The 143,139-nt window shown below is 44.1% G+C and overlaps 2 protein-coding genes across 27 annotated transcripts; both read left to right on the top strand.

The window, feature by feature from the left end:
* Positions 1-33,870: 33,870 nt before the first annotated feature.
* On the top strand, positions 33,871-123,250 carry LOC144372296 (mitoregulin-like). 25 transcript variants are annotated; one of them, XM_078035653.1, is made up of 32 exons: positions 37,236-37,315; positions 42,412-42,472; positions 43,482-43,606; positions 45,460-45,777; positions 49,881-50,006; positions 50,311-50,353; positions 51,223-51,307; positions 53,284-53,378; positions 55,144-55,272; positions 66,328-66,560; positions 67,958-68,031; positions 76,015-76,143; positions 76,237-76,347; positions 77,103-77,199; positions 78,103-78,184; positions 82,189-82,363; positions 83,447-83,534; positions 86,163-86,401; positions 87,345-87,488; positions 96,384-96,499; positions 96,740-96,901; positions 97,150-97,233; positions 97,329-97,503; positions 98,796-98,924; positions 104,110-104,184; positions 105,853-105,958; positions 107,183-107,265; positions 109,355-109,431; positions 110,644-110,743; positions 119,225-119,438; positions 121,363-121,531; positions 122,176-123,250. In XM_078035653.1, the coding sequence occupies exons 4-20, from the start codon at positions 45,551-45,553 to the stop codon at positions 96,434-96,436; spliced, it is 2,130 nt and encodes a 709-aa protein (XP_077891779.1). In that variant the 5' UTR covers positions 37,236-37,315; positions 42,412-42,472; positions 43,482-43,606; positions 45,460-45,550; the 3' UTR covers positions 96,437-96,499; positions 96,740-96,901; positions 97,150-97,233; positions 97,329-97,503; positions 98,796-98,924; positions 104,110-104,184; positions 105,853-105,958; positions 107,183-107,265; positions 109,355-109,431; positions 110,644-110,743; positions 119,225-119,438; positions 121,363-121,531; positions 122,176-123,250. The 25 variants fall into 25 exon arrangements, 22 of the variants coding, with proteins under 22 accessions (XP_077891798.1, XP_077891800.1, XP_077891797.1 ...); XM_078035654.1 differs by lacking the exons at positions 83,447-83,534; positions 86,163-86,401; positions 87,345-87,488; ... (11 more) ...; positions 121,363-121,531; positions 122,176-123,250 and having other exon boundaries at positions 82,172-82,363; XM_078035655.1 differs by lacking the exons at positions 82,189-82,363; positions 83,447-83,534; positions 86,163-86,401; ... (12 more) ...; positions 121,363-121,531; positions 122,176-123,250 and adding an exon at positions 80,805-81,538.
* A 7,178-nt stretch (positions 123,251-130,428) lies between these two features.
* Positions 130,429-140,005, top strand: LOC144372295 (ral guanine nucleotide dissociation stimulator-like). 2 transcript variants are annotated; one of them, XM_078035651.1, is made up of 5 exons: positions 130,429-130,921; positions 132,263-132,775; positions 133,857-133,971; positions 136,273-137,739; positions 139,634-140,005. In XM_078035651.1, the coding sequence occupies exons 2-4, from the start codon at positions 132,656-132,658 to the stop codon at positions 136,431-136,433; spliced, it is 396 nt and encodes a 131-aa protein (XP_077891777.1). In that variant the 5' UTR covers positions 130,429-130,921; positions 132,263-132,655; the 3' UTR covers positions 136,434-137,739; positions 139,634-140,005. The 2 variants fall into 2 exon arrangements, with proteins under 2 accessions (XP_077891777.1, XP_077891778.1); XM_078035652.1 differs by lacking the exon at positions 130,429-130,921 and adding an exon at positions 131,521-131,662.
* Positions 140,006-143,139: the final 3,134 nt, after the last annotated feature.

Raw genomic sequence — 143,139 nt, 5'->3', positions numbered from 1 at the left:
TTTGACCACAGTCTTCTGGGTAGCTCCTCTAAAAGCCATTCTCTGATGACATTTGTCCCACCCTAATCCAGGTGACCTGTAAGGAGACGGTGACAAGCCTCATCCGCAGGGCCTTGGACCAAAATTTGTTGCAGCATGAGGATGTGGACAACTTTGAGCTGCTGAGTATGATGTCTGAGGATGAGAGTAAGTAGGACAATCAGACAGTGGGGAGACATGATCCATAGTGGGCTCAGGATAACTCACAGCCAAGAGAAAGTGGGCCTTGTCCCCAAAATACCAAAGTGTGGTGGGCCTGGCAGAGACTCTCAGGGGTTGTGGGTGTTTTGTGGTATAATCCTTGAGTGCCACCTAACAATTCTCTCCACTTCGCTCTGCAGAAATCAAGGTCTCTGACCACTCACTGGTGTGTCTGTCCATGAATCCGGGAATAAAATATTTCATCGTGAGGAAACGCCCCCAGGTCAAGGGAAAGGAGGTAAACACCTACCTTATTCAAGCTGTACTTGTGCTGCCATTCCACTCCCACCTGGGGAAATAAGAAGCCTGAGCACCTGGACATATGTGCTAGAAGCCCATAGAGCCAACTGACAGGCTGGGGTGGCTTTCTGTTTCTGGGTTTGCTGATGTTCCATCCCCCACAGTTCTCAGAATCAACCTGCAAGTCCTCCAGGCCGCTTTCCCACAAGCAGGTGGGAGACACCTGCTTAATTCGTGTCCACTTAGAAACACAAAGTCCAAAGATGGCCAAGACTGTTTTGGTAAGCCTGGGAGCAGGGGTGTCCCCTGGTGCTTACACCTGGGTGGGGAACAGACACTGGTCCAATACCATGGACTACTCATGCCCTCTTGAATTTGGAGCTTCTGGATGATCAGGAGGATAGAGGGGAATCAAGAAGGGAGAGGTCAGTGTGAAGGGCTGGAGCTGAGATGAGGGAGAGCAGCAGCTTGTCCACTGCCATGTATGAGGGAGTCTGTGTGTCAGGTGGCAGCATGCAGTCCAGAAGGGCAGGGGCTGGTATGGGTGACAGATGAGAATAGGATAGGACCTAGGTTGCAGTTCCCTTGTATGGGATGCTGACATCTATGGAGGAGGACAGCAGTGTGAGGTTCTGCATGTTCCTTGAACAAGGAGCTGAGAGAGTCTCTCTGCAGAGTCGATATGGATGTGGAGCAAGCACACTAAATGTCCAGGTAACCCAATGACCACGCTTGCCGGATGAGGTGCCCTCCTACATCCCAGCCAGTACTGAGCCTCTGGAGGCCAGGAGCTCTTGTGGCTATGTTTCAGCACTCCTGTGTGTGGTCATGTTCCTGGGTCTGTTTTTGGCCCTGGCAATCCAGACCAAAGCCTCTAGGTTTTGTGCCTAGGCCATTCCCAATGCCGCCTGCATCCTCGGGCAGACCTGGGATCTTGGAGGCTATTGTCCCATTCCTCCCAACTTGTGGGATGAGATTGCGTCTGTATGCAAGTAGTTGAGTCCTTTCACTTCGAGAGGAGTGCAGCTCCACAAAGAGCAATGGCAGGTCCAGGAAGTCCTATGTACAAGGATTGGGCTAGTAGCCTATGGGAAGAGCCCACGCGATGAGCAGGAGGTCAGCCTCAGGTAGTAGGGTCATGGATGTTGCCCTTGTATTTAGAGTGGAGGTGCCTCCAGAATGCCCCTGCCCACTGTCCTTGAGTAGTCACTTCAAGGCCCATTTCCTGAAGGCCTGTCTCCCATGCTGCTCCAGGTGACCTGCCAGGATAGGGCTCCTGTCGTCATCCGCAGCGCCCTCGACCTACACTTGCTTACTCAGGAGAAACCGGAGGATTATGAGCTGGGCCAAATCATCTCTCACCGTCAGAGTAAGTGAGACAATCAGATGGCAGAGAGCAAGGGTCAGGATGTGGACTCAGGTCAACTCTTAGCACCAAAGAGTAGTCTCTGACCCCCAAGAATACTCCAACAGGGTGTGTTGGGTTCTTGCACAAAGACAACTGCACTTCTGCTGGTGGAAGTTCTTGAGGTCTAATAGTCTACCCCAGTGGATATTGCAGCTCCCCACCAGGTGACCTACCCAGGACATGAACAGGCATACAAAGCTGACATCATTGAGGAGTGAGGAGGAAAGCCTCTTTCCAGGAGCAGTATGCTTTCATGGTCTGGGATAGGAGTGGTTTCAAAGAAACGTGGGAATGCATGGGCTAACGATGGAACTGGCATTTTGTGGACTGAAGCAGTACTATTGAAAGACTTCTGTGTGACCAGAAATCCACTGCCTGGGCAGAGCATTGCCAGGATTCTAGCAAGCAGTAACAGGATGAAATTGGGAAGAAAACACAGCCTGGGAGACAGCCTGAATCATTTGTTTTTGCATAAATTCCATGGTCTTCTGCACCTGAGTTCACTTGCCAAGGAGTGATCACAATAGCCGGGTTGTGATCCCTAACTAAAGTCAGATGAGGGCTTCCTGAGCACGTAGCCACAGAGCTCATCTGATAATAATGCCAGTGCTTTTTCTTTGGTTGGTTGGTTGGTTTTTGTGAGCCAAACACCACAGCATCCATTATCCCAGCCTATGTACGCTGAAGACCACCATGCCAATGAGTTCTAGGATCACTTATCTCCTATCTTAACCTTCTGTTAGGTTAGTAGAGTCTATGGAAGAGAAAGTCTGTGTGGGGCCTTGGTAGCCTAAGAAATTCATGGCACAGATCCCCACATCCAACCCAGAAGGGATGGAGAACAGGCTATAGGTTAGAGGAGGGTGACAGGAAACAGGTGTTCAGAGGAAGGAGAAGCTGGCTGTTGTATTCCCCCACTCGGGGTCATGGCACCACTGGGCCATACCACCATGTTGGAGGGAAGCAGTCCCTTTGCTGGTCTTTGGAACCATTGTTCTCAGTAGGGCAGCATTTGGAATGTGGCCTCCATTCTCAGAAGCCTGGTTCACATGGAGGCAGGCTCCACCAACACAGAAGCATGGCTCTAATGTGGTATCCGTGCTGGTCAGCCTGTCCTCACTGTGGCCATACTTGAGGAAAATAACTCAGAGAGGAATCCTAGGCCTTTTCTCTGGGTTTCATAGCTTTCTCTTTGGTTGTGCACTGAGGCTGTCCATAAAGCTCTAATGTGTGGCAGTGGAGAGCTCCTCAGCCCTTGCCACAGAGGCATAGACTGGGAGAGAGAGAACAAGGGTGGCGGAGAGGGAGAGAGAGAAAGATGGAGAGGAGGAAGAGGACCTCTACTTGGAGAATGAGGATTCAGTGGAGCCAACAGGAACAAGGTACTGTTGCCCAGGGCGCACCCCTGTTTAGGTCTTCCTCCAACCATGCTCAACCTTTCTTCCAGTCCCTCCCACCTCCCAGTAGTGTATTCATCTTGAATGAGAATTTCATGTTGACATCAGAGCACTCACCATCCAATGCTTCCCTCCAAACCCACCTATGAAGATGGCTCATGTGGGGACTGAATCTTCGGCACAGGAGCCTTTTGTGGGAGATTTCAGATGTAAATCTAGTGGTGTGCTTTGGCAGATGCAAGAGGACCTGAGATGTTCTGGAGTCCAAAGCCTTTGGTAGGACAGACATTAGGTGTGTTGAAGTGCTCTGCCTAGTTTTTCCTCAGGGAGGACTGTGGAGGCTGTCTTGTTGGTATTGGTGCTGAATTGGAGAGCTCTCAGATGTGTGGCTCTGGCCTTTTCTGGCACAGGCTCTCAGATGTTGGGGTGTCCTAGGGAGCACCTCCTGAGTGCCACCTTCTTTTTGTACACCCCTCTCTCCCCAGAGCTGAGGATTCCAGCGCAGGCCAACGTATTTTATGCCAAGAATCCTCACAAAAAATCCAACTTCATGCTGAGGAAAAGGAGCCTCTCCCAAAAGAATGATGAATGGATCCAGCCTCAACCTCCCTCTCGTCCTGCAAAGAAGGCTCCAGCCCTCCTGAGGATGCTTGCAAAAATCTGCTGCTGTGTGTCTGGGCGGGGCTGAGGCAGCCCAAGAATATTTACATTGATTACTATTTGCTTCAAAGTTTGAATCTATAGTTTGCCATTGTCTTTGACCTTGTTAGTAACACAGTTGTTACTCTATCCTGTATTTTTTGTTTCCATTAATATATTATTATTTTAAAATATATATGTTTTTGTTACCTGATCTACTCTGATGATTTGAGTATACTAAATGTAGCAGTGTTTCCTAACGGACACATCCAAACCAACAGGAAGGAATGTTTCATTCTATCAGCAAGAACTTCGGTATTTAGGAGTTTGGCAGATGGCATTATCTGAGTCAGTTTTCCAATGGGGGCAATGAAGTATCAGCTATCATGGTACAAACACAAACAAAGACACACAAACACACACAAGAGCGCACACACTCACTGGGAGATAGATAGACAGATGGAGTTGGTCCCTGCTGAAATACTTTGGAGACAGGGTTCTGATTTCTCCTATTTTGGGGTATTTTCAATTGCACAAGGTATCTTGCAAATGAACCCATGTCTGAGGAAGACATGCATGTGTACTTCACATGCCACTTTTCACATAGCAGGAAGGTCATGTCATGTAATATTTTTCATGCAGCTGTGTTTTGACTGTGAACCATCCCATGAGGTCAGCTGTGGAATTTTCCACTGGTAGCATCACAATGGGGATCCACTCTTTGGATTTGGGGATATTTCCGATTTTCTTGATTTAGATTGGAATGATATATATATAGTTTTTGATGAAAATTCTGCATTTGATGGTAATGAATGCCATGCATCTAGGAATCTGTAGACTGCAGACAATGAATGGATGCCTCCTGTTTCCTGGACTGGTCTGAAAAGTCCTGTAGCATCTGAGCATGTGTGAGGGCTGTACAGGTCTTGCAAAAAGTCCAGGTCAGATGATCCTGCACAAAGCTGAACTCCTAGTGGTCTCCACAACAGTGTAAGGGCCAAGGAGAAACACACTTCCACACAGAAGATGGGAAGCTACCTTATGAAGGTGATCATAGGTAAGGGATCCTCTTGGTAGGACCCATTTTCTATGGGGCCAGAACTGTGCTCTGAATGTGGTTGCTGAGAACTTGGAATTTTCTAACTGAAGCAGTTCGTGCAAGCTGCTTCCACTTGCAGGAACAAAGTGTGTTCTCATTGAGCACTTTAGGATGTCCCTGGTTGAACTAGAGTGTCAGAAGCACTTGTAATGATTGGCATTCACAGTTTTACATTGAAGCCTCTGTGCCATCTGTCAACCACTGATGGCTGCAAGTGGGGAATGGAAGCCATTTGCTGCAAGCAGTTTCAACTTGCAGGACTAACTTTGTTGTAAGTGGGCACATGGTGTTTTTCCTGTGTGAGCTAGAAGAAAGCAAAACTGCTTCTTACAGGTGACAGGCATGCTTTCACATTGAAGCTTTTGTGCCATTGATCCAAAACAGTTCACTCATGTGGGCACCTGCACTTCAACTGTATGTGGTAAACAAGTGTGACAAATGGATGTCAGTGAGACTTTGGAGAACGGACCTTCTCAGCTGGTCCTCTTTCCTCCTGCAAGTTGGTGATCTCTTTCTGTCACACTTTGTGTTTCATGCCTGAACTGTGCTCTGAATGTGCTTGATGAGAACAGTTTAGAAGTGCAGAAGTGAAGCTGTTTGCAGAAGCAGCTTCAAGTAGCACAAGCTAACTTGTTTTCAGTGAGCACATGGAGATTTTTCCCTGGTTGAAGCAGTGTGAATGAGAATGGCTTCTCAGAGCTGGTAGGCATGTTTACATTTGGCAAACATTGCCATCTATCACTAAGAGTTCCTTGCATGCAGAAACCTTCTTTTTAAGTGTTCTCAGAAAGGTCTGAAGAGTGGATTTCCATGGAATTCCGTGGAATTGATCTTTTCATCAGTCATCATTGGCTTCTCAAAATTGGTGATCCTGGGCACAAGGACTCTCTTGCTAGCCAACATTGTATTTTGGGCCTGACCTACGCTCTGAATGTGCTTGCTGAGAGTAGTCTGGGAGTGCAAAAGTAAAGCAGTCTCTCAGCAGCTTCAACATTCAGGAGCTCATTTTGTTCTCAGTGAGCACATTGGGGTTTGTCACTACTTAAACTAGCATGAAGTACCACCGCTTCTCAGAGGTGGCAGTTTCCCTCTGAACCATCTGTACAGTTGGTCAATGCGAGTTCAATGCAGGCAGGCACTTGGATTTCAAGTGAATTCTGTGACAAACAATTGAGCAATGGATTTCAATCAACCTTGGGCAATTGCTCTTCCCAGTGGGCCCACAGTTCTCCTCCAGTTGCTGAACCTAGGTCCAAGGGCTCTCTTGCTAGCACTCTTTGCATATGGGCTGAAACTGTGCTCTGAGTGTGCTTCCTGAAAATATTTTGGAAGTGCAAAACAGAAGAATTTTGGCAAGCAGCTTTCATATTAGGAAATGACTTTTTTCTCTTCGTGCCCATTGAGCTTTGTATCTGGATGGAGTAGCCTTAAATCCAATGGCTTCTGAGAGCTGGCAGGCCCAGTTTCCATTGGAAGCAACTGTGCTCTTGGTCAATGGCAAGTTGGTTACTGTCAGGTACCTGCAGTTTCAATGAGTTTTTAGAAGAAGGAGACCAAGGGGATAAGATGAAACTTGTGCAATTCATTTCCTAATCAATGTTGGTGATGCTAGACCAGAGTGGACTTTTGCAATGATACTTTCTCATGTTTTTTGCAGGAAATGTGTTCTGAATGTGCATCCTGAGATGCATTTGTAGGGGGCAAACAGAAAAAGTTTGTGCACAAAGTAGATTTGTTCTCAGTGAACACGTGGCAGGTTTTCCTTGGTTGAACATGCAGGAAGCAGAACCTCTTGTCAGAGCTGATGGCACCATTTCACTTGGAACCATCTATGCACTCAATATTAAGCAGAGGTCATTGCAGACAGGCTCATGCAACTTCAAGATAGTTTTCAGAATCCGTTTGAGGAATGGATTCCAAAGAATCTTTGAGGTATTGACCCACCCATCAGTCCTATCACTTCCTCTCTGAGCAAGTGCTCCAAGGTACAAGGGTTCTCCTGCTAGCACACTTTGGATATTGAGCCTGAACTGTTCTCTGAATGTGCTCAATGAGAAGAGTGTGAAGTGCAGAAGAGAAGCAGGGTATACAAACAGCTTCAATTGCAGGATGTAAATGTGTTTATAGAGAGCATATTGGAATTTTGGCTTGGTTGAACTAGTAGGAATTGGAATCCTTCTTAGAGCCAGCAGTTACGGGCTTTACTTAGAAGTTTCTGTGTCTTGTATAAAGCAGAGTTTGTTGCTCATGGGTACCTTCATTTCCAGTGAGTTTTCAAAAAATTTGAGAAAAATATTTCAATGAAACTCTGGGCCTTTAATCTTGTCAACCATCCAATGTTCCACGTGAATATTGGTGATGTCCCAAGGGATCTCTGGGTAGCACAATTTGCACTTTCACGTCGTCTGAACGTGCTGGCTGAGAAAAGCTTGGAAGTGCAGAACAGAAGCATTTTGTGCAGGCAGCTTCCAATTGAAGGAACGGTCTTGTTCCCTGTAAGCACATTGGGGTTTGTTTCTGGTTGAAGCTGCATGAAGTGGAACCGCTTCTCAGAGCCGGCACTCTCAGTTTCTCTCTGAAGCATCTGTTCCATTGGAAATGTAGATTCCCTTCAATAGGGCCTCATCTAGGGAGCCTGCCCATGTGCCTCCCACTTGATTCAAACTTCTCCAGTGCCCTTGTTGTCAAAGCAGAGACTCTAGGAGAGAGGGGCTCTCCATTCTCCACACTGAAATCTCTCAGCAGGGAGGACTCTTCCATGCTTGGATGGCAGGGCTGTGATCACCTGGAAGGTGGAAATAGGAGGCTTCCAGGGGGCTGGTGGTGTTCCTAGCCAGGGTGCTGGTCACTGCAGTGCATTTAATCTATGGATCTCAATGAGACTTATGCTGCAGATTTGTGTAATTCTGCATCTGTTTGCAGACAGTTCTTCATGTGGGGAAAAAGCAGTGTTCTCAAAGTTTGCTTTACATTATACTCAACTGGTAATTTACAAACCCCAGTGTCCCATCTTATCCCAGAGCCATTCCATCAGCCCAGGGCCAGTGGGTAGTCCAGCGGTCAGTACTATGCACAGCTCCCAGGTGGCTCCAGTGTGTAGCTGAATTTGAGAGCCAGTGTACTGTAGGATTTGCCCTTGAGGTTAGAATTCATTGACTTCCTCTTATGTCATTTGACTAGTCAGGATGTCTCATTAACTATCTGTGAAATCTTCAAGTTAGCAATCTCTGGTCATTTCTACCCTCTGAGGCACTGGTTCAACAGTTGGTCATGGTCATGGGTAGTCCTGGGTCACAATGAGGGAGAAGAAGACAATAATGTAGAATGGTGGTGTAGAGAGTCAGGGTGGGGCCAGAGCCCACACTGTGGTTAGGGTAGGGAAGGGATCTGAAGAGACTACCTTGAAAGTGAGCTCTGGCTGCAGTTAACCAGGAATCAGGGCCTGGAACTGGAAGCCATGACAGGGCTTCTGACTAGAAAGGACACATCCTTCTGGGCTGAGTTGGAGGTCCATCCAGGCAGAGGCAAACAGAGAGGATGCAGGAGAGGGGGATGGTCTAGATCACAGAGCAGCTCCATCATCATATAACACAGAGTGAATTTTTTTCTTCCAGTTGTTGGTAAATGCTGATTTATTCACGTGATACATTCACATCTACCTTGTCCATTGGAAAGGCCGCTCAACCACCACAGGCGATGATATCTTGCTGGATGTGTGCATTCTAAAAGGAGGTGAGGTTGGCGCCAATAGAGTGTGTGGGCGCTCAGGCATTGGCAAGCTTGCTTTGGAGAGTGAATTCTCTAAATGTTATTGGGCTGGCTTTTGAGAGCTCCTGTGGTTTGGCTAGACGTAGAATTCTTTCACACAATTTAGCATGGTGTATATTTTAGAGAGCATGATCACTGAGGGGCAGCTTGCCGGTTTGAAGCTGTGAGCATTAACATCTATCAAGTTTCTCACCTGGAGTTGGCTACCTACAACTGGTGACAGTGTTTTACTACTGCTGAGCAATACCAAACAAGTCTCTGGGCCAGTAATCCATTGCTGAACTACATCACCAACAAAAAGACACTGAGTTAAGGTGAGGACCAGAAGAGCCCGGGAACCACCAGACAGCAGCCTTGAAGTCCTGAGCTCTGGCACATCATATGCCAACTCAACTGGGTATCAACCTCTTCCTGGGCTCATTAGAACTGTGTGCTTCAACTTTCAGAAGCAAATGCAGAATGATAGAATCTTCTCTGAGGACACTTTTCTAAGTCTTGTTTGCAGCACATCTTCTAAGTCTTATTTGCAGCATGTCTTCACTGGAATGAGTAGGCATTCGGCATTCTGTTGTACTTAAAATTCATTCTACCCCTACTTGGTAGGTTGTGTGAAAGTGACTCGGCCTGAATGCATTTTACATGCCAAAATATGGCTTGTCTTTTCTCCTAAACTTATCAGGGCAGTCAGAGCAGCCAAGGAGTACTATAAATTCAGGCACAAAATGGCCAGATAGACTTGGATCACTGTACATCTTTCTAGAACCTTCTTTTATGCTCTGGCTTCCCTGAGTGTGGGGACTCTGTGATCCAGATTTGTTAGCAAGTAGTTTCTTGGAAGGCGATGCTAGAAAACTCCAGGTGGGAACAGGAAGTGATTAGGAACTGGAAGACAGGGTGTACCAGCCAGTTGTTGTCACTAAGTGAGTAAACACAGTTCTGATAAGGAGTGCTGGAGGTTCACGTAAATCATGTTATTAATAGAACCCTTCCAACAGGTGAGAGAGCTAGGGGTTCTCCAACCACTCCTGCCAGCCATGGCAGGATTCTGCTGCTGGCCTTCACTGTAGGCAAATGGGCCATGGTGCTGGGGGCTCTAGGTCAGCTGGGGTGTGAAGAAATGGCATAGTGCTGGACAATGTCATCCAGCTTTGAATCCCCAGACTGGGATCTTTAGCAGGGCAAGGTCAGAGACTGTACTCAATGCAGCATCTACTTCTCAGCATAGTGCCAGGCACACAGCAGAACTTCACCAATACCCATGGAATGCACTGGCTCGCCCCAGCCCTGCTCCAGGCCTCTCTCAGCTGAGCTCTTTCTGCTGGTCCTGTCTGTTCTAGTATATTCAGCTCTTGCTTCTTTGTATTTCACTTTCCTGAATTATGTTCTCTTTTTCCACACTCCTGTGGTCACTTTTTCTCCACACTCCTCTGGTTCCAAATGGCTGTCTGGCGGGGCTGTGGCAAAGAGATCTCATTACTACCAGAGATGGAGTTTTAAACCAAATAAGACATGTGCTCTGCTGCTTAGGATTGTCTTCAACATAACGTGAGGTAGAAGGTTTGAAATTAGGATTGTCCTCCCAATCTTAAGGCATGTCATCCCTGCATGCACACCAGGAAGTACCCTGGGAAGAAAGGCAGGTGTGGGTTTGGAATCAGAGACCAGCATGAGAAGAACACTTTCACTGCTTACTAGACAATGAGCTTGGGCTTGTTCTGTAACCTCTTGGGACCTCAGTGTTTGCATATCTGAAATGGGGATAGTTGTATGCCTGACTTCAGGAGGTGGGTAGAGAGAATCCTAGAAGTAGAGGAAGAAAACACACAGCATCTGTAAAGTACCCCACCCCCATCTTTAGTCTTTCCATGATTTTCTAAGCGTATGTTGATTGACTGTTGTTTACAATAGCCTGCAGATCTACCTGAGGTCCCATCTAATCCACATGGATGGAGAAGCTCACATTTGCTCAGTTGCCACATTTGCAAGGACACCTTCTAATAGAATCGGATCTAGGAAGCTGGGGTCCCTTTGCAGAACATACAGGATCCACAGCAAAGTTCAAGCCCCTGAGAAAGAGGGCTTCTGCTGGTGTCCTCATGTCCTCATGGGCACTGTAATGCCTTTCTCCACCGATGTTCATTGAGAGCCTGGTCCAGGCCAGGCAGGGCTTCCTGCTGAGGATGTGGCAGAGAATGAAGCACATGCCTGGCTGGCTTGTAGGGGAACAGTCGGGGGCAAGACAGGCCAGTGATGGTGAAGACAAGACCAGTTAGTTGACTTGTCCGAAGGTCTTGGAGCCAAGCACTCTTCTAAGCACCTCATCATAAAAGCTTCCTCATCCCTCAATAGTTGCAAGAGGAACAGTGCTTTGGTTGTCCCCATTTTCCATAGGTGACAACTGAGGCACTGAAAGATCAGGTCACTTGGCCAAGGTCATGGAGATAGCACAGGGGGGAGTGTTGGCTGCAAACCCTCCCAGGTGGCTACTGCTTTGGGCTCTTTAAAACCCGCAGCCTGCAACCTCTTGGTCATGCTGTGGCCCCTGTGACTGGTCTGTCACCAAATAGTGATTCACTGCAGGGCCTTTCCCGAGTCCTCTTCCATCTCAGAGTGCCTGTGTCTCACAGAGAGTTAACCAATTTCCTGGGCCCCACTGGAGTTCCTGGTTTTGCCAATCTGGTGCGGAGTCTGAGAATGTGTGTTTGTAACAAGGTCTCAGGTGACCCTGAAGATGATGGGTCTCAACACAGGTGACTTTCCCCCTCCCCTTGGGTCATTTTACAATACCTGGAGACCTTTTATGTTATCACAAGTCAGGGGTGCTGGTGCAAAACTCAGGTAGAGGCCATGGGTGCTGCTGAATGTCTACACTGCACGAGGAAGACCTCTACAGACTAAGAAGGATATGGCCTGATGGGCCAAGGGCGCCAAGGTGAGGAACCCAGTGTGGAGTACAAGCACATGAACTTGGGGCTTGTTTCAAAGGTGGCTTCTATCAGTGCAAAACTCCAGCACCTCTGAGTGGCAGCGTTTCTGACAAGCTCTGAGCGGGGATGCTGGTGCTGCTGACCAAGCCACCCCACTTTGAGTAGCCAAAGTGAAGTGGAGTTCTTAGGACACCATGAACTTCTCAGAAATGCAAAGTGGACATCTCCTGTGTTAGATCAGAAGAAAAGAAACTCTGAGTTGGAATAAACCCTTTCAACTCACCTAGTTGCAAGTTTGCCCCTAAAGCAGCGCTGAGACAGCGGGGCCAGGTGGGGGACAGAGCTCCATTCCTCTCCTAGCCGCAGGCAGAGGCCTGCTAAAAATGAGGAGGGTGCAGAGGTGGGTGAGAACTGCCTTGCTTCGGTCCCCAAGCATCCAGTCAAGTCTATTGTCACCTGGAGTGGTGGCTTCTTCTCCAGGGCCCACGCTAGCATTGGGGTTTGCATCTGCCTGACTTTCAGTTCTGTGAATGGAAGGTGGGAACTGGCTGCTTGAGACATGGTTGCTATTTTGGGAGAGGGTATGGGAGAAATGACAGGACGCCCAGCCCTCCAGAGCCCGCACCCCTGCCCCTGTGATAAATGGCAGCATTAACAAAGTTTGGTTGAGAGGGTCCCCCAGATTTGTGACTTCCCATGTCTGCCAGCAGATGTCACTATGGCTGGCAGAACAGAAGGCCTTTCAAGAGTGAGCTGGGGGGAGCAGAGAGGGGAAAATATCATCAAATAGAAGGCAGAAGCCAAAAGTACCCTTGGCCTAGTGGGATATGGTCCATACTATCATTTTAGGAATGGGGGACATTCTGCAATAAACCCACTATCAGATCGTGTCATTGAGGTTTAGCTTCTGAGATTTAGGCAGAAACTCTCCAATGAAAAACAAAGTTCCTGGCTTCTCTTAACTGAGAAAGTCTCCAGGTTTTGGCTCCTGGCCTATATGTATCAGGAAACATTTTCTTGAAGGAAACAAACACGTTGCACTGAATAAACATATATTTGTTGTAGCTTACCCTGATACATCATATTGACGGGATTTAAAAATTGATTCATTTTACAAATTCAGCAGCTTATTCTGAAGTTCCATTGCCCTCAAAATCCCTTATGATTGGCACATTAGCCAACAAGCAGAATTCTCTGAAGCCCCAGCAAGAAAAAAATAAAGTCAAATTCCTATTTGTTGACATTTGAGGAAAACAAGGGAGAAGCAAGGGGCCCCACTCACTGGTGACAAGGTCTGGTTGAACATCTTTTATCTAATGCTTACCAAGAACGGTAGCAGAAACAGCACCGGTTCCTCAAACAGGGCAAGAGAGAGGTTGACACAGATGAAGAAGTATGTGGCCATCCGCATGGCCCAGTGATTATAAAAATGGTTAAGTCTGGAGAGGAAAAACAGTAAAGGTGGTTATAACCACTGAGCAGGAGTTATATAACACTCAAACTTCTGTGCTAAGATGAACAGGGGCCGGGGCTGGGACGGCAGCTCAGTGGTAGAGCAGTACCCAGCACGCACCAGGTCCTGGGTTCCATCCCCAGCACTGCCAAATCAACGGGTAAATAAACAAATAAATAAATAAGACTCGTGATGGGTCACATGCCATTTAGGTTCTCAGGAGCAGGGGTGATATCACTTTAGCTCAAACTATAAAACACTAACAGAAAACATCAAGACGATGATCATATCTCAAAGCACACTTGGTGGACAGCCAGCTTTAGCACCTTCTTCACGGAGTTGTTGTGACAGTAATAAGAGAACACTCTGAACCAGAGACTGACAAGGTGAACCCTCAGTTACAGTGACCTAATGCCATGTGGGCGTGGCTGAGTCCAATGTGAAAATGTGCACAGCCTGTCTCAACGCGGTATACTCAGGACAGATGTGGCTGCCACACACCAGATCCCTGCAGCGTGGGACAGTCCCCCACTCCTGCTTGGCAGTCTGGGCACATGAGGTGTTTGTTGCTATTGGAGACCCTGACACCGAGCGCTGATGTAAGAGAGGGTTTTTCCTTACTCTAGCCAAGGGCTTGGTCTTAGTTAAAACTTTAGGGGGAGATAGAAAAGGATGGATTCCCAGGAAAGGAGTGAATGTGTGGGTAGCATTAGGATGTGACAGAAGGGAAAAGAGAAGCCCTCTTTTGCAGTCCAGGTAACGTTTGCTAGGAAGAAAGGTGGCCATGTGCGTCCAGCTTGGGCACTCCATCTCCTGGCCCTGGTGGTGTCCATTACCCCTGATCTGCTCTTAACTGACCGGATGCTCCCTGAATGTGGGACACTGTGCTCTTAGAACTTAACCCAAACCACCAGGCTCAGGGGCTGGGCTGCAGCTCCATGGTGGAGTGCTTGCCTAGCACAGGCCCGTCTCTGGGTCGACTCCCAGCACCACAGAACAAAACACTCTTGGGTTTTACCCAAATTATGTGCCGTACCTAGACCCCTCTGAAAAGTTTCTGTAGAAAGAATGCCTCCAGGTTTGTCTCAACCTCTAGAACTTAAGGTGGACAAGTGGACAGCTAGATGATTAAATTACCTGATAGCCTGAGGGGAAGTTTGGAATGGAACGTTCCTCTTGTACTGGGCATCAGAAACATAGGCAGCTCCAAGAGAAGGTTCTGGAAGGGAGAAAACGTCAGCTCAGGAACTAAACTGCTTTTTCCTTGTGGGAATGCATCAGGCACGGAGGGGAGCCCTGCCCCTCCACCTCCAGCCCGGTTCCCTAGAGGTTGCCACCATCAGCAGAGCCATAGGTGCCTTTCCTGGTGGGTCCCCTGGGACCAAGGATCCTGCAGCAGAGCTGGCCACGTGCACACTGCATTTTCTAGAACTCAAATACAGGTTCTCATTTGAGGAAGGATAATAAGAAAGCACTGAACAGAATATGTACATGGCTTACGTGGCATATTTACACATAAATAAAGGTTCCGTCTGTCCAAATATACATATGAGTATATGCACACAAACCCAAGTATAGAAACCCCAAATTATATTTAGGCCACTTGGTGGGTGATTGAAGGGATTTTTGAGGCAAAATCTGACAAGTGAATTATCCATGTCTTCCAAATCTACTTAAGGTAGATCTCTATACATACATGGAACTGAAAACCAGTCACAAGGCTTTCATGTAACTCATGGTGGACACATTTCAGCCAATATATTCTGGACTTTACCCCCTGTCAGGACACAGAGTTGTATTCTTCTTAACAAGCAACTTATCATTCTGATAGTACTCATTTTTTTTCTATTCAAACATAGTTGCATTACATATTCTTATGGAGGTGGGTACGACGGAACTCAGGGAGCTTAACCACTCAGCAACATCCCCAGTCCCCCCTCCCCCCACCCCCCACCCCCCGCCTTGAGACAGGGGCTTGCTAAGTTGCTGAGGCTGGCTTTGAACTTGCAATCCTCCTACCCCAGCCTCCAAGTGCTGGGATTACAAGCGTGTGCCAATGTGCTCAGCTCAACATTCTTTTGTATATTATACACACACACACACACACACACACACACACACACACACAAGAATATCACACGTGCACACATAAATATCTTGGAGCCCTATGAGTGTTTTTGTAGGATTAAAAAAGTGCATTACTTCTTGATGAAAGAAGACATAGATATCTCACAGGCTTCCAAATGTTATGGGAAAGAAGACTTGTGCAGGTAAGCATGCGCGTGCGCCCAAACACATACACACGTGCGTGCACGTTCTCCTGCTTGTCACTAAGGGTGATGTGATTTTAAACAGTGTCTAACACCGACCAGCCAAAGGGGCTTCTAGAGACTTTGTTTGCCTTTCCTTAGGACCAAGACTGCTGCCTCCCTGTGTGATGATTCACATTCTGATTCTGCATCGATGAGATAAGAATATACACACACTGACCAGCTATTTAGCCCTTTCCATAGACTTCAGAAAGAAAAATAGTCTGATAAGCTAATTGACTGCCTGAGCTATCCACTGTAAACAGAAGCCATCTTCCTGCCTGTTTTGAATGGGTGTCTCTTACTGGTCAGGCAAGTTAATCTTAAAAATGCATCACGTATTCATAGGGTCAAAAGATTCCCAACTGTATGCAGATGGTCAATCATAGTTCTATAAAGCTGTTAAAAATTATCCAAACAGAAAAGAAATGCTTGAATTAAAAGTTGATGCAGAACCATATCCTTAGAGATGGATTCACTGCTGTAAGAATGGATCACTTTTGGAGTCTCACGCATTCCAGGGCAGGAGGACACTTCACCAGGGCACATTACCAAAACCTAAGATGCACTATCTATGTTTTTGACACATTATACATTTTTCTTTAACATATCTAATAAAATATTAATAGAAAAACTATTAATATCAATTATTTTTCCATCAAGCATCTCTAATATTGAGCAATAAATAGTTTCCCAGTATACTCTTAGAATTCTGTTTTAGGTAAAAACATCTTGTATCAATAAGAGTTGATTTGTTTCTAGCTTTTTCAGTGCATGCACATCAACTTTAAGAAAATTCTTTAACTTATATAAATGTTAAAATAGATTCTACTGTCTTTTATGCCTAAAGAAGAAAAAGAAAAAAATAAATATATGTTTAAAAAAATAAAGTCCTATTAAACCTCAGAAAGATCATACTGGGGCAGCAAAGAATTCTGACTTTGTAAAAAAGTATTCACAGCAATATCTTTTTAAAGTTCTGCTGTTCCTGGTTTGAGAAGATGACGCAGGGTTTGGTGTAGAGTGTGTGCTCAGCATGTAAAAAGCCTGGATTTGATTGACACCCAGGAAAAGAAATTTAAAAAATGAAGCTGTTAACATCCTTATGACTGGACCCTGAGACAGGAGCCCTTTGACACTCACAAGCTTGAGGTAGACCATTCACAGGCCCTCCAGAGGGAGGATGGGGAAAACCACTCCCACCATCCCTGGGAGCCAGGCCAGGGGGTTATCTCCCTGAGACATCACCCAGACACAGACCTTAATGAGACCAGCACAGGTTTCCCTCCAGTGCCCCTGGCCATGCGGACACCCCTGGTTGTCAAGATCTGCTCAGGCTCTGTAACACCAAGCCTGCTCCAGACAGCCCACAGAAGTGCTCTCGAGGCTTTCCCTGCCTTAAGAGGAGGCACATTTCTGACATCTGTCTCCACTTGCAATCTCTTCTACTCTGCCTTCTGGGCCTACTTCCCTCCTTCCCGTTACTGTGCAACTTCTTTCTCCTGCCCATTTCACTTGGGAGATGTTGTTCTCGGCAGATGAACTGTAGTAAGCATGCTTACTTGTACTAAAGCCATTTGTGTCTTCCCAGAAAACCAATTCTTTTCATCCAACCCAAGAATGTGATCTATCTTAGACACCCCATTCTAACACTTTATACTTTTCAAGTTCATATGGTGTATTAGTTGGCTTTCTGCCACTGTAAGACCTGCGGTTGCTCATTTATAAAGAGAAAAAAGTTTATTTGGCTCACAGTTTCCATATCCAGTTCACATTTGATTGACCCTGTTGCTTTAGACCTGTAGTGAGGCAGCACAATATGGCAGGCAGTGCATGGCAGAGCTACCCACTCACCTCACGGCAGCTGGGAAGCAGAAAGAGAAAGCCAGGAAGGGACCAGGGTCCCAACATGCCCTTCAGAGGCACACCCTTAATGACCTAAGATCCCCCACTGGACCCCACCTCTTAAACATTCCACTACCTCCCAAGAGAGTCACAGGCTGAGGATGGAGCCTTTAATATATGGGACTTTGGGGAACATTCTAGATCCAAATGATAGCCTTTGGGAACCACTGTCAGTCTCTACCATGAAAATGGCAACCACCAAATACAGATGCTCCCCTGGAGGCACCTCCTACAGGCTGCTCCAGCCCACAGAGGGCCCTGGTGGACACAGGGGTTCTCAGTCCTCACGGCAGGGGTCCACTCCCTGGGGAGCTCTCAAAGACCCTGGTGCCAAGAACACCCCACACCAGCCATGTCAGAACCCACAGGAGGCGGGACCTGGGATCCGCTTTTTAAAGTTCAAATGTGACTTGACGGTCCAGTGACAGTGGAAAGCAGGGTCTACACTGGCCTTTCCCTGCGGCTTCCCTCCTGAGGTCGGTTCTCACTGCACCGTGAGGGATGCACCTCCCCGACTCCCTTGTCTCCTCTTCTCATAGCTGTGACGTTTCCTCTTCTCGAGATTGAAAACTGGATTTTGAACAGTTGTGTTTTCTCCCTCCCCTCCTGTCCCGACTTTGTAAGCCTTAGAAGGGAGGGGAGAGCACAGAAAGGAGGCACAGATGATTCCAGAGGTTCTCAGGGGAGAGCAAGGACGTTCCTTCCAAACGCCCAGCAGACACACTCTTCCGTCTCCCCTGCCCTAGGAGTGACCACCGCCAGCCCCAGATTCCGTCAGGCAGGCAGGCGACAGGAGCCAGGAATCTGAAGCTGCTGATGGAAGCGCTTTGAAAACACACTAACATGTCTTGATGATATAGATAAGAAAATCAGCAAAACTAGCCCTATCTCAAGGTCAAGAGAAGTCCCCACATGTCTTAACTTACATTCTTCCACTCGGGTTTTTCCTCCCAATGCCAACACTCCTTCTGTCACTACAAACAGTCTTGCCCCCGTCTTGCCTGACTCCAGTCCTGCCATAAACTCATCCTGCACGTGGATAAACAGAGCAGGCCCCTGTTTCCCAGGGCCCCCTGTGCAAAGCTGCCAGTGACTTCTCGTCCCTTAGAGCTACTCTCCTTTGCCCAGATAACCAAGTGGGAAATCCTTGGCTTGGCCTTTAGGGGCCCCACAATCCCCTCTCTCCAACGTTCTCTCCCTGGCTTTCCCTCCAGGAACAACATTCTCTGGAAAAAACAGATGGGATTCCTTGTCCACTGCCCTCCACAGGCCCCCCCTCCATGCCTGAACTCATGCTCAGGCGCTACCCTCGCACTGTCCTTCCTTGGACTCCATCTCACACTGCAGTCTCTCCAGGAGGACGAGCGATCTTACATTTCCACATGGAAAGACCACCCGGAGAAGCTGGGGCAGTGCCCGTACAGTGCGCATCCCGTACAGACAGCAGCCACAGGTGGAGGGCACCGGCCACTCTGGCAAGAAGGGTGAGTGAGTAAGTGACTGCAAACAGGCATTAGGACAAACACCTCGTGACCCTCAGCATAGCCACTTGCAAACCAACAACCCACAGGCCAAGTGCAGTCTAAAGGTATGTTTTGTTTGGCCTGTACAATGTTTAGGATGTTGGCTACTAATTCAATTTTTTTCAAAACTGGAACTTACACAAAAATTTGAAATTATGATTTCTCTTTAAAAGATGGATAACATCTGGCAAGGTGGGGCTAGTTAGTTATTGCTGTTCGCCCCAATACTTCATCACCTGAACTTCATATTTTCCCGTGTTCTGCAGGTCAGCTGGGCAGTCCTTTTGGAGTTTACTTAGCTGATCCTGAAAGTCATGAGCACTGGGTGTTCTAGGAGGATCTTGCTCACATCTCTTGGCCATGTGCGTCCAGAGCATTGAGAGAGCAAGCACCAACACTCATAGGCTTTGCACACCTCTGCTTGTGGACATCTGCTAATGTCCCATTGGCTAAAGCAAGTCCCATGGCCAACTGCAGGTTCAAGGGCTGCAGAAATGGACCCTAACTGTATGGAAAGGAATTGCAAAGTCACCTTGCAAAGGGGCCTGCATTCAAGGATCAGAAGACTTGGTGAGCATTTTTGCAATCTATGATCAACCCCATGACACAGCTGGAGGTAGGTGACTGTGCTTTTCTTAGGGCAAGGGACATGCCCTCCTGATCATCAGAAGCCCTGTCCCCTCTGTCACTGAATCATTCCCACCTAGCTGGCTGGTTTTATGTTGCTCTTGAGGGCACTGCAGATTAAACCCACACTGCTCTCTGGTGAGACCAGGGAGCCCTGGCCAGCCCTCTGCAGGCTTCTGGTAACTGCCATCTTCCCCTGACACGAACTTCTCTGCAAATGGCTATAAGGTAACACCAGGGACCCAAGAGCTTGAAGACAGAGTAATCACAGACCTGCATGAAAAAGTTGAAGAGTGAGAACATTCAAATAGAAGCACACAAAATATCAAGAGGTGACCACAGAGGACAGTTGACAAGAAACAGCTGGGGCACAGGCTCTCAGCCCTGGCTGCACCTCAGAATCCCCTAGCAGCCTTAAAGTTACTGGTGGCATGAGCCACATCTTGACCAGTAAAATCAGAATCTCAGGGGCAAAGCTGAACAAAGTACCTTCCTAAAAACTTCCCAATGAGTCTGACCAACAGTGAGGTTGGGAATCCCTAGCATTGGGATATTTCTATTTCAACTCTGAAAGTGAGGGATGCTGATGCATTTTTCAAGGACTATGCAGTTTCCTGTTCTGTGACCCAAAGCTAACTTACAAAAGATTAACCCAGTCAACTGGCCACCCACCTCCCCAGATCTAGATGTTCTGCCGCCTCAGAAAATATGGGGCTCTGCTGAGGACTGTCTGTTGGTACCAGGTGCATTACCCTTAGTGCCTGCTGCCTGGAGGAGGTCTCTGAAAGACCTGGAGTCGCAAAATCTATGGCTTCTGTAGACATGCATTAAACAAAACGGCTCACACTGGAGTCAGCCAGGACTCTGACTTATTCTCTGTTCTTCTTCTATTTGCTAAGTTGCTGAGGCTGGCTTTGAACTTGATATCCTCCTGCCTCAGCCTCCCCAGCCACTGCGATTTCAGGCCAGTGCCACCATGCCCAGCTGTATTTCTTGATCTCTCAAAGTATTAGTCATCTGCGTGCGTCTCTTATTTAGACAAAGAAATATGAAGCACACAGAGGGAGGGCATCGAGCATCTCTGGCTAAAATGATTTTCTCTCCACTGAAGTCTCTCATGATCACAAGGAAGCCTGTCATTTTGTAGATGCTGGGACCAAGGGCAAGACTTGGAACCAAGAAACCATCTCCTCCTCCTGTCCTTTGCCTTCTCACTCATTCATTCACCCACTCACTCACAGAGAGGACTTAGTAGAATCCACCTGTTGGAAGGGGCCTGACTTCTGTGGGAGAACAGCAGGCCAGATGGGAAGCCCAATGTTCCACCCCACACATAAGGGCCCTGTGGACTCTCTCCAGCAGGCTACTAGCCCACTGGGAAGCAAGGGAGCAGGGGATGCCATTCAGCCCAGAGTTGAATGGCAGGGCCAGCCCAGGAAAGATGGGAAGCAGGACTAAAACACTCTGACCTCCTACACACTTGCATGGCCTGAAGGAAATGACCAGCATCACTGTGTGCCAGACACTGGGCTGGACCCAACCTGCGTGGTCATCCCACAAGGTGACTGCGATTTACCAATCCCCCCTTACAGAGGCTCAAGGAGGAGACCAGCCCATGATCTGGAAACTGCTCCATCAGAACAGGGCTTCTTGCCTCTCTCTCCACCCTCTGTTTCTTATCCCGCCAAAGAACACAGCCCAGGAGCAGCTGCTTGGAAGCACCAAGTCATCCAGAGGAGCCTGTCTGTCACAGCAAACACACAGAGCCCACTGTGGAGCTGGGTCCCACAGGCCCAGGAAAAGCCAGGGCTGCAAACCCCATCCTGCGCTGGGACCCTTGGTTGTTTTCCTGCGGGTACACAGCGCAGTGCGTGGCTCCGGAGCCAGGCCAGCAAGACCTGGAATCAGGTCTCCACGCAATCCGGCTCAGTCCCCGCGGATCGGAGGCCTCTCCTGTGGCACAGGCTTGACAGCTCCAAGTGACCACCAACTCGCAGGGCTGCCCTCCAGCCCACTGTGCGCTTCTTGGCTTCCCAGCTCTCCAGAGCAGCCGGGCTCTCAGGGCGCAGAGGACAGAGAAAGCGCCTTGAGCAGAGGGGCTCCCTGCCCCACGTCCCCACAGGGTTCGCAGCAACCGGTGCTGGCTTTTAGCCCGTTGGTTTTCTCCTGGGGCTTTTCTCTGGGGAAGCATCTGGCGCGAGGAGGGCGACTGGATGCGCTGCGATCCGGGCGCCCTCGGGCACCGGGGATGGCGCCCCTTACCTTTTGGGCGAGAGGCTAATCGCGGGGCTCCAGATATAAGCGAGTCACTCCCGCGGCTGGGCCGGTCCAGGGCATCGCGGCTGCAGCGCACCAGAAAGGGATGCTCCAGCATCAGGGCCGCGCCAGCGGATTCTGCCCCCAGCAGGCTGGAGGAAGGCCCCGGTTGTGCTGGGCTGTCAATGGGACAAGGCCGGTGGGCCCGGGGGCGAAGGACCTGCTCAGGCCAACGGGAGAGCTCCGTAGGACCCTTCCAGGACGCGCTGGCCGGGCCGGGCCGGGGTGGACCGCATGCGGGGCTGCGAGGACCCCCGCGGGTGGCCTGGTCAGCAGTCCTTGGCCCAGTGTGCAGACTGTGCGCCCCAGCGGGACACTGTGTGTGCCCTGCTTCGGGATCAGCGGAATAGGAAGGGAACCTTCCTCCAGAGCTTCTTTGGAGAATTAAATGAGCTAATATATGCGCAGGGGCGGCTGCTGCTGGGCGCTGGTAAATATTGGTTCCCTCCTGCCCTGGTGGAGTCCCGCAGAGATGGGGTGCGGCCTCCTATGGGGGATACCCCCAGGGAAAGAGATGTGGGTCCTCCTTTCTTTTCCTGGGGCTTCCCAATACCATCCTGACCTGGAACTCTGGGTTGCCAAAAATGCAAAATTTTTCAAGAGAAAATGGAAATGTGAATTTATTTATTTTGTGTACTAGGGACTGAACTCAGGGGCACTCAGCCACTGAGCCACATCCCCAGCCCTGTTTTGTATTTTATTTAGAGACAGGGTCTCACTAAGTTGCTTAGAGCTTCGCTTTTGCTGAGGCTGGCTTTGAACTTTCGATTCTCCTGCCTCTACCTCTGGAGCTGCTGGGATTATAGGCATGTGCCACCAAGACCAGCAGAAATCTGATTTTTCATGATCCTGTTCCTGAGTTTTTTTCTTTTAATGTTGGCTATGAATTTAAAATAATGATAAATCCTTCCATGCCACCAAGAGCCAGCAAGGGCAAGTGTTGCTGGACACCCGTACCAACCAAATTCCTGGTCACCTCCAACAGAAGCGCGAGGCCTGGAGAGGCTGAGACTGGCTCTGTCACCTGTAGGCACCTACTGTCCTTCTGGATGGTTCAGCAGGAATCTGCTAGGTCCTGATGGCTGGCAAGGTCAAGGTCAGAGAGAGAAAGATGGGCAGAATTACAGCCCCAAGGATTCTATCCCTTATCCCTGGAAGTGCATAATCTATTTCTTTTCAGACAAATGAGGAGTTTACAAATGTAATTCAGGTTCCTAATCAAGTGACTTTAAAAATAGGGAGGTCACCCTAGATGACCTGGGTTGGCCCCATGGAATCCCAAGGGCTCTTAATGTCAGCAGAGGACGGAAGGAAAGGTGAACCGCTCCAAGCCCATCAAGGACCCTGGGCAGGTTGGAAAGCTGTTACCTCCACCTGCAGGGGCAGCCCAGGCCTCCAGGAAGGAGCAAGGCTCAGCCCGTGCATTTATGGGCGCCTGTGAGACCCCACTGCGAGGATGCGGCCTGGCCTCACGGACCTCTGGCAATACAGGCTGTGTGAGAAAGTACTTCAGACTCCTCAGTGTGTTAAGGTGGAAACCTGGCAGAACGCTGGCCTGCGCCTCAGAGCTCACATCATGCTCCAGTCACAAGGCTGGCCTGCAGAGCCCACTGTGTGGCCTCAGCTCCTGGGGGGCGGCCAGATCCCACATCTGCAGCCCCACCTTTGATTGTTCCCACCCAGGCCCCACCTCACATCCCCTCTGAGCCCTTCCTCAACTTCTCAAGGCCAGCGGATCATGTCCTCTCTGGTCCTGACTCTTCATGAAGACAGCCACGTGGCACTTTGCAGATGTAGTCCCCCCACCCCTCAGGCCACAGCATCTGTCAGAGGAAGAAGACAGGCAGGCTCTATCTTTGAATTCCCAGCACCCGACCTAGAATGGTAAAGAAAATTCACACTGGCTGCTGGCCACGGAGCTGTCTACAGGATGTATCCAGGACTCACCTTTGCAACTGTTGATTGAATGGATTATATAAAACTGCCTGCCTGCTCTTGAGAAAGGCCAAATATTCCATTTCTATCTTAAGTGACAACTTATAGAATGGTTGTTTTATGGTAGTGTCTTTTAAAATAACTTTTTTTTTTGTAAATGTGTTCAGTGTGAAGAGTTAAAACAACTAATCAAAGATCGAGGCCACTGTGAGCACATTTTGATGGACAGCCTTCCCTACAGCTCCTTATCTGCATGTACACAAGCAGGCACACATGCTTCTGTAAAACAAATATCCTACCTGCACCCACTGTGGATGGCCTTCTACCCTGCATCCCAGGCTTAGGTCAGACTTTCACCCTCTGTGTGGGAGGCCAACCTTACAGGTGACTGAGTTACACTCCCCAGCTGGGTGCTGAGGCACTTAGTCACAGAAATGGGTGTGTCTTGCTACAGCCCCATGGGTGAAGCTATGCTCACCTGTTCCTTTGTAATATAAACCCTTGCCCTGTTTAGGATAGAATCTTCCATGGAAGTGCCTAGTGTGTGTCCCTTCCTCTTACTGTGCCCTTGGGTATGGCCTACCCAGGTGTCAGTCAACCTGCTGACAGTGGACATCATGAAGATACTCAGCCCCCTGAAACCTGACCCCTTGCCTCACTTGAATAGCTTCTCCTCAATAAAAGGGGTCAGCGCGTGCTCTCTCTCTCTCTCTCTCTCTCTCTCTCTTTCTGCAGACCTTTAAGGTCAGAGGAGCTGTCACAGCAACCCCAAAGAAATAGGTATTTCTGTCTCTTGTGTGCTTATTTCGTGCAGCCCAGTTAGCCCAGTTTAACTAGAGTGACCCCTGAGCCTTTTAGTCACGAGAACAGAAACCCAGCACCTCTGTCCACAGGAGGTTCTTCCTTGATCTTGGTTAGTCTTCACAGGGAACTTTCTATAAGGCAAGTACAGGACTGAAGTTTGCTCAAACTGACTAAAAAGAAGCAGCGGGTTGAAGGGGAGAGATGTCCTTCTCTCTTCCTCTCTTGCGCCTATGAAAGTAGACTTTAAAAGCATGTGTTCCTGGCTGGGTGCAGTGGTGCACGCCTGTAATCCCAGTGGCTCGGGAGTCTGAGGCAGGAGGATCATGGGTCAAGGCCAGCCTTAGCAGTTTAGCAAAGTCCTAAGCAACTCAGCAAGACCCTGCATCAAGGAGGTTTACCCAAGGCTTCAGTGCCCAGAGGTTTTTTTGGGACTTGGTCACAGCCTGCGTGGCTAACCCGTAGACTGCCGCCTATCTCTGGGCTAATACCTTTGGTTTGGTTCCTCTAGAGGTTGGAACTAATACTCCATAGCCCAGAGCCCCCAGGCAAACTCCATGTTTCTGCCCAGCAGGACGCTCCCAGTCCAGAGGATCTCCCGGTGACTGAGGGCAGAGGCTAGAGCTCTCTTTGGCCAGGGTTAGTTCTTCACTACATACTTGTACTTACATTTGTTTTCTTTTTGCAGATTCTCTTCTTTTACTATTTATTCTCAAAAGGATAAAACAATCTAAATATTCACTAAGAGGGGACTGGTAGAATACGCCAGCTAGAAAAAAAAAATGGGGGATACACCTATAGACCATGAGGCGATGGCCAGTATGTTACTCAGCTGTCCATCCCTATAACAAAATACATGAGATAATTAACTTATAAAGAGAAAGTGGTTATTTGGGGCTCAGTTTTGGAGGATCTAGTTCATGTTTGGGAAGACCCAGTATATTTAGGCTTCTTAGTGGGATTGCTGGGTGGCAATGATAGGAAGCACGAGGCCGAGAAAAACTGCTCACCTCGTGTCCAAGAAGCAAAAGAGAAGATGAGGGGGCACAGTTCCCAAATCCCCTCTAAATGTGTGCCCCCAGAGGCCCAAAGACCTCTATTAATTCTCCCTCTGAAATCCTCTACCACATCCCAATAGTGCTACCCTGAGAACCAAACCTTGAATACACAGGTTCCTGGGACACTTAGCCAAACTGCTGAAAGGAACTACTTAGTGAAAAGAGAAAGACGATGTTCATAGCAGCACAATTCACAATAGCCAGACTGTGGAACCAACCCAGATGCCCTTCAATAGATGAATGGATAAAAAAAAATGTGGAATTGTACACAATGGAGTATTACTCTGCACTAAAAAAATGACAAAATCATGGAATTTGCAGGGAAATGGATGGCACTAGAGCAGATTATGCTAAGTGAAGCTAGCCAATCCCTAAAAAACAAATGCCAAATGTCATCTTCGATATAAGGAGAGCAACTAAGAACAGAATAGGGAGGAAGAGCATGAGAAGAAGATCACCATTAAACAGGGACGAGAGGGGGGAGGGAAAGACAGAGAAGGGAAATTGCATGGTAAAGGAAGGAGACCCTCATTGTTATACAAAATTATATATAAGAGGAAGTGAGGGGAAAGGGAAAAAAAACAAGAGAGAGAAACGAATTACAGTAGATGGGGTGGAGAGAGAATATGGGAGGGAAGGGGAGGGGAGGGGAGGGGAATAGTAGAGGATAGGAAGGGCAGCAGAATACAACAGACACTAGTATGGCAGTATGTAAAAATGTGGATGTGGAACCAATGTGAATGTGCAATATGTATACGGGGTAAAAATGGGAGTTCATAATCTGCTTAAATCAAATGAAAGAAATATGATATGTCAAGAGCTTTGTAATGTTTTGAACAACTAGTAATAAAAAAATAGAAAAAATTTTAAAAAAAAGAAAAGAGAAAGTTGGAAAAGACCTGTACATGTCATATTTCCGTTTACCTGGGGGGGCTTGAATATGTAAACAGTCACTCATAATAAAGACACAAAGGAAGGTGATACTAGAAACCTTTTTAAAGGTCATCTCGGGGGAAAAAAATAAGGTCATCTTGGGGAATAAGAGAATGAGGCATCTCCCATGTGCAGATGCAGTTTTTAAATAGTTTGTATTACTAAAAGGAGAAATGGCTTATTCCAGAGACGGAAATACTCTACTCCTTGACTTGCAATGGGGTCACAGCCTAATAAATCCATCATAAGTGGAAAATGTGGGGGTGGGGTATGACTAGTGATGCAGCACTCACCCTGCATACATGAGGCCCTGGGTTTGTTCCACAGTGTGTGCACACACGTGCACACACACACACACACACACACACACACTCACTCACACATTTTTAAGTCAAAAGTGCATTTAATAACCTCACCTATGGAATATCATAGCCTAGCCTTGCCTACCTTAAGCATGTTCAGAGGACTTACATTAGTCTACCGCTGGGAAAAGTAATCTAATGCAAAGTCTGTTTTATAATGAAGTGTCAGGTATGTCACATAATTTATTGAATACTGTACAGAAAATGAAAAGCAGAGTGGCTGTGTGGGTATACACTCACATCATCCCACAGTCAAAAGATTGTTAGCCTGGAGTGGTGACACGCCTGTAATTCCAGCAGCTACAAAGGCTGAGGCAGGAGGATTGCAAAGTCAAGGCCAGCCAGACTCAGCAACTTAATGAGGCCCTAAGCAACTTAATGAGACCCTGTCTCAAAATTAAACATTGTTTTTTAAAAGGGCTGGGTGTATTGCTCAGTGGTTAAGCTGAGAAAAAAAATTGTAAATTCACAGCATCATTAAGTCAAGGACCACTGTACACAAATGAGCCTGGGACATCTTGTCATGCCAGAGAGCAAAGGGACTGACCCGAGAGGACTGGTCATGTATGGAAGGATACAGGGACCAGCTTCACTGGCCAGAGATGACATCGTTGGAGCACCAACAAGGGCAATCATGGCCACAGGCTGAAACATGAAGTAAGCTGAACTCTGTGAGCTCCTAATGACATAAAGAGTTCAGCCAGAGGGGGCCCGGAAACCAATTCATTATTTGGAGAACTGGTAAATGAGGAGAAGACCCAACATCTACCCCAACTTTAATCTCATTTAATCAAACTGTATTCAGGATACCCCCGGGTGGATGGCAGGAAGTTTCTCCTTACTGCTGTATTCCAGGTGAGAAGTGAAGAAGAAATGACCACGTGCAGTTCCTGCTGAGCTCAGGGGTGAGGGCCAGGGCCACCGCGACTCCTGACATCATTGGGAAGAAAAAATCACGTGCCTCTGCCTCCCCGTAGCACCTATGATGTACCCAGGCCGAAAGTGAACTTGACAAGGTCTCTACACCTAAACAATCACTGTGAAGAAGAGAGAAAGAAAAAAAGAAAGTGAGGGAGGGAGGGAAGGAGATGGAGTGAGAGAAGGAAGGAAAAGTGGGAAGGAGGGAAACAGAAGAAAAGGAAGAGGGAAGCCAGGTGTAGTGGCACAGACCTGTAACCTCAGCAGCTTGGGAGGCTGAGGCAGGAGGATGGCGAGTTCAAAGCCAACCTCAGCTACAGTAAGGCGCTAAGCAACTCCGTGAGACCCTGTCTCTAAACAAAATACAAAATAGGGCTGGGGATGTGGCTCAAGGGTCTAGTGCCCCTGAGTTCAATCCCCAGTAATAAAACAAAAAAGGCGTGAAAAATTCCTCTAGGCATGGATTTTATTATTACATGCAAGTGTGTGGAGTGGTGATCATACACACAGCACGTACAACGTGATTAGCATCGCCCTCCTCTTAAACGTTCACCACTTCTTAGTGTCAGGAAGCTCTAATCTCCTCTCTTCTAGTTCCTTATAATTTTGTGATACGCTGTTGTAAACCACGATCGCCCCACTGTGATCTAACTGCACTTGAAACCATTATTCTCCCCAGAAGGTAGATTTGAAGAAGAGTTTTGATTCTCAAACAGTCGGAGTACTGTTGATGCTTGGTATTCTTGTCCTAAAGTCCCTGACCACTGAATTAGCCACGTTGACTGCTGCCCCTCGGGGTAGGTTCCTATGGGCTATGATCACATTTTCACCCACTGGTCAGGCTGCAGCCCTGTTCAATGTGCACTTCTGTTTCCCTCACTTAACTCACAGCTGACAGCACTGTATCTCCTGCCCCAGTGAAGCTTACCTAGCATATTTTCCCCACAGGTAAGTCCCAGATCTTGCTCTTAGGAACACGACACCGCACTTCAGTGCTTGCTTGGGGCCACTTGAAACAGCAAAATCTCCAAGAAAAAAAAATGCAAACATGCAAAAAAAAAAAAAAATCGTGGACTCAATAGAAAAGGACACTTGTTTGTAGTAAGTGAGAACTGAAGCAAAAAGAGTGCCACTTTGAATGACCTCAGCTGGGTGTGTGCACGTGAAAGGACCCAAGGCTTGGCAGTTCTGCAGATGTCTGCAAATTCCTGCAAAAGCGCTATGAGAATTGAGTACTGCGGGTATGGGTTTTGGAGTTGCACATACGTTTTAGCAGGTTGTCAAATTCACAGACTCGGGAGGAATGAGGAGTAATTGTATTTCATAGACCCAGGATTGTAGCTAGGTGAACGGACTTGCTCCAGGTAGGCCGTTTTTGAAAGAGCCATGGTGGTTTTCGCTTTAGAAGGGATATCCTGACCTGCCCAGACCACTGGACACCTGGACACTCACCATGCAGCTTGACCCTGAACTTAGTTGTCTCTATGACCTTCCGACTTGTACCTGTCCTACAAAGGCACCCACAGTTCCTACTATTTCCTGTTACCAGCCCATTGCCATGAATGGACCAGCATGCTATTTGCAGGATTTCAAGATTGTCAAGGTTCCTCTGAACAAATGGACAGAACCCTGAAGCAAGACAGTGAAAATATAAGGCTGTCCCTGCAATAGAAATGCAAATTGCTTTTGACTTCTCCTCTGACAGGAATGGGAAAGAGAGCCTTTACCAGGTCAATCAAACACTATGGTGAATGCCAAAAATCCATGTGCAGAGCTGCAAACTTCAGACTTCAAACTACAGTCCGACCACTCCAACATTACTGTAGCATTGTCTAACTTGAAGACATATATATTTTACTATATAAATATATTTTGCCATTTGTCTATGTGCTTAGTAACAAATTTGCATGTTTTATTTGATATAACAAAGGCTTTGATGTAATTTCTCTTAGATTTTGCATTTTTCATTATTATTATGCTTAACCTCAAACATATTGATTCTTACATAATTGTATTAGTATTATGAACAATCACATGAAATGTTGTGAATATAATTATAGGGCTTTTTTACATTTAGCATGAACCTTTCCATCAGTGTGGAAAACGAAGAAAATTTCTTCCCGCTGTATAATCTGGGATTTGTAGCTTAAAGTTTGTTTTTCTGTGAATAAATTGTACTCAATAAATGCTTATATAATTATATCAAAATGGATTCTGCTGTCATATATGACTAAAAAGAACCAATAAATTAAAAATATATTCAAAATGAAAATTAAAAGATGAAAAAAACCCTATGGTGTTTAGAAATGAAATATTTGGGAGGTGATTAGGATTAAGTAAATTCACCCCAGTGAAGTCCCCATGATTGGATACAGGTGACTTTATAAAGGGAGGGGAGTGGAGATTTCGGAGGATACCCATCCTTACACTTGTGGTTCTCGCCATGTGAAGCTCTGCCCTGGCTCGGGACTCTGCAGCAAGAAGACCATCCTCAGCTGCTGCCCTTGCCCCTGATGTAGACCTAGGAAACAAACCTCTCCTCTTTATACTCCTCCACTCTGGTACTGTGTTATTAGCGACAGGGACTGGATTAATAGAAGGCGAATGCTCTGTTTTAATCAGATCACAGATTCATGTTTTGTGGGCACATTGAAGTATAAAGTGACCACTTTACTGTTCAGGGCCTGGGAGTTGCAGAGGAAGGTAACGTCATTTATAGACTTTAAATGAATTTACATAAGCAGCAAAGGTTCAGTATGGTATTTGATAATGTCTTTTCCCTTGGTAAGTGCTTCAAACAGCAAACTCAACAGCAGCAATTAATGTATCCTTCAAAAGACACCCTGTAATCAATTAACTCATGACATTTGACTATTCAGCCTATTATTAATCCAAATTTAATATTTACCTCAAAACCAGTTTGCCATTATCAAATCCACTAAAATGTCCTACTGAAACAATTTTCCAAGGTGAAAAAAATACAAAGATTCAAGCTGGGGACATGTTGGCTTCTTAAGAGGGATTTTAAGATTGTAGATCTTTGTCTCTTCCCAGCAGCTCTCTGAATATGACCCCAGTTTCCTCATGTTAAAATAAGGGCATTGCATAGTCTGGCTGGCTCTGTAGGTCTAAGGCTCCCATGTCCAGGATCTGCCTATTTTTAGCCCAAGGCATCTTAGGGATGAGGCCAGAATTCCAAATGAGGTTCAAATTTGAACACCACTAGTGGCCCAGGTACACAGTCTCAGAAAAATACTCCAAAATGACTTAAAATTAACACATCATACCAAACTTTTTGTTTTATAAGTGAGAAAACTTAATTAAGGAGAAATTTCATGTTTTCTTCCGATTAACCTACTTATCTTTCAAAATTCAGTTCTGAGCTGGAGGTACACAGCTCAGTGGCAGAATGCGTGCCTAGTCAGTGGGAGGTCCTGGGTTCCATGCCCAGCACTGCAGAGAGGAAGAAGAGGAAGAGGAAGAGGGAAGGAAGAGGAGGATGGGGGGGAGGGAGGACCTGAGAGGAGAGACTGATTTAATTTAGCAATTCACCCAGAAGGTACAGATGACCACTCCCTACTGTCATCAACATCAAATATTCACTGTGTGTCAGTTATCTGCCAGTCCCTGTTCTAAGCACTTAGGATTCATGGTGCACAATGGAGATGAAAATCCTTGCTCTCAAGTGGCTTATATTCTAGGTGGCGGGGAGGGCCGGAGGCTCTGCACTGTAAATGTAATAAGTAAATCCTGCTGTATGTGTCAGGGAGCCAGGACTAGAGGGAGACAGAAAAGGACCATGGGGATCAGGAACACCAAGAGTGGGAATGGCTGAGTTTGTGAGTGACTTATTTAGTTAGTTAGTTAGTTTTGAGTTTGAGATTTTTACCTAGTCTGATAGCTTCATAAAGAGGTGAAAGTTGATTAAAAAAAAAAAACTTATAGGAGATGGGGAAACGAGCCAGGGAGTATCTAGAAGAAGAAGAACGGCAGGGTCCCACCCTGTGAACATTCTCCACCAGTTCAGGTCACAGTGAGCAGGCTCTTGAGAGATAAGGCTAGGGAAGCTGGTCACACAGAGCCCTTGGGGCCACCACAGAGGCTTCTACACTCCAGGGTTTGAGTAGAGCAGTGACATGATCCAACTTCTTCCCTGCAGGCCCACCTGCTCTGGTTGCTGTGTGGGGAATAAAACATGGAGGACAGGAAGAGAAACTCTGAAAGCCGGTGGGGGCTGTTGCAGCCCCTCAAGTAAGAGGCCAGGACTGCTTGGACCCAGGGCGGTAGCGGAGGTCGGCTCTGTCCTGAAAACACAACAGGGTGAGCTAAGAGATGAGATGACACTAATGGGAAACATGAGTAAAGTGTTTCCTTGAGTTTTGTGAGCAAACAAATCAAACCCGAGGACAGGGCTGTGGGAACTCCTGATTTATACCTGTCTGAAGTATAAGTGACAACCTACCACTTGAAACTGGCAATTTGAAGGGGGCGGGGTGTGGTCAGAGTCTTGTGATTCTGAGCTCTCAACTTGTAGTATCTGACACTATTTCCAGATAGAATTGGAGGACATTCAACTGCTGGTGTTCACTGCAGAACTGGTTGGTGTGTGGGGCTTCTCCCACATCTGATGTCTGAAGTACTGAGCGTCTGCATAAGAGGTAGTTGGTACTGAAAACCAGAGTGGGAAAGTGTTTTCCCACACTGTGTAACATATTGCTGCAAACTTTGCAACTTTAAACAATACACCCTTATTCTCTCACACTTTCCATGGGCCAGGAGTCTTTAGCTAGGTCCTCTGTTAAAAGTTTCACAAGGCTGCAACTAAGGTGCCAGGCTGTGTTTTCATCTGGAGGCCCCAGTGAGGAAAATGTGCTTCCAAGCTCATTCAGGTTGCAGACAGCTGGTTTATTTGTGGTTGTAGGATAAGGGATCTAGCTGTTAGCTTGGAGCACCCCGCCATTCCCAGGGGTCACTCACAGTTTTTTGATGTCAACTCCTTCAACACTTCCACCCTCTTCATCAAGCTGTAAGGAAAGCCTTCAATGTAACATAAAGCAATCATAGGTGACACCGTATCACCTTTGCTTTATTCTATTAGTTATAAGCAAGTCTCTGGATCCGCACACTTAAGTGCCCGAACACCAGGAAGTGGGACACTCAGGATCACAGTGACTTGTATCATTAGAAGTGTGTGTGCCCCTCATCTCAATAATTCTGTCTCCTGTTAGCTCTGGCATAGCATGGCTAGTGTGACAAAAGAACTTCATTTTCTTTTTAAATTTTTTTTTTTTGGTTGTTGACAGACCTTTATTTTATTTATTTTTTATGCAGTGCTTAGAATCAAACCCTGTGCCTCACACATGCTGGGCAAGAGCGCTTCCACTGGGCCCCAGCCCTAAGAACTTCATTTTCAATTTAAAGAAATCTAATGATCAATTTAATTTAAAAACCCATAGTAAACTCAGTTTCAGGAAAAAAAATTTTGTGTAAGTAAATGAGACTTCTTTTTCAACTGTAAATTTTATAAAATTAGATACAGATCACATATCTCCACTGAAAACTCAGTGTTTAAAAAGTATGATTGATGTTAATTGTAAAGATATACATCAAGTTTCAAAGACAATACAAAAACCAGAAATCTCTTAAATAATTTCCAAAGTGATGTTGAAATGATAAGATATATTATTAAAAACAATTTTATCTGCTTGTACTTATTTTTGAAAGAAACGAGTTACCAGAGGATTTTAAGTTGCACACGTGGTTCAAATTCTATTGCTGAGCAAAAATAAAGAGGTGCTGAGCTTACACTTGGCAAGACACCAATGTCAGCTAATAGCGCAAGGAAACATCTGATTAATGATAGATGGGACACTGTGGAGGGCTCAGAGGAGTGCAGACGGGCTCTCCAAGCACTGGGAAGGTCTCTGGAGAAGACCGACCTGTTGCTGACACACCCAGCAGGACGCCCCGCCCAAGCCGCTGCTCCGCCGGCTCTTCGCCCGGTGCCCGCTGTGAACGCGGCGTTGCTTGACCCTCGCGCAGCGCCGTAGGCCGCGGTGCACGCCGGGCGGCCGCGATGGCGGACGTGTCGGAGAGGACGCTGCAGGTGTCGGTGCTGGTGGCTTTCGCCTCCGGAGTGCTCGTAGGCTGGCAGGCGAACCGGCTAAGGAGGCGCAACCTGGACTGGAGGAAGCAGAGGCTGCAGGACAAGCTGGCGACGACGCAGAAGAAGCTGGACCTGGCCTGAAGCAGCAGGTACGGTGGGGCCGGGCGCACCGCGGGGTGGGCGAGGGGGCGCGGGGCGCCGCGGCGCTTTCCTCCCAGCGACCCCACTCCCTGGGAGCCGTCGTCCGACCCAAACGCTCCGCACCCGCGACCTCCCCGCGCCAAACCCCGCTCCAGCCCGCGCTAAACCCCGCGCGAAACTCCGCTCCAGCCCGCGCTGCGCCCGGCCGGGCCAGCCACGGAACCTCCCGACCGTCCACGACAGACCGCGTCCCCCGCCCTGACGGCCCCCAGCCGCAGGGTCTGCAGCCCAGGGCTGCGCTGGAGCTGCCCTACCCGCGCCCGCTCCGCGCTTTCCGGGGTCCCTGTCCCTGGAGCCACCGCTCTTGGGGCCCAAGCCTCAGGAAGAGTCCTACTGTGTCAGGACTGCAGGACCTGGAGGGCGAGCAGGGACGTTAACTAGAGGACACACAAGTGATGTCAGCATGAAAGTTAACTTCAAAGATAAACCAGTGGCAAAGGAGATGAACTCTCCCAAAGACTGTGAAAATGGCCACTCTCAGTCTTTGGGGAGGCGTGGCCGGCCTGGCACCTAGACTCGCTGCTCCAGGGTGTCAGGTTCAGCTTTCTGGAAAGCACTGTGAGGAGGTGTAGCCCATGTGCATGCGCCCAGGCTGGGTAGTGGAGTTCCAGAAACCTGCCCTATGTAATAATGAAACGTTGGGACAGAGATTGATAGATAGTAAAAGTACTGGTCTCATTGTTGCTTAATAGAAAAAATGATACACTTTAATGAGAAGTAATAGGGGAATGAATAACTTTTGATGGGATATAATAATACTATTACTAAACTTTTGTTAATGTGTTAGGGAAAATATTTGTGATCAAATGGCAAGTTAACAAAAACAAAACGGAATAAAAGGTATCTTAATGACGTTTTTCTATATATAGTACATGAAAAAGATATAAAAGAAAACATGCTGAAATGGTATCTCTGTGGTGGAATGCTGGGAGTAGTGTTTTTTCTCATTTTTAAGTACACCGAATGCCTATGCCTTTTTTTTTTCCCAGTACTGAGATTGAACCCAGGTGTGCCCTATCACTGAGCCACATCCCAGCTCTTTTATTATTTATTTGTTTTTGTGGCACTGGGGATAAGTCTGGGGCCTTGTGCATGCTAGGCATGTAAGTGCTCCACCAGTGAGCCACATCCCTAGCCCTTTTTATTTTTTATTGTGACACAGAGTCTGGCTAAATTGTTGAGGCTGGCCTTGAACTTGTGATCCTCCTGCCTTAGCCTCCATAGTAGCTTGAATTATAGGTGTGTGACATTTCATCCCAGGTCTATTACCTTGCGAGAAAAAAAAAGTAAATAGCAATTAATAGGTTCATTTTTTTTAGATTCTTTATCAGTTTGCTAATTTTATTTTGTAAAAAGGATCTATTGCCAAGATTTTTACTCTAAATAAAATTATTTTATATCAGTTAAAAATAAGCCAGGCACAGTGATGCAGGCCTGTAATCCCAGCAGCTCTGGAGGCTGAGGCAGGAGGATGGTGAATTCAAAGCCAGCCTCAGCAAAAATGAGGTGCTATACAACTCAGTGAGACTGTCTCTAAATAAAATACAAAATAGGGCTGGGGTCATGTGCCCCTGAGTTCAATCCCTGGTACCTAAAAAGAATTTAAAAAAATAAATTTTAAAATGTACCAAAGAATTTGGCACATAAATATTTAAGTGACTTTGTATTGGAATCACAGTGGTACAGCAAAAGCAAAATTGTCTCCTGGTAGAAATGAAAAATAAAACTTGATGGAGTATTGACTTACTTACCGGTAACTTACTGTGGTTCTGCACTTAATTTTAAATTTAGTAGGACATTTAGAGAACCAGGAAATTTTTCAAAAGTAAACTATAAAAGCAGTTAGTAAAGCAAAAATAAAAGATGATTACAAAATTATTCAACTTGGGGACAAATTGATTCAGGAACCACTTGATACCTTGAATATCTGGAAAGGACGTTTTAATAGTATTAGCTCATTCTTTCTTGTATCCACAAAAGAGACCTGAAAAGAAAGTGGACGGACGGGGCTGGGGATGTGGCTCAAGTGCTAATGTGCTCACCTGGCATGCGCTGGGGGCGCTGGGTTCGATCCTCAGCACCACATAAAAATAAAATAAAGATGTTGTGTACACCGAAAAGTAAAAAATAAATATTAAAAAATTTTTTTTCTCTCTCTCTCTCTTAAAAAAAAAAAAAAAAAAGAAAGTGGAATAAATTTCCAGCATGATATCCATGGGACAAGGAATCACCTTTCTATTTGGGTCACTGAGTGTATGAATTTTGTAAATAACTCAGGTGGATGCCAAATAATAAGGACAGAGAAGAAGCTAGTGGAATTTACTTTTTTATCTACTTTATCTTTTGCACATAATCTGCAGAAAAGAAACCAAAGAAAGATGTGCCTTTTTGGAGGGGTACATTGACAAAGATGCAAGTAGTCTTTAGTAACACAGGAAGTCAGGACAAAGTCATGTAACATTCGATGCAATGAATACTATTTGGTAATAAGGAATAAACTTATGATACAACAGTGTGGAAGCATAACATTACATGGTTCATGTAGACAAGAGTTCATACTGTACAAGTTCATTTATGTAAAAGTTCAAGAGCAGGCAAAATTTAGGGTGGACAAAAATCAACACAAGTTTGTCTCAGGAGGAATGGGATGGAATTTACTAGAAAGGACATTGGAGTTCTTCTATGAGGTTTCAGTTATAAACACACATGTTTGTCAAAATGCAGCAGATATACCTTTTAGGTTTGTGCATGTCTTTGTATGTTTTACATCAAATATTCAGCTCTCTTAGTGGTACCTATAGCACATTATTTAGGGGGCAGTGTATTGGTGACTGCGGTTGACTTCAAAATGCATAAAAATAAAGTGGGTTGATGGATAGATAGACTAAATAAGTAGGGTAAAATGTGAACAGTAGAATCGAGGTAGTGGCATATAGGTATTTGCTATAAAATTCTTTCGACTTTATTGTATGCCTAAAAGTGTTTATTTCATAAGGGGAGAAAAGTAAATAGACATAACTGAAATGTAAGAATCATAACTTAATATGATGTTTTAAACTGTCTCCGTTTGCCGTAGGTTGATAGTCTGCTTTCTGAGAGCTGATTGAAAGAAGCTCTAGAACCTAATAAAAGTCGAGATATTTACCAAAGGTAAAGTATGCTCAATTATTGGGTTTTCTCGGGACTAAGCTTATATCTCAATGAGTTGGATTTAAGGCACAGAAGTTGTTTGAGACTTTCTTGCCCTCTTTCCCTTCCTTTCTTGCTTTTTCTTTTTATTTATCTATGTTTCACCCGAAAGACAAAATAATAATGGTAGATAATATTGAGGTAACAGTGAATAAGATTTTCTAAAATGTACTTTTAAATATTTCCTATCATTATCTAAATCTACCTGGTCTTAATTTGAAATGATAAGATCAAATAAAGAATAGTAAATATTAAAAAGAAGTACCCTTCATTTATTTTATACCCTGTATGTGCCGGGCATTATAGTCTATACTCCTCAAACTTTTTCTTAAATTTTTTTCAATAATACCATAAGGTACTTATTAACATAAATAAGAAAATCAAGGCTCACAGCAGTTAGTTAATGCATCTAGCATTACTTGGCTTTAAGACACTAAAGTTGGGAGCCTATGAAAATGTTTTAAGGTGGCTAAGAAATGCAGAATTCCTGAAGCAAGGGAGAGCACTTGAGAACCTCAGAGGTGCAGGGTTTAGTCCATTACAACCAAATGGAAGGATTGCAGGGTGATGTCATGAAGGTCTAGAAGGAACTAGCTACACCTAGTGGTTGTGGGCTTGTTGCTATTGTGCAGCAACTAAAATCTGCTCAGAATGCACTGTGGTGGCTCATGCAGAATTACCCTAGGCCCTTGGCTCATGTAGCCCAGAAATGATCAGAAGTCTTGCTAGAAGCAATTTGTCTTTGCTTGGGATAATGACCTTTAATTTTCTTGAAAAGATACTGTGTTCTCTATATGAGTAAGTAGTTTCTGGTTTTAATCCCTGGGAAATTTTAACATTAAATAGACATAACGAACTAAACTGAACTAGACTGTTAACACTTTTGCATTAAGTTCAGAACATCATTAAGTAAATCTGCATATTTGGGGGTATTTAAAGAGTGTATAGCATTCAGAAGAACATGAGAAGGGGCACCAGGAGATAAATAGTAAATACTTAAGTAATAAGACCATGGGGAAGAAAAGAAAAGAGCATGAGATTCATTCTATTAACTTAAATTATTTATTAGAAGCATTTGGAAAAGTTTTACTTAAGCCAGCAATTCAAAGTGCCTAAAGGAAAAGTAAAATATAAATAATTTTAAAATGTCAAATGGAATTTAATTTACCATTATTGGCAGGATTGATTGTTTAAGGAATTATTTCAAATTAAGTTAATTAATAATAGTGAAGAAAATAATAAAGGTAATCGTGCTTGCTTTGCTAGATTTAAAAACAAAATAATATATACAGACTATATTTGAAGCCCTGGGGAAAGCTAAGTTTTGAATTTTCTTTTAAAAAATATTAAGCGTTGGGGCTGGGGATGTGGCTCAAGCGGTAGCATGCTCGCCTGGCATGCTTGGTGCGCTGGGTTGGATCCTCAACACCACATAAAAATAAAATAAAGATGTTGTGTCCACCAAAGACTAAAAAATAAATATTAAAAATTCATTCTCTCTCTCTCTCTCTCTCTCTCTCTCTCTCTCTCTCTCTCTCTCTCTCTCAAAATAAAAAATACTAAGTGTTTATGGGGAGAAGAGATTGAACCCAGGCCCCTTTGCCACATGGTTACATCCCTCATCCTTTTTATTTTTTTCTTCTGTGACAAGGTCTTGTTAAGTTGCCCTGGCTGGCCTCAGACTTTCAATCCTCCTCCTCAGCCTCTAGAGTTGCTGGGATTGTAGATGTGTGACACTCCGCCTGGCAATAATAAGTATTTTTAAGCCATAGTTAGCTTGTGAATAAAATGATCCCTTCACAGTCCCTTAAAAATTCACACTGATGTTTGGAAGTCTGAAAATGTCATTTTGCCCTTATGTTTGATTAATAGTTAGCTGGTTATAGAATTTAAAATAATTGCTACTAAAACTTTTGAAGGCATTGTTGAGTTTTCTTTGCATGCAGTGATGCTGGTAAGTCCAATTATCGTTCCTTAATAATTAGCCTGTTGACTTTTCAGCCTTGGTGTTTTTAAATTTTAGCAGAATATATTTTGGCATTGTTTTTATCTGTTTAGCACCAAGTGGATAGTTTCACTTTGAAAACTCATATATTTCTCATGAGCTCTGGGAAATTTTATTTTACTAAAGATCACTTCTTTACTTCCATTTATTTATTTTTTCTGAAACATCTTTGAGTCGGGTATTGAATATCTTGGATAGATTGTCTAGGTTTCTAAACCTCTCATGAATACTTTTGTTGCTTGTCTTTTTCTTATGCCTGGGAGTTTCTCTTGACTTTTTTTTTCCCTCCTAAATGGAATTGTAATTGAGGATTGGGTAACAAATACTGACAGTATTTTGTGTAGCAGCCACAATTAAGTCCATCAGACATTCCAAATATAACACTAACAAAAATTTTTATAACTTCTATGAATGTTTTATTTTACTGATCATGTTGTTCATTTACTAGTGTTTTTTCTTGTTTTCAGTCTTTTTTTTTATACTATCATATTCCTGCTTTCAGATTTTCTCCTTCCATGCTTAGGTTTGTTTTTAAGTTTTCTTCTGTTCTTTGAATTGTCTTTGCTTCCTTCTTGCTCGGATTCCTATTTATTTATTTATTAATTTTACATTTTATCCTTATGTTGCTGGTTTTCTTTATTTAGTCTGGTGGCCCTTTACTATTCATTTTTATTTGAGAATGTGAGCCTGGGTTGATTATTCTAGAGCCCTTTCTCGGGTTCTTCCACTGTGGCATATCTTGGTGTCTTTCCTGTTAGCACCATATGCTGAATGCAAATCAAGTTCTTTGCAGGTGGACAGGGCTCATCATGGGGTCAGGAACCAGCCTTTAGTCTGAGGAGCCTTCAGTGCAGGAATAGGTGTGCTGGAAAGTTCTTTTGTAATTATGATTCTCCCCAAATCATTTATTATTATTATTATTATTATTATTATTATTATTATTATTATTATTATTATATTTTAAGAAGAATCTTCTGGTTCAGTGGGAAAACAGAAGGTGAGATAAGAGAAGAGAGCTAACAGGCTGAGGATTTCTGTAAATAAACTTTAAAAGTTGCTACCTTTATTACAAAAGAGCCTTAACTAAATGTAAACTTAATGAGAATCTTTGCTCTTTCCCCGAGTAATACAAAGACCCCTGATGGCTTTAAGATTGATTTCCCTAAACGTGCACCCATGTGCATCCTAGACAGACCTTCATGATCCTGGAGTGTTCTGCCGGGTGTCCCTTGTGCCTGTGTGACACTTGATAAGAGTGTCACTTGATAAACGAACATGCTTCTGTTTTTTCCATGAAGCAGAAATTTGTTGCCCTCTCTTGCTGGCCCATGATCCTTTCCCATTCTTTGCTGTTTGGGGTTATTACCTTCGAAACCACTTTAGTCATTTTTTGTTCGGTTTCAGGAGGCAGCGAAGATGGGTGTGTGCTTAGTTTTTATCCTGAACCAGGAATCTTAAGAATCTGGGCTGTTTGAGGATTTGATAATTTTATAGATATGAAGCAGATATTTTCTTGGATTGTGTATTATAAAAAAATCATTTTGCACTCTGGCTCTCAAGTGAGATTTCTGAGTTCTTTCATTCAACAGGCCATCTGTCAAAATAAGCAGCTTTACTAAGTCTCATCTGACAAAACTCTGCTGCTGGATTCTCCCGGGTGGGTCAGTGGCTCCTGATGTCCCAAGACCAGTGGTTGGTGACATTCTGTCTCTTCTGCCAGCCTCAGCTTGTTGATGATGTCTGTCTTCAGAATTGCAAAGTCCTTAGGGGGCAGTATTTAAGAGCAGGAAGGGGAGGGGGTTTCTTAATGCCTTGCTGTAGAGGCTGGGGGCAGGGGGCATCCTGAGCATGCTCTTTTATGTTCTGTTGGCCAGCCCAGGTGTCCCCCCACCACCTGCAGTGGAGGCTGAGAACAGAGGGCAGGTCACAGGATAGAGGAAGCCAGAGGAGGGTTTGGGGCAGGCACCTGGCAGGGTCAACCAGTTTCATGTTGCCATTTCTCTTTTTCTGCCCATTTCACAAAGGACTTTTGACTCCTACCCCTTTTCCCTTTTATGTCATTTCACTCACATCTGTAAGAGAAAAACAGCTCCAGTAACACAGAAGTCACTTTTCAGAGAGTGAGAGAAAAGCCAGGGCTCCGAATAGTAAAAAAAGATTTGATGTTTGAAAACTCCTCTGGGTGCCACGGCACACACCTGTGATCTCAGTGGCTTAGGAGGCTGAGGCAGGAGGATCATGAGTTCAGAGGCAGCCTGAGCAACTTAGTGAGTCTCCAAGCAACTCAGGGACACCCTGTCTCTAAATAAAATGCAGAAAAGGGCTGGGGATGTGGCTCTGTGGTTCAGTGTTCCTGGATTCAATCCTTAGTATCAAGAAAAAGAAGGAAAACTCCCCTATCATCAGTTGTACCCCATTTTTGGTCATTTTTTGTATCTCTTCTCTGGGTGTCTGAGACTTAAACTGAGATATATGAGCTGTCTCTGTAGCCCAAAGCATTGCACCTGTCCCGAGAGCCTGTTCAAAAGGGGTGTGTAGTGGCAGTGGCAGGAAGAGGCAGCCACTGCCACTGCCACTAGTCCGAGTGCCCACTCAGAGTCCGGGTGCCCACCTGCCCTCCCTGCTGCCCTCCCAGGGACCCACTGTGGTTCTTTTTAGAACCTTATTTTCTCTGCCTGGAGTCGGGCTTGTTGGGAGACTTACACAGCTGTGGTGGGGGTCAGTTGTGTCTCATGTCCAGTTCCTTGGCTTTGGCAACTGTAGAGCTGGGGAGGCGTCTTAGAACCCAGAGCCCCTCCTCATTTTAGACTCAGGAGACTGAGGCCCCAGGTCCCTGACATTTCTGAGCCTGGTTTTCCTGCCCAGGGCCTTGGAGCGCCCCTTGGATCATCTAAAGCAATGGGTACAAAGGTTTTTACATGTGGATTTTTAAACATTATTTTTAACAGTAGCCAATGGCCTTGGCTGCTTAGTGATTGAATGATTTTTTTAAATAGCTTTCTAATTGTGACAACAGAAAAATCATCATATTTTCTTTTTTTTTTTAATTTAGATGTATCCAGTTAAAACAGGCAATAGATGAGAATAAAAATGTTCTTCAAAAGCTAAGAAAAGTAAGTATTATGTGAATCATATTAGAAAAAAAACTTTTTATATAAATATTTTCATGAAGAGGAATGAATTGGAGTCGGTAAGTTCCTGGGTTTGCATTAGAAATAAAGCCCAACCCAGAGGTGCTGAGTGGGGGCATGGTCTTCCAGGTGTGCTTCAGAGCAGAAGAGAACCTCCAGCCCTGCTGAGGTCTTCAGCATTAAGGACCCAGAAACCAGACACTGCCTTTCAAATGTGTGCATTGTATAATTTAGATGAGTTGCATTTTGGAGCCATTTTGATTTTAATCCCACTGTGGGTAGAGTCTAGCCCTCGGTGAGTGGAAGGAAGTCTCATCTCGGTGGTGGCTCTCACAGCAATGACTGCCAGATTGGAGGAGCCAGCTTTACCCTTGGCCATCCCTTCAGGAGTTTTTTTTTTTCCTATGGGCCTGAGTTTCATCTACGTGTCTAGGGCTAGAGGCTCATGGAGCAAGTGGAAGTCACCTGAAAGTGTCCCCTGCCTGTGTCTGAATCCTTGTTACTGCATCTGAGTGTCTCCTCTGCATTTCTGCAGTGACACAGAACTTTTCAACGCAGGAGGCAGGCTCGCCCCGAGTTTGAAAACCTAGTTAACCCATTTCACAGATGGGAAAACAGCCTTCAAAGGTGAAGAAACAATGTCTCTGTCAGTAAGCGGCAGAACCTGGGACCAGCCCTCTCCTTTCTGACTCTGGAGCCAATATCCTGTCAGACCCTGTCCCCTACTTGACTCTAGAGTGTCTGCAGTGCTCAGCAAAAAACAAAACGAAAACAAAACCATGTGGTTTTGTGTTTTCATTTGGCTTGCATTCCAACTCAATTACTTCACTACATTTCTTGTAACTCTGATGTATTTCCCTAAGGTAAGTATAATCTCACACTAGTCTTTATTTTGTCCTACAGCACTTACTGTGGTTTTTATTGTTATTTTTTTAAGATGAATGTAATTAGGAAACTAAAAATCATTTTTCAATGAAATATTCTCTCCTAGGCGGATGAGTCTGCACCCGTCAGGAACTATAATCAGAGAAAGGAGGAGGAGCAGAATTTTCTGGACAAGCTCACTCAACAGCTGCAGGCGCTTGCTGTGACCACAAGCAGAGAACATAGAACTGAGTATGCTATCTTCTTGCCTTCATTCCTTTCTTTCAGATATTATGTTGCTATCATTTTTACATTTGATTCTGAAATAAATATATGCTATAACAGCATAGATATGAGGAAATGACCACAATGGTCTGAATAATGAGTAGTTATTGTGCATGATAGGACACGTCAAATCCCAAGAGAGATGTAAAGATGTGCACGTCCTAGTCTTTGCCCTCAGATTACTCAAGATGTAGTTGGGAAAGCAAAACAGAGGTGCGAGAAGCTACGTAAACAAGTGTTAAATAACTAGGATGACGCCCTGAGTGTCAGTGTTGATGGGTAAGGAAAATGACTTGCAGTGTCTACTGACAGGGTCCCCTTTCTTATAAATGTTTTTTAAAAATTTGAAGTAGACACATAATTGTTTTTCTGCTGGAGAGAATGTTAATAATCTCTCTTACAAATTACAAAAGACTTGTAGGTATAAACAAACCCAATTTGTAGGGAGCAATAAAATATCAATTATTTAGACCCTTCAAATGCTCTTCCCCAGCTTTTTACACTGTGGGAAAAATGGTAAGAATATTGACTCGAAGATTCTAGAATTTTCACTGAATTCTAGCATTAAGAATGTCAGAATAGCTGATATTTTACTTAACTTTTCCACCACAAACAACTATAAAAATCTGTGCAAATAAATAATATGCATTCTTTTCAAATGAACATATAACATTAGTCAAAATGAGCCATATAGGACCAGAGAGCAATTTTCAATAAATTTCAAAGAATTGAAATTGTATATATTTTTTGATCTCTTAGAATTTTATTAAAGCTCAGTGACAGAAAAATAACTAGATATCATTAAAAGTCTGCAAATTAAGTTACATACTTTATCTGTATGATGCATTAATTCAAGAAAGTATTGCACTAGAAATTGGAAAATATTTCAAATGATAAAAATGTATGACTCTGGGGCTGGGTTGTGGCTCAGCGATAGAGTGCTTGCCTAGCACGTATGAGACGCTGGGTTTGAGCCTCAGCACCACATAATACCTTTATTTATTATGTCCAACTACAACTAAAAAAATATTTTAAAAAGGATGTATGACTCATGGATTGCAGCCAAGGCAGTGCTTAGAAAGGAATTCATGGCTTCAATGAATAATTTTAAAAGATACCAAAAATCAATTATTGAAGCTGTTAACTTAAGAAGCCAGAAAAAAGAACAAGGTAAACCCAAGGGAAAGGAAAAAATACAATGGGAACAGAAAACAGTGACATCAACAGATAAACAGTGGTGCATTCAGCAAAGCCAAACATTGACTTTTCTGTAAATATTAATCAAATTGATAAATTCTTAGCAACACTGATTAAGAGGAAAGAAATACAATAGTGATGAAGATAAATGGCTCTAGGTATATCCAGATACTCCAGTATACATTCAAGAGCTCTACCACTGAACCACTGCCTCAGCCCTCATCCTAACTGGCTCTGATGGGAAGCTCACTGCAGGCAGACATTGTTCTAAACACTTTACGGATTGTCACTCACCTGATCCTCATGACAGCCTTAGGAGTCAGGTTCTGTTGTTATCTCAACTTTATTTATGAGAAAGGGAGAGCTTACAAGAAGGTCACCCACGGAAGAGAGAGAGCCAGAATCAAAACCCCCACTTGTGTTTCAAGCACTGTGTGAGAGCGCTCAAGCAGCGTGTCCTGAATGGGGGACCCAGGCCGGGGGTGGAGTGCTCTTGTAGCACAGGCCTCGCTCATATGAACCGGCTCCTTGTCCACCCTCAGTCCTTCAGGTCACGTGTGCTCAGCACGGTTGTGGGAACCATTAGTTGTACTTTCCTTTCATTGCTTTTTTTTTTTGGCCAGCTCCAAAAATGGAACAGTTCTTCAAGGTACAGAGGTTCTGCTCCAACTGGGTTTGTATTCGCATGTTTTTCCAAGAGATCTCCTCATACAAATGCTTTTTGTAGAACTGATGTACTTACGGACAAAGAGGAAGATGAGGATTCTTCTGAGGAAGATGAAGAAGGTGAAAATGATGACGAAATGGAAGAAAGTGGTGGAGAGGAAGAAGAATCAGAAGAGGAAGAGGAACAAGAAAATGAATGTCCTAAACAAACAAGTAGAAAATATATTGCTCTTGGAGATTTTACTGCTCAGCAAGTTGGGGACCTTACATTTAAGGTAAGTAGAGAAGACGGGGACCTAGTGTAAGGAGAATGTTTCTAAAGGCTCAGTCTGTTTAAATAAGGGATTATGATTTACAAGCAGTAGTTATGTGAGAGTCTATTATTAAAGTTACCTGTTCTAAAGATGTGGCTTTAGTGTTGATAAATCTTAACAAGGGGTAAAATTTTATAATTAGTTTCTGAATGTCATATGTACCAAGTTATTCAGGTGAGTTAGGCAGTGTTCTAGCTGAGGTAGGGGGAGCACTATCACACTTCTTCCTGTTGGCTTAGACTTGAAGGGGCGCACGTCCATTCTAGGCCTGTGCATACATAAGTGGCAGGTGGGATAGAAAAAAGAAGTTGTGGGTCTTGTTTGTTTATGCAGAGCAGGGATCAGACCTGGCCTAGCCGGGCAGGTGATCTACCCCTGACCTACAGCCTCAGCCATGCAGGTGTGGTTTGTAAAGGATTTGAGACAGTTTTCTGCTAGTGAAATGATTCAAAGAAATTTTTATTGAATATATAAATCTTGATCTTTTGTTTAACTTCAAAGTGTGACACTCATTAATAGTAAAATATGCAAGAATATTGTACAAGTAATATCTTTATTGTTTTTTGTTTGGTTTGGTACCAGGGATTGAATTTGGGAGTGCTTTATCACTGAGCTACGTCCCCACCCCTTTTTATTTTTACTTTGAGACAGGACCCCTTGCTAAGATACTTAGAACCTTGCCAAGTTGCTGAGGCTGGCCCCAAACTTGTAGTCCTCCTGCCTCAGACTCCCAAGTCACTGAAATTACAGGCATGTGCTACTGCACTCAGCTAATACATTTTAATTCATAGGTTTTTTTTTTAACTTTTCCTGGAAAAATGCCACCAATACTAAATAATAATGTATATTCTAAGAAAGTCTTTGCTTTTACATGTCTTCAGTAGTGGAAATTACTGTTTTTCAAGGATGGATTATATTTCGTACATGAACAAGTATTGTTTTCAATGGACAAGTATTGTTGAAAACATGGATTAGGTAGGTAGGAACATTGGGTAAACTATTTTTGTTTCAAAATAGGGCTTAACTTAATAGAATCATTTTTCTTCAGGGATTTATATGATACTCCTGGAAGAAATTTTCCAAAGAGAGACTTACAAATTTAAAAATATTTTCTGTAATAATCAAATTGCTAGAATAAGTACGGGTCCTCATAAATGCTTGTGGAAATGGTCCCCATTTGCATGTAGAATTTGAATGTGTGTTGAGCAACCCAAAGGAATGATTCATTTATAGTCACAAAGGTATTGGGGTATGGCAGTAGGGAAGCATTTGATAAAAGTTAGGATAAATATTGAATTAAGGAAATATTTCCTTTTTTCAGTGTATATTTTAAAGCATTAGTAATGAAATGCTACTCATGACTAGTGAGCTTTATTTTTATTTTTAAATTTGTACTTTGTTTTGCGTTAAGAAAGGAGAAATTCTTCTTGTAATTGAGTTCCTGACGGAGGGGCGGGGTTATTCTCTGACACCACGGGTGTCATTTTCCATATCAGCTCCATAGCACCAGCCAGTGTCTAGCAACTCAGTTGGATTCTGGCCTTAACTCCTGGATTTAGCACAGGTGTCACACAGTAAGGGCACAGTTCCACTAGACTGCCCTATGTTCAGATGCCAGTCACATGTCCCAGCAGCCACTTGTACTTCTGACTGATTGGCCAAAAATTCAGAAGTCTCATCTCCTTCTGCAGGGGTCTCATGATTCCCTAGGGTGACTCACAGAACTTGGGAGAACACTTTCCTGTCTGTCCTCTGTATCTGAGGATACAGAGCAAAAATATCTTAAAACAGTTGCGTCTATATTGAACATGTACATTTCTTTTTCTTGTCATTATTTTCTAAACTATACAATATAATAATCATTTATTTGGCATTTACATTGTGTTAGAGATCATAAGTATTTTGTATATGATTTAAGGTATGTGGGAAGATGTATACAGGTCATATGCAAATACTGTATCATTTTATATAAGTGACTAGAGCATCCTTAGGTTTAGTATCCATGGGGATTCCTGGGACCAATCCCCTGAGGATACTGCGGGACAACTATACTTGGATGTACCAGTTTATTATAAAGGATGCAACTCAGGAACACCAGTGAAGAAGACGCACAGGGCAAGATGTTGAGGTGGGGCATGCAGGACCTAAGCGTGCTGTTCCCCAAAGCCTTTGTGTATTCACCCACCTGGAAGATACCGAAGCCTCAGCCTCCCGGGGGTTTCTATGGAAGTTTGTTTATTCTCATTAACTAAATCACTGACCATTGGTGATGAATTTAATCTCTAGCTCCTCCATCCTCCCTAAAGTTTGGAAGGAAGAGCTGAAGGTTCCAACCTCTAATCCCTTCCTGAAGCTGTCTAGGGGTCCTCTAGAGGCACCTCACTAGCCTGCACACTAGAATGGTTGAACTTCTTAGGAATAAGAAAACTTCTTATGGATAAGAATTCAGGAGATTCCAAGAGTTTTAGGAATTCTTTGCCAGCAAAAGACACAAATATATATTTTCATTACACTCATTAAGAAGTAAACAAATAGGGGGAATTATTTTTAATATTTTATATTGTCTAATATATCAAAAATATCGTTTCAACACATGATCTATATTTGGACATTGAGTTACTTGTTTTATATTAGGTTCAAAATCCAGTGTGTGTTTACGTGGACAGCACATCTCAACCTGTGCTAATGTGAAGAGCTCAGTAGCCACGGGTGGCGAAGGGCTATGCACCATGCAGGACAGGTCTAGGTGGTCCTTTGGAAGGCAGCAAGCATTCCAGCTCGTGGTGACATTTATTCAGGGTGTTTGCAACCTATAATCACCATCAATTATGCCACAAAGAACCTAAAATTAGCTTCTATGAGTACCAAAAAATCTCCCCAAAGCAGCTCACCTGAGGTAGCTGCGTCTTCTCCCACACATGGGAGGAGTGTGGAGATGGCTTTCTGGTGCTGGTTCAGGCCCCACCTGCAACTCCATAGCTCCAAGTGAGGCAGCTCTTCCTGGGTTACCTCTTTAGTTAAGTCAGTGGCCAAATCCTTTAATGATTCTCAGCAGCAAAAGGGAAAAGAGGAAAGAATCAAGAAATATGAGCTGCTATCTAAGGAGGTAAAAAGTTTTCTGGAAGTTAGAAAACTTCAGCCACGTCTCGACGACCAGCATATTTAGTCCCCAGGCCACACCTAGCTGCAAGGGAGGCTGGCTGGCCAGATGGAGTCTCAGCAGGCCCGATGAGTCAGTGGTTCTGCTAGAGAGGAAGAGGTGGAGGGTGGCCACCTGCAGCCTGTTTGGATCAGTCTGAATGTACCTCTTTGTAGACTCTTGGTTGTTCTTCTTGGGTGAAATCCTACATGCTTGTCAGTGCTTCAAAGGGTTTACACCTTTATATCTTGATTTATTTTGCCAATTTTGTCTTGGCAAAATTATGGCCTCCTATGTCAAGAGGGCTTATTTCCCCATGCATCTGCCGAGGCTGGCCAGTACCAGTCTTTCTTAGCCTTTGCCAATGTGGTCAACAAAACAGCCTCATAGTTTTTATTTGTACTTGTGATACTCCGAATGAGGCCGAGCATCCTTTCATATGATTTACGACCATTTGCGCTTCTTCTTTGTGGATAACCAGTTCAGTTTCTTTGACCATTTTTCAAATGAATTTTTTTAAAAAATCTTTTTCTTGATTTATAAGAGCTTTTTATGAAATTAACCCTTAGAACTTGGTGTTAATGGTTTCTTTATTGACCTTCAGCTGCGTGTATTTTTTATTAGTGAAATCTGCTAGCATTTCCATATATGATTTTTTAAATTTTGGTATCGTAACTGCAAAGGGCTTTACTCCACCTTTATTTTCTCCTATCAAAGGTAATTCTTTTAATTTTTTTCATTTGAATAAATTCTACCTGGGATTTATTTTGGTGAATTTGCTGTTTATTTTAGTCTTTGTCATTGTTTCACATAGTGAAGTTATCAGTCATGGGTTGAAATTTTTTCCCTGTCACATATAAATTCCCCTCTGTGCCTGAAAGTTTCTGAAAGTCGTAGCATTTTTATTTGTTGATTTTTGTGTTAGTTGGAAAGCACTTCCTGTTTCAACACTTTTCCAGCCCTGTGACAAAGAAGAGGAGCAGGCGACAAGTGAAGAGGGCAGTGAGGAGGACACCGGGGGGACAGAGGGTGAATCCGAAGCTAATCAGAGGTACAGAGCGCGGGAGAGCGAGCAGCTTCTGCCGACTTTTTAATTTATTTTTACTATTAAAATAATGCAAGATTTTCTTGAAATGGAGTCAACTTATACCCAGAGAGCTTTTCATATTATTGTTGACCTAAAGGTCATGGCTACTTTAGTTCTGCAATTATTTTTAGTGCATTTAGTTCTAGCTTGGCCTCGCCTAGAGATTGTTTGGTCTTCAGAATCTACTGAGTGTTTGTACTTGTTCTCTGATTCGTGTGGTGAGGGGCAGAGGCTGCGCCTGCACTTACCTGCTCTTTCATTTCCCCAGAACTGATACTCGCTGCAGTGCTGTTCAAAAAGCTATCTCAGAGGTTGGTATCTGCTGTCTTATTAATAATACTTTATATTTGATGTCTTATAATATTTTTGGCAATTAAGACATTTGGGATGTCCTAAGTGTTCTATTACCTTTAGTTCTGGTTGAGTTCAGATTCAAACCAGGATGGAGACTCTTCTAGACTGCCTAGATCTACCCAGGCTCAGGTGTGGAAGGTGCAGGGCAGAAGGCTTCTCTTTCTGCCTTAGCAAGCCTGAGCTGCAACCAGCATTTCTCATTAGGGCTTCTGTACAAAAAGAGTAGATCATCTCATTCATGGTGTGATTTCAGAGCTCGGAATCTTTCTCATTGACCCTATCCAGATTATTTATCATTTTGGCAAAGGCTGGCATTAGATTTTAGTTATTATTTGAAAAGTCTGAAAAACCCAGAAAGGTAAGACACTATCTGTAATCCTGTCATTTAAAAAAAATGACACGACAAAATGAAAATTCTCCACCCCGTGAGTAATCACCATGAACGGTTCAGTTAGCATCTTCCTGACCTTCTACTGCTCTTCTAACTCCCAAGGAGATGCTAGTGGTATCATCTGCTGAAAGGCAGTGCAGTTGGGGTGGGGGTGGAGCAGGAGCATTACAGTCAGAATGTACTTGAAGCAGTGATCTAGAAACACAAAGCTCTGCGCCCAGCACTATGTGGGCCCCAAGTCCTTGTGAGAGTGCAGATCCAGTGATGGCCATGGCCTCTCAGGAATTGGGTCACGTTGCAGCACTTTCCCGACACGTGCACGTGGTGTTTTCCCGTTGGGTTGGGCTTGCTGTGGTGCTGAAGGGACACAGTGGGGAGGTGAGGAATCATGGATGGAAGCGAGCAGACCACTTTTGTTTGTCCTCTCCTCGGCAGATGAACACCGTGGGTGTGTTAACCAGCATGGGGGCTATCCCCGCAGGCTTCAGGCCTTCCACACTCTCCCAGCTGCTGGAGGAAGGTACGGTGGCGCTCGGCCTCTGCAGCCATGCTTGGAGGCTAATTTTTCTCTGGTAGCTAAAACAAGTTGAGGAAGATGCCGAGTCTCACTTCTCTTTGGAGCACGTCCTTTCCTTGTCCCTCTTGTGACCATAAGCAAGGACTCCAGTTCTATGAGAGGACCATCTGTTTACCTGTGATGTGGGCTCCAGCCCTTCCCTATTCTCTTTAATTGCCAGCCCTTTCCTGCTCTCTAGCCTGCCTGTCCTGCCTTCCCCTGCCACCACTGTGAGCAGCGCACCACAGTGCCAATGGCCCATCCCGTCCCAGCATCGTGCCACCAGCCCATCCCGTCCCAGCAAGGAAGCCTCCCTTCCTCTGCTCCTCTTCACAGCAAGGGCTCTCCTGGAGCGTTCCGTGGGCTTTCTGATTCCTGTTCACCCTGGATTTCCCGGTGCTTGGCAACTTTTGTCTAGAAGCTCATTTTGAAGGGGAGTCATGAGGTGCAGGCTGGCTCCTGTGTGCCTGAGCCATTAACTGCGGGTGGAAGGGCTGCTTCAAGGTTATTTCTGCTGGGAAGGTTCTTCCTGCTCCTTCGCATCCTGTAGTCTCAGGGTCCCTTCTACCTTGGCAGCGATGCCCGCTCTGGCAGCGCGGCTTCCCTCCCACCCTGTGAGCACATGCACTAGTCTCATGTGCCTACTTCTCTGTTTCCCTCACTCAGCCGTGGTCAACAAGGATTCTCGGCTCCATTTGCAGCTCCTAGCACAGCCCATGGCACAGGGCAGGGACTTAAATGATTTCTTAAACAAAAAAGTGATTTTATAATAAATATTCTTCATGATAAACTATGGAAGAGAAGTATAAAAATGCTTATGTATCTCCCATATCCTGCGTGGGCAAGGGAATGGCTTCCCTTCGGAGGGATGGGCTGGCTGGGAAGTAATAGTTAAAAAAAGTACCACGAGATGACCTCAGAACACAGGAAAGCAGTTTCAGAGCAGGGGCATCAAAGAGCAAAGCTGACCAGATGGGTCTAGCTCCTAACAAAGAATGGAGCCCGCGCTTGCTTTATTTATATTGGAACACATCAAAGACTTTTGGTAGAAAATTCTTCACCAAAGCAGGATAGAGGTGGGGACAGGTAGGCTGCTTCATTCCTGACAGGTCATACCCATCTCCGGTGCTGCGCAGGACCTTTTGGCAGAGTGGAGGGGGAGTTCACTTGCATTGGGTGGTCTTGATAGCAGAAGTGCCACTATAAGTTCCCAAATACGAGACCTACCCCCTCGCTGGCTTAAGTGTTGAAAAGGTCCTTGTGCATTTTGTGGATGGATTCCTGCACTTTTGTGTTAAGAAGTAAAACTAGGTTCTGGGGCCGGGCTCAATGTAGAGCGCTTGCCTAGCACATGTGAGGCACCGGGTCCATCCTCAGCACCACGGAAGAGTAAATAAATAAAATGAAGGTATTTTATGCCTCTACAACTAAAAACATATATGTGAAGAAAGAAGCAGGGCTGGGACTGGGGCTGGGGCTTAAATGGCACAGGACTTGCCTAGCATGTGTGAGGTACCAGGTTCGATCCTCAGCCCCACATATAAATAAAAATAAAGTTACATCAACAACTAAAAAAATTTAAAAAAGAAGCAAAACTAATGGTTATGTATTTTTTCTAAAATATATAAAAAAATGTTACACATTTCTGCATTTTATAGAAATATTTGAATAAATCATCTTCACTGTGAAGCATGTTGTTGGTCTAAACTCTTTAAGATCTTCCTTAAAACTATCTTAAAGTAGTCTTTTATCAGTTTTTATCTTAAAATTTTGAGCATGATTCTATCTTGGTTCATCTGTCTTGGAAAGCAAGTTGCTAGTAAGCCCCTTGGCATTTTGGAAATATCTGTTTCCTAAATTTGTAGCATAATGTCTGAGACTTTTGGTTTTGAATTTCATTCTTCTTTTTATAAGAAAATAAAGGAAAGCTGTTTTTTCAGGGAATCAGTTTCGAGCAAGTTACTTTCTGCAACCTGACCTCACGGCATCACAGCTGGCCTTCAGAGATCTGATGTGGGACGCGAAAACAGGCACTGTGAGTACAGCGACAGCAGAGATGCTGCAGCCTGGCTGCCGTTGTCCTGGGGCCAGCACATGAGTGACATGTGGCTTTAAAGCAGTGGTGTTCACATAGCCAAGGCAGCACCTAGACTTGGTCCCCTGACTCTGGTTTCTCTTAGCGGTTGTGCCCTTCTCCCATGGCCACAAAGGATGTAATACTGAGTCTCCCTGTTCATCATGCTTTACCTCAGTGTCTTCATCTGGGAACAGGGATGACAGTCCTCCTAACATCGAGTGGTTGTGAGAATTTATGAAGGCTTTGGCAGTGCCTGGCAGAGTATGAGAACGCAGTCAGTGTTGGCCAGCACTGTGCTTTGGATAGGTGCCCCACGGCCCATGGGTCAAGGCTTGCTGCCAGCCTGGGGGCTATTGGGAAGCGGTAGGACCTGGAGCTGGGGCCTAGTGAGGGGAAGTTACATGGCTGAGCCACACCCATGAAGGGATTGTGGGACCCCAGCCCCTGCCTCTCTCCCATCTGCTTCCTGGCTGCTGCGAGGTGACACATCACACCACCATGTGCTCCCCGCTCTGATTCCCTGCCTTGCCACTGGCCCCAAAACAGTGGAGCCAAGCGACCATGGACTGAGACCTCTGAGACCAAGAACTAAGCAGACTTTGCTGTCTGCAAGCTGCTCATCTCAGATCTCTTGCAGTGGGAAGCTGCCAGCTCCGTCAGGAAGAGTGGAAGTGACATGATCTTAGTTGAGTGGGAATGAAAAAGTTGGCAGAACCTCATGATCACACTTTTTGGGTACCACCAAGAAAAAAAGATTCTTGCTATGCCAGTATTTGAAGTAGAATATGCTCTTGATCTTTAATTCTACTTTATATCTGCCTGTAACAGATATAAACTGCATTAGAGTATGTCACTCTCTTCCCATTTACCTTGACTTTACCCCTCAGTGTTGGCCGGGGTGGTAGGAAGGGGGGTGCAGAACTTGGTGCCCCTAATCCTCTCACCCTGAGCATCAACTGGCACCTTAGTAGGAGGTGCTGTATTGCGATTGGGCAGAGGGGCTGCTTGGTGCACCAGTGCTTGAGCAGATCACAGTTAATGCCGTGAACTTGTGCCCGGGAACTAAAAACCCAGCTCTCATTACTTAAATAAAAAGGTGACAGATTATTGATATTATCTTATCTTTTGCAACAATATAAATTATTTAAATGAAAAGGCTTGTGATCATAAAGCAGAATGTAAAGTTTAGCTGATTGAAGCTGTTCTTTAAAAATAAAAATACAGAATGCCAGTTTATGTATTCACAATCTGACCTTTATCTGTGAAATAGATTTGAACAGTCAGACCAAACATGACATTCTATGTCAAAGCATCTAAGAACCAAAGAGGAGGTAGCTGGGTGACATTAATGCCAGGTATCTTGGTTGTCATGCTAGGGTAACTCTTTACAATTCCTCACATCGTATGGGAATGGACCTGGAGACTAGAATACAGTGATTCGAGGGTCAGGTCATATATTTTACCTGCTAGTACTAGTAGTCTTTCATTGAAGTTTTTAAGTAGTTAAAAAAAATGCAAATATTTCAAATATAACTTTATGCAAAATTTACCTGAAATAACTGGGTTTGATTTTGAACAGACTATTGAAACTCTGTGTATGTATATCCATGTAAAAGTTTTCCTTTTTGTATTCTATGTATATCTTCTTAAGCTGTATTTTACAAATGATGCTTTGGAAATGGATTTGTACCACTATTAATAGGTTTTTATGTTTTTCTTTCAGATTAAGTCAAGGCCAAGTCGTGTTTCCTTGATCCTCACCCTGTGGAGCTGTAAGATGATTCCTCTCCCAGGAACGAGCATCCAGGTGCTCAGCAGACATGTTTGCCTCTGTCTGTTTGATGGCAGTAAGGTAAGCTCACTGAGTTGAACCATCTCACACAGGATGATGGAGAAGCCCTTGTGTGGTACCACACATTAAATGTGGAGTGCGCTGTGTGTGTGAGTGTGTGGTACCGCAGTGGGTTAACCCTGGCTCTTCAGTGTGTGATGTTGGTACACACACAGTTAACCCATCTGGGCCTTAGATTTCTTCACTTATGAGAGGGACTGGTACCTGTCTTCTAGTGTTGTGTACAGTTCAGGTCTAAGTATAGAGCATTGCATTTTTGAAAATGCAATGTATATCCAGCTCCCCAGGCAAGATATGGAGCATCGCCATCTCTGGAATCCTTTTCTGCTCAGCTCTTCCCTGATTCCTAAAAGACCATTTTTTACCTAATACCAAATGATAGTCTGAATGACTTCTAAAAAAAATAATGTATCTTTCATGAGATGTAGCTTAAGTGGTGCTTAGGTAGAAATCCGTAGCTTTAATTGCATATACTAGAAAGAGGGAAGGTTTAAAATCAGTGATCTAAGCTGGGAACTTAAGAGACTAGAAATTGAAGAGTGAATTAAACCTAAGAATGTAGAAAAGAGGAAATAACAAAGAGTAGAAATTAATGAAATAGAAAACAGGTGGACAGAAGAGAAAATCAGTGGAGATGAAGTTTGATTCTTTGAAGAGATTAATAAAATTGAAAGATGCCCAGAAAGACTGACCAAGATACTTTAAAAAGAGTGAAAGAAAGCCGGGCGAGGTGGCACATGCACACCTGTAATCCCAGCAGCTCTGGAAGCTGAGATAGGAGAATCGCAAGTTCAAAGCCAGCCTCAGCAACAGTGAGGTGCTAAACAACACAGTGAGACCCTGTCTCTAAATTAAAAAAAAAAAAAAAATAGGGCTGGGGATGTAGCTCAGTGGTTGAGTTCAATCCCTGGTACAAAAAAAAAAAAAAAAAAGAAAACAAATTATCAATATCTCCTATTGAAATAGAAATATCATTACTGATCCTGCAGACACTGAGGACAATAAGGGGTATTATAAGGAATTGTATGCCAGTAAATCTGACAACATTGATGAAATAGATAATTTTATAAAAAACCATAATTTACTGAAACTGACATAAGAAGAAATAGAAAATTTGAATTTCTCTTTTAAAGAAATTATAACTTCAATTAAAAAACTTCCTACAATGAAAACTCCAAGTCCTTATGGCTTCACTCTAGTGACTTCCCGCAAACATTTAAGGAAGAAATAATACCCATCTTATGCACTCTCTTCCAAAGAATAGAAAAGGAGAAAACATTCCCTAACATATTTCCTAAATCTAGGAAAAACATGACACCAAAGGATGACATTACAAGACCAGTATCCTTCATGGATATAGAAACTAAAATCCTAAACAACATTCTCAAGTTGGATCTAGCAATTTATAGAAAGGACAGTAGGTCACGACCAGCTGGAATTTCTCCCCATGTTCAGATGTACACACCTGTGCATCCAGCATTGGATATGCGAAATTGTAATGTTATTTCATCATATTAGTAGACAAGAAAAAATCATGTGAACATCTCAATAAACAAAGAAAAAACATTGACAAATTCCAGTGCCCATTCACGAGTTTTAAGAAATTCCCTACAAACTAGGAACAGGTGGGAACTTCCTCAAATTTATAAAGAACAAGAAAAACCTAAATTTCTATCATTGACAGTGAAATGTAGAAAAAGATAACTCAGTTTTTTAAATGAGCAAAAACTTGAACAAGCCCTTCAAAAAGAAAACATGAGAAACCAATAGGCATATAAAAATATACCTAACATGTAATACATTAGTAGGGGAATGTAAGAGTTTACAGTGAGAGACCCACTTAGATGCTCCATACAAGAAGCCCACCTTAAATAGAAAACGTAAGTTAAAGGGAGGAGGGTTCCCTATTCAAGATATTAATGTCAGGCTGGGAATGTGGCTCTGTTGTCTCAGGCTTGGGGCGGGGGCAGAGCCATGAGCTGGAAGGACCCCATGTCTCTGTGAGCCCTCTGCTGGCCAAGAATATCCCCCTGGGCCTAAAAATATCCCCTGGGCCAGGGATGAGGAAGACACTGCCTGGGTCAGCCCGATGGATGGCTGGCATTCCACATGGCAGCCAGGAAGTGCGCCCAGTGCTTCTAGAAACTTGGTATTCCTTAAGACTGGCCGCTGGAGACCCATACCACTCATTGACGTATTCTCCCTACTGGAGTCTAATACTCCCATGCCTTGAGGCTTAGAGTGATTTCACATCGAATAGCAAAGGAGGGCATGAAGGCAAGTCCACCAAATGTGATCATCGTGGGCCAGTGCTGATCAGAGTTGTCACCGTCACCCAGAACCTAGGAGCAAACCGAGTTCCTGGCAGGAGGCAAAGGAGAAGGAGGAGAACAAAACTGACGCCAGGCCAGCCCGTTTTCATATTTGGTCAACAACAAAAAGTCAGTCATTATTCTTGGAGATCCATTTTGAATTATGCCTGGATAATTTTTTCATTCACATACCACAGCCTGAAAGTGTCCAGCCAGAGTCTACTTTGTCTCATGAGCCAGTTTTGGGCTGTGTTACTGACAGTATGCTTGATGCCCCAACTCTTTTACTTTTACTTCCTAGAGAATCGTATCTTTTTTAAAAACTGAAATGATCAATTATTTTCAAATGATTAGCACAACCCCAATTGTTTTATGAGAAGCATTTAATAAGATACTGTGCTATTACCAGGTAGACTTGATCTTCATAAATTTTTGTAACTTATACTCTGAATTTAATAGTTACTGTGCTAAGGGCATATAAAGATTGTAAATATGGAAAAAACTAAAAAATGTTGCCATCTTAAAATAGGACTTGCCATCTTAAAATTGGACTTTATCCATTTGTTATGTATTCCTCTGATGAACTGAATTTAAGCTTTGCATATAAACCTTTTTTTTTTCCTTAAGTAAATGAAGACAGACATTATATGAAAAAGAAAGAAGCAAATGCTTTTGAAGAGCAGCTATTAAAGCAGAAAATGGATGAGCTTCATAAGAATTTGCATCAAGTGGTGGAGCTGTCCCAGGAGGACCTGCCGAGTGTCCAGGAAAAGCCTTAGGTACAGACATGCTCTGACCTGGGCGTCCTGTGCCCAACGGTGGGGATTGTTGGCTCTCTAGGCCCTGTTTTAGAGTTAATTCTAGCTAGTAACTTTCCAAAATTTAAAATTGTGTGATTCAGAAAGACATTCAAATGAAGAATGAACAAAGGAATGTAGAGAATAGAGGGCTGAGGTTTCATGTATGTGTGTGACCCTGCTTATATATTCACACATTAGAACTTAGCGTCCTTTTTCTGGCTTTTATACAATGACTATAGACTTCCAATAATGTGTCATCTAGACATATTTCTGTTTGCCATTGTCTTGTGTGGGAAGAAGAAATAGGGATGAATATTACAGCCACATATTTTCTTGAAATTATTTATGAATGGGAGAGATTGGGAATAATTTAAGCTATATTACATTTGCTTATCTTCCACATTGTATATGTCTGTCTGTGACATAGGATACTTTAAAGGTAAAGCTTATTTAAATGCATGTTTTTAAAATGATAGAAAATTCATGACTGCAATGATTTTTTTTTTAATATTGAATGAAAGGTGTGTGTGTGTAATATATATATATATATATATATATATATATATATATATATATATATATATATGCAAAATCTATGCCAGAACATTCACTAGATATAAGTATGTATACCCAATTATGGGGAGCCACTCTGAATGATTTGCACCTTCCATCCTGGAGCCGAGAGGCTTTGACCAGTCACTACATCTTATAGTGACCTGGACATTGCCCCGGTCCAGGAAGTTGAGGGCGTTCCTTCAGACGTAGGTGTGTTGCTCCATGGCCCCTTGGGTTGAATTACACTCATCTATCCCTTGTAACCCTGCCCCTTCTGGCCTTTTTTGGATGGAACTTTCTAAGAATAAGGTCCCCCAATAAAAGCCTGCTTCCGAATGTGCTTGCTCTCTCGCCAGCCTCTCGTGACTTTCTCTTGCTCCCCCATTTGGGGAGCCTGAGGCCGAGAGCAGAAAAGCCGTGTCCTGAAGCTTGCTTAAAGGTAAAGCGTGTGTCTGTGTTTTATTTGATGTCCCTGGAAATTCACACAAGTGACCTTAATTTCAGCTGCCCACACGGGTGGGGGGAAGACTCAAACATACATGAATATCCACGAATGTTCTTATTCAGTGCTAATTGCTGAAATTTATCTTTTTTCCAGATATATGCTGTGCATGAACACACATAAAAATGAACACAGTTGAATTTTCCATATAAATAAGACTTATTTTCTGCTTTTTCTACAAACATATCTTTCAATATCACTGCACAGAGACCCAGTTTACCTGCTGCAGCATGGTCTTCTGTCATACTTACAGCAGGGCAGGTACCAACATCATACAGAGACTGTTACAAACATGATACAAGATTGTTTCTCTAGAAATGATGGAAGTACAACTGTTGCCTTTGAAGTTTGTGCACCTAAAATACTGTCCTCTAAAAAATTTCATTTTACCTCATATCAATAGTATATAAAATTACTTGTTTCTCACATACATTTTGATAATGTTAGTTATCCTAAGTATTTTCAACCACCTGTTTCTTTAATTACAAGTGGTACTGGACATTTTTAATTGATTTAGTGGCTTTTTGTCTTCTTTTTTCTTTAAATTGACCATAAAACCAGGTGTGGTGGTACACATCTAAAATCCCAGTGATTCCAGAGACAGAGACAGGAGGCTCACAAGTTCAAGGCTGACCTCAGCAACTTAGGGAGACTCTGTCTCAAAATAAAAAGGGCCAGGGGTATGACTCAGTGGTTAAGCACCCATGGGTTCAATCCCTGGTACCAATCAAATAAATTGACTTTGATGGATTTGTCTATTTTTCTATTGGGTTTTTTCATTTTTAATGTTTATTTCAATTTTTATATAACTTGTGTTTTCCCTTGATCGATATAAGCAGTTGTTAAAATAATTGTCTCATTGTTTTGTTTTTATGTATTTTCTTGCTTCTTATCAGTCATCTATCCCCAAATTCTGAAGAAACTTAAAATATTCATCAATCACATCCAATACATCAGATGCACTCCCATTCCCTTTTCTTGACCAGATGTCTTCCAGAGCCTCTGAGGAGTGGTTCTTCCTGCTTCTCTCTGGTGGTATATCCCTGATTCACATGCCATTGCTTTTCCTTAAGGTCCCCATTTTAAAGGTACACAATCTCTCATAACTTTTTTAAAAAGCATGTATGAGGGGTTAAGTTTTTGAGATCTCTTGCTTGTCTAATGGTGTCTTTGTTCTACCCTCACACTGGTTGATGATTTGACTAGAACTGTTCTAGGAAGGAAATCATTTTCCCTCAAGTCATTTTGGATTTTATGCAGTACTAGAGATTGAACCCAGGGTTACTTTACCACTGAGCTATACTCTCAGTGCATTTTCTGTTGGTTTGCTTTTGATCTTGGAACAGAGTCTGTTAAGTTGTCCAGGCTGGCCTTGACCTGGCAATCCTCTTGCCTCAGCCTCCCTTAGAGTTTTCAAAGGCATTGCCCGTTGCCTTTTGGCTTCTACCATTGGTATTGGAAAGTCCTGGATCATTCTGACTCTCGGTTTTATAAATGTAATCCCTGTTGTTCTTGGGAAGCGTGTTGTAACAAAAGAAATGTGATGCACAGCTCTGTCCCTCCATCATACTCAGTACCCTAAGGGTCTGGTCCTCCAGGTCCCTTTATAGGATTTTCCTGTGTAGAGGTGGCATGAAGATGTACTTTCCAAAATGAATTGCCAGTTGTCCATAAATCATTTATTGACCAGCTCGGCCCCTTTATTCAAAATATGTTTATCACATACTAAGTTTTTATATTATAAAATCCATTTCTAATATTTGTTTTAGTCACTATCTCTCTTCTTTATACATACATATATATATATATATATATATATATATATATATATATATATTTATTTACTCTTTTATTGATTTTTTTTTAAATACATGACTGCGGAATGCATTACAATTCTTATTACACATATAGGATACAATTTTTCTTATCTTTGTATATAGAGTATGTTCACTCCAATTCATGCCTTTATGTACCTTTTTTTGCATTACAGTTCTTATTACACATATATACCACAATTTTTCATATCTGTTTATATGTAAAGTATGTTGACACCCAATTCGTGTCTTCATACATGTACTTTGGATAATGATGTCCATTATATTCCACCTCCCTTGCTAATCCCCTGCCCCCTCCCTTTCTCCAATTGCCAAAAAATCAAATGAGGAGGCTGACTTATAGTGGGGTAGGGAGGGGGAGCATGGGAGGATTAGGTGAATTCTGGATAGAGAAGAGGAGTGAGAGTATATCTCTTCTTGATCTTTCCATATTGTATATATGCTATAGCTTTCCTATTTTGCTATCTGGTAGAGAAAATCTCTGATTATTCTTTTTAAAATATTTTCTTCAGAACTGAATATTGGTCAAGCATCTCTGAAATCTGGAAAGCTCCCAAATCTGAAACTTTTTTAGTGTCATGTCCCATTCTCAGAAAGTTGTGGATCTGAGAGCATTTTAGATTGCAAATTTTTGAATAAGGGATGCATGCTTAACTAGTCTATGAAAATATTCCCAAAATCCGAAAAAATTTTGAAACCTGACACATTTCTAATTCCAAGCATTTTATATAAGCAATATGTAAGTAAACCTGTATTACAATTATTTTTTTTTCTGTTCTTCTATTTATTTTTTATTTTTATTTTTTTATTAGTTGTTCAAAACATTACATAGTTCTTGATATATCATATTTCATACATTTGATTCAAGTGGGTTATGAACTCCCATTTTTACCCCGTATACAGATTGCAGAATCTGATTGGTTACACATCCACGTTTTTACATATTGCCATACTAGTGTCTGTTGTATTCTGTTGCCTTTCCTATCCTCTACTATCCCCCCTCCCCTCCCATCTTCTCTCTCTACCCCATCTACTGTAATTCATTTCTCTCTCTTGTTTTTTTTTACCCTTTCCCCTCACTTCCTGTTATATGTAATTTTGTATAACAATGAGGGTCTCCTTCCATTTCCATGCAATTTCCCTTCTCTGTCCCTTTCCCTCCTACCTCTCATCCCTGTTTAATGTTAATCTTCTTCTCATGCTCTTCCTCCCTGCTCTGTTCTTAGTTGCTCTCCTTATATCAAAGAAGACATTTGGCATTTGTTTTTTAGGGATTGGCTAGCTTCACTTAGCATAATCTGCTCTAATGCCATCCATTTCCCTGCAAATGCCATGCTTTTATCATTTTTTAGTGCAGAGTAATACTCCATTGTGTATAAATGCCACATTTTTTTTTTATCCATTCATCTATTGAAGGACATCTAGGTTGGTTCCACAGCCTAGCTATTGTGAATTGTGCTGCTATGAACATTGATGTAGCAGTATCCCTATAATGCGATCTTTTAAGGTCTTTAGGGAATATGTAGATTGGAGCTTACTTTTTCTTCTATCAGACACAGAGTCTCTGATTTGATATCAAGCTCCTTGATCCCTTTTGAGTTAACTTTTGTGCATGGCGACAGAAAGGGATTCACTTTCATTTTGTTGCATATGGATTTCCAGTTTTCCCAGCATTTGTTGAAGATGCTATTCTTCCTCCATTGCATGCTTTTAGCCCCTTTGTCAAATATAAGATAGTTGTAATTTTGTGGATTGGTCTCTGTGTCCTCTATTCTGTACCATTGGTCCACCCGCCTGTTTTGGTACCAGTACCATGCTGTTTTTGTTACTATTGCTCTGTAGTATAGTTTGAAGTCTGGTGTTGCTATACCGCCTGATTCACTCTTCCTGCTTAGAATTGCTTTTGCTGTTCTGGGTCTTTTATTTTTCCATATGAATTTCATGATTGCTTTATCTATTTCTACAAGAAATGCTGTTGGGATTTTGATTGGCATTGCATTAAACCTATAGAGAACTTTTGGTGATATTGCCAATTTGATGATGTTAGTTCTGCTTATTCATGAACAGGGTATATTTTTCCATCTTCTAAGATCTTCTTCTATTTCTCTCTTTAGGGTTCTGTAGTTTTCATTGTATAAATCTTTCACCTCTTTTGTTAGGTTGATTCCCAAGTATTTTATTTTTTTTTGAGGATATTGTGAATGGGGTGGTTGTCCTCATTTCCATTTCAGAAGATTTGTCGCTGATATACAGGAATACTTTTGATTTATGTGTGTTGATTTTATATCCTGCCACTTTGCTGAATTCATTTATTAACTCTAGTAGTTTCTTTGTAGACCCTTTTGGGTCTGCTAGGTATAGAATCATGTCAACCGCAAATAGTGATAATTTAAGTTCTTCTTTTCCTATTTTTATGCCTTTAATTTCTTTCATCTAATTGCTGTGGCCAGTATTTTGAGAACTATGTTGAACAGAAGTGGTGAGAGAGGGCATCCCTGTCTTGTTCCAGATTTTAGAGAGAATGCCTTCAATTTTTCCTCCATCAGAATGATGCTAGCCTGAGGCTTAGCATAGATAGCTTTTATAATATTGAAGTATGTTCCTGTTATCCCTAGTTTTTCTAATGTTTTTATTGAATGCTTTTTCTGCATCTATCAAGATGATCATATGGTTTTTATCTTTAAGTCTGTTGATGTGGTGAAAAACGTTTATTGATTTCCATATATCGAACCATCCTTGCATCCCAGGGATGAATCTTACTTGATCATGATGCACGATCTTTTTGATATGTTTTTGTATCCGATTTGCCATAATTTTATTGAGGATTTTTGCATCTAGGTTCATTAGATATTGGTCTGTAGTTTTCTTTCTTTGAAGTGTCTTTATCTGGTTTAGGAATCAGGGCGATGTTGGCCTTGTAGAATGAATTTGGAAGTTCTCCCTCTTTTTCTATTTCCTGAAATAGCTTGAAAAGTATTGGTATTAGTTCTTCTTTAAAGGTTTTGTAAAACTCTGCTGTATACCCATCCGGTTCTGGGCTTTTCTTAGTTGGTAGTCTTTTGATGGCTTCTTGAACAGAAGTGGAGAGAGAGGGCATCCCTGTCTTCCTCAATTGATATTGGTCTGTTTAAGTTGTGTATATCCCCCGGACTCAATCTGGGCAGATCAGATAACTTAAGAAATTTATCGATGCCTTCACTATCTTCTATTTTATTGGAGTATAAGGATTAAAAGTAATTTCTAATTCTTCTGTATTTCTGTAGTGTCTGTTGTGATATTGCCTTTTTCATCCCGTATGCTAGTAATCTGAGTTCTCTCTCTTCTTCTCTTCATTAGCATGGCTAAGGGTCTGTCGATCTGATTTATTTTTTCAAAGAACCAACTTTTAGTTTTGTCAATTTTTTCAATTGTTTCTTTTGTTTCAGTTTCATTGATTTCAGCTCTGATTTTAATTATTTCTTGCCTTCTACTACTTTTGCTGTTGTTTTGCTCTTCTTTTTCTAGGGTTTTGAGATGAAGTGCGAGATCATTTATATGGTTTTTTTTTGTTGTTTTTTTAAGGAATGAACTCCTAGCAATGAATTTTCCTCTTAGAACTGCTTTCATTGTGTCCCAAAGATTATGTTGTGTCTTTTGGAATAGAGGGAGTAAGAAGGAGAAAAACAAATAACAAGGATAGAAAGAGAAAAAAGAGGGTGGGAAAAAGAAAATAAGAGAAAAAAGAAATAAAAGGGGGGAGGGAGGTGGGGCATATGGAATTCCTCTATATTACATTATTCTGGTGACTCAGTTGTTAAAGACCTTTTTCATGCACAATTCTTGGTTTCACATATGTTGAGGTTTCGAGGACCAGAGGGGGAAGGGTAGAGGAGACTGGATGAATGGATGAAAAGAGAGAGAGAAGATAAAAAAAGAAAGAAAAAAAATGCCTCTCAGAACTCTGTTTTCATATCTTCCAGTTGGTGGCATTGTCAGTTCCTAGCTGGAGTCTCTGGGTTCAGGGTGGTGGTGGTAGTCAGTATGAGAGGACTTGAACTTCCACCTGTGGCCTCTCCACTCTTATTCTCTGAGATGTAAACCAGGTGCCTGATCCGCTGAAGAACCAAACTGGTAGCCACGCCCACCGGTTGATGGTTTTAAGGGTTGGTGGGAGTTTCCAAGATGAGTTTCATCATTTTTTCTCATAAGGTGTTTGATGAGGTGGGGGGTGTTGGGGAGATCTATGTTTGTCCAGAGCTCAGTCAGGTGACTGTATGGGCAGGCGGCTCCTCCAGTTGGGGTGGTCTGTCTACCTCTCTGGCGGGCAGCTGTGCCCCCTCTCCGGGTCGCATGGTCTGTCGACCGTGCAGGCGGGAGGCTGGGTTCCTCCTCCAGTTGGGGTGTACAATTATTTTTGATCTGTACTAATTTAGTAGGTAAGGAAATGATGTAGGTCGTTTTAAGTTACATTCTTTGATAAGTAGTGTTATTGTTTAAAACAATATTCTAGACATTTGATGTTTTTCCTAACAATTTGTAAGGATACTTTTTGGGCAAGGAATTAACCCTTCTGTCTTTTAAGTTGGTAACATTAGTTCTAATCTATGTACTTGTGAGTAGAAAAACAAAGACCTTTAGTCTAATCCTTCCAAACATGAACCCTATTTCTGAGGCAGTTCATATACACATGTCCTATTTAGGAAGACGACGCTGCCTATCAAGGGTAGTTTAAGAGAACACCATTGTGAGCGTTTGGTAACATTGATTTATTGTTTTTTTTTTCCCTCAGTTTAATAAAGAGAAACAAGACACTTCTTAAATACTGATATGACTGCAGAGGCTGGTTATTTTCCAATGGTTAGAAGTGTGAGTGGCATTCACAGCCGGGGTTGAAAGCAACAAAGCATTCGTTATGTTTTGGAGTGGTCTTTTTTGGTCACTGTTGAAAATTTCCAGGTGTTTTAAAGCACCTGGAAGGATAAGGGTCACATGCTTTGAAAGCTCTAATACCTGATAATAACATTCTGGTCTTTGTGGTTTATTTTTGTTCCTTTGTTTGTCTGGCATGAAAGGTGGATTCAGCATGTGTGGGGCTAGGCACAGGTGCTCAGTGGGAACTTGGTGCTCGATGTCTTCTGTCACTCAATCAGCAAACCCCAAAGAACTTGGGCGAGAAGCCCAGAGAGGTGCCTCCTGTTGTTCCTCCTGCGGCAGATGCTGTTCCTCCTGCTTTGGTGTCCCCAGCAGTGTGCCAGAGCATAGCTCCTCCTACTCCTTTGACAGCCCAGCCAGTGACAGAGTCCAGGTAAGTCAAAGCCAGACCTGGAGATGAGAGTGGTGTAAATGGCATCTGTCAGCTTCTTTTTTATGACCTGCAGTATCAAGAGCATTATGTAAGAGATGGGGTATCTCTATTAAAAAATGTTTTTCTTGCAGTACTGGAAATTGAACCTGAGGGTGCTTTATCCCTGAGCAACATCCTCATCTCTTTTTTGGTTTTGTTGTTCCTGAGAGTATGTACTAAGCTGCTGAGGCTGGCCTCAAACTTGAGCTTCTCTTGGCTCAGCCTCTTGAGTAGCTGGGATTACAGGTGTGTGCCACCATACCCAGCTAAAATGATTTACATGAATATGTTGTTGAAAAAAATTATCAAAAAAATTGAGCCCAAAACTTTCAAACATGTGTATTTTATACCTCTTTAGAGGGATCTATCCCTCTTCTAGATTTTAGATTTGTTTGTCTTCATACTTTTCTTCTGAATTATAAATTAAAATTTCCTGAAACGCAAGTCACTCTGTATTTGAAGAATAAACACCTATAGTTGGAATTGCCTTTTGCCTCCTGGCTGTGGCCAAGGCCTGCAGGGGACATTACTCCAGGCAGTGGCTGGCATGCCCTCGTACTCCTTTTGTCCTCCCACGGAGCAGTATGGGATCCATGTTTGTGACTCCATGTCACAAGCCACGTCCACACTATTGTGAAAGTTTTTTCCCCAATTTTGAGAGTTTTCTGGGTTTCAGATATTAGAATTAATGTCACATCACTTGTTGTTTGTTTTTATCTTCAGTCACTGTGACTGTCTTGCAACTTGTGATTTGATATGATATTGTTTAATTAAAAGTGCTTTGTGCTTTTTACTTCACATTTTAATGACATTCCTTAAGGGAATCCTGGGCAGTATGAGGTGAGGCCCCTGCCCCTAGTGTACTTAACCACAGCTTTAATGCAAGTGGTTTGCATAGCTTTCTTATCTTTGTTGGTAGCTATTGTTTTAAAATCTGGATGTTAGCCTGAGGCTGTGGGCTCATCAGAAAGGTATTCGCTCAGCTGAAGCACATCAGTGCCTCCACCTTGTTGGGCATCAGTGCCCAGTCAGCCCCTTATGCTGTACAGCAAATGAGCCCATTGGAACTAGGAAGCCATTGTCCTGTCCTGCCACAAGGAGGGCTGGTTGTTGTGGTGCCGAGACACAGAAGTGACACGACATACTAGTGTTCCATGCCTGGCCTTTATCTGTAAGAGTGTTTTCCTCAAAAAGAACTGAAGAGAAAAAACATTTCATTTATTTACACCGTGGATCTAAGCAGCTCCATCTGTGTTTCAGCAACAGGCTGTGATTGTTGACCAGCTTCTTTTACTATTATTTCTTGAGAGTTAATGAGAAACTCTCTTGTAAGACATGTTGATTCTTGTGTGTCTCAGGGTTTTCTCTTCCAGATGTATGAGTCAGAGTGCTCATGGATTCCAGCCACAGAGTGGAGCAGAGACCAAAGAAGGTGAGCTTCATGGGGGTCTCTTCATCCTGGCCTGCTGGGGCACACTCCTTGGGCTGTACTGGGGCTATGGGACAGGAAGCCTCTGACCTTACTAAACCTAAGTGTTAGGAATCCTCTTCTTAGAATCCAGGGGTTATTTCAGCCCCAGACTATTGAAAACAATGGTATTAATTGTAAATATCTTATCAGTTCAGAGTTCTTTGAAAGATTAATTTATGCAAGTTTTTCTATTAACTTTCTCAGTACATTAATCTAAAATGAGTCATGTTAGTTGGGTCGAGTAAGAAAGGTGATTCAAAGTTTAACTACGAATACTGTTCTCCTGTCTGGCACCACATTGGAAGTGTGTGCATAGTTTATTAAATTACTTGGGACAGTGTGGGTGTTCCCTTCCCCCTGCAGGTGGCTGTGGCATTCTTTCCATTGACTATTTTTTTTTTAATTTTTATTGATTGTTCAAAACATTACAGAGCTCAAGACATATCATCTTTCATACATTCGACTCAATTGGGTTTTGAACTCCCCAAATACATAATACAGACTCACTTCTGTTACATACTCACATTTTTACATAATGGCATATTAGTGACTGTTGTATTCTGCTACCTTTCCTATCCCCTACTATCCCCCCTCCCCTCCCCTCCCCTCCCATATTCCCTCTCTACCTCCTCTGCTGTTGTTCAATTCTCTCCCCTTTTTTTCCCCCCACCCCCTTGCCCCTCATAACCTCTTATAATTTTGTGTATCACTGAAGGTCTCCTACCATTTCCATATGTTTTCCCTTCTCTCTTCCTTTCTCTCCCCCCATTCGTCTTAGTTTACTGTTAGTCTTTTCCTCATGCTCTTCCTTCCTGTTCTATTCTTAGTGGCTCTCTTTATATCAAAGAAGACATTTGACATTTGTTTTTTAGGGCTTGGCTAGCTTCACTTAGCATAATCTGCTCTAATGCCATCCATTTCCCTGCAAATTCTATGATTTTGTCGTTTCTTAGTGCTGCATAATACTCCATTGTGTATAGCTGCCACAATTTTTTTATCCACTCATCTATTGAAGGGCATCTAGGTTGGTTCCACAGTCTAGCTATTGTGAATTGTGCTGCTATAATCATTGATGTGGCCGTATCCGTATAGTGTGCTCTTTTAAGGTCCTCAGGGAATAGTCCAAGAAGGGCAATAGCTGGGTCAAATGGTGGATCCATTCCCAGCTTTCCCAGGAATCTCCATACTGCTTTCCAAATTGGCCTCACCATTTTGCAGTCCCACCAGCAGTGAACAAGTGTGCCCTTTTCCCCACATCCTCGCCAACACTTATTGTTGTTTGACTTCATAATGGCTGCCAATCTTACAGGAGTGAAATGGTATCTTAGGGTGGTTTTGATTTGCATTTCTCTGATTGCTAGAGATGGTGAGCATTTTCTCATGTGCTTGTGGATTGATTGTATGTCCTCCTCTGAGAAGTGTCTGTTCAGGTCCTTGGCCCATTTGTTGATTGGGTTATTTGTTATCTTATTGTTTAATTTTTTGAGTTCTTTGTACATTCTGGATATTAGGGCTCTATCTGAGGTGTGAGGGGTAAAAATTTGTTCCCAGGATGTAGGCTCTCTATTTACCTCTTTTACTGTTTCTCTTGCTGAGAAAAAACTTTTTAGTTTAAGTAGGTCCCATTTATTTATTCTTGTCATTAACTCTTGGGCTACGGGCGTTCTATTAAGGAATTTGGAGCCCGACCCCACAATATGTAGATCGTAGCCAACTTTTCCTTCTATCAGACGCAGTGTCTCTGTTTTTATATCTAGCTCCTTGATCCATTTTGAGTTAACTTTTGTGGCTGGCGAGAGAAAGGGATTCAATTTCATTTTGTTGCATATGGATTTCCAATTTTCCCAGCACCATTTGTTGAAGATGCTATCCTTCCTCCATTGCATGTTTTTAGCCCCTTTATCAAATATAAGATAGTTGTAACTTTGTGGATTAGTCTCTGTGTCCTCTATTCTGTACCATTGGTCCACCTGCCTGTTTTGGTACCAGTACCATGCTTTTTTTGTTACTATTGCTTTGTAGTACAGTTTGAGCTCTGGTATCGCTATACCTCCTGATTCACACTTCCTGCTTAGAATTGCTTTTGCTATTCTGGGTCTTTTGTTTTTCCATATGAATTTCATGATTGCTTTATCTATTTCTACAAGAAATGTCTTTGGGATTCTGATTGGCATTGCATTAAACCTGTAGAGAACTTTGGGTAATATCGCCATTTTGATGATGTTAGTTCTGCCTATCCATGAACAGGGTACATTTTTCCATCTTCTGAGATCTTCTTCTATCTCTCTCTTTAAGGTTCTGTAGTTTTCATTGTATAAATCTTTCACCTCTTTTGTTAGGTTGATTCCCAAGTATCTTATTTTCTTTGAGGATATTGTGAATGGAGTGGTTTTCCTTATTTCCATTTCAGAGGTTTTGTTGCTGATATACAGGAATGCCTTTGATTTGTGCGTGTTGATTTTATATCCTGCCACTTTGCTGAATTCATTTATTAACTCTAGCAGCTTCTTTGTAGATCCTTTTGGGTCTGTTAAGTAAATTATCATGTCATCTGCAAATAGCGATAATTTAATTTCTTCTTTTCCTATTTTTATGCCTTTAATTTCTTTTGTCTGTCTAATTGCTCTGGCTAGTACTTCGAGAACTAAATTGAATAGAAGTGGTGATAGAGGCCATCACTGTCTTGTTCCAGATTTTAGAGGGAATGCCTTCAGTTTTTCTCCGTTTAGGATGATGCTAGCCTGAGGTTTAGCATATATAGCTTTTACAATGTTGAGGTAAGTTCCTGATATCCCTAGTTTTTCTAATGTTTTGAACATAAGGGATGTTGTATTTTGTCAAATGCTTTTTCTGCATCTATGGAGATGATCATATGGTTCTTGTCTTTAAGCCTATTGATGTGGTGAATAGCATGTATTGATTTCCGTATATTGAACCAGCCTTGCATCCCAGGGATGAATCCTACTTGATCATGGTGCACAAGTTTTCTGATATGTTTTTGTATTCGATTCGCCAGAATTTTATTGAGAATTTTTGCATCCAAGTTCATTAGAGATATTGGTCTCTAGTTTTCTTTCTTTGCAGTGTCTTTGTCTGGTTTTGGGATCAGGGTGATGTTGGCCTCATAGAATGAATTTGGAAGAGCTCCTTCTTTTTCTATTTCTTGAAATAGTTTGAAAAGTATTGGTATTAGTTCTTCTTTGAAGGTTTTGTAGAACTCCGCTGTATACCCATCAGGTCCAGGGCTTTTCTTGGTTGGTAGTCTTTTGATGGCTTCTTCTATTTCTTCCTTTGTTATTGGTCTGTTTAAATTGTGTGTGTCTTCCTGTCTCAATCTGGGCAAATCATATGCCTTAAGAAATTTATCGATATCCTCGCTATCTTCTATTTTATTAGAATATAGGGTTTCAAAATACTTTCTAATTATCTTCTGTATTTCTGTAGTGTCGGTTGTGATATTGCCTTTTTCATCCCGTATATTAGTAATTTGAGTTCTCTCTCTTCTTCTTTTTGTTAGCATAGCTAAGGGCTTGTCTATCTTATTTATTTTTTCAAAGAACCAACTTTTAGTTTTATCAATTTTTTCAATGGTTTTTTTTTGTTTCAATTTCGTTTATTTCTGCTCTAATTTTAATTATTTCTTGTCTTCTACTACAATTGCTGTTGTTTTGTTCTTCCTTTTCTAGGTTTTTGAGGTGTAGTGTGAGTTCATTTATTTGTTGGTTTTTTCTTTTTTTGATGAAAGAACTCCAGGATATGAATTTCCCTCTTAAAACTGCTTTCATTGTGTCCCATAGATTCTGGTATGTTGTGTCTGTATTATCATTTGACTCTAAGAATTTTTTTATCTCTTCCTTTATGTCTTCTGTAACCCATTGATCATTCAATAACATATTGTTCATTTTCCATGTGGTGTAGGATTTCTCCTTCCTTTTTTTATCATTGATTTCCAATTTCATTCCATTATGGTCAGATATGGTGCATGGTATTATCTCCACACTTTTATATTTACTAAGATTTGCCTTATGGCATAATATATGGTCTATTTTTGAGTAGGATCCATGTGCTGCTGAGAAGAACGTGTATCCACTTGATGATGGTTGGTATATTCTATATATGTCAGTTAGGTCTAGGTTATTGATTGTGCTGTTGAGTTCTATAGTTTCTTTATTCAGTTTTTGTCTAGAGGATCTGTCTAATGGCGAGAGTGGTGTGTTGAAGTCACCCGTAATTATTGTGTTATGGTCTATTTGACTCTTGAACTTGAGGAGCGTTTGTTTTATGTACATTGCAGCTCCATTGTTTGGTGCATACAAATTGATAATTGTTATGTCTTGTTGGTGGATGGTCCCTTTTAACAGTATATAGTGTCCTTCTTTATCCTTCTTAATTAACTTAGGTTTGAAGTTGATTTTATTTGATATGAGTATGGCCACTCCTGCTTGCTTCCGAGGGCCATGTGAGTGGTATGATTTTTCCCAACCTTTTACCTTCAGCCTGTGTATGTCTTTTCCTATCATATGAGTCTCCTGAAGGCAGCATATTGTTGGATTTGTTTTTTTGATCCAGGTTGCTAGCCTATGTCTCTTGATTGGTGAGTTTAGGCCATTAACATTTAAAGTTACAATTGAGATATGATTTGTACTTCCAGTCATGCTTCTTTATTTATTTATTTTAGTTTGGCTAGTTTTACTTTTTTTGGTTATTTTCCTCCTCCTTTACTGAGATACCTCTTGTTGTTAGTTTTGGGCACTATTTTTCAATTCCTCTTCTTGTAGTATATTGCTCAGAATGCTTTGCAGTGCTGGTTTTCTTGCTGCAAATTCTTTTAGCTTTTGTTTATCGTGAAAGATTTTAATTTCGTTGTCAAATCTGAAGCTCAATTTTGCTGGATACAGTATTCTTGGTTGAAATCCATTATTTTTCAGCGTTTGAAATACATTGTTCCAGGATCTTCTCGCTTTCAAAGTCTGTGCTGAGAAATCAGTCGTTAACCTAATTGGTTTACCCCTGAATGTAATCTGTCTCTTTTCTCTGGTAGCTTTTAATATTCTCTCCTTGTCCTGTATGTTGGCTATCTTCATAATTATGTGTCTTGGAGTTGGTCTATTATAGTTTTGAATGTTTGGGGTCCTGTAGGCTTCCAGGATTTGGCAATCCATTCCATCTTTCATCTCTGGGAAGTTTTCTACAATTATTTCATTTAATATGCTGTCCATTCCTTTGGTTTGAATCTCTGTGCCTTCTTCTATCCCGATGACTCTCAAATTTGGTTTTTTAATGACATCCCATATCTCTTGAATAGATTGCTCATGGGATTTAAGCATCTTTTCTGTGTTGACTATACTCTTTTCAAGTTGATAAACCTTGTCTTCATTATCTGATGTTCTGACTTCTACTTGATCAAGTCTATTTGTAATATTCTCGTTTGAGTTTTTAATTTGGTTTATAGTTTCCTGCAATTCTAGGATTATAGTTTGATTCTTTTTTAAGATCTCTATCTCCTGGTAGAGCTCGTTCTTTGCCATTTGAATTTGTTTGTTTAATTCATTTTCAAAATATATTTTTATTGCTTGGACTTGCTGTCTCATGTCTTCTCTAATATTCCTTTCCATTTGAGTTAGGTATGCCTTGAGTTCTTTCCCTATCCTTGCTTCTGATGTTTCTATGTCCTCTTGTAGAATTAAGTTGTCTTGCATTGTTTGTACTCCTTTTTTCCCTTGTTTTCTCATGTTGTCCCCGTTGCTTTCCAGCTCTATTTGATTGTCGTGTTTCTACTCTCTTCTATAGATTTGTTTTGGTTCTGTTTTACTCTGATGCCTCTCCTTAGTGTTGTTAAACTATGCCTGCTGACGTGGATTCCACTGTGAAGGAAGATCTGACGTCCCAGCTCCAGTGACGACACTACTTTGCTATGACTGGCCCCAGTTCCTTGCCTGGGTGTCCTGATGAGGTGGTGTGACTGGACTGTCTCTGTTTGATTTCAGCTCCCAGTCGCGGCAGGCAGGCGGTCTCTAGCCGCCCAGTATCACAGGCCGCGGGCGGGTGATCGGTCACCTGCGGCCGGGTGTTCTCCTACCGCCCAGCTATGCGGGCAGTGGGTGAACTGTCGCCGGCGGGCCTGCAATTTCCAGCTGCCCAGTCTCGAGGGCCTTGCCTCTAGCTTCCTGTTTTCTCCTGCTAGCCTTCTGTAGCCGCAGGGCAGGCCGCATGAATCAGTGGGCCTGGATCTCCGGGGTCCCACAGTTGGCAATTGGGATCCCAGGCACTGTGTCCTTTGGATTTTCCTGCTTGCCCCTCCCCCAGCTCTAGCCAGACAGGTTTCCTTTTGGCTGCAGATGGGTAGGGGGGGTTGCAGGTCAGGTGCCTCTAGTTCCCCCCTAGTCTTTATGCAGGCTCACTCTGATTCTCCCTCCCCCGGCAAGCCTAGGAGAGAATTTATGCGAGTTCCCGATGTATGGGGGATGGGCTGAGTGCCACACACCTGTTTTGTTGTTGAGATCTGTCGGAGAATGGGTGGATATATCAGCTGTTCAAGATGCTGACTGTTGATTCCCTTGGTGGAGTGTCCGCTGTGGGGGATGGGACTGTAGCGCTTCCTTCCCCGTCTAAACTCCCGTACTCAGCCCGGGGGTCAGTGCGGGCTTGGCTGGTGGGATTCCACCTGATCGCAGCCGAGCCTCTCCCTGCTTGCTAATTAATGGCTTCCCTGGGGCGCCACACCTTCTGTAGCAGCAGGGCAGGCCGCACGAATCAGTGGGCCTGGATCTCCGGGGTCCCACAGTTGGCAATTAGGATCCCAGGCACTGTGTCCTTTGGATTTTCCTGCTTGCCCCTCCCCCAGCTCTAGCCAGACAGGTTTCCTTTTGGCTGCAGATGGGTAGGGGGGGTTGCAGGTCAGGTGCCTCTAGTTCCCCCCTAGTCTTTATGCAGGCTCACTCTGATTCTCCCTCCCCCGGCAAGCCTAGGAGAGAATTTATGCGAGTTCCCGATGTATGGGGGATGGGCTGAGTGCCACACACCTGTTTTGTTGTTGAGATCTGTCGGAGAATGCGTGGATATATAAGCTGTTCAAGATGCTGACTGCTGATTCCCTTGGTGGAGTGTCCGCTGTCTCCATTGACTATTAATGAGGGTGGGCCCTCTGAAACAGCTGGAGACTCATTCTATTCAACTGAGACTTGGTGCCTGCTTGCTGGATGCTGGGCACCAACCATTCTACATCGTTAGAGATGGAATCTTGACAAAACAATGAAAATCCCCCCAGGAATGAAAGGGCTAATATTGAAGTAGCGGGTTAGATTTCAGAGAAGGTGAACAGGGAAGATGCTGGTGAGGGTAATGCCTGCATAGAGGAATAGGGAGGGAGCTACTCATGCAGCCACCTCGGATAACCAGTTTTCAAGCAGAGAAACTGCAGATGCAGAGGCCCCAGGCAGGACTATCCCTGGTGTTCTAAGCACAGTAAAGAGGCCAGAGCTTCAGGGCGAGCAGGGCAAAGAGGAATACACTGAAACCTGGGCAAGCAGGGCCCAGGCTGTGGGGGCCTTGTACACCACTGGCTCAAGCTGAGTGGGATGGAAAGTGGTCTAGGACTGACAGTGGGGGGGTGGGGGTTACACTCTGACCACAAGCAGACAGTACTTGAGACATGGTGGAGCTCAGGATGCTACCTGTGACAAAACTCTAATTGGTTTGATCTCAGGCCAAACACCCGGTGTCTTTGAGCCTTCGCTTTATTTTGTGTGAAACTATGATTCTTGCCTCACCTACTTTATGTATTCTTACAAAGATAAGTATGTGGGTCTGGAGTGATGATTATTGACAATTACGGTTACCACGGTAACCTGGTCTAATTGTAGTAAGTTATTGAAGCAGTTGTGTGCCTTCTAACACGTTTTAAATGACCTGATGATCCTGCTCTTGGTCCTGTTCCTTTGCCAGTGTATGAAACGCACAAGGTGGCCAGCGCAAGTTCTTTCCATGCGACTCCAAACACGTCACTGGGAATGGTTCAGGCAACACCCTCCAGAGCCCAGCCCTGGCCCACGGTGCACACCAAGGAAGCACTGGGTAAACCATTTTGTTTGAATGTGTAGCACCTTAAACTATAAAAAATTTAAACTCTTTTGCAATCTGTTGATGGATATTCTTTCTGGTTTTTAGGTTTCATCATGAATATGTTCCAGGCTCCTACACTTCCTGATGTTTCTGATGACAAAGATGAATGGCCATCTCTAGACCAAAATGAAGATGCATTTGAAGCCCAGTTTCAAAGTAATAATTTATTTGAAAGTTAATTGATGCATTGTACTGTGGGTGGAACCCAGGCATTGTCAGGGATTACCTAAGATGTGGCCTTGCCTTGGTCATCACAGAAAGTGCATGAAATAGAAGTGTGGCAGAGTTGGACAAGGTTTTCATGCGTGTGGTAGAGTTGGGGTTTGCATTATGTTGGGTTGGGTTAGGTGGGTTGGGTTGCTATAACAGTGATATCTAAAGGAGGATAAAATCCCCATGGGGAGGTACATCAGGAAGAGCTGAGTAGTCCAGGAGTGATTTGAGGCCTTCTTGGTAGAAAAGTGGCCAGATGGTGGTTGGAGGCCAGCAACTAGCCCTCTTACCTAGGGCCAGGGGATTCATGCTGGGAGCCAGAGATTGTAATAAAGATCAGTAGGATCCATTTGGAGTTGGGAGAAGAGATTTTTCTTAAAGCAAATGAAAACTAAAACCACTGAGAGCTTTTATTGAATGAGTCAGGTGATAATAGAAGTGGCATAGGAGAATGATGAGCTGTGTTCTTGATGTGTGGCAGTCATTTGGGACCTGAGGCTGCCCAGTGATTATAGTTAAATCACTTCATCCCACTTCAAAGTGATTTGCCTTACCACCTAGTATTTAAAAACTGATGCCAGTTCTTTTCTATAAGCTTTTCCCCTCTACCTCCCACTTCATTTGTAGTTGAAGTTTTAGTGTAAAGGGTCATGTTTTTCCTAGAACAGTCATGAAATACATTTTTTATTCTCTTGCAGAAAATGCAAATTCTTCTGGGGCTTGGGGAGTCAATAAAGTTGTCACTTTGACATCTGCTTTTCCTATTTTTGAAGATGGAAACAAAGAAAATTATGGGTAAAGAAACATCAAGTTAATATATCACTGGGGGGACACATGTCATACTGCCACAGGATGCCTGGAGGTGCCTGCAGGACTCAAGATGGTGAGGCAGCAGGGAGGGAATTTGGACTGTCTGCCAGGGTGGTCTGGTTCTGGCCCAGCTCTGCACTGATAAGCCTTTCCACCAACAGCTGGGAGCTTGTTGCCAGTGTTCTGCAGAGCCACAGTGCTGTGCATGGGTTCCAGGAGGGCAGAGCTCCAAGTGAAAGCACAGTAGAAAAAGGAAAGCATTAGAATTTGTCAAAGAACAGGATTCTCTGGTTTGAAATTGTTTCAGAATGTAGAGGAATCAGTGCAGCTGTCCGTACTGTGCTGTTTACATTTGCAGGATTGATAAGTGGGAAAGGAGGCAGCTTACACTGGGTAACGCTGCAGAGAGAATGTTTTAAGGCAGAGGCACATGATACTAGAGAGTGGTTAATAGTTTAAACTATGGAAAAAGAGATATCTGGGTGAATTACAAGTGTCTTGGTATGGAGGAAATTCACACCCAGGCAGAATGGAGAAAGCATGACCAGCATGCAGAGAGAAGTTCCCTATCTCAGCCAGGCACTGGGAAAAGAGCTAAGGTGTTTCAAGGCATCTAAGGTATTTTATTGGCCATGCTTCTAATTGTTATTTTGTTCCTAAAAAAAAATTGTAACAATTTAAAAACTAACAAAAATTGCATTTTCTACCCTCTCTTTGGTAACTGTTAGTCAACTTATATTTACATAGTCAGTTCACTTTTTCTGGAAGTGCAATAGTAAGAAACCCCTTAATAAATGAGGGGAGAATCTTTCTAACATTAGATCAAGTGGTAGCATTTATTTCATCACCATATTTTGCTGTTTTTGATTTTATAAATCTTTTCTTTAGGTTACCACAGCCTAAAAACAAGCCCACAGGAGCCAGAACCTTTGGAGAACGCTCTAGCAACAGACTTCCTTCAAAACCAAACGTAAGCCAATCTCTACTTCATCTGACACAGATCTGCCAAGTGATTATGCCACTCAAATGGTGTGATGTCTATAAAACCACAATATATTGTGCGAAGTAGAAAATCGTTATTCTACTTATTAGAATACTTGTTATTGTTCTAATATTGCTAGAATATTGTTTGACAATTATTTGAATACCTGTGATGTGCCAGATATCTAATATGTATAGGAAATAAAAATGTATTTGATATGATCCTTGCCCTCAAAGAGCCTTCCCTCTAGTAAGAACAAGCCACCTGGGGATATTTGTTTTTCCTAGACGGAGGAAGTGAGGCCTAAGTGGAATATCAGTGAGAAACCCAACAAATCTGAATCCAGCTGAGATGGACCATCCTCAGCACAGCTCAGCAGGCACCCTTCACTGCCCAGTAGCCCACTGCATTCCACTACGGTGGCCTTTGTGTCCGTCCTCATTGACTTCCACCCTGGTCCTAAGTATACCCACAGTGTGCTCGATCCCCAGCCCCTGCCTGACCCCATGGCAGTGAGGCACCATTGATAGCCACTGGCTCACCAAGCACCTCACTAGGACACCAAGTCCTGGCTCCTATTTGTAGTCCCTTGGGGGGTTGTTTGGATGAACTATTGCCTGGCTCCCTAATCCCTCTGATGATCTATTGAGCTTAAAATTTTCACAAATAATGAAGTAAATTGCAGACATAGTGCCATCACTTTAAAGGTACATTTTGCTGAACTATTACTTTTACCAAACCCACAATGCATTTTCCATATATCCTGATGCTAAACATAAGCCAGTACTTTATCTTATATCATCTGAAGAAGCAATCTGCCAGTTTCGCCTCCATTGGAAGAGATGGTGGATTTTATGAAGACAATGCAGAAGATATAAAAATTATGTGTGAGAACCAAACCCACATAAGTACAGTTATCTCATACTAGATAAAGGCACCATAAGCATACATTGAAGAAAAGATAGCCTCTTAACAAATGGTGCTGGGAAAACTGGAAATCCATCTAGAGCAGAATGAAATTGAACTCATATCTACTAGAAGAAAATGTAGGCCCAACTCTTCATCATGTTCACTTAGGAACCAACTAAAATGCATGAAGCAAAATCAAGAATCAATAAATGAGATGGTGCCAAACTAAGAAGTTTAGCAAAGTAAACAATTGAAAACATGGAGAGAGGGAGAATTCTCTCCCCTACAGAATAAGAGAAAATCTTCTTCATCTGCCACTCAGGTAGAGCATTTCTCCAGCATATGCAAAGAAAACCCAAAAAACATAACACCAAAAAATGAAATAACCCAACAGTAAATAGTTAAAGGAACACAACAGGCACTTCACTGAAGAAGAAATACGAAAGGTCAAATCATATATGGAAAAACGCTCAACATCTGCAGCAATTAGAGAAATGCAAATTAAAACTACACTGAGATTCCATCTCACTTTAGTCAGAATAGCAATTATCAAGAATACAAATAACAATAAATGTTGACAAGGTTGTGAGGGAAAAGGTCTACATCCATTCCTTATGGGACTGCAAATTGGTGCAACCACTCTGGAAAGCAATGTGGAGATCCCTTAGAAAACTTTGAATTAAACTACCATTTGGCCCAGTTATCCCATTCCTTAGTTTATACCCAAAGGACTTAAAAACAGTACTACAGTGACACAGCCACATCTGTTCACAATAGCTAGGCTATGGAACCAACCTAAGTGCCCTTCAACGGGTGAATGGATAAAGAAAATGTGGTATATTTACACAATGGAACATTACTCAGGTATAAAGAAGAATGAAATTATGGCATTTGCTGGTAAATGGATGGAACTAGAAGCTATCATGTTAAGTGAAATAAGCCAATCCCAAAAAAACAAGGCCAAATATTCTCTCTGATATTGAAAGGTTAATAAAAAAGGTACTTGTCATTCCGTTTCTCTATATGCTTAACAAAACACTGTTGAAATTTTAAGGACTGTTTGCTAATCTTGTTCGCAGAATGTGCTGTCCCTAACTGTGGACTGTCTGCTAATCTTGTTCCCAGAATGAGCTGTCCCCAACTGCCAAACTACAAAATGTAACTTCTCTCGCTGCCCTCTCCAAGGAAAGTATATAAGCTCTGCTCAAGCTGTTCTCAGGGCTCTATCTCTCTTTGCTATAGAGAGAGCCCTAGCATGCTGGTCTCCAAATAAACCCACCCTTCTGCTTTTGCATAAGACAGTCTCTTGCGGTCTCTTACTCCGACGTTTCGCCGGACCCTTACAATATGTGGATGCTAATACACAATAAAGGTGGGGGGCAAACAGAAGTTCATTGGATTGAAGGAAAGGGATGTAATGAAGGGAAGGGATGGAAGTAGAGAAGACAACAGAATGAATCCGATATAACTTTTCTGTGTTCATATATGAATACACAACCAGTATAACTCCACATCATGAACAACCACAGGAATAGAATCCTACGTTATACACCATGTATGTATAATATGTCAAAATACGGTCTACTGTCATGCGTATCTAAACAACTTAAAAAAATAAAAACCATGGGTGGCATTGTAAGGGCAACCAAAGGGGGTCATGAGCTATGGACCTGACTCAGCAATTTGTCTTTCCCTACAGACTCTAAAAAACTTGACCCGTAATTCTGTTCTTGGAGAAGTGCCTGATTCTAGGGGCTGGGGCAAGAAAAATACAAGATAAGTCTGGAGCATATTGTACTAGAAAATTAAGGAAGGATTTTGGGTTTTGTTTTTTCCTATAAGAAAACCAAGAAAGATGTGGCATATCAAAAGAATATAGATGCCAACCTGAATGAGCCAATGGCTAAACCTAGAAAAATTTGAACAATAAGTAGAATAAAGTAATATTGAATTATCACCCAAGAAATAAAACAGATATTGATATAAATAAAAGGGAGCAAAGGATGATTCTTCCTTAGAGAAGAATTCCAAGTGATGTGGAAGGCATCATTAGAGTCCCAATAAAATAAATGCTATAGGCAAGATCCACTAAGGAACTGACATTGGTGAATAAAACTTCAGGAAGAAACAGGCACTTCTGGAGCCTCCAAATATCTCACCACTGTTGATTCTGCGGTGGTTTAACATTTGTCCACAAATGCTTTAATGACATCCTAGAAGGTGGAGTTTAATTTACCTCCCTTGAGTTTGGGTAAGACATTTTTCCCATTCTCTAACAAATAGAGAATGGGAAAAATGGTTTCCCGTGAGGAAACCTCACAAATGCCTTCTCAGTGATTGGGTTTAACCTCACCAGGAACAAGCCTTGTGGCTAGCTAGCATGCATCCCCACTGTATAATGAGAAGGTCCTTTACCCCAAGTTTTCCCCAAAACCTATAATTCTAGTCTACGTGTGAGAAAACGAGCCCAAATTAGGGGGACATTCTGCACAGTTCCTGACTAGTGTTCACAAATTTCAGTGCAAGGAAAGAGTAGGAAGGACTGATAGATGGTCATAAACTAGAGGAGACAAAGTCAACAGGACAGTGGCACACACATGCCATCCTGGACTGGATCTGGGACAGCCAAGGGATATTGGAGGGGACTTGTGAAATCCAGATAAGGACTGATAGCTACAAGTGGTGTTTAACTTTTTGAAATGTGCCAGGATCTAGAAGAAATTGACACTAGTGGGAGCTTAATGAAGGTTATATGAGACTGTTCCACCTTTGTAATCTTTCTATAAACCTGGAATTTTTTTTTCAAATTTAAAGAAAAATGTAGAATTAAAATAAAAAATGTGACCCTTGTGTTGTAGTTCCACTGAGATGTATTAAAGATGAGGGGTAAAATGTATTTTGGGGACAAAATCTCGCTGTGGTGCTCAGACTGGTCTCAAACTTCACGTGATCCTCTCACTTCAGCCTCCTGAATGGCAGGGATACATTCTGTACCACTGCACCCAGCTTGAAGTCTTAAGGTCTAAATTTCACAGACAAAACAAGAAGATGGTGATTATTTTTCAGCTCCTCCTTTGTTGTAGGAAGTGCCTCATTCTGAAGAGTTTTTGGATGATTCAACCGTCTGGGGTATTCACTGCAACAGAACCCTGGCACCCAGTCCTAAGAGCACAGGGGACTTCACCTCTGCTGCCCAGCTTGCATCTACCCCCTTCCACAAGCTTCCAGCAGACGCAGTGAACAATCTGGAAGATAAAGGTTTGCGACATACTTTTTCAGTGTCTGTCTTTTACAAACATTAGTATTAGTTGGTTCATTAGTATTATAGTGTTCTTGAAAATTCTAAGGGGGACGTTCGAAAACCATAAAGGGGCTTGGAATCCATTAATTGTTTTTTTCTTTGGCATACTAACTTCATAAAGTCCACATATTTTGAAAATTTAATAACAGATCATAGGTAGAAATGGGGGAAACTTATAGAAGCATATAAAGGCAAATATACAAAGTCCAAACCATTTGTACAGGAGTATGATTATGTTTTTCAAAAGTCAAGAGGGGAGCACTACAGATAATTATTTGAATGCTAAAAATACTAAACATGGTTTTTAATGAATAAAAAAATAGCCAATTTTGGTCCTTGATACATTTCTATAAATTTTTATTATTTCAGACATGCAGCCAAGGATACATTACACATAAAATAATTTTGTTTTTTAGTGTTTTGCTTCAAGGGAATAATGACAAAACTCACAAATAGTCTTTTATTTCTACTGCATCCCAAATATAGCACCCTATATAAAAGAGATATATATCTCTGAATTGAACCCTGATATGTGGCATTACATTGAGCACAGATAATTATTAGTTTTTTATTACCAACCTACAGTATAAATACTATGAGATCTGGGACTTTGGTACCATTTCAGTGACTACCAATTTACCAGCCAAACTCTGTCACTGCTGGTACTTCTTAAAAGCAATAATGAAATAACTGCCAAGGAATTTCACTTCACTAATCTCCTGAACCTGGCTGTGACCTGTCACCCATGCCAGTGACCACCTGTGTGGTCATCCTGTCTGGAGTGCACCTGCTGCTCTCTGGACTCTTTGTTCTTGAAGGATCATTATAGATCAGATGTCAAAACTGAAGTGCTCCCCTGTACGAGAGGGTTGAGTGATCTTGATTTTCCTCTCTTATCGCACTTTGCCATGGAACACTATTTTGAAATTATAATGAAAGTCATCATATAAAGGAATTCTAGAATTGTAACCATGTCAAATGGTATGCGCGTGCATATACATGCATGAAATGTTTGTGTCTCTCGTTTTTGTGTATTTCAGAAAACATGATAGCAACGCAGTGCACCCATGTGCCGTTGAGCTCTTGTGTTGAGAATGTGGTGGAGCCCTTGAGAGACAGAAAGTTCAGGTAACTTGCAGTTGTGCCCTTCTCTGCATTTCCACTTGAGCTTTCCTTTTCCAGATGTAAGAGAATGCCTAATCCCATCCTAAACAACTCATAAAGTGCTTAACAATTGGCAGCTTGTAGTCAGAAGGTCCTCTAAGCCCAGTAATGAGCCCCCCTCTTGGTATCAGGACAGTGAGAGAAGCAGCTAGGGTGACAGAGTCTGCAACTGACTTGTACTCATTTGGGGATTAGAACTGGAAAGCCTTTTACCAAAAAGAGACCCTGCCATGTGAAGACTGTTGCAGAACTGGGCAAACACAGAATTGCTTTTCATACCCAGTAAAATTGAGAAAATTGATGACTTCCTTTTAAGAGAAGAGAAGGTACTTAAACCTCCTAAGGAATAAGCAGTAAAGGTAGACTCGGCACCGTAAACCCCACCATGTCTGCGCAGGCTGTAAACCTCAGAGATCCTAACCAAGGCTGCCATCTTCTGGGTAACTATTTTATTCTAGACACAGTACTTACACTTTTCCTGGACTCTGTCTTTCAGTTAGCCCTTATAATAACTGAGTTGTGGGGACTATTCTTTCTTTTTTCATTATAGATAAGGAAATTGAGTTTCAGATAAATTATTGACTTAAAGTCATAAGGCTGCAAATTTACAGAATTGGAGTGTGAACCTGTATTTGTCTGAGTGCTGACCCCTTCTTCTCACTGCCTCTTATTAGAAACCCACAAGGCACAAGTTCAATTAAAAAGCAAAAATATATTGAATTTGCATTAATTTTATTATTGATGTTAATCACTTTCTATATGTTTAGGTTCATTTATTTTTTTTTCTTAAGTAATTTCTGTTCACATCTTTTATCCAATCATTTGTTTATTTGGGTCACAGTTGAATGAGGTTTTTTATAACAAGAGCCATCAGGAGTGGCTAAGCCCAGCCAGACCTTTGACTCACAAGAATGCCATAAGCCATCCTTGATGTAAGATTAACTTAGAAGTACATAGGGCAGAAATCCCAGTTGCTGGCTGGGTGCATCCTACCCAAGGAACTGTTGTCTTTGGCCCCATGTGACAGTTCAGTTGCAAGGAAGCAAGGCTCACATGAACCAAGTGCAGGAGCCTCGCTTAAGAACCTTATGCAACACCTCCATCAGGTCCCAGGGTGCCCATGAGAAAACCCACTGGGCACAATTTCAATTAAAAACCAAAATTTATTGAATTTGCATTATTTTATTATTGGTGAGTTAACCATTTTCTACATGCTTATGCTAATTCATTTTTTTTTCTGAAAAATGAATAACTGAAACTATGGGTTCCTAGCAGATATTTGTAATTCTACTCCAGATACAGTTAACCAGTGAGGGTTATTTTTAACCATAACCAATGGTGACAGAGTAAGTTTTTAGGGGAAAAGAGCTAACAGTTAACAGACTCAGATTCTTATGGACAAGAGAGAAAGATTTTGTTAATCATTTATGCATTGACAGTAATTTGGATACCCATGTTTCTAGTATCGGTAGTATAAGGTATGGAAACAATTTTTCAATGTACAGGTAAGGTACCCCTAGTGTCTATTTGAGAAGCCAAATAGTGGCCAGTACTATTTGAACTATCATGGTCTTGGGAAACTAGGGAATACTAAGAAATTGTTGCAGTTGAGAAAGGGACATATTTATTTGTGATGTATATGTATAGATGTAAGGGTTAAATGTGGGTGTAGAGATATACATGATTGATTCTCATTGTTCCTTGTAGTGTATACTGGACATTTGTCCAGGGGAAATACATGCTTATCCTGTTGCCATGTTTGTTTAAAGTCACCTTATTTAACACATATTACTCATGACTTACATTGCACTTGTGCCTGGATGAGGCTTACCTGTTTTCTCTGTAAGGCATCTCAGAGCCTTCTATGTTTAGGAACAACAGACACACTTCAGCAAAACACCTGAAATCCCAACAAAAAGCACAGAAATGCAAAAACCATGGCATTAGACTCCAAGCAGGGCAGTGAGGAGCATAAGCTGTAGGCTTCACCTTGCTCCACCTGGCCTGGGAACACGCACCCAGATTTTTCATTTCTCTAAAGTCTGCAAATGACTGAAAATTATAGAATGTTGATCTGGATGTTTACGTAAATTTTAACACATAGGTGCATTCACAAATCTGAAACCTGTGAATGGGAATCAGCTGTGTATGCATGTATATACACACACCCATATGTATGGAAATGTGTAGGATTTTGTTAGATTGTGGTTGACATTTTTTTGTTGTCTGAATGTTATAAAAGAAGTCATTTTTAGAAAGAAGTTAGATATCCAGTCTTGATCATAGCAGTGCTGCTGAGATACCCTTTCTCTCGACATTCCCTGCTAAATAATACCAAGCATATCACCACCCCCATTTATCTAGTATATCATCATGTCTTTGATTTTTATTTCTATTAATATTGGACTATCTTTGTATTTGCCTATAGTTGTGTAAGAAAATGATTTAATCAACTCAAGCTGTGCAGCATATTTGAAGTGACATTCCTAGAATGAAAAGGAAACTCTGTTGCAGAACTTTTGTGTGATCAAGTCCATTAGGCTTCTAATAATAGGGTGTTTTGATTTTCTCTATAATTTTCTTCACATCCAGTTCAATTCAAGAGAAGAGCCCAGAAGGCACATGCCCCAGAGACCTCTCTTTGGCATCCTTGCACCATTTCAGCCAGCCTGCCCCGGGTGCTGCACTTACCCAGGAAGCTGTACGGGGCCTTGAAGCTTGTAAACTCACAGACACTGACAGTGCCATTGTGGAGGACCCGTCCGATGCCAGTGCCAGGCCCCAAGAAGACCGGATGCAGATGGGTCCCCATGGGGATGTCAGTGCTCCAGGTGTGCACAGAGGCTCAGGCTTAGTCATGCCATTAGGACCACAGCATAGGAAGAGCTGTTCTGTGGAAGAACTCAGAGGGGGACCGGTGTGCCACTGAGTAGAACCTACAGTCAGACACTTCTCACTGTACTGAAGTGCAGTCCAGCAGGAATGTACTTGAAGGGCAAATCGATCCATTTTAATTTTAGATTTCAAGTTAAGTACTGTTGGAAGAGGGAATTGGAATTCAAGGGCCTACTGTGTGTCAGGCATTTAATCTAATGCTGTTTTCCCCACTTTACAGAAAAGTCAACAGAGGGTCAAGATTAAAGAGATCCCTCCTACTACCCCTTGTCACCCAGACAGTCTCACCTACTGGTAGAGAATATGGACCAGAGATGGAGTGGCTAGGGGACAAGGCTAGGTTCTACCCTAGCAGTCCTTTCATAATTGCCACTAATAAGAATACGTTATTATTCTAAGTTGGAGAGAAACCTTCATCTTCCCTTTAGAAATTGTTTTCTATCTTAGACCAAAGTACAACTCATGTGCAAATTGTGTTTTGTGGGTATGAGTGGGAAAGCAGTTAAAGACTGTGTATCTGTCTGAGCACATTTGAGGTCACTAACCAACCCCATCTGTGCCTTAAATGTGCAGCCATCACTGCTAAAGGCAGGACCTAGCATTTTAGGTGAGCGGAGTGAGATGCAGATGATATCCCTTTGTCACCCTGAATGTTGATTTAAACTTTCAAATCCAAAATGGCAGATGGTCAACTGCACAACTCCCAGTTCTGACTTTTGGAAACAATTCTCTATTACTTGAATCAATGCTCTCTAAAGGATGAGACTTTTGAAAGCTTAATTAATGAATGAATGTCTCCACTTGCTTTATCTAAAATTTATTAAGTAAAATCTTTGAATACTGAACTCATGTTTCTTTTCTTATTCCTGTTCCTTTAAGACTTCACTATTGAGAATCCGTGGGATGATAAGTTGATTCTCAAACTTCTGTCTGGGCTTCCTAAACCAGTGAGTTCCTATCCAAATACTTTTGAGTGGCAGTGTAAACTTCCGTCCATCAAGCCCAAGACTGAATTTCAATTGGGTAAGAACTTTATGGGTGATATAGCTTTGAATTCTTGTTCATCCATGGAACGTTGATGGTGATTCATGTGTATGTGAGATTTTCCTCCTGTCCCCCAGCCCCAGTAAAGAGTTACAGCTACAGTATTGAGAAATCTTGTTAATCCATGGCTATAGAACCATGAGTGCTGTTGGACTGGAACCCATTTAAGTCGGAGATCTCTATCAAAGTAAAAATGCACGTGCTTAGGCTGGGGAAGCTCAGCAGCAGAGCACTAACCTGGCATGTGTGAGGCTGCGGGTTTGATCTCCAGAACTGCAAAATTTTAAAAATGCAGTTAGACTATTTAAGAATTTCTTACAGATTTTATAGTCAAAAACAGGCATTGATAACAAAATGAGGATTTTTTTTTTCCATTCTGACCACTTTTCAATATACTGAGGCACTAAGGACGTTGATAATAAGCACATGTGCAACTGTCACCACCATCTTATTATAAGTTTTTATCATCCAAATGGAAACTTGGTTATTTTTTTTTTTCTTTTTTTTTTTTTTTTAGTAACTGGTGCTTGAACCCAGGACCTCACACGTGCTATGCAAGGACTACTACTGAGCTACATCTTTGGCCTTTTTTATTTTATCTTGAGACAACGTATCCCTACATTGCTCAATCCAGTGTCAAACTTGTGATCCCCCTGCCTCAGCCTCCTAAGTAGCTGGGATTACAATATGCACCACCACACTTGGCAGAATGGAAACTAATTCTGTATGGACAGTGTGTGTTACATGTTTCTTAAGAAGAGGGATAGTATTATATACTCATTTGATAATATTTCTGGAAAACTCTTGAAGAATACTCAAAACTAAAATAGTTGGCTTAGTGGGAGTGGGAAAGTGGGTGGTTGTGGATAAGGTGAGAGCAAGGCTTTTCACACATAGAGCCGCCGTAGGCCTTCAGAACAATTGAGGGGCCATCAGAGTTCCCCATGCCTACCTCCCTGCCCCTCACCCAGATCCTCTGTTAGCGTCTTGAATAAGTGTGCCTGCTGATTGTGACAGTGATAAGCCAGTACCGGTATGTGGCCAAAGTCCACGATTTCCTTCGAGGTTCCCTGTACTGTGCGTTCTGGGGTTTGGAACGCTTGGCAGATCTCCTCACTGCAGGGCACTTCAGAATAATTGGCCTGCCTTGAGTCTCCTGTGCTTTCCCCTTCTCCCCTTCCTCTGCACCCCAGAAGCCCTGGCAGACACTGACTGGGCCCTTTATTCCACAGTTGGCCTTTTCTAGAATGTCATGTGTTTGAAATTACAGTTTGTAGCCCATCAGGCCATTTCCTGACACTTAGCAACAGAATTTAAGGCTCCTCTTTGCCTTTTCATGGCTTGCTAGCTTTTTTTGAATCACTGAATAGTCCCCACCGTCTGGATGGCCCTGTACCCCACAGCTCATTTACCCATTTACCTACTAAAGGCCACCTCATTGCTTCCAACTTTTGGCAATTATGAATAAAGTTGCTTTAAACATTGTATGTAGGTTTTTCTATGGACGTATTTTTAACCCATTGAAGTAAATACCAAGGAGTGTGATTGTTGGATTTCGAGGCATGAATATACACTCATCCCTCAGGTCTGCACAGGCTAGCTCTAGGAACCCAGTGGGTGCCAAAGTCCATGATGCTCAAGTTTCTCATATAAAATGGGTAGCCGTGCATATAACTTAACATATACTTTAAATAATTTTGAGGTTACTTACAATACTTTGTACAGAGTAAGTAGTTGATATGCTCTATTATTTAAGGAATAATGATTTAAAAATATTTGTACATATTCAATCTATAGTTGGTTAAGTTTATAGATTTGGGGACTGGGGATGTGGCTCAAGCGGTAGCGCGCTCGCCTGGCACACATGCGGCCCGGGTTCAATCCTCAGCACCACATATAAACAAAGATGTTGTGTCCGCCAAAAACTAAAAAAATAAATATTAAAAAAAATTTTCTCTCTCTCTCTCTTTAAAAAAAAAAAAAAAGTTTAGATCCTCATATACAGAGGGCTGAGTGTTTGCTTATATGAGAAAGTGCCAAGCTCTGCTGGTGTGGCCATATCATCTGTGTCTTTATCAGCAGTGAGCAAGAACTCCCTGCTACACCCTCGCAGCTTTTGCTGTTGTTTTTACCCTTCTGGTAGGTGTGCAATAGTGTCTCACTATTTCAGGGTGACAACAGTGATGTTCACCAGTGAGAGTGAACATTTTTTCATGTGTTTACTTGCTGTCTGCATACTTTTAATGAGCTATGTGTTCAGATCTTTTGCCCATTCTTTAATTGTCATATTGTTAAATATCAAGAATTTCTCAAATAGTTTAGATAGCAGTTCTTTATTAGATACTTGTTTTGCAAAGATTTTCTCCCAGTCTGGTTTGTCTTTCTATTTTTTTTTAAATTGTGTCTTTTAAAGCACAGAAGTTTTAATATTAATGAAGTCCAGTTTATCAGGTTTTTTTTTCCCCTACAGGTCATGCTTTTGGTGTTACATCGAAAAACTCATTGCACCAGTGGAAACTTAAATAGTCTTCTGTAATCTTTTCTAGAAGTTTTATAGTTTTATTTTTTTCCGTTTCGGTCTATGCTCCATTTTGAGTTAACCTTTGTGCAAGGTATAAGGTGTGTGTCTAGGTTCATTGTCACTTGTGCATGTCTGAATGCTTGGCACCACTTACTGAAGACACTGTTTCTCATGTTTGATCTTTTGCCCAAGAGCAGTTCTAAGTCTGTGTGGTTCTGTTCTGGACTCAGCTCTTTTCCATGGGTTTGCTTGTCTCTTGCCAGCACCACAGGGTTATGGTCAGTCTCAGAGTGGGATGAAGTCAGCCCTTTACTTCCTTCTTCCATCTCAATATTGTGTTGACTTTCTGGGTCTTTTGCCTTTCCATATAAACTTTAGAATCAGTTTGTTGGTGTTCACAAAATAACTTCTAGATTTTTATTGAGATTGCATTTAGTCAAATTGGGAAGAGATGACATCTTGACAAAATTGAATCTTATCCCTGTACATGGAAATCTCTCCAATTAAATCTCCTTTGATCTTTCATCAGAGTTTAGGTTTTCTCATATAGATCTGGTACATAATATATATTATTATCTAAGTATTCTTTGTTTTTTAATTTCTCATTCTAATTGTGTATTTCAGGAACATAGGGAAGTAATTGTATTTTATATATCTGCTTTGTGTCCTATAAGCTTTCTGAATCCACTAATAGTTCCAGGAGATTTTGTTAGTGTTGATTCTTTAGATAGTCCTGTCATCTATAAAGAAAGATAGTTTTATTTCTTCCTTTTCCAATCTGTATACTTATTTTTTAAAAATGTCTTATTGCTGGTCTGGGGATGTGGCTCAAGCGGTAGCGTGCTCACCTGGCATGCGTGTGACCCGGGTTCAATCCTCAGCACCACATACAAAGATGTTGTGACCACCGAAAAACTAAAAAAAATAAATAAATAAATATTAAAAATTCTCTCTCTGTCTCTCACTCTCACACTCTTTCTTTTTAAAAAAATTAAATAAATAAATGTCTTATTACACTAGGTGGGAATTCTAGTACAATGCTGAATAGAAATGATAAGAGACATCCTCACCTCATTCCTGACCTTGGGGCTGCATCTATGTAGTGTATCACCATCAGGTCTAATGCTGGCTATAGGTTTTGTACATGTTCTTTATCAAGTTGAAGTTTCTCTGTTGCTAGTTTGCTCAGAATTGTTATGAACGGATGTTGGATTTTATCAAATGTTTTTCCTGCATATGTTAATATGATCATGTGATTATATTATGTGATTATTCTTAGCCTGTTGGTATGATGGGTCAGGTTAACTGATTTTCAGATGTTGAGCTATCCTTGTGTTTCTTGGATCATTGCTATGGTTTGAATGTCCCCTTCAGATGTCATGTTTAAATTTAATTGATATTGTCACAGTTTAAGAGGTAGGATCTTTAAGAGTTGATTAAGCCATGAAGGCATACCCTTACGATTGAACTGAGGCCATTGTTGCTGGGTGGGTTAGTTGTAATGGGGGTTCTGGCAGGCCATCTCCCGCCTCACCCTCACCATGTGATGCTCCTACCATCTTAGGATGGACGATGAAGATCCTCACCAGTTCTAGCCCCTCAATCTTGGACTTGTCAGCTTTTGGAACTATGAGCCAAATAAATCTCTTTTCTTTATAATTTATCCAGTTCATAATATTCTGTTATAGCAGCAGAAATCAGACTAAGACAGTCGTGGTATATAACTTACTGTATACATTGTTGGATTTTACTTGCTAATGTTTTGTTAAGATTTTTACATTCATGAGAAGTATTTGTAGTGTTTCCTATAATATCTCCATCTGGTTTTGGTAACCTGGAAATGCTGACCTCATAGAATGAATTAGGAAGTATACTCTACCACTATTTTCTGGTAGAGATTATAGAGAATTTCTATAATTTCTTCCTTACAGATTTGATAGAATCTGTCAGTGAGTGCATCTGAACCTGGTGCTTTCGGCTTTAGAAGGTTATTAGTTATTAATGCAATTTCCTTAATAGATGCAGAACTATTCCAGTTATCTAATTCTCTTTATGAGCTTTGATAGATTTTGTCTTTCAAGGAATTGGTTCATTTCATCTAAGTTTTTCTCACTTGTGAACATTATGTTCTGAATACTCTCTTATTATGTCTTTAGCGTCCATGAGCCTTTCATTTCTCATTATTTGTGTCTTTTTTTTTCTTAGCTTACCTGACTTGATGTTTATCAATTTTATTAATCTTCTCAAAAACACAATTTTTGGGGTTTTCTTATTTTTCTCTATTGATTTCTTTCATAATATTTTCTTTTGTTTACATTTAATTAGTTCTTTTTTCTTAAGTTCCTAAGGTGGAACCTTAAATCATTAATTTTGTATCTTTTTTTTGTTATTTTTATTCTTACTTTTTTGTAAACAATTCTTTTTTAAAATGTGTTATTTTTAGTTGTATACTCTTTCTTCTTTTCTAAGTCCTTCATGAGACTTCTTCAATCCATGTGTTATTCAGAAGTGTGTTTAATCTCCCAAGATGTAGGGGCTTTCCAGCTGTCTGCGTTAATGGATCCCCATTTTAATTCCACTGTGGTCTGAGAGCAGACATTATATGATTTCTATTCTTTTAAATTTGTGAGGGTGTATATTACAGCACAGAATGTGGTCTGTCTTGGTGAATGTTCCAAGTCAGTGTGAGAATGTCATATATTCTGTAAATGTCATTCAGATCCAATTTTCTGTTTAATGGTCCATTTCTTTTTTTTTTAATGTTTATTTTTTAGTTTTAGGTGGACAATATATTTATATTTTACACAATATATTTATTTTTTTATTTTTATGTGGTGCTGAGGATTGAACCCAGTGCCTCACGCATGCCAGGCGAGCCCTCTACCAGTTGAGCCACATCCTGAGCCCCTTAATGGTCCATTTCTGATGGAAGGATATAGGAATCTCCAAGTGTAATAGTGATTTGCTTGCATTTCTATCAATGCATGCCTCATATATTTTCACATTCTTTTCATGAGATGTATACACAGCATGTCCTGTTGGAGAATTAACCCCTTTTTCATTCTGTAATGCCCCTTTTATGCCTGTTAATTTTCCTTGATCTGAAATCTGCTGTATGGAATTAATACAGCTATTTCTGTTTTCTTGAGATAACTGTTAGCATCCTATATCTTATTAACTGTTAATCTGCATTTGTCGTTATACTTTCAATGTGTGTGTTTTCATTGGTGGGTGAAGATCATTGGTGTTCTGAGTGATTATTGATATAGCTGGACTCATATTTCATTTGTTAGTTTTCTAGTCATTACACTTGTTCTTTGTGGGTTTTTTCCCCCCACTCTCTGCCTTCTTTGGCTTTGAATTATTTCATATTCTGTTGCGTCTCCTCTCTCAGCATATCAATAATATTATCTTTGTCACATTTGCAAGTGGATTCTGCAGAGTGTGCAGTTTATATACACTCAGAGCCAGTCCAAGTCCACTTTCCGATAGCACGTCACCCCCTCACAGCAGGGCCCACACCATGCGTCAGGGGTGTCATTCCCTCCCTCCTGCCCACCTCTTCTGTCATTGCTGCTGTTGGTTTCACTTATCCACTGGTATGCCACCACTAGGTGGACACTATTGTTTTGAACAAATGGGTTTTTGTTAGATAATTTAGAATAAGAAACATCAAGTATTTTACTTCACACTCTTTGAGTCTAAGTTTCTTTCCTATATTATCTTCCTTCTCTCTGAAGAACAGTGCACGTTTACCAGTGACAGATTCCCTCCATTTTTGTGTAAGAAAGTCTTTATCCTTCACTTTTGAAGGATAGTTTCATGAAGTAGAGCATTCTAGCTGGTGGTTTTTCTCTTTCAGCCCTTTAAATGTTGTACTGCACACTCTTGCTTGTGTGGTTTCTAAGGAGAAATCTGATGTACTTATCCTTGTTCTTCCGGAAGTAAGCTCTTTTTATAGCTATTTCTGTTTTGTAGCATTTTTCAAAATTTTCTTTGTCTTTGATTTTCTGCATTTTCTTTGTGATGTGCCTAGGTGTAGGTTTTTCTATCTGTCCTGCCTGGTATTCTCTGAGATTCCAGGATCTGTGGTTTGGTGTTGGTCTTGAATTTTTGAAAACTCATACTTTTTTCTTTTCAATTTACATTTCAGTTTTTCTCTTAGGGTGTCCTGGAGCTCACTGATTCTTTCCCTGGCCGTGTACAGTCTACTAAAAGACATTCTTGGTTTCTGGCACAGAGTGGGTTTTTTATTTCTAGCATTTCTTTTTGCTTCTTTCTGCTTATTTGACCTATTTGTTCTTGAAAATTGTCTCCTTTTTCTGTTAGAATCCTTAGCACATTCATAACAATTTTAAAAACTATCCTGGTCTGATAATGCTGAAATCTCTGCCCATTTCCAGTGCTTGCTCTGCCTCCTCAAGCTGTGTTTTGTCTTTTAATATGCCTTGTCAATTTTGTTGCTGGCCAGACCTGATGGACTGTGTAAGTGGAACTGAGATAGTTAGGCTTTGGTGTAACCTTTATCTGGCTAGAAGTTAAGCTGTGTTGTCTTCCCTGTTGCCTTTAAGGTTCCCTAGAGACTTTCTTTTTATACTAGGGATTAAACTCAGGGGCATTTTATCACTGAGCACATCCCAGTCCTTTTAATTTTTTATTTTGAGACAGGGTCTCACTAAGTTGCCTCCTTAGTCGCTGAGATTGCAGACGTGCACCAAACAACCGAGAGTCATCTTCTTAGATAATCTGAGGAGTACTGTCCTTCCCATTGCTAATTCCAGCATGGTGTCTGCTGTGAATCTCTGTGTCTTCCTCTCTGTCTCCCCACTTTGGGTGCAGCATTTTTCCCTCTGATCTCAGTTTTTTAATAGTTCAAGAAGAGCTGTTGAATTTCAGTTGTCCAGTTACTTTCTTGCCATAAAAGTGGAGTGACAGCTTTCAAGCTGCTTATGTGCTAGACTGGAAGTCACAGATTTTTTTTTTAATATATATTTGATTTTGAATGGGAGGATTATTTTTAGAATTTTTAAGAATCAAATGCAACATCACCATGGTCTTTTTCTCCAAAATCAATAACCCCAGTGTAACCACAAGGAAAATATAAACAAACCCAATTTGAAGGACATCTGACTAGTACTCTTTGGAACTATCAAGGTCAATTAAAAAAAAAAAAAGACAAGAAAAGTCTGAGACATGTCACAGCCTAGGAGTAGCCATGGAGATAGAATGACTAAATATAATGTATCCTGAAACACAGAAAAACTAGTGAGTCTGCAAGTGTGGATTTCAGTCAGCAGCAGCAGCACTCCTCGGTTGGTTCCTTGTCTATGACATAAGAGCCATGTGGGATGCAGAAACTCCGCTTTCTTGGCCACTTTTCTATCGATCAAAAACTATGTAAAATTAAAAGTTGAATTAAGTATTTTAAATTGTCTATTACAAATGTTGCTATCATTTTATTTTGCCCTTTTTATTTTAATTTTTTTGTTTTGTTTTAATAAAGTTTTATTTTTCCAAATGCACAGTTGCTTGGACCTGCTAGTGCATCTGCACAGCAACAGGGGCATCTCCATCTCAGTATTTCTGGTGTAAATTACTTGAGCTCTGTGCTTTGACACCAGTTTGAAAAGTCCTTTACTGAGGAGCTCCTGAAGGGCTGCCCTGGCCAAGGAACCGCAAGTCCTTATCCCTCGAAAACCCCAGCTGTGCTTAGAAGCTCGGAGTTGGGAATGTCCTTACAGAGTTTGTCATAAGTAGCTTTGTCAGACAAGACTAGATGTTGAACTTGCCCTGATCTTTGCCTTCGGACCACTTCTTCTTTTCAGCGTTGCTCCAGATTTATTCACTGGGCCCTTGCCTTTCTTGGCCGACCTTCCGGCATCTCTCTTCTTCTTGTCACCCTTGAGCAGCGTTGCAAAGCCTGGAGAGCAGCACCAGCTATTGGAGCCTGGTCAAGATGTCTTTTTTATTTTTATCCTATTGTAAAATGTGTTTATTTCAAAAAGCTTTATGTATCACTTCAGGGAGGATTTCTCCTGCCATCTGCCTGCAAGATGGGCAGCACAGGTGCTTCTCATTTTAAAATGCGAGAACCTTGATGGGGAGGCACTGAGTGCCCAAACCCACGCACCTCAGTGACCCCCGCAGGCTGCCCTGAACTTGGTAAGGGGGCTCTTGTTGCAGGTATTTACTTCCTTTCATCTAAGCCTGTAAAACATTTCCCAAGCAACTGTGGCCATTTTTATTTATGAAAGCAATTCAAGTACAAAGAAAATTTTACAAATTCTTCATTTGGATAAAGTCCTTAATATTTTGAGCCCATTTGTCATTTTGACACATTTATCTCTTCCCAGGTTCTTCACTGGTCTACGTCAATCACCTTGTTGGAGAAGGGGCCTTCGCCTAAGTCTATGAAGCTACCCAGGGAGATGTGAATGAGACCAAAAATAAACAGAAATGTGTCCTAAAGGTAAATGGTGCAAATACATTTTTGAACTGTAGAGAAATGATTTTCAGCCTCTTTTTTTTTCCTTTAAGACAGTGATGTTTTTATTGAGCAATTAAGAAATAAAACAATACTATGAGGATCTGGAATTGCTTTCTGCAGAACAAATCATAATGTCATTGCTTTCTCATGTCCCTTATTAGGATACTATTTTCCAGAATGTGACTCTGGATATAAATAACACATACCTGGTTTTGCTTGTAGGTCTAGAAGTCTGCCAACCTCTGGGAATTCTACATTGGTACCCAGCTGATGGAGAGACTAAAGCCAGCTGTGCACCACATGTTTATCAAATTCTATTCTGCCCACTTATTCCAGAATGGGAGCATCTTGGTAGGAGATCTCTACAGCTATGGGACACTATTAGTAAGTGTTCTGTTTTTATAATATGGATATGAATTTAAGTGCATTTCTGGTTTGTGCCTTACCCATATATTTTCTGGTTAGAGCTTTAGTTGGGGTGCTAAACAGGGGCAAAGTCCTTGACTTGAAATTTCATTAATCCTCATCCAACTCAGGATACCATTTGCATTGTTTCTAGAATGCCATTAACCTCTTCAAAAATACCCCCAAAAAAGTGATGCCCAGGCTCTCGTCATCTCTTTTGCTATCAGGATGCTCTACATGATTGAACACGTCCACAGCTGTGAGATCATTCACGGAGACATTAAGCCAGACAATTTCATACTGGGAAACAGGCAAGTGTGAACCTCTGAACAGGATTCTTTCCTGAACATCTAGCAGCCCTTTGTCATTTGTGCTCATTTCCTGTCCTGAATTGTATTTAATCTAGGTTTTTGGAACAGAACGATGAAGATGGCGATTTGTCTACTGGTTTGGCACTTATTGACCTGGGTTAGAGTATGGATACGAAACTTTTTCCAAAAGGAACTGCCTTTACAGCAAAATGTCAAACATCTGGCTTCCAGTATACTGAGATGCTCAGTAACAAACCATGGAACTACCAGGTACGGACCTAAAGTAAGAGGTTTGGAAAATTTTCCTCTGTTGAACCTACCAGATTTTCCAAATGAATTTGGAATCTTGTTAGTTTGAACTGGTCTCTTGGACACAGTTGAAGAAGAGATGGGGGCCAGGAACGTGGCTTAGAAGTAGGGCACTTGCCCAGTAAGCATGAGGTCCTGGGTTGACTCTGTAGCATTCAAAGAGAGAGAAGGTAGTAAAGGAGAGATGGGACTTAAGGCTCAGGGGAAGGGAGGGATGAAATTCTGTTCCTGAAGAGTACACTTTTCTTATTATTCACAAGAAGGAAAGCAGATATGTTCTGAGTTTGACCCTAGGAAAGGTATTTAATGATCTGTGAACCCTTCAGAACGAAAGTCTGCCAATTCCACTTTATATGTGCCTGTAACAGATATAAACTGCATTAGAGTATGTCACTCTCTTCCCATTTACCTTGACTTTACCCCTCAGTGTTGGCCGGGGTGGTAGGAAGGGGGGTGCAGAACTTGGTGCCCCTAATCCTCTCACCCTGAGCATCAACTGGCACCTTAGTAGGAGGTGCTGTATTGCGATTGGGCAGAGGGGCTGCTTGGTGCACCAGTGCTTGAGCAGATCACAGTTAATGCCGTGAACTTGTGCCCGGGAACTAAAAACCCAGCTCTCATTACTTAAATAAAAAGGTGACAGATTATTGATATTATCTTATCTTTTGCAACAATATAAATTATTTAAATGAAAAGGCTTGTGATCATAAAGCAGAATGTAAAGTTTAGCTGATTGAAGCTGTTCTTTAAAAATAAAAATACAGAATGCCAGCTTATGTATTCACAATCTGACCTTTATCTGTGAAATAGATTTGAACAGTCAGACCAAACATGACATTCTATGTCAAAGCCAAAGAGGAGGTAGCTGGGTGACATTAATGCCAGGTATCTTGGTTGTCATGCTAGGGTAACTGTCTTCAATTCCACACATCGTATGGGAATGGACCTGGAGACTAGAATACAGTGATTCGAGGGTCAGGTCATATATTTTACCTGCTAGTACTAGTAGTCTTTCATTGAAGTTTTTAAGTAGTTAAAAAAAATGCAAATATTTCAAATATAACTTTATGCAAAATTTACCTGAAATAACTGGGTTTGATTTTGAACAGACTATTGAAACTCTGTGTATGTATATCCATGTAAAAGTTTTCCTTTTTGTATTCTATGTATATCTTCTTAAGCTGTATTTTACAAATGATGCTTTGGAAATGGATTTGTACCACTATTAATAGGTTTTTATGTTTTTCTTTCAGATTAAGTCAAGGCCAAGTCGTGTTTCCTTGATCCTCACCCTGTGGAGCTGTAAGATGATTCCTCTCCCAGGAACGAGCATCCAGGTGCTCAGCAGACATGTTTGCCTCTGTCTGTTTGATGGCAGTAAGGTAAGCTCACTGAGTTGAACCATCTCACACAGGATGATGGAGAAGCCCTTGTGTGGTACCACACATTAAATGTGGAGTGCGCTGTGTGTGTGAGTGTGTGGTACCGCAGTGGGTTAACCCTGGCTCTTCAGTGTGTGATGTTGGTACACACACAGTTAACCCATCTGGGCCTTAGATTTCTTCACTTATGAGAGGGACTGGTACCTGTCTTCTAGTGTTGTGTACAGTTCAGGTCTAAGTATAGAGCATTGCATTTTTGAAAATGCAATGTATATCCAGCTCCCCAGGCAAGATATGGAGCATCGCCATTTCCCGTGAGGTCTCCTGGAATCCTTTTCTGCTCAACTCTTCCCTGATTCCTAAAAGACCATTTTTTACCTAATACCAAATGATAGTCTGAATGACTTCTAAAAAAATGATGTATCTTTCATGAGATGTAGCTTAAGTGGTGCTTAGGTAGAAATCCGTAGCTTTAATTGCATATACTAGAAAGAGGGAAGGTTTAAAATCAGTGATCTAAGCTGGGAACTTAAGAGACTAGAAATTGAAGAGTGAGTTAAACCTAAGAATGTAGAAAAAAGGAAATAACAAAGAGTAGAAATTAATGAAATAGAAAACAGATGGACAGAAGAGAAAATCAGTGGAGATGAAGGTTGATTCTTTGAAGAGATTAATAAAATTGAAAGATGCCCAGAAAGACTGACTAAGAAGAGTGAAAGAAAGCCGGGCGAGGTGGCACATGCACACCTGTAATCCCAGCAGCTCTGGAGGCTGAGATAGGAGAATCGCAAGTTCAAAGCCAGCCTCAGCAACAGTGAGGTGCTAAACCATACAGTGAGACCCTGTCTCTAAAAAAAAAAAAAAAAAAAAAAAAAATAGGGCTGGGGATGTAGCTCAGTGGTTGAGTTCAATCCCTGGTACAAAATAAAAAAAACAAAACCAAAAACAAATTATCAATATCTCCCATTGAAATAGAAACATCATTACTGATCCTGCAGACACTGAGGACAATAAGGGATATTATAAGGAATTGTATGCCAGTAAATCTGACAACATTGATGAAATAGATAATTTTATAAAAAACCATAATTTACTGAAACTGACATAAGAAGAAATAGAAAATTTGAATTTCTGTTTTAAAGAAATTACTTCTTCAATTAAAAAAATTCCTACAATGAAAAATCCAAGTCCTTATGGCTTCACTCTAGTGACTTCCCGCAAACATTTAAGGAAGAAATAATACCCATCTTATGCAAACTCTTCCAAAGAATAGGAGAAAACATTCCCTAACGTATTTCCTAAATCTAGGAAAAACATGACACCAAATGATGACATTACAAGACCAGTATCCTTCATGGATATAGAAACTAAAATCCTAAACAACATTCTCAAGTTGGATCTAGCAATTTATAGAAAGGACAGTAGGTCACGACCAGCTGGAATTTCTCCCCATGTTCAGATGTACACACCTGTGCATCCAGCATTGGACATGCGAAATTGTAATGTTATTTCATCATATTAGTAGACAAGAAAAAATCATGTGAACATCTCAATAAACAAAGAAAAAACATTGACAAATTCCAGTGCCCATTCACGAGTTTTAAGAAATCCCCTACAAACTAGGAACAGGTGGGAACTTCCTCAAATTTATAAAGAACAAGAAAAACCTAAATTTCTCTCATTGGCAGTGAAATGTAGAATTTTTTTTTTTTTTAGTCTAAGATTAAGAACAAGTCAAGGATGCTAAGAAATAAAAAGATAACTCAGTTTTTTAAATGAGCAAAAACTTGAACAGGCCTTTCAAAAAAGAAAACATGAGAAACAAATAGGCATATAAAAATATACCTAACATGTAATACATTATTAGGGGAATGTAAGAGTTACAGTGAGAGACCCACTTAGATGCTCCATACAAGAAGCCCACCTTAAATAGAAAAGGTAAGTTAAAGGGAGGAGGGTTCACTATTCAAGATATTAATGTCCGGCTGGGAATGTGGCTCTGTTGTTGAGTGCTTGCCTGGCATCTGCAAGGCCCTGGGTTCAACTCCCAGTGCATTAAAAAAAAAAAAATGTCAAACAAAGTAGATATATACCCAGTCACACCATGTTAGAGCTTCAAAACACATGACCTAAAAATTGATGGAACTGAAAAAAGAAATGGGAAAAGCCACCATTATAATTGGAAACTTCACTACTGTTCTCTTAGGAATATAGAACAAGCAGACAGAAGATGAGAAAGGATATTAGGAATTGATTAACCTATTGACAAACTAGGTAGGATCAGTATTGAGCAGCACTTCACCTCTAAACAGTAAGAAGCATGTTGTAAGTGCATGTGGAATGTCCACCAGTCTACACAGGTGGACCTGGGTCAGAAAATAAACCCCAACAAGTCTAAAATAGAGTTGAGAGCCAGGTATCGTATGGCCTTTGAGCACATGAGATTAAGCTAGATATCAGTAACAGAAAGATCCGTGGGCAAAGTCTTCAAATGCTTGGAAATTAACAGATTTCTAAATAATCAATGAGTCAAAGTGAAATTAGAAAATATTTTGTACTAATCACAAAGTGGAAGTGAAACAGACAGTCTGGTAGATGTCAACTAAAGCCTAGTTAGAGGGGTTCCCAGAGTGGGTGGGAGCCGCAGAAGAGCTCCTCACAGCCTCACCCCCTGAGCTGAGGAGCCCCAGGCCTCCGTGGGATGTGCAGGCAGAGGCCCTCTGGGGAGGGGACTCCAGGGGGAGCAGGGTGGCTGCCAGTGTGGAATCCTGACAGGGAGTGTCTGGAAGGCAGGCAGTGTGAGAAGCAGTGCGCGTCTGTCCTAAAAACAGCAGAGGGCACTGAAGGAGGTGACATGATGAGATTCATGTTCTAGAAAGATCTCTGGCTCCTCTCCAAAGAATAAATAGAAAAGGTAAGTTAAAGGGAGGAGAGGGCAGCCAGAGGGGACTCAAGTGGACCACTGGGGGCAGGGCCCTGGCATGGCAGGCAGAGGACAATAGGCATCATCTTGAAGAAGCAAAAATCTGGATCCAGCTTGCTTAGGATTGCCCCTGGCGCTGGCATTTGCACAACATGGGACCTTGACCTTGCTCTCAGGCTCCTCCTCTTGTACCTCTTGGGATCAATGTGAGCAAACTGGGTTATTATAAGTAAAGCATGGAGAACAACACATGGAGCATAATAAGTGCAACCAAAAGAGTGATGACGATTACAGCTTGGGTGGAGATCAGGTCGGGGGAGATGCAGGAGGCGGGAATCAACGGGATTGGTGGTGGGCTGAGTGTGGAGGGTGGAGGGAGAGCAGGTGTGGAGCGGGCAGTAGGTCTCAGACATCCACCCCTGGATAGACCATGGTCACACGCACACAGGTAGGGAGGCCTCGGGGAGGACTGCGTGTGGCGCTGCCCTGGTGGTTTTCTTCCACCTGAACTTGGAGTAAGGGTGACCACAGGGCTACTGTGCACAAAAGCACCACCGCAAACGCGCCAGGAGGTGTCAGCAGTGACCAAGAAGAGAGGACCTGCTGTACTCTCCTGTTCTCACGTGAGAACCGAAAACAAAAACTAGAATTTCACTTTAATAACAGAAAATATGGGATTCATTTTATATCCAGATCCTAGAAGTTCATTTATGAAATTAATTTTTTATCAGAGTTCGAAATCGAGAAGTTTTGCATCACATTTAATAGTTAGAAAATTGCATTATTTGCTCTTTGAAGGCTTCTTTAACAAATCTAGCCTATTACAAAGGAAAGCTCTGTTGTCGAGCCTGGGCAGTGCCAATCCAGGACGCCCTCCCAGCACCCACCGTCCTCGCAGGGCAGGTGCACCCACACCTTCAGCGTCGGGGGGAGCCTCAAGCCTCTGGGTCTGCTGCCTGCTTTTCTTTTTTGTTTTATTTTCTAGGGCTGGGAGGGAGCCCGGCTTTGTTCTCTCTCCCTGTTGTCCTCTGTTCTCTTTCCTCCTTCTTGTGTGTGGCTTATTCGTTTCTTAGAACTCCATTCTGAATTATCCGTGGTGTTGAGTGGTCTCCCTGGGTGGCTTCCTGGGTGCTTGCTGTAGGTGTCATTTTATACACCCAGCTAATCACAGTGACCACAGGCAGCGTTCTGGTTGGAGAGAGGCAGAGACTGTCCCTCTCTCTAATTCTCTTTGTCCTCATTCACTCACAACTGACTTGCACATTTCCTCTACATACACTGAAACCACATCATCCAGTCTTACAATTTTTGCTTTAACCATCAACTGAGAAATTAGTAGTATTTCATCAGATCTTTACTGTTCCCATTGATCTCCTTCCTGATGTTCCAAGATTCCTTCTTTAGCTTGTCTTTTCTGTACAGAGAGTGTCCTTTAACCATCCCTTCAGGGTGACAGATTCTCTTAAACTAGCTTTATCTGAGTATCTGTCTCCCTTCCTTCCTAAAGGACCTTTCCACTAGATGTGGGACTCTGGATTGACAGTTCTTTTCGTCTACCACTTAAACACCGTGGTGCCACCTCTTCCTGGCCTCTGGTTTCTGCCGAGACACCCACTGCCATCTGAGTCATTCCCCTGGCTTAACCTGGCTGTTTTTCTCTCTTGCTACCTTCAGTGTATTTTTTTTTTCCTGTTTACTTTAGAAGTGTGGTGTACCTGGCACAAATCCTTTTGGATTTCCCCTGTTTGGAATTTGCTCAGCTTCTTAAATCTGTCGGTTTCTGTCTTTGGCTGAAATTGGGGATTTTTCAGCCATTATTTCCTACAGTACCTTTTAAACTCCTCTCCTCTGGGACTCTGATGACACAAGTGTTAGATCTTCTGTTTTAGTCCTCTAGGCTTCTGAGGTTTCTACCTAAAGTGTCACTTCCTCTTCTAGTAAGCATATCTCAGATATTGAGTATTCACTTGATGTGGTTTATTACTGTCACAAGGGCACAAATGTGAATCTATTTTATCAGCTCCTTCATTGTTTTATTAATAAGTATTGGGACCATTGTTTTCACTGTTTGAAAAGTTAGATGCATACTATATTGGATGAAGAAAGAAACCCAGATCTTACAGAACTGCATGAAATAAAAAATGGAAGCCCCTCCTCTCCCTCTGCCCTGACCAATATAGCCACTGGTAATTATCTGAGACTAAGAGGGTGATGTTTCAAAGAACTTCCTACAGCCTGATCTGAAATCGGAAAATCTTTCAGGTCCTGAGCAACATTCACACTGTGAGGGCCACGTGGCAACCCAAAAAGCCCAAAACCTGGACCTTTTCTCCCCAGGTAAGAAATGTGCTGAGTAGCAGAACAGGAAACACCCTGCTTTCCTCCTAGGCGACCAGCAGTTAAGACCTAAGACGAGGCTGTGGAAGCATCACATTCAGCACAGAGCACATGGAGCCACATGTGAACCCTTAGATTCTTTACTGTTCTAGGAGGACTTTGATTAAAGTTATTTGTGTTTCTGACTCACCAAGGTTATAATTCCAATGAATCATCCTATTCATTGGATTTCAATTTTAGGAAATGCCCATTTGATGAAAAATGCAGACAAGAAGATAAAATTTAGGAAGTGAAGTGTTTTTCAGAAATGGAGTCTTACAACTGCACTAATGACAGTTGTGTTTTCCTCTGATGAAATGAAAGGTGCCGCCTAGGGAACCAGTACACTCCGGACTGTCAGAACTGGGATGAGGTTAAGGTTTCTACCACTGAGTCAGTCTCGCAGGGATGGATGCTAGTGAATCCAAGATGTCTCTCTGTTCTTTTAATAATACAAATTGTCTGTAGTTCACCTACTTCCACCCCCAGGTTTCATTACTTGAGTGTTTACTTCTCTCCCTCAACTAACTCCCTTTGTTACTGCACCCTAATTACCCTTCTCCTAATAAAGATCTTAACACAAATGGGGGTTCCTTGAGAGGGCACTGGCTGTGAGTGAGGCCCACAGCTTGCTGGGTGCCACAGGCATCCTTGCTTGACTACAGCACAATGCCTGAAAGTGAGCGTGGCCTCCTGACCTCCTGACCTCCCTGCCTCCAGGGAGACACACCACATATCTTTGGGTCTGTCATTTCACAGTTCTGTGATGCACAGCTGTGTGTCATGCTTTCTCAGGATATAAAGGTGAGCTTTGGGAGGAATAACAAAGTGCTTGTCACCTTCCTGAATGAACTGAGGTATCCTTTACGTGCCCACATTCTTCCTAGTGCATGAGGGTTTACTTGTATGTCAGTGGGGAAGAAACACAGCTGCAAATAATAAGAATGCTCTCTACTTAGGATGCTCTAGCCACGTACAGGCCCTTGGGTCCCTGGTTTATTCAATCCTTAGAGTGGCCCTGTGGGGCGGGCGCTATGGATTACTCTGATCAGGCAGGCTGTGAGGATATGGGTCTCCAAGCGCTTTGGGAAACACAGAGGAGAGGGAAGTTAATTCTAGCCCTTGAGCCTCAGGAGGTTTTGTAAAAGAAAACTAGACCTCAAAGACGGGGTAGGGTTTTATAGGCAAGAAGGGGGGGATGGATGCTGTGTAGGGAGAGGGGTGGGAGGAGCCCAAGGGGAGGGGGCCTGTTCCAGGCAGGCATCAGGAAAGCCCAGCAGACATGTGTGCCCAGCCACTCAATTCTGTTTAAAATGAACAGCGATTGGCATAAAAACCTTACAGCATATGCCAAGTGGGCCTTGAGCACCTTGGGGTGGTTTGCTGCACAGGTTGTATGTTAGCCCTGCTCGGAGAAAAGTAAGTGAAGAGAAAGGTGTTTCCCTCAACAAGGGAGATGAGTGTGTTTACCAAGTCAGTGGTGTGGATGGGTCAGTCCGTCTGCTCTTAACTTTCCTTAAGAGACCTTTGTGGTAATGCAGAGGCACAAGCCTTGTGCCTTGGACGGGGCAGAACGCCCCTTCCCACTGTGCACTGTGGTCAGTAACCCATGTTTCTTTATCGTTCCAGGTCACTGGCTTCTTGCCATGCTTGCTCCATGGCGACTGTTTTATCAGGTCCAATTCTTCATCTCCAGACCTGGGAATATTATTTGAACTTGGAATTTCTTCGCAATGTATGTCAGACGCAAGATAAATGTCACTTTATAATATACCAGTTAAAAGGGAATTGGCAGGCTGGGTGCCATGGTTCAGGCCTGTGATTTCAGCGACTCAGGAGGCTGAGCAGGAAGATGGCAAGTTCAAAGCCAGCCTCAGCAACTTTGAGAGGACCTAAGCAACTTAGTGAGACCTTGTCTCTAAATAAAAAATTCAAAGGGATGGGGATGTGGCTCAGTGGTGAAGCACCCCTGGGATCAGTTCCCCCCCCCAAAAAAAAAAGGAGTGCTGGAGTGTGTGTGTCTGTGAGTGAAGTCCTGGAGGGTTTCCCTAGGTGGGATTTTCATCTCTGGTGGAGCGAGCTGGCAGTGCTCATGATTCTTATGCAGTGCTGCTTTCTCAGTGGCATTTAAGATGAACAGGACCTGCTTACATGTGTAGCACCAGTGAACGCCAGAGCTCCTAAAGAATGGAAATTCAGAACAGAAGGGGTTTTCAGAAAGTGATCAGAAGCACCGTGGCACTTCAACCCCAGGACCCAGTGCACCTGGCCCTGCAGTCAGCAATTCTTATTGAGAGACCTGGCCAAGTGGCGGTTCTGTGCAGGGAACACCAGAAGCATGGTGTCATGTGAACTGCTGGAGCCGAGGCGTGGCCATGCTAGCAGCCCTCCATCTCCCACCCCCTAGCAGCATCTGAATGCAGTATAGGAACCCGGCCCCTCGTAGCCCAGAGCCACCACAGGTACCCTGTGTACTGCATCATCCCGTGTTTCTTTAGGACAAGTAAACCCAGGGGAGTCGCAGATGAGTCAGAGCGAGGAGAGGAGCAGCCCGGAGCCAGGCCCAGTGGCCTCTGGCAGTGGACAGTGGGGCAGACTTCCAGGTGTCAAGGCCTTTGCATGCTGAATCCCCACAGTCCACTGCAGGGAGACAGAGCTTGCTGATTCAGGAGCACCCATGTGCCTCTGGGTGATGCCACAGGAAGTGCTCGGCTCCTGAGGCACCTGTTGGCACATCAACAGTTTCAGGGATTTTCAAGGGAAATTTTGACAAAAGGTGAGCATCACTTAAAGTGCCACCTCTGCTGTACCGTGGGACCCACCACGTTTCATTTGATTTTCTGGGGCAGAACTGCTTAGCCCTAAGCGGGGATACTGGCCTTGTTCCTTTCAGGGGCTTGCATGTGCTTATAATTTGACTCGTTCAGATGTTGTTTCTCAGACTTGTTTTATTTCCTAGTCAACGGGTGAGAGAGGAGAGTTGAGTTGCGGCTGGGTGTTTCTCAGGCTCTTCGATGCCAGTGGCGTTCCAATACCAGCAAAGTAAGTGCTCTGCGAATTCCTAGCAGTTGTGTGATTTTGTAGAAGTTCTTTTTTTAGGATCAAGGAACTCAGGTTTGTTCTGTTGGCATGTCAACAGCTTTTGGGGCGAGGGCTTTTAATGTTGATTTTAGTGTTGTATAAAGTAGTGTATGAAAGCAACACACACACCCTCACCCAGAGAGGGAGAAGGACACATAGGACATGTTCTAGAATATGCTTGAACTGTCTGCCTGCTGGGACTGTTCCCTGAAGTACTGGCACATTCCACCATGCTGAAAACAGTGCAGAAGCTAAGTCCAGGGTCCCCAGGTCCTCTGTGAATCTGTGTAGGACATTGAAATTATAGCAGTTTTTTTAATATTTATTTTTTAGTTGTAGTTGGACACAATACCTTTATTTATTTATTTTTATGTGGTACTGAGGACTGAACCCAGGGCCCCGCACTTGCTAGGCAAGTGCTCTACCTCAGCCCCAGCCCTCCTGTAAGCAAATTTAAACTTTAAAGCACAGTGCAAGCTAGAAGCAAATATCCTCATGCATACCACAAAGTTGGAATGTTGTTAGCCCTAACGTAAAAAGAGCCCTTGAAAACTAATAAGTAAAAGATCATCTGAATTTGTATTTATTTATTTATTGGTTCCAGTGATTGAACCCAGGGGTGCTTAACCACTGAGCCACATCTCCAGTCCTTTTTATTTTTTATTTTGAGACAGAGTCTCGCTGAGTTAGTTAGGACCTTACTAAGTTACTGAGGCTGTCTTTGACTTGTGATCCATCTGCCTCAGCCTCCCAAGTCACTGGGATCATAGGCATGTGCCTCCTCACCCAGCTCATCTGAATTTTTAAATGGGGAAAATAAAGATCTAAGTCTAGGATATAAACAGGACATTCACAGAGGGCTACAGATGGACAAGCAGTAGGGAGGATGGTGATCAAGATTCTAAATTTGTCATTACGGAAACTCAGGGTGCTGGGTCCCACACTGCCTGTATAACAGGAGGTATGCACCATAGTGTCCAAATTCCCCCCACCTTTAATCTGGGGAAATAATTCCTACCCCACAAGCTCCTGGTGAGGATTAACTTGGATAACATGCCCTGCACAGCCTCCTTACCACTGAACCCTAGTTTCTAATTTCATCCTAGCCGGAGCAGGAGGGGCGCCCCATTATCAGGAGTGAATACAGAAACTCAAGTTTCTTATGATTCTTTAAAAAATATGTTCAGGGTTTTCACTTATACTTAGAAGAAAAAAATAAGGAAACATCCAAAATTCCACCTTGGCAAAGTGAGGTCCCAGTTATTTCCTAGAAGGTGGAGCTCGGTCGATAGGGAAGCATTCTGATGTGTATTGTGAGGCACAGGGAGTCACAGGGTGGGTGACAGTCAGGACAGGAGACTTACTGAAGTAGGGGGAAGGACAGAGGAATTTTTCACTTTTTACGTGTCCTGTCTATGCCATTCCAACATTTTTCTTAAATATTTATTTTCTAGTTATCGGTAGACACAATATTTTTATTTTTTATTTTATGTGGTGCTGAGGATCGAACCCAGTGCCTCACGCATGCTACGCAAAGTGTTCTACCTCCAAGCCACAACCCCAGCCCCCATTCCAACATTTTACAACAATCTATGTTACTGTTTTATTTTAAAAATCATATAAATTCATAATGGGTTAATTTTAAATATTGATTCAACACATTTAAAAACAGTAATTACTTGCTATTAACAAGTCATTCAAGTCAAAACATCTTTATTTTTATTTGTTTATTTTTATGTGCTGCTGAGGACCGAACCCAGTGCCTCATGTGTGCAAGGCAGGTGCTCTACCACTGAGCTACAGCCTCAGGCCCATCTTAATAACAGAAATCTTTCTCATTTTCATATAAGTACATTTCCTGTGTTGATGCTTGGGACAGAGTCTGTTTGCTGAGATGACACCCCATGGAAGGGTCAACACTGTCATTCTCATCCATCAATGAGACATAATTAGAATGAATACATTTGTGCTAAAAATGTTTCACTTCTGGTTCAGGTGTCTACGGAATGCCTGCCATGCGCAGCCATCATAGTATGTTATTCTTTCACAGAACTTACGAGCTCTTCTTGAATGGTGGCACTCCTTATGAAAAAGGTGTTGAAGTGGACCCTTCAGTGTCCAGAAGAGGTACTGCAGTGGTGCGCTGCCTTCTGTCAGCTTTCCGTCACTGTGACAACGTACCTGAGATAATCAACTTCAGAAGAAAGAGGTTTATTTTGCTTCACGGGTTTCCGTCCATGATTGCTTGGCCGTTTCTTTGAGCCTGTGACATCATGGTGGAAGCACATGGCAGAGGAGGCCTGTTCATCTCATGGTTGCCAGGACTCAGAGGAAGGGTTGGGGTCCAGTATCTTCAACTGACCAGTGTCCTAGCCTCCTCCCATAAGGCCCCATCTCTTAAAGGTCCCACACCTTCTCCCTCAGTGCCACAGGCTGGTGACCAGGCCTTTAATTTGTGGGCCTTTGGGGAACACCTCAGATCCAAACCGTGGCACCTCCTTTTCCTTAAAGATGAAACAAATGGCAGAGGCTTCAGAGAAGGCAGCCATATTCCAGTAAGCATGACAGTTTCTACTTGGATTCCCATGTTTTAAGATGTGCCATTTGGTGATGTGATCTTAGTCATTTTTATCTCAGTGATTGTTATTTTGGTAGCACATGTAAGACTATAATGTTGAAAATCGTGAGAAATGGGGCCCTGCGTTAGTTCTGTCGCTGAACGCTGAGCTGATGCTGTGGCAGGTACAGAGTGAGTGAAGCCGGCTTCCTCAGAGATGGCCCATTTCAGGGTCAGGGCGTGTAGGCATTGAAATCGTGACATGCATGCCACCTCACCCTCCAGCCACCCTCCAGGAAGATGGAGCACCCGTCAGTATGTCTGTTGGCCAGGCGACACCAGGGAAGGGAGTGGAGGGCACACAGATGGGCCCTCCCTCGGGGAGCTGTGGGCTGACGGCTGGAGTCCCCTCGCACGCCTAAGCCCTCCCGTCCTTGTGTGGTCCAGGACACCAACCCTGGCTGCTGCCCCAGTGCCAGGCTCTCTCCTCCTTGGAACAGGAAGGAGTTGGGGTTTGGGGTGTAGGTGCTTCTTTCTGGGGCCGCATATGCCCTTCCCCCTTTCTCTGTGTGCTGCTGCGGCCATCTGCCCTAGTGGCCAGGGGTGCTGTAGGGAGGCCGCAGGTGTCTGTCACCGCCAGGTCTCTTCTGACAGCCGGAGGGATGTGGGCGCCTCCTGCCTGCTATAACCACCAGTTGTGCTGACCTGTCACTTAATAGTCTTAACAAATAGTCTTACCCGTTCCGAGCGCTGACAGCTATGGGTCTGTTTCTGTTTGACAGCGCAAGGCAGTGTTTTCCAGCAGATGATGACCATGCGGAGGCAGCCTCAACTCCTGGTGAAACTGAGGTCTCTCACCCAAAGGTCATGGAGCATGCTCAGGTGCGTCCCGCTTCCCGGGCAGTGACCGCGGGGCACTCGGCCCCAGGTCGCATCTGCCTTGGGTCCCCCTTGCTTGGCTGTCTCTTGTCAGTTACTTTTTCCCCCATTAATTATTTTTGCCAAAGAGCAGAAGAGAAATAGAAAAATAATAAAGCTTAGCATCATTTACTCTTCTTTAACACTAAGCTCAAGTGACAGACTTGGTAATAAATCTTTCAGCTACTTTTGAACAAATGAGACTTACCAATGCCTGGGCCTATCTTCAGGGAAATCTTTTTTTACTTGTTCTTTTTGGTTTTATAGGACAGGAGAATGTATTTTGACATATCCTACATACATGGTGTGGGACTTCCCATTCTTGTGGTTGTACATAATGTGGAGTTCCACTGGTCGTGGGTTCATATATGAACACAGGAAAGTGACGTCCCACTCATTCTGCTGTCTTTCCTATTTCCAGCCCCTCTCCCTCCCCCTCACACTCTTTGTCTAATCCAATGAACTTTTCTTCTTCTCTCCCCTCCTCTTCCCTTATTGTGCGTTAGCATCTGCATATCAGAGAGAACATTTGGCCTTTGGTTTTTGGGGACTGACTAGCATATTTTACTTAGCATGATAATCTCCAGTTTCATCCATTTATTGGCAAATGCTAGTTTTCTTCTTCTTTAGGCTAAGTAATGCTCTCTTGTGTGTATAGATACCACATTTTCTTCATCCATTCATCTGTTGAAGGGCACCTAGGTTGGTTCCGTAGCTTGGCTACTGTGAATTGAGCTGCTATAAACACTGATGTGGCCAAGTTACTACAGTATGAACTTTTTTTTTTTTTTATGTTAGGTTTATTTAGGTTTGACTTGCATGCAGTAAAATTTATGATTTGGGGGTTGCAGTTTCTGGAGTTTTGACAAATGTACCGATCACGTGACAATCACCACAATCCAAAGAATATTCCCTTTGCTCTCAAAGGTTCTTTTGTGTCCCTCTGTTGTCAGCTCCCAGCTCTGGACTTGGGGAAGCACTCCTCAGTTTTTTTCCCCAGCACTTTGGCCTTTCCCAGATGCCGTAGGTGGATTCATGCGGCCTGCGGCCTGCAGCCTCTGAGTCTGGCGTCTTGGACCATCATACATCCGAGGCTCGTCCGCGCTGTTGCCTTTGTTAGTGATTTGTTCCTGTTCATTCTAAATGGTTACTGCTGCATTTGATGGACATGCCACCATGTGTTTATCATCCTCTAGTTGGTGGTCATTTGGGTTTTTCTAGGTTTGGGTAACTATAAATAAACCTGCTCTAAATATTTGCATACACGTTTCTGCGTGTGTGGATGTGAGGCTACCTACATCTCAAGTAGGACTGCCTAGCAGAGGGTTTGCTGTTACATCTGTTGTTGGTCTGGCTGCTTCCCTGAACGCCTGTGCCATTGACCCTCTCACCCTCACTGTGCACAGGTTTCATTTCGTGTTCTTGGCACCATATGATATGATTTTTTGTTTAGACCAGTTTAAAAAGGGAACAGCAGTTTCTCACCATGGTTTCATTTGCCTTTTCCTGGGGAGATCCCAGAGCTTCCAGTTCTCACTGGATCCCCTGTAGTCATGTAACCTTCTCTCGGGGTTTCAGTGGCTGCCTCTTTAAAATGGGGATAATAGCAATGTCAATTCCCTCCAGCTGTAATGAGGTTTAATTGAAAGCAAGTATATAAAACACTTAGTCCATATTTATAGTCCCTGGCTATAGGGAAACACAATGTTGTTGGCTATAATTGTCTATATCATAATTATTTTATATCCAAATAAATGTCAGTGCACACCAGGTAGATACATGCTGCCATTTCCTGAAATTTGTTCAAATGAAGAGGATTGAGGAATTTAAAACAGATGTTAACTGATTGGAGGGATGAGAGGGCCTTCCTCCAGGTCACACAGGGGACAGGAGACGGTGAGCCTGATGCAGGTTGGGGAGCAGCAGGGGAAGCTGACTGAGTGGTGGCTTCCGCCCCTGGGTCAGGGCCTTGCTTTAAATATCCCCTGTTCCTTCTCCAGAGCTGACAGGTGCTTGTCATCACACACGGGTGTTGAGTCTTTCAGTAACTGTTAATAACGTGCTCCTGGGGATTAATCTCTCTTTACCTGCCCCGCCTCTTTTTTCTTTCCTGGATGTTCGTGGCCCTTTTTTGGCAAATCTTTTCTCAGAAAATTGTGGGTTTTTTTCCCAGTGTGAGGAGAAGCAGCACAGTAGCGGTCTTTGTCAGGGCCAGCCGGATCCCATGGGGCCTAGTTCTCCCTCTTGCTGCTGCTGCCAGCCGCTCCTCCGGGAGCCCAGGGCACCCCCGCAGCCCTGTCAGCACAGCGCTTCTGGCAGTTTCTGTGGCTCCGGATAATAGCTTTTAAGTCCCTTCACCATCTCAAGGTCAGGTTTGACTGTGGTGCAGGGGGTGGATGAAACTAGGAGCACTCTTCTGTGTGTTGAGTTACTAAGAAGGGCCCTGGGTCCTTGTCCCCAACCTCAGGGACTGAGGCTCTCGCTTGAGTGTAGTGCACACGGGCACCCAGACCTTTGGTATCAGAGCATGCCTCTCAGGCGCCCTGCTGCTGCCGCCCCTGCCCCTTACCCAGACTTGGGCTGTCCTGGCATTGCCTCTGCACATGGCGGGATCCTGCCGTGTGCGTCCCTGGTGATGCTAAGGGTGGGTTTGGGCACCCTGCTGTTGTGACCCAGGGACAGGCTGGCTCACCGACAGCAGGCCATGGCAGTGAAACCAGAGGCCCTAGGCCTTTCCAAAGCCGTGGACCATGGGCTGCGGTGTACATAGGTCAAGGTCAGGGGCCAGATGTGAACTTTAGGATGTTGCTGCCCTGCCTGAGCACCTGGAGGGGCAAAGGCAGGACTGACCCAACTGGGCATCCTCGCCACCCATCCTGCTACCTAAAGAGAGAAGGGAGCGAGTGTGGCACCTGCAGCCCTCTCCTCTCTTTCCAAGGAGCATCCACCTCCAGCCCCACCTGCCCTGCCTACCAGCTCCACCTTGGCTCAGCCATGTCTCTGCTCCCAGGAGACACGAGGGATCTTTCCAGGACGCCAGCGAGCACAGAACAGTGGAGCAGCAGCACCAAGAGCAGGAAGCCCAGTATTTGTCTCAGAGCCCTTTGTCCCCTAGGGCCCTAGCTGCCCCAGCCCACAGCCTTACATGAGTGTAGCCTGTGGGTGTCAAGAGACCTTGAAAATGCGGATGAAGCTGGGCAGACCCCTGCTCCCTGGAGAGAGCTCCAGGGTCCTGCACAGGGGCCCAGCAGACTGTTCAGCGAGCTGGCTGGGCTGGGACAGGCTAGGGGGCACTGTCATCGTGGCAGGGAGTACACAGGTGTCTCAGGCTCCCCAAGGCTTGGCTTTCTGACTCTGGAGCTCTTTCAGATCTAACTTAGTGCTCTATATTGTTTAGCCTTCTCTCAGGGTTAAATAGGAATTACCTCTCTCGTTCTGGAGCTCTTGTACAAAGGATTCAATTTGCAGTGATCAGGTTCTCAGCCCCTTAGGGGAGGGGAAGCTCCGAATTTTAACTCTGAGTTCTGAGCACCAAGAAGCGCTGGCCTGTAGAAGGAAGCTACGTGCACGTGTGTGTGGCGGTGCTAGAAATGGACTTCCCTTTGCCTTTTTGATGCATTCTTTTTTCTTTTTTTTTATTTTTATTGTTGGTTGTTCAAAACACTACATAGTTCTTAATATATCATATTTCACACTTTGATTCAAGTGGGTTATGAACTCCCATTTTTACCCCGTATACAGATTGCAGAATCACATCAGTTACACTTCCATTGATTTACATATTGCCATACTCGTGTCTGTTGTATTCTGCTGCCTTTCCTATCCTCTACTATCCCCCCTCCCCTCCCCTCCCCTCCCCTCTTCTCTCTCTACCCCCTCTACTGTAATTCATTTCTCCCCCTTGTATTATTTTTTCCTTTCCCCTCACTTCCTCTTGTATGTAATTTTGTATAACCCTGAGGGTCTCCTTCCATTTCCATGCAATTTCCCTTCTCTCTCCCTTTCCCTCCCACCTCTCATCCCTGTTTAATGTTAATCTTCTTCTCATGCTCTTTGTCCCTACTCTGTTCTTAGTTACTCTCCTTGATGCATTTTTTCCTCTCTTTTAATGCTGTTATATTATTGCTAAAAATAAATAGGATATGGCCTACCTGAGGCCCATTCACCCCAATCACAGCACCTCTGCCACCAGAGACTGCTGGTCCCCGTGTTAGGTCAAGAGGATATGTTCTTACTTCTTCAACTCAGGTAACCTTTGGTGACACAGAACTTTCTGGCCATCTTAGGTTTGGAAAAATCAGGAGGTTTCTCTAAAGGAATTAAAAAAAAAAAAAAAAACAGGTAAGCAGCATTGCCTCATGGAGTGGGAAGGTGCCAGAAGGAAAGGCGTGCCCGCTGTGGGAGTGCCCAGCCTGCCAGACAGATGAACAGGGAGGTGGGCAGCAAACAGCAAAGGAGGGGGTGAGAAGGAAGGAAGGAAGGAGGGCTCAGCCTTCCCCTGCGCAGCACAGCGACCACTGTTACTCAGCAGCAGCTGGAACACAGGCCATGGGGGCCTGGGGCAGAACAGCCTCTGGAGTCGCAGCATGACTGCTGGGTGCACATGGGGCACTGAGGCTGCCAGTCTTCGGCTCCTAGGTCAGGAGTAGACATGGGAACCTGAGTGGCTTCAAAGAGGGCTGAGGCTGCTCCCGCCTGGAGGTGGGGGAAACTGGCCTGCACCATGACTTGATGCTTCTGGACAGTGGGCAAGGTGCTGCTCCAGTTCCCAGGAAGCTCAGGAACGGGGATCCCCTCGCTCAGGCCAGCCCAGGGTCAGGATCACCGTTTCCTTCCAGCCAGCTGGAAGCCTGAATGTGGCCCCTAGGATAATTGTTCTAAAACTCTGGAGTTAATTAAGATAGAGGATTAATTTATAAAATTAAGATTTCTTTTATAACTTCTGAGTGTAAAAGTGAGTCTCTTATAGGAAAGCATATAGTTGGATCTCGTTTTTGCAGCCACAGGCCTCACTCCTAGGAAGCTGGGGACAGGTGAGGACTCTAGTTAGTTGCTGTCCCGCCTTAGCTCACCAGCTGAGGTGACAGCTCCTCTGGCAGGGCTCCAAGGGCCCCACCTTCCCCAGGGAGACGGGGGCGGGGCCTATGCCAGGGCGGGAACTTGGAGCCTGGTCCCCCACAGCTCGGTGTGGGAGGAGCCCGGAAGTAGTGCCCTGGAGGCGGGGCTGCAGCTCCGGGTGTGGTGGGTCCAGCTCCTGGGATCCAGGAGCGGAGAAGGTGAGCTGGCCCAGAGCGGCCCAGGTCTAGAAGCCCACAGGAGGTTGGGACCCCAGGAGGACTCTGACGCCGCTCTGGAACCTCGGCCCCGGGTTGCCTGTCCCCTGGAGCCCAGGGCGGTCCCCACAGCGCCCACCGCCCGACCTCGCTGTCCTGGTTCTCACCTAAGGGCTTTCCTCAGCAGAGCTGCTGGTCACAGCTGGTGGGTTTTGATTTGCAGGGTCCTGTTCAGGATGCGGTGGCCTCAGCAGTGTGGCCTGCGCCTTGGACCTCAGAGGAGAAGAGGTGGCCTGATCCGCAGGCCCCCTGGAGAGGGGAGGGCCATGGAGGAGCCCAGTGTGACCTGGGGGCAGGAGGCGGGTTAAAAGACCGACCCGCCCAGGTATTTCAGGTCTCACTGACTCTGTGTCCTTTTGTTTTCCTGTCGCACCTGTGGATTTTGTTTTAAGTCCTCGCTTTAAAAACCCTCTCCTGTTCCTTCTGTGTACCTGACCCATCATTTTAAACCATGTTCCAAGGTCACTTTTTGGTGTATGTGTGGTTCTGGGGATTGAACCCAGGTCCTTGAGCCTGTTAGGCAAGTGACCTACCTGAGCTACACCCTCAGAGACCCCTGTAAACTTTTTCCCCTCTGCCACGGGGTCAAGTTGCCAAGGCTGACCTCGAAGGTTCCTCTTCCTCAGCCTCCCTGGTGGCTGGCATGACAGGCGTGCACCTGGGACTGTCACTCTAGCCTGTGATGGGAACTCATGTGCATCTGTCCAGGGCTAGGCATGGTTCTGCAGAGCTGTGCTCCAGGCTCCCTGCAGGGCTGTGGAGGCTTCTGCTGCCCAGCAGCCCTGGTGCCATGGCCAGGGCTCCTCCCACCCTGGGGCAGGCAGCTGCCCATTGCTGTAGGCTGACCTTATTTTCTTATGGCACCCTTACATACCCTGGAGTATGTTGGATTCTTTGTCCATTACGAGTCTAACAGGTCCTCTAGAACCTTCAAATAATTAGTAAAATTCCTAAAGAGTAAGTGAGCATGCAGAGAAATTGGGCTAATGGGAAGAATGATGTTGGATGATATTTTCATGACTTGAATATATTATCCAACATGAAGTTACATTTTATTACTTACAAAATAATAAAATAATGAAGCAATACCATGGGCTGAGCCAAAATATATCCTCAGGATCTTAGGCATTCTGTAATAAATTTGCATCATTTGAAGTATAGAGTTGATCATCTCTGGGTAATGAAATGGAAGTAAAGGTATCAAAGCCAATGATCATCTGTTTCCAATTTTCTGTGATTTGCTTCAAGTGATAAAGTGGTGATATTTATTAATAATGGATCAAATAGGTTCATAATTGTTTTAGATAACAATTAGATGCCTTTACACTTTAGGCTATATGGGCACATTTGAGAACGGTTCCAGCCATTCTCTCATCCTTTGGGTCATTCCCCTCAGATGTCCTGTGAGAAATTTTCTATGTGAGGCTTTAAGAGGAAGAAGAGAATATTCTGTAAAGAAAGCCTTGTGATCTGTGCATTATAAAATTAAATGGGTTCATTCAGAAATCAGAATTTCTATTGAAAGCTATTTGCATGAGCCAAATAAAACCTATTTCTAGGCATCCTGGTGAAGACAAGGTTTTATCTTTATATGTCTCATTGTTTCTGCCTTGCGACCAGCTCGAGCTTCATGAAAGAAGGTTCAGTTCATAAGAAATTGCTAGTGAGTTTTAAATTAAAGACACAAGACTCTCATTACCTTTCACACAGCTCTGAGACGGCTTCTTCTAGCTCCCACTTCTAGCCACCTAATGTGGTGGCGAGGTTTACACAAGAGACTAGGGAGAGAGGGAGAGCATGCAGGGAGTAAGCTTTTATTGGGGAATAAAACATTCAAGGGAAAATCCCATCCAGTGAACGTTAAGGGGGGCAGCATCCCAAGGTCAAGGGCAACGATTGGGTCTTCAGGTCAGTGGCCAGGCACGCCTCTGCATGGACAAGCCCTCGGACCTGGGAAAGGGTGGGGAATGGCTCTGACACAACTATGTTTGAGCGTCTCTCACCCAGCCAGGGAAGTAAGTCAAATCACGTGCGAGAATGGCCTCCCACAATTGTCTGTTTTTTTTTTTCTTGTTGTTGTTAAAATGAAATTCATAAGTTGGCAGACCATTTTTTCAGATGTGTAACTAGATGCCATTTAAATTACCCACCTTTAAATGGTAGACATTTTGTACATGAACACTGCCTGTCTGCACCTTTTTTAACAACCAGTCTGGGCTCAGGAGCCCAAATACCATTGTTAGCTGGAACATGTTCTTCAATTTGGCCTACTTGCCAGTATCCCCTGAGGTCATCTGTTCAATGAGCTTCCTTACTCCTGCTCCCTCACTGGCTTTCATAGAAACCACATACTGTCTATGAATCAGGGACACCAATCCCACAACATTGTGTTCTTTGAGCATCCAAAGTCCCACTTTTCACTTTGCCATGCCTGACATAAGCAGTAATATTTATCAGCAAATGTGAGGTTTTCAAAGATCCAATTCTATGTGCTCCTTTCTCAAAGAGCATTAGGCAGGGCTATAGCATACATAAATATTAAGTAAAGGCCATAGTTTTAAAATGTCATCCATTGAATAGTTGACACATGTCTGAGATACTTTTTATTTTGGAGGAGGTATTTTTTAATAGGGAATTCCAACAGCTACGTAATAGTGAAATGAGAAATCTTGCATCCATTTTATTCTTTGTTTCTTATGATTTTTATCAGTAAGGATAAGATACTTTCTTGTTCCAATGCAGATGTTGCCCACTTCTGTAAATGGATGTGGGGTGTCACCTGCTACTTGCATGTCTGCATGTTGTGCTTGACACTAATATCGTACTTGGTAGGTGGCAGAAAGTCAATACTGAAGTTAAGGTCTTGTGTTGTAGCAGCAGAGCTGAAGATCCTTGGTGTGCCACCTTCTGCAACCCATGCTGCTCTGTTTGAGTCCTTTAATGACTTCCTGGTGATGAGCATCATGGTCTCCTGGTCTTTGAGAATGGCCAAGCATTGCTCTGTGAATGTGGAAGATGGGCGTGTGGAAGGCTCCAGGGAGGATGGATCATTGAACATGTACTCTAATCCATATGCCTCTTTAATGACCTGTTTTTCTTCTTCAGTTTTAAGGGAGACAGTGCCCTCAGACACTTCTGTGCAGCTGGGAATGCAGGCTTCTGCTTCACCATGAAGGAAGCATTAATGATTCATTTCCAGAAGACATCAGAAGAGAGAAGTGAGCCTCTGGTATCATGCAGGTTCCTTGCATTGCCCATGGGCTAGAAGGGAGAAGAGTTGCTTCATGAGATTTGATCCCCTTTTTCCTGAAGAGTTTCACACAGAGGTGAGTCCCCAGCATGTTTAGACACCATTTCAGACCCCTTTGTTGACGGAAATGAATCGCACCCCCTGATGATGTGGAAGAGCTAAAGATGTGTTTGCTATGAATTTTCTATTTTATTTCTCAGGGCCTGAGTCAAGCCAGCCATTGTGCTGTCAGTGCATGAACTGCTGGTCAAATGTGAGGAAGTGGTCTTGCTTTATGAAAATACCACCCTGATTCAGTGAGCCAGAGGCAGCCTGCAGTCCCTGTTTTCCTATAAAGGCAGATTGCTGTGGATGGCCTCTGGCCTCGTCATGCAGCCCTGCTCAGAGTAGGGGATTGAGGGTCCAGGCAGATCCCTAGTTCCTTTTGACCTTTATTGCCATTGGGCCACCCCAGGGTCCTTGGACTCTACCTGGTCTTCTGGCCTGGGTCAGGGTATGTGAGGTTTGGAATCCCCTTCTGTGGCAGGATCCCAGGTCCCCCAGCCACTTGAGGGCAGCACATCCTTCCCTAATTGTGTTAGAGGGGGAGGATTCTCCCACCCATCCTCATCCATGCTCATCCCACATTTTGTCGCTTGACACCTGAGGACCTTTATTCATTGACTTAGTGGTTAGTGATGATGGTTACTAAGACTAAATGACTCTTTCAAGTCACATCACGTGCATGGTAGGGCTAGAGCATGGATCTTCCCAATTGATTTCATGGGACTCTCTCATGGAAACTGTGACTGCTTCCTAAACACACACTCTACATTTGGAGTGTCAAAATTCTTGGCACTGCCTCCTTGGCAAGTGTATCTTCTCTTCTATGTGGGAATTTCACAAATATTTTCCTTTGTTTTGTGGAGGTCATGCAGAAGGGATTTCATTTGAAATAGCCCAAACAAGAAATACCAGTTGTCTTTTTCACACATGGATGTGTGTAGTGAACACCTCTCTCTGTGTGCTTGCATGCGTTGCTCCTTTGAATTTGTTGAAGAATGGTTGGCTGGGGAACAAGGTAACGAGAGATGGATATCAATGGTTGTCAAGTATTCTGAAGTGAAGAATGTATTGAGGATGTGAAGGCTTTTCTAGCCAGTTCCTATGGCTCAGTCAGGGATCAGTCAGAGGATTCTGTCTGGTAGACTCTTTGGAACAGATGTCAAAGTGGCCTGGTCTTACCCTGTCCAGGACTAAATGCTGAGCTTGAGTGGGAGCTTCTTGTCATTTCAAGCATTTCCATGAGTCTGTCCTCTGTTCTCTTGTATCCATGTGGTTTCTAAGAGGAAAGCGGAACAAAAATTGAAAGTATGGTGATTGATTATTTATACCAATGTTATTTCAATCAACTTTGTATAATACGAAATTAACTTTCTCCTAGTAAGATTTCATATGTGAGGAAATAATGAAAATATTGGGGTTAGGGGATGAGAATATGCAAATCAAACATTTTTGAGCACCAAGACCCGTTTTTTGTTTTTGTTTTTGTGTTTTTAACTTAAATAATAAAGTGCCAGAGGACCATACCTGCCATTCAGCCTCAACAACCTCCAGGTCCAGCTTCCAGGCAGCCCATTTCACCAGGGTGTGTGGGACCACACTGTCCTGGGATGAGAGAGCAGTACCCATGGATGTTGTCATCTCACAGAGTAGATATTGCCAGAGACAGTAGGGAGCTAGTGGCACATGAGGAAGGGAAGAGCTCTCAGGATGGGAAGAGGGGGCCGCTTCGAGACTCACTGGGTATGGCACGAGGCTGCTGGGTGTGGTGTTGGCCTGGGCCCACTGAGTGGGGCAGATCCATGGTCTGTGTCCCTGTACCCTCCTCTGTAGCCTGTGTTGGCAGCAGATCAGGGAATTGGGATCAGAAGTGCTCCCAGTAACACAGGCACCAGCCCCCAGAGTGTGTGCCTAGCCGTTTCCCCACCTGGCCTGACTTGGTGCTTGTCTTGCCTCAGGGCTGAGACCCTACAGTCTCTGATGAGGGTGTCTGTGGTCCAGATCCAACCTGCATGGCCAACAACTCAGACCTTCAGCTGGGTCCTAGGCTGCTGCAACCAAACTCTGTCAACTGGGTGGCCGACAACAGAGGATGTGTCTTCCGTTGAGCTCCAGAGGCTCATCACAGTAGGTGTTGGGCTGTCCCAGTTCCATAACCCCTCCCAAGTTTCAAGGGGACTGTCCCCCCAACTCTCCCAGCCCTTCCCACTCTCCTACTGCTGCCCACGATCTGTGGTTCCCATATGAGCATCCCCTCCTGACTCCATCCTCACTTAGGCTGTATCCCCAAGTCTCCCTGGTCTCTGGGTCCATACTCTCCTCTTCCTACAAGAATATCAGAAATTGGATTTGGTCCCAGTTGATGCCGTGTTCCATCATGTGAGCTCTTAGCTTCATCACTGTGCAAAGACTCTTTTTCCACACAAGTTCGCACGACTTTTGGCTGGCTAAGAATTTTCAGGGGACACTTTTCTAATGAGTACACTTTCCTTCCTTCAGATCTCCCCCCAGTGAGCATTCCTCGCACCCTTGTCCTAGTTCCTTTATGGCAGGTTCCCTCCTTATGGCTGAGAGGACCTAGTGACCCCTGGATTCACACATTCTCTTTAATCACCAACACACTGCAGAATTCTCCATGGGACTGCGGTGTTTTGCATTGGAACCCACCCCCTGACCTCTAAAAGTGGTCTAGACAATTGGGTTGGCTCCCTCCCTCCTGAACCTCTTTGATGTCCTTTAAAGTAAGTTATTCTTTTGTATTCCTTCCACAGTAGGCAAGTCCTTGGATCCCCTGCTAGAAAGTCTTCCAGCCTGAAGGTCAGATGTGTCCAGATGTTGAATTGAAGGATATCAGCTCCTAGAAGCCCTCATCCTGGCTGCAGTGTTTCCTCCCCTCAATGCAAAGCAAGAAAGTGCAGTTGGCCCTGCACCCATTCTTCTGCATCCATGATCCCCACCAGCTGGAAATCCAAACTATTAGGAAAGGAGTTGTGTCTCTCTGGACAGATACTTCTCTCCTCATTGTTTCCTGGATCTTACAGTGTTACAGAGAATCACACTGCCCTTTCATTGTATTAGGTGTCAGAAGTCATCTGGAGATAATGGAAGTGCTACAGGAAGAAGATATGCAGGGTTTAAATGCAAATACTCGGGCACTTTTGTAAGAGACTTGAGCCTATGTGGACTGGTGTTTTGGGCTGACTTTGGACAAATTTCCCTTGGATTTCTTGTAACATTTCTGGTTTCTGGGCTTGGGAGTGTTCAGGACTTGTGTGTGAGTCAGCCTCATGGGGATGTGATGGGGGGCAGTCGGAGCTGTTGTGCAGAACCTCAGTGATGGCTTGTAAGGCCACCTGCAACACTGCAAGCAGCAGACGAGAAGGGAGCCCGCTCCCCATGTGTTCAGCTTAACTCTTGTCTTATCCAAAATCATGACTTGTGAAATGTTGCAGAAATGGACTCATGCCAAAAGTTGGGATGTTCTGGGGAGCATGGGCTGTCATTCTATTCTGTCTCTGCATTATGAAGTGTTAGTGGGTGGGAACTTGAAGACGTGCTTAGGCCATGGATTCTCCTTCCCTGGGAAAGGGCTTCTCAAATCAGCCCTTGTCCCTCTTTCACCTGCTTCCCCAGGAGGACACAACAAGAACGTTCTTACAAGTTGGCCCCCGGTCTTGGTCTTCCAGCCTCCCAAGTTTGAGAAATAAAATCTGTGCTATGAATTACCCAGTGCCAATACAACACAAACTATGCTAAGATAAGTCAATCAGCAGTCTCCCAAGTGTTTACATTGTGGTAATTGACACCAAACATCCGTTTTGTAATTAAACCATTTTGGAGTACACAGTTGAGTGGCATTAAGCATGTTCATGTTGGTGTATAGGCGTCACCACCATGCATCTCCAGAACTCACGTGGACATACTCTTGCCATCAATGCTGAATTCTAGTGCCCTTGAGGCCTAGGAAAAGAACATGGTATTTACTTTTTATGAACCTGATAATTGAGAATCTGAGATAAGTGAAATCCTACAAAATTTGCCTTTCTCTGGACACGATCATTTTCAAGAAATGCAGATCACCCTCACTCGTGGGCATACCAGGTCCACTGCTAACTCTGCGGGTGTTTCAATTGCACTCTCAGTGACAGTGGTGACTGTGTGCACATGAGCTGTGTGTCCAGCTCAGATCTCAGGATCTAGAGTCTTTGGTTCCACGCAGCCTATAGGTTGCCTGCTCCTCCAGATCTCTGCAGGCCAGTGGCACGAAGGCCCTGGGCCTGGTGGTTTCTTTAGTGAGTGCAATACGTGTCCACAGTGTCGTGGGTCATGATGGACTATAAATAGAAGCAATGCCTGGATACTCCTGGAATCTCAGTAGGCTCAGCCTGTGTGCTGAGAATTGTTGTGACCTCCTAATTAATGGGCCCCCAGAATCCCAGAGAAAAGGGCAAATCCAGAGCCAGTTGAACTTCAGTGTCTCTGAGAGAACTTTTGGGGTGGGGGGCCTGGATACATTGATGTGATGACTCTGATGCAGAGTCACGTGCTTCGAATCCAGGTAGAGGTGCTCGGGAACAGCCTGGGCTGGCACGTGGGTTCCCCACCTCCACACCTGTGGAACATCTTGGGGCTCTGAGAAGCACAGCAGCCTGACCACGTGAGGGCATCTGCTGTCTCTGCATATAGTGAGCTGGGTTTTCGTCACATCTCTCAACAATTCCACATAACACCAGCTCTGAACCCAGAGTCCTGGGCACTTAGTTGAGGCTCCATCAGCTCCCACCTCTCTACCTGACAGAGCCCTCCTGGCTCCCTCTGCACTCATTACATTGAAGATGAAAACCTGGAGGGTGGGACTTCCCGTCATCCAGAAGTTCGCAAACACATTCCACTGTGGCATTTGTTCCTGGAACCCAAATGGTTGGGGGTCCACAAGCACCCTGGCATCCATGTGTGGGAACCATGGTAGTATAATCAAGAAACAGGAAGGAGAGGGGTTGGACTGATCAGTACAGATGGCAGGGCATAGTACAGAGTGGAATGGAGAGTTCTCACCCGGGGTGATTGTTGTGATGTGCACAAATGCTCTGCTGGTGCTGGGGTGCCCGCATGGTTTCTGGGGTCTTGAAAGGCTACAGATGCCCACAGAGTGTTCTCAGATGCACAGTGGGAGGCCCGTTGCAATATGTACATGTGGAAGAAGTAGGATACCCCCTTAGTGTGGAGGTGCCATCTAGAAGGCAGCCTCACTTCTCTGAAAAACTTGATTGGAAAAAAAAGGTCCGTACCTGTGCCCAAAGGGCCATATATGCTCCTGGAAGTTGGTGGTGGAAATAGTTCTCCATCCATTAATCACTCCCTCACTCACTAATGTCCTTGTGTCCTTGAGAAAGGCTCTCCCTTTCCTGGTTTTCCTGAATAGAAATCCTCTTGCCTCTTGGGTGAATAGGGTTATGGGTTGTGCAGAGGGTGGTGGTTTACTGAGCATCTTAGAGACTGTCCTTTATGGAGTCTAATGATCCCAACTGGGGAATGAGGCCAGGGTCCTAACTGTGGTTAGTGTGAGGACACCATGGGTTCAGAGAGGGAAAGAAGGACAAGGGAAACTCAGATGTCCCTTCATGGCCCCTGGAGTTAGAGGACTTACCCCTTTGCACCTGGGATCAGGAGACCTCATTTTTTCGAGGACACGCACACTTGGACGTTAATCTTGAGTGTGGGTTCCTTTCTGGGGTCCAGGGCTGTTGTTAGCCACCAGGAATGACAGTGCTCTCCATGCTGATTGGAGCCATTTTTGCCAGGAAAGAGAGCCCATGGTCACGCCTTGTGCAAAGCATCCCACGCCAGGGGCTCCCATCCCTACATTCCTGTCCTGAAAGGAAGCCACTCAGAGGCAAGGTGGGTCCAACCACCTCCCATGTGTTCACTCATCACTCTGTTCCAGCATCACCCCAGTTAACAGTCCTGATGGAATTGGATGTGTCTCAGAATGTCACCCTCATGAGCTCTACCCTGCTACAGCTGCAGTTCTGCAGTGGGAGAAACTCAAAACCTCAAAACACATGCACAAGGAAAGAAAAGAGCAAGAGCCAGAGCCCAAACAGGCCAGGTGTGGCAAAGACAGCTGGAGTGCCTAGGTTGGGACTCAGAATTATGTCAGTGGGGTGGCATTGCTGCTGGCACCAGCATGATAACAGAGAGCCAGCCCTGCTCATTTTGGGGAGCAGTGTGTTGGCGAAGGCAGCAGAAATTGAGAGGCAGGATTGTGTTTGGCCCTAGGAGGAGGTTGGGTAAAAGGCCAGTGTGAGTTGGAGGGCTTGGGCAGATAGAGAGGTCAGGGTACACCCCAAAGCCTGGAGACTGCACTTGATGTCCAGGGTTGTGAAACACCACCTCCCCTCTTACTCAAAACTGAGAGCAAGGGGCATTGATGAGTTCAGTTTTTGTGCGGCTGCATCCAAGGTGGCTTGGCTAGGCACCTCTGTTTCCTTGACTCAGGAGGCTGGGAGTCCAGTCTCCACTGAGGCTCAGCTGGGAGGATCGGACTCTGAGTTTATGCCTGTGTTCCTGGTAGGATCCATGTTGGCTGAGCCTCAGTGTTTTTGTAATGAGAGGATGGGTGATCGTCATGTCTTTATCACAGGACACACTTGCTAAATGGATTTGTTTGCTCTGAGGAGGAAAGAGAGAGAGGGGAGTGGTGCTGGAGACAGGGATGCAGACAGGGATCATGGACTTGGCATAACTCAGTCTTGGAGGTGATATCCCATCACCTGTACCCACTTCAATTCCCATGAATCCAGAGGCTGAGCCCCCTTGAGGTGAGGGGTGAACCGGTTCTGGGCAGCAGGATGCTGTGGTACCTCGGAGTCTCTGTGAGACCCCAACACTAGACACACTTGGCCCTTTTGAAATCTTAGGAGAAGCCTTGGGAAGTTGTATGGCAGAGGGGAGCAGCCTCTGCATCTCAGTCCCCTCCAACTTGCCATGGTGTAGAGAGGGAACTGCAGCCACGATGGGACGGACATTGGCCACATTCCTGTGTGGGACACAGGCCTGATTGAGTTGGGGTGCATTCTTTGTCTCTGCCCTTCTTGTGATTGTCCCATCTCTACATTTGTGCTTTAGCCACCTGTGAGTCCCATCTCTGGTTTCAGAGAGAATAGAGGGTGTTATGGGCCAATAGACACAATAAACCCTAGAGATTAGATGCTACCCTACTTTCCAGAAAAGACTGGGCACAGCATGAGTTGCACATTAATGGGACCAGGGTCCAAAAGCTGCTGAGAAGGAAGGACTAGTTGTGAATGCATTTTTGAAGGCTCCAAGCTGGAACTCTAGTGGCACCAAGCAGGGCAGATTTTGGTGGGGATGTTTGGGTAGTTGTTGGTGAACACCTGCGCACCTGAGATGGGTAGGCATGGAGAAGAAATCAGCAGCCCATAGGGCTTTTGAAAGTGGTCTTATGTGAAAAGAGGCTCAGGTATGGACACAGGAAATGACATCATTGCCTTGACAATGGATCAAACAGAACATGGAACCCTGGTATCCAGGCACCCACTTCACTGACCAAGCCATCCGAGCTCATTTGGTTGGAGAAACTGGAGTGAGAAGGATGTTCTCCTGTGGTTGCAAACAATGCCGAGCCTCAGGCTCCCAGGAATCTCAGGGGGGCCAACTAGCCCTTTTGTGGATGCACTGGGTGAGGCTTCATCTTAGACGCCAGAGCCTCAGGAGATTGTCGCAGAGGAGCTCAAGAGTAACTGTAAGTAGCACAGGGCAGGTGAGCCCAGCAGGCCCTCTAGTCTAATCCCTGATGAATGGCCCAGGACTCCTATTCTGACTCTGTATGTGTGTGTGTGTGTGTGTGTGTGTGTGTGTGTGTGTGTGTGTGTGTTTGTACTGATGGGAACTGTCCCATTGTGCTTTGACTCTAGTGTATTGGCACAAGTCATTTTTCTGTTTGTCACCATTTCCATTTTGAACCCACCATTCTTGGTCCCAACCCAGGGTGAAAATGATGAGAACACGGAGGAGCCCTTCAGGGTACAGAGCCTTGAATCTTACAGGCAGGACCAGCTTAGGAATGAGCTCCTGCCTGTCATTTGTGGGAGAAACCTACATTTCAGCAGCAACATGGGGTTAATCTCCTGGGATTTCATCCCCACCCAGCAGGTGCTGGATCTCTTGTTCCCAAGGTAAGCACCAGACCACCAAGCCCAAGTGTGTAGCCCCCTCATGCCTGGGTCTTGGGGCTGCCATGTACCTCTCAGGGACCCAAAGGTTTGTGATACCTAGTGAGATAGAGGACCACACTCATAGTGGAATGTCAGCCCCGAATGGGACGAGTCCTGGAGGTGCCTGCCACAGCCTTGCAAGGGGAGTGAACTTCCCCTCTCAGGCAGAGAAACCATTCTGACTCCAGCTGATCCACAGAGGTCCGTGGAGCAGTCCCCACACACTGGGCACCACAGCTCAATGGTGTGCACTGAGCTCATTCCCAGGTGGACTCAGCAAGGCCAGGTGATCTTTCTGGTGTGATGTTGGCTTTGTGAAGAACGTAGATCTGTGCCAGAGGCGTCTCAAAACTCGGGCCTTGGAAAAGCACTTTTGGGTTAATAAAGACATGCTAGTTTCCATAGTGGGACAGAGCATCCTAGCTGGGACATAGCTGGACAGGGGCTTTGGACATGGCAGCTCCCACACCCAGAGATATGTGGGAATCAGCAGTTTGGGCTCATTCACTGATGAACATGGAGAAAGCACCCACTGTGTGAAGACACGTTTCCAGTCACGTTTCATAATTCAGTGAAAAATGGGGTGCAAATGACTGCCATTGTGTCCCTTTTCATGGGGGTCAGCCTCAAACCGCAGGTGCCATGAGTACATATCCTACATGTGACTGCATCCCTGACTCCATGGGGCATAATTGCACGTTGTCCTCTTCAGTGACTATGGTGGACCCTTGGACCAACTTCAACATGGAATGGGCTTGGGGTCAAGAGGGTGGGCTCCTGTTTCTAGAGTAGGGACCTGCAAGGTGATTTGACTTGGGAAGGCTGAGGAAAGACTGCTCTCCCCAATTCTGTGTTCTGCCTGCAGTGTAAGGTGTGGGGCTTCAACAGTAGGAGGGGTAAGGCAGGGAGTTGTAGGTAGTCATGGTCCTCTGGGGAAGGCCCTGGGATAATGGATCCCCTACTCTACACCTCCCTGTTCTCCCTCAGGGCCACAGAGATGTGGTCTGCACTCATGGGAAAAGAGAGGTCCACCGCTACTCAGGGGGACTCAGTGAGAGCTCACAGAGAATGAGGTAGCATTGCAGCCCTCGCCAGGGGAGGAGGTGTCTCTTGAGCCCTGAGAAGAGTGGGCAGGAGGACAGACACTCCTGGAAGGTGCATTCCAGGTTGGAGAGCAGGTAGCCAAGAGGAAGAAGAGTGTCGGGCCTGCCCAGAGGAGGGGAGAGCTGGTCATACCATGAATCTAACGCTCCTTCGTTGAAGGTTCTTTGCCTAGCGACCTGTCCTGTCCCTGCCTGTACAGCCACTGTGTCTTTCCTGAGGTGGACTGGTGTGTTCAGAACCAGGGATGGTTCAGGAGGGTAGGGTCAGAGGTTTGCTCTGGAGGCCATGGCGAAGGCAAGGCCAGGGTTTTGCTGACTCCACACCTGCCTCCCCACAGTGCCTCATCTTCTTTCCTGGGGACCTGGGTGAACTTCCACACCGAGGCTTCCCATCAGCCTCCAGGCTCTCTGAGTCTGCAGCAGCTGCTGCCATACGTGTGGCTCCTCCTGAGTGGCTTTAACCTGGAGCACCAAGCACACCACCTGCTGGCCCCAACTGAAGATGGCATATCAAGCCAGGCAGAGCCTGAGAGCCAGGTGGACTGTGGTGAGTACCTAAGGGTATATGAGTAAAGGTCTGACTGTTGTTCCACTGCAGAAAGTCTGTATGCCTGGTGTTGGGTTGGAAATTAGGATAAGCCTTTGTCCATTCAGGAAGTGACCCTAGTTTGCAAAGAGGTCCTGTGTGGGCTAAGGGCCTGAGTTCTTCCTGGCAGAAGGGGTATTGTCTGTCTGTGCGAAGGTCAGGGCAAGGCAGTCATGTTGGCATCTTTTCTCCTGTAGCTACAAGCTCACTTCCTGTCACGGCTCCTCAGCCAACCCCAGAGCCAGAGCCTTCTCCCAGGGAAGGGGCAGAGCCGGAGTCCAGGACATCAGGGGTCTCCACTCAGTACTCCCCACGGCCCAAATATACCAATCCGATGAGAGGCAGGTGCGTCATTTGCATCTACCTGGAAAATGAAAGGACAACACAGTATAGGAGCATCCTGGTGAGTCTTCGAGCAGGGGAGTCTCCTGGGAGCCCACAGTGGGGAAGACCAAGTCCACAGCAAACACTTTGGACTAGGCCTGTCTTCTTGAACTGGAGCTTCTGGAAGGTCAGGAAGGAGAGCAGAAAGTGAGGAAGAGAGAGGCGGGAGAGCAGCAGCATGCCAGGTCTGGGTGCGAGTGGGCCTGCGTGTTTGGGGGTGTGCAGGTCAGAAGTGCAGGAGTGAGTGCTGGGTTCAGAGGAGGTCAGAGAAATATCGAGGGTACAGGCCATCCTCTACTGACCTTGGTATTGAGGAGGAGTATATTGAACCGTGGTATTGAGGAGGAGTATATTGAAGCAGAGGAGTTGGCAGTCATTTTCTTGTGTGTGGGAGGGGATATGTTGCTGGTTGAAGGGAAGGGAGCCATTGTAGAATGATTAGGGTGGGTAGGTGTGGGTCACAGACAACTGGGGGCCTTGGAGGGGCCCATTAGTGTCCTAGTTTGCATGTATGTGAATAGAGATTTAGCGGCTCTCTCTGCAGGATCTTCCTGGGTGTGGAGTATCCATCATGAGACTCTGGTGACCACCTCCAGGGGAGCCCTGTTGAACCACTGCACCTGCTGGGTCCAAAACTCCTGACATCCCAGCAAGCACTGACACTCTCGAGCCCAGCAGCTTCCATGCCTATCATTAAAGAGTCCATGTGTGTGTTGTGCCTGGGTGTCAAGACCAAAGCACCTAGGGTTTGTGCCTGGTCCACACAAAAATGCAGCTGCATCCCAGACCAGAGCAGGGATATGGAAGTCCACTGGACCATTCCTCCCATCTGTGGGGACTAGAGTGTGCCTTTTGGTCCTTATTCCCTTGTCCCTGTAGGCCATAGCAGGTTGAAGCAAACTCTTGTACCAAGATTGGACTAGAGGCTCATAGGAAGACCCCACATGATCACATGAAGGCCTCAGGTAGCAGGGTATCAAGATGGTGCCCTTGTGTTGAGAGCTCTCTTGTCTCTGATTGTCCTCGAACACTGTCCTCTGGGTAGCTACTCCCAAATTCCCTCTCTGATGAGCTTTCTCCAACCCTGCTCAGGTGACCTCCCAGGACAGGACTCCAGTCGTAATTCGCAAGGCCTTAGATGTACACTTGCTCCAGCAGAAGGATCCAAAAAACTATGAGCTTCTGCATATTGTCTGGAACCATCAGAGTAAGTGGAACCATCAGAGGGTAGGGAGCAGTGAGTCACAGTGGGCTCACGATAACTGGGAAACAAAACACAGTGTGCGTTGGCCCAATGCCCAGGAAGAGTATGGTGGGACTTGTGCACAAAACAAAGTGTAATGATGGGGCATAAATCTGCAGGTTCTTCATGTTCCCCAGGGGCTGTGGACCTGCCTATCGTGTTCTTTCCTTGGCCTGAGGAGGCATTGCAAAGCTATTATCCACAAAGGGCCAAGAAGAGAGGCTTCTTTGTCTTGTGTCAAAGAAGACAGACAACCACAGGGTGCCTATTTTGGCAGCCTTTCCTGACCTAGATGAGTACATGAGAAAAGCAGTTCAATGAAGAATCATTTCTGGCTTCCAATCTTTTTATTCATTGCAAACTGAGTCCACTTAGGACCAGAGGCCATTTCTAGAGAGAAGTGTGTAGTAGAATAGAACCCTTCACAGCTTGTAGACTGTTCTTGGAGAGAGAGAGGGAGGGAGGGAGGGAGAAAGAGAGAGAGAGAGAGAGAGAGAGAGAGAGAGAGAGAGAGAGAGAGAGAGAGAGAGAGAGAAAGAAGAAGAAGAAGGAGAAGGAGGAGGAGGAGGAGGAGGAGGAGAAGGAGGAGTAGAAAAATGAAAATAAGTTGAAGGAGAAGACCATGAATAAGAAGTTCAAGATGACTATAAGAAGAAGCATGAGGAGAAGATGAAGAAGAACAAGAACAAGAAGGAGAAACACAAGGTGAACAAGAAGTATAACAATATATTGATTAAAAATGTGAATGAGAATTATACTCATGAGCAGGAAATGCAGTAGTGGGGAATTCAAGAGAAATATATTGCTCTGGATGGCACAGCTCTGCTGTGGACATCCTCCACCCATGCTCAACACACCTCCAAACCATACCCCTCCAATTAGTGTAGCCCTGTATGAGTGTATGAATCCACTGGCAAGGTGGAGGCACCCACCATCAAATGCTTTTCCCCAAACCCACCTGTGATCATTGCTGCAGTGGGGAGAAAACCTTCAACACATGAGTCTTTGGTGACCAATCCAGATACAAAGTCTAGCTGTTTCTCTTTGTTGGGTCCAACGTGAACTAAGAGAGTCTTGGGTACAAGGGGCTATTTCCTTGAAAGGTGTTCCTGTAGTGGACCTCCTGTGCATAGAGGGTCCTCAGGGAGGAATCAGTGGGGAGTCTTTGGTGGAACAGTAGCTGGATTCGGGGGCTCTCAGGTCTGTGTGTGAGACCTGAGCTGGCAGAGGCTCTCAGTTGTGGGGGATGTTGGGTAGTGTATTTTTTGAGTGTCACCTACCACGCCTCTGCCCCTGCCTCTCCAGAGCTGAGGGTCCCTGCTGATGCGAAAGTATATTACGGCCTGATTGGAGGAGTGCATTATAACTTTCTTCTTCGGGAAACAGATACCAGCAAGTCGTTGAAGGTCAAGCCAAAGGAGGTAAACAGTCACCTTCTTCACTCTTTACTCCTGGTGCCACTCCACATCCTCCAAGGGGACAAGAACCTCAGGTTCTGGATGGATGTTGTAGAATGCCCACAGAGCCAACTGCCAGGCTGGGTGGGGTGCAGGTGCTGGGCTTTGCTGATGTTGTCATCCCCCACAGTTCTTGGAGCCTTCTGTGGCAGTGGCATCCAGGACCCCAGCAGCTGTGAGCAGCAGCTCTGCAGTGGCTGCAGGATCATTGCCCCAGGCCACCCAAAGCAATGAGTGCTGCATGAGAAAAGTCACCAGTAGCAGCTCCTCACTGCTTCACTCCAGCGAGCAGGTGGAAGACAACCGCTTTATTTATATCCTCCTAGAGGGACAGAGCGAGAGAGAGTCAAAGCGCATCCTGGTAAGCCCGACAGTAGGGCTGCCTCCTGGGTGTCCACACAGTGGAAGGCAGGAGACACAGCCAACCCAGGGGCTGTGGTAGGAAATAAAGAAGAGAGAGGTCCATCTTAAGGGCTTGACCTGAGGAGGGAGAGCATCAGCATGCCCAGCTCCAGTAGTGAGTGGGTGTTGTAGTGTGGGTTTTGCAGGCCAGAAGTGCAGACGGAAGTTCTGTGGACAGATGAAGTCAGAGATATGTCCAGGGTGCAGGCTGCAGTGCCTAGAACTTGGTATTCTCAATGAGTGAGGTTGGAGCAGAGGAGGTGGCAGTGACTTGTCACATGTGTAGGAGGGGATGTGTTCCTTGTAGCAGGGAAGAGAACCTCCTTAGCATGACTAGGTGTGGGAATTTGGGGTCGGGATCACCTGGGGGGTCATGCCAAAGCTTCGGAATGTTAGCCTTTGCATGTATGTAAATGCGGAGCTAAAGGGGTTCTTGGCAGAATTTCTATGGATGTGCAGTAGACACGCTAATGCTGCAGGTGTCCAGCTGCAGAGAAGACACGTTCAGTGACTGCCAGTGCTGAGTCAAGTACATCATTACAACCAGACCCCCACCGAGCTTCCAGAGGCCAGGGCCTCTCAAGGCTATCATGAAGCACTCAAGTACACACTCTTGTATCTGAGTCTGTTTTGTGTAGTGGCAGTCAGGACCAAAATTTTCAGTGCGTCTGCCTCTTCCACGCACAAAGGCAGCCTGCACCCCAGAGCACACTTGGTGCACAGATCCCTGGCCCATTGCTCTCGTCTCAGTGAGATGAGAGTATGTCTGTGCATAGGCAGTTTGGTCCTTTGACCTGAGTGGAATGTGGCTCCCCAGGGGGAGGGGAGATGGCAGGTACAGGCAGATATTTGTACCAAGATTGTTCTAGTAGCACATTGCAAGAACCCAGGGGTTATATGGAGGCTACACTCAGGTAGCAGGATAACAAGATTGTGCCCTTGTATATGTAGCTGAGATTTCTCCTGAATGTTTGACCACAGTCTTCTGGGTAGCTCCTCTAAAAGCATTCTCTGATGACATTTATTCCACCCTGATCCAGGTGACCAGTGTGGATACAGTGAAGAGCCTCATCCGAAGGGCCTTGGACCAAAATTTGTTGCAGCATGAGGATGTGGACAACTTTGAGATGCTGAGAATGATTCCTCTGCATGAGAGTAAGTAGGACAATCAGACAGTGGGGAGACATGATCCACAGTGGGCTCAGGATAACTCACAGCCAAGAGAAAGTGGGCCTTGGCCACAAAATACCAAAGTGTGGTGGGCCTGGTGCAGGAGACCAAGTGCAGTGATGGGCGTGTCCAATGTGGAGGTGCTCAATGAGGCCCAAGGGGGCTGCAGAACCTCCCTAAATGTGTTCTCCCCTGGACCTGGTCTGGCAATGTGAAGCTAATATCCATGAGGGCAAGGCAGAGAGAGGCTCAATCCATCATCAGTTTGGTTTATGGCTCACTGATAAGGATGCCTTCAAATGAAGAGGAGCAGAGCATGGGTCCTGATTGGATCAGCATTGCTATGGACAGAAGCAGCACAGGTCCCAATCCATGGCCAGGATATGAGAAGTCCTGCCTACTCACAGGAATGTCAGGATTGCAGCAACTGGGAACAGGACTCAGTGAAGAGGAAGTCAAGGCTAGGGGACAGCCTGTTTGGGTTCTTTTGGGAACAATTCCAAGTCCTCTGTGCCTGGGTGCCCATCTCCTGAAGATATCAGAATGGCCAGGTTATTATTCCTTCCAGCAACAAAGAAGGGCTCTGAAGAACAGAGGCCACAATGCTGAGCTGTCCACAATTCCAGTGCTCTTTCCTTTCTTGTGAGCCAGACACTCCTAGCCTTCACCATCCCAGCCTGTCCACAATAGAACCCACCATCTGTAGGGCACGTAAGTGAGTTTACCAATTTTCCCACACCACCTCATTTGGGTTGGCTTTGTCTCACACATGAGGAAGACTGAGGTGCAAGGAGCTGGGCAAGGGGCAGTGTCTGCGAATCTCAGAGACTTGGGAGGCAGTGCAGGAGGATGGGGATTTCCAAACAACCTCAGAAACTTAGGGAGACCCTGTACCCAAGTAAAAAGGCCTGGGAATGGTCTCAGTGCTTAATTGCCTCTGGTTTTATCCCTAGTACAAAAATAAGCCAGTCAATAAGGAATTACCAAACTGAGAATCTACGAAGATGATTTCAGAAACAGACTTTCAACCCAAGCATCAGTTGAGAGCAGGCTCCAGACCAGGGGAGGTTTGTGTGTAACAGACATCAAAAGGGAGGACTACGGGGGGCCTGGAACCCACTAGGTGTGATGGCATCTATGCCTTATGGCAGGAGGGTGGCAGTGATGCTGGCCCTCTCCTAGATTTTGGAAACCTTGTTTTCATTGGGGAAACTTTATGGAGGTGGAATCTATTTTAGCAATCCTGGTCCAGATGAGGTGCGGACTTCCACAGGTAGAAGCCTATCCAGAATACGGTGTCTGTTAGGAAGTCTTTCCTGACTGTGACAATGACAAAGAAAGGAAGTCACTTGTCTTTGGTCTTGGTTTCACTCCTGGCCATTGATTGAGAACTGATTTCATCTTGGACTACTGAACAGAGGCTGCATCTGGGCAGAAGAGTGTGATAGATTTGAACTCCTCAGGATGCTCCACCATTGCCAGAGATATAAGGAGAAGGAGGAGAAGAAAGAGGACACAACTGAGTGGGGAGAGGATCACACGATGAAGAGCAGGAGGAAGAAGAAGAAAAAGAAGGAAGTGAACAGAAGGAAGGGTGGAGGGAGATACACAAGAAGAAGAATAAGAAGGAACCATGTAAGAACAAGAAAAAGACCCAGAAAGAACTACAAGAAGATGCAGGACAGAAAGAAGAGCCAGAAGTAGAACAAAAACCAGAATAAAAGTACCAAGCAGACAGCTCATGATGAGAAACAAGGGGAAGGAGAGTGAACCTAGAAAACAATAGAGTTCTCCAGGGCACCACCCTGCTGAAGTCCTCCCATGTCCATGCCCAACACACCTCTGATGGATACCACCTCCCCTCCACGTAGTCATCCATGAGTGGATTCATCCAGGGCAAGGGGATGAATTCGCCCACCATCCAACGCTTCCCTGAATGCCCATGTGTGAGCATGGCTGCCCTGGGGAGAAAGGCCTAAGCACAGGAGCCTTTGCCAATCCTGATGCAGAGCCTAGCAGTGTCCCTTTGGCAGATCCAACCTGCACTGAGAAGTTCTGGGCCCAAGGTGCTGTTTCCATTGCCTGGTGCTCTTTTGGTTTAGAATCCTGTACATCATCTTCTCCAGGGAAGAATCACTGAGGGAGTCTTTGGTGGCACTGTAGCTGGATAGGAGGGCTCTCAATTCTGGTGCAGGCTCGCCCTGGCGGAGACTCTCAGGGGTTGTGTGTGTTTTGTGGTAAAATCCTTGAGTGCCATCTAACAATTCTCTCCACTTTGCTCTGCAGAAATCAAGGCCCCTGACCACTCACCCATGTATCAGTCTAGGACCCTGCGGATAAAATATTTCATCGTGAGGAAACGCCGCGAGGTCAAGAGAAAGGAGGTAAACACCTACCTTATTCAAGCTGTACTTGTGTTGCCATTCCACTCCCACCTGGGGAAATAAGAAGCCTCAGCACCTGGACATATGTGCTAGAAGCCCATAGAGCCAACTGACAGGCTGGGGTGGCTTTCTGTTTCTGGGTTTGCTGATGTTCCATCCCCCACAGTTCTCAGAATCAACCTGCAAGTCCTCCAGGCCGCATTCCCACAAGCAGGTGGGAGACACCTGCTTAATTCGTGTCCACTTAGAAATACAAAGTCCAAAGATGGCCAAGAAGGTCCTGGTAAGCCTGGGAGCAGGGGTGTCCCCTGGTGCTTACACCTGGGTGGGGAGCAGACACTGGTCCAATACCATGGACTACTCATGCCCTCTTGAATTTGGAGCTTCTGGATGATCAGGAGGATAGATGGGAATCAAGAAGGGAGAGGTCAGTGTGAAGGGTAGAGCTGAGATGAGGGAGAGCAGAAGCTTGTCCACCACCATGTCTGAGGGAGTCTGTGTGTCAGGTGGCAGCATGCAGTCCAGAAGGGCAGAGGCAGGTATAGGTGACAGATAAGAACAGGCCAGGACCTAGATTGCAGGTTCCACTCTATGGGATGCTGACGTCTATGGAGGAGGACAGCAGTGTGAGGTTCTGCATGTTCCTTGAACAAGGAGCTGAGAGGATCTCTCTGCAGAGTCAGTATGGATGTGGAACAAGCACACTAAATGTCCAGGTAACCCAATGACCACCCTTGCTGGATGAGGTGCCCTCCTACACCCCAGCCAGCACTGAGCCTCTGGAGGCCAGGAGCTCTCGTGGCTATGTTTCAGCACTCCTGTGTGTGGTCATGTTCCTGGGTCTGATTTGGGCCCTGGCAATCCAGACCAAAGCCTGTAGGTTTTGTGCCTAGGCCATTCCCAATGCCGCCTGCATCCTCGGGCTGACCTGGGATCTTGGAGGCTATTGTCCAATTCCTCTCAACTTGTGGGATGAGATTGCATCTGTATGCAGGTAGTGGGGTCCTTTCACTTGGAGAGAAGTGCAGCTGCACAAAGAGCAATGGCAGGTCCAGGAAGTTATGTACAAGGATTGGGCTAGTAGCCTATGGGAAGAGCCCACGCGATGAGCAGGAGGTCAGCCTCAGGTAGTAGGGTCATGGATGTTGCCCTTGTATTTAGAGTGGAGGTGCCTCCAGAATGCCCCTGCCCACTGTCCTTGAGTAGTCACTTCAAGGCCCATTTCCTGAAGGCCTGTCTTCCATGCTGCTCCAGGTGACCTGCCACGATCGGGCTCCTGTCGTCATCCGCAGGGCCCTCGACCTACACTTGCTTACTCAGGAGAAGCCGGAGGATTATGAGCTGGGCCAAATCATGTCTCACCGTCAGAGTAAGTGGGACAATCAGATGGCAGAGATCAAGGGTCAGGATGTGGACTCAGGTCAACTCTTAGCACCAAAGTGTAGTCTCTGACCCCCAAGAACACTCCAATAGGTGTGTTGGGTTCGTGCACAAAGCCAACTGCACTTCTGCTGGTGGAAGGTCTCGAGGTCCAATGGTATACCCCAGTGGATATTGTGGCTCCCCACCAGGTGCCTCCCCTGTACATGAACAGGCATCCAAAGCTGACATCTTTGAGGAGTGAGGAGGAAAGCCTCTTTCCAGGAGCAGTATGCTTTCATGGTCTGGGATAGGAGTGGTTTCAGAGGAACATGGAATGCATGGGCTAAAGAGGGAACTGGCATTTTGTGGACTGAAGCAGTAGGATTGAAAGCCTTCTGTGTGACCAAAAAACCTCTGCCTTGGCAGAGCATTGCCAGGATTCTAGCAAGCAGTAACAGGATGAAATTGGGAAGAAAACACAGCCTGGGAGACAGCTTGAATCATCTGTCTTTGCATAAATTCCATGGTCTTCTGTACCTGAGTTCACTTGCCAAGGAGTGATCACAATAGCCAGGTTATGATCCCTAACTAGAGTCAGATGAGGGCTTCCTGAGCACGTAGCCACAAAGCTCATCTGATAATAATGCCAGCACTTTTTCGTTGGTTGGTTGGTTGGTTTTTGTGAGCCAAACACCACAGCAGCCATTATTCCAGCCTATGTATGCTGAAGACCACCATCCCTATGAGTTCTAGAATCACTTGTCTCCTATCTTAACCTACTGTTAGGTTAGTAGAATCAATGGAAGAGGAAGTCTGTCTGGGGCCTTGGTAGCCTTAGAAATTCATAGCAGAGATCTTCACATCCAACCCACAAGGGATGGAGAACAGGCTCTAGGTTAGAGGAGGGTGACAGGAAACATGTGTTCAGAGGAAGGAGAAGCGGGCTGTTGTATTCTCCCACTTGGGGTCATGGCACCACTGGACCATACACCATGTTGGAGGGAAGCATTCCCTTTGCTGGCATTTGGAACCATTGTTCTCAATATAGCAGCATTTGGAATGTGGCCTCCATTCTCAGAAGCCTGGTTCACATGGAGGTGGGCTCCACCAATGCAGAAGCATGGCTCTAATGTGGTATTTGTGCTGGTCAGCCTGTCCTCACTGTGGCCATACTTGAGGAATCCTAGGCCTTTTCTCTGGCTTTCACAACTTTCTCTTTGGTTGTGTACTGAGGCTGTCTATAAAGCTCTAGTGTGTGGCAGTGGAGAGCTTCTCAGCCCTTGCCAAACAGGCATAGACTGGGAGAGAGAGAACAAGGCTGGGAGAGAGGGAGAGAGAGAAAGATGGAGAAGGAGGACCTCTACTTGGAGAATGAGGATTCAGTGGAGCCTACAGGAACAAGGTATTATTGCCCAGGGCGCACCCCTGTTTAGGTCTTCCTCCAACCATGCTCAACCTTTCTTCCAGTCCCTCCCACCTCCCAGTAGTGTATTCATCTTGAATGAGAATTTTATGTTGACACCAGAGCACTCACCATCCAATGCTTCCCTCAAAACCCACTCATGAAGATGGCTCATGTGTGGACTGAATCTTCGGCACAGGAGCCTTTTGTGGGAGATTTCAGATGCAAACCCTAGTGGTGTACTTTGGCAGATGTAAGAGGACCTGGGATGTTCTGGAGTCCAAAGCTTTTGGTAGGAACCGACATTAGGTCTGTGGAAGTGCTCTGCCTAGTTCTTCCTCAGGGAGGACTGTGGAGGCTGTCTTGTTGGTATTGGTGCTGAATTGGAGAGCTCTCAGGTGTGTGGCTCTGGCCTTTTCTGGCACAGGCTCTCAGATGTTGGGGTGTCCCAGAGAGCACCTCCTGAGCCACCTTATTTTGTATACCCCTCTCTTTCCAGAGCTGAGGATTCCAGCGCAGGCCAACGTATTTTACGCAAAGAACCCTCACAGAAAACCCATCTTCGTGCTGAGGAAAAGGAGCCTCCCCCAAAATAATGATGAGTGGATCCAGCCTCAACCTCCCTCTCGTCCTACAAAGAAGGCTCCAGCCCTCCTGAGGATGCTTGCAAAACCATTCTGCTGCTGTGTGCCTGGGCAGGGCTGAGGCAGCCCAGGAATATTTACATTGATAATTATTTTCTTCAAAGTTTGTATCTATAGTTTGCCATTGTCCTTGACCTTGTTTAGTAACACAGTTGTTACTCTATCCTGTATTTGTTGTTTCCATTAATATATTATTATTTTAAAATATATATGTTTTTGTTTCCTGATCTACTGTGATGATTTGAGTATACTAAATGTAGCAGTGATTCCTAAAGGACACATCCAAACCAACAGGAAGGAATGTTTCCTTGTATTAGCAAGAAGTTTGGTTTTTAGGAGTTTGGCAGATGGCATTATCTGAGTCAGTTTTCCAATGGGGGCAATGAAGTATCGGCTATCTTGGTACAAATACAAACAAAGACACACTAGAGTGCACACACACACACACACACACACACACACACACACACACTAGAGCACACACACTGACTGAGCGATAGATACACAGATGGAGTTGGTCTCTTCTGAAATACTTTGGAGATGTGGTTCTGATTTCTCCCATTTTGGAGTATTTTCCATTGATAAGGTGTCTTGCAAATGAATCCCATGTCCGAAGAAGACATGCATGTGTACTTCACATGCCACTTTCTACATAACCAGAAGGTCATGTCATGTAATATTTTTCATGCAGCTGTGTTTTCACTGTGTACCATCCCATGAGGTCAGCTGTGGAATTTTCCACTGGTAGCATCACAAAGGAGATCCACTCTTTGGATTTGGGGATATTTCTGATTTTCTTGATTCAGATTGGAAATATATATATATATACATACATATATATATATGGTTTTTGATGAAAATTCTGCATTTGATGATAATGAATGCCATGCATCTAGGAATCTGTAGACTGCAGACAATGAATGGATGCCTACTGTTGTCTGGACTGGTCTCCAAAGTCCTATAGCATCTGAGCATGTGTGAGGGCTGTACAGGTCTTGCCAAAAGTCCAGGTCTGATGATCCTGCACAAAGCTGAGCTAGTGGTCTCCAAAACAGCATAAGGGCCAAGGAGAAACACAGTTCCACACAGAAGTTGGGAAGCTACCTTATGAAGGTAATCATATGTATGGGATCCTCTTGCTAGGTCCCTTTTTCCATTGGGCCAGAACTGTTTTCTGAATGTGCTTGCTGAGAAGAGCTTGGAATTTTCTATCTGAAGCAGTTTATGCAAGCTGCTTCCACTTGCAGAAACAAAGTGTGTTCTCATTGACCACTTTGGGCTTTCCCTGGTTCAACTAGAGTGTGTCAGAAGCACTTGTAATGATTGGCATTCACGGTTTCACATTGAAGCCTCTGTGCCATCTGTCAACCACTGATGGCTGCAAGTGGGGAATGGAAGCCATTTGCTGCAAGCAGTTTCAACTTGCAAGACTAACTTTGTTGTAAGTAGGCACATGGTGTTTTCTTCTGTGTGAGCTAGAAGAAAGAAAAATTGCTCCTTACAGGTGACAGGCATGCTTTCACATTGAAGCCTCTGTGCCATTGATCAAAAACAGTTCACTCATTTGGGTACCTGCACTTCAAGTGTATATTGTAAACAAATGTGATAAGTGGATGTCAGTGAGACTTTGGAGAACTGATCTTCTCAGCTGGTCCTCTTTCCTCCTGCAAGTTGGTGATCTCTTTCTGGTGCACTTTGTGTTTCATGCCTGAACTGTGCTCTGAATGTGCTTGATGAGAACAGCTTAGAAGTGCAGAAGTAAAACTGTTTGTGGAAGCAGCTTCAAGTAGCACAAGCTAACTTGTTCTCAGTGAGCACATGGGGACTTTTCCCAGGTTGAAGAAGTGTGAATGAGAATGGCTTCTCAGAGCTGGTAGGCATGTTTGCATTTGGCAAACTTTGCCATCTGTCACACACAGTTCCTTGCATGCAGAAACCTGCATTTCAAGTGTTCTCAGAAAGGTCCGATGAGTGGGTTTCCATGGAATTTTGTGGAGTTCATCTTTTCAGCAGTCCTCATTGCCTTCTCAAAATTGGTGATCCTGGGTGCAAGGCCTCTCTTGTCAGCCAACATTGTATTTTGGGCCTGACCTCGGTTCTGAATGTGCTTGCTGAGAGTAGTTTGGGAGTGCAAAAGTAAAGCAGTCTCTCAGCAGCTTCAACATTCAGGAGCTCATTTTATTCTCAGTGAGCACATTGGGGTTTGTCACTACATAAACTAGGATGAAGAACCACCACTTCTCAGAGGTGGCAGTTTCCCTTTGAAGTGTTTGTACAATTGGTCAGTGCGAGTTCAATGCAGGCAGGCACTTGGATTTCAAGTGAATTCTGTGACAAACAATTGAGCAATGGATTTCAATCCACCTTGGGGAATTGCTCTTCCCAGTGGGCCCACAGTTCTCCAAGTTGCTGACCTAGGTCCAAGGGCACTCTTGCTAGCACTCTTTGCATATGGGCTGAAACTGTGCTCTGAGTGTGCTTCCTGAAAATATTTTGGAAGTGCAGCACAGAAGAATTTTGGCAAGCAGCTTCCACGTTAGGAAATGACATTTTTCTCATCGTGCCCATTGAGCTTTGATCCTGGATGAAGTAGCCTTAAATCCAATGGCTTCTGAGAGCTAACAGGCACAGTTTTCATTGGAAACAACTGTGCTCTTGGTCAATGGTAAGTTGGTTTGCTGTCAGGCACCTGCAGTTTCAATGAGTTTTTAGAAAAAGGAGACCAAGGGAATACAATGAAACCTGTGCAATTCATTTCCTAATCAATGTTGGTGATGCTAGACCAGAGTGGACTTTTGCAAGGATACTTTCTCATGTTTTTTGCAGGAAATGTGTTCTGAATGTGCATCCTGAGATGCATATGTAGGGGGCAAACAGAAAAATTTTGTGCACAAGTAGCTTTGTTCTCAGTGAACACGTGGCGATTTTTCCCTGGTTGAACATGCAGGAAGCAGAACCTCTTGTCAGAGATGATGGTACCATTTCACTTGGAACCATCTATGCACTCAATAAAGCAGAGGTCATTGTAGTCAGGCTCATGCAATTTCAAGATAGTTTTTAGAATCCGTTTGAGGAATGGATTCCAAAGAATCATGGAGGAATTGAACCACCCATCAGACCTATCTGAGCAACTGCTCCAAGGTACAAGGGCTCTCCAGCTAGTGCACTTTGGATATTGAGCCTGCACTGTTCTCTGAATGTGCTCAGTGAGAAGAGTGTGAAGTGCAGAAGAGAACCAGGGTGTGCAAACAGCTCTAGAGTGTGAAGTGCAGAAGAGAAGCAGGGTATGCAAACAGCTTCAATTGCAAGATGTAAAAGTGTTCCTAGAGAGCACATTGGGATTTGGGCTTGGTTGAACTAG

Source organism: Ictidomys tridecemlineatus, assembly GCF_052094955.1.
Source record: "Ictidomys tridecemlineatus isolate mIctTri1 chromosome 12 unlocalized genomic scaffold, mIctTri1.hap1 SUPER_12_unloc_2, whole genome shotgun sequence".
In the NCBI taxonomy this organism is placed as follows: Eukaryota; Metazoa; Chordata; class Mammalia; order Rodentia; family Sciuridae; genus Ictidomys; species Ictidomys tridecemlineatus.
This window is presented reverse-complemented; position numbering and strand designations above follow the sequence as displayed.

What these genes read in the sequence shown, in the direction of transcription:
- LOC144372296 (XM_078035653.1), top strand. Translation starts at nt 45,551, where the DNA reads ATGCTTTTTGTAGAACTGATGTACTTACGGACAAAGAGGAAGATGAGG. An exon ending in GCACACCAAGGAAGCACTGG is followed by an intron (nt 76,144 to 76,236) that starts GTAAACCATTTT and finishes TCTGGTTTTTAG; the next exon opens with GTTTCATCATGAATATGTTC. An exon ending in GGAAACAAAGAAAATTATGG is followed by an intron (nt 77,200 to 78,102) that starts GTAAAGAAACAT and finishes TCTTTTCTTTAG; the next exon opens with GTTACCACAGCCTAAAAACA.
- LOC144372295 (XM_078035651.1), top strand. Translation starts at nt 132,656, where the DNA reads ATGAGAAAAGTCACCAGTAGCAGCTCCTCACTGCTTCACTCCAGCGAG. An exon ending in GAGAGTCAAAGCGCATCCTG is followed by an intron (nt 132,776 to 133,856) that starts GTAAGCCCGACA and finishes ACCCTGATCCAG; the next exon opens with GTGACCAGTGTGGATACAGT. An exon ending in AATGATTCCTCTGCATGAGA is followed by an intron (nt 133,972 to 136,272) that starts GTAAGTAGGACA and finishes TTTGCTCTGCAG; the next exon opens with AAATCAAGGCCCCTGACCAC.